At 40.2% G+C, this 132,443-nt stretch overlaps 3 protein-coding genes and 1 long non-coding RNA gene across 17 annotated transcripts; 2 read left to right on the forward strand and 2 right to left on the reverse strand.

Annotated features, from left to right (window-relative positions):
- The first annotated feature begins 54,446 nt into the window (after window positions 1–54,446).
- On the forward strand, window positions 54,447–72,203 carry NFE2L3 (nuclear factor, erythroid 2 like 3). Its single transcript, XM_027639114.1, has 4 exons — window positions 54,447–54,516; window positions 65,667–65,771; window positions 66,497–66,580; window positions 69,380–72,203. Exons 1-4 carry the CDS (start codon window positions 54,469–54,471, stop codon window positions 70,586–70,588), a joined length of 1,446 nt encoding a protein of 481 aa, XP_027494915.1. The 5' UTR covers window positions 54,447–54,468; the 3' UTR covers window positions 70,589–72,203.
- Window positions 65,546–69,390, reverse strand: LOC113945196. The gene is made up of 2 exons (XR_003526990.1): window positions 66,444–69,390; window positions 65,546–65,738 (listed from the first exon to the last, which is right to left on the reverse strand). It is a non-coding gene; the product is annotated as an uncharacterized LOC113945196 (long non-coding RNA).
- Window positions 72,204–74,323: 2,120 nt separating the features above from the next.
- Window positions 74,324–90,563, reverse strand: HNRNPA2B1 (heterogeneous nuclear ribonucleoprotein A2/B1). Of its 8 annotated transcripts, none has more exons than XR_003526989.1 (12): window positions 90,314–90,563; window positions 85,334–85,444; window positions 84,217–84,363; window positions 82,698–82,908; window positions 82,262–82,363; window positions 82,092–82,172; window positions 81,598–81,660; window positions 81,015–81,134; window positions 80,621–80,743; window positions 79,558–79,640; window positions 78,112–78,242; window positions 74,324–77,276 (listed from the first exon to the last, which is right to left on the reverse strand). XR_003526989.1 is itself a non-coding variant. In XM_027639120.1 (11 exons), exons 1-10 carry the CDS (start codon window positions 90,341–90,343, stop codon window positions 79,579–79,581), a joined length of 1,050 nt encoding a protein of 349 aa, XP_027494921.1. In that variant the 5' UTR covers window positions 90,344–90,563; the 3' UTR covers window positions 74,324–77,276; window positions 79,558–79,578. The 8 variants fall into 8 exon arrangements, 6 of the variants coding, with proteins under 6 accessions (XP_027494921.1, XP_027494919.1, XP_027494917.1 ...); XR_003526988.1 differs by having other exon boundaries at window positions 82,083–82,172; XM_027639120.1 differs by lacking the exon at window positions 78,112–78,242.
- Window positions 90,564–90,584: 21 nt separating this feature from the next.
- CBX3 (chromobox 3) lies at window positions 90,585–101,538 on the forward strand. 7 transcript variants are annotated; one of them, XM_027639124.1, is made up of 7 exons: window positions 90,585–90,699; window positions 92,244–92,294; window positions 95,470–95,613; window positions 96,066–96,208; window positions 97,749–97,914; window positions 99,257–99,351; window positions 100,871–101,538. In XM_027639124.1, the coding sequence occupies exons 2-7, from the start codon at window positions 92,271–92,273 to the stop codon at window positions 100,995–100,997; spliced, it is 699 nt and encodes a 232-aa protein (XP_027494925.1). In that variant the 5' UTR covers window positions 90,585–90,699; window positions 92,244–92,270; the 3' UTR covers window positions 100,998–101,538. The 7 variants fall into 7 exon arrangements, with proteins under 7 accessions (XP_027494925.1, XP_027494929.1, XP_027494924.1 ...); XM_027639123.1 differs by lacking the exon at window positions 92,244–92,294 and adding an exon at window positions 94,077–94,226 and having other exon boundaries at window positions 90,586–90,699; XM_027639126.1 differs by lacking the exon at window positions 95,470–95,613 and adding an exon at window positions 94,077–94,226 and having other exon boundaries at window positions 90,655–90,699.
- The last annotated feature ends 30,905 nt before the right edge of the window (window positions 101,539–132,443 follow it).

Genomic DNA, 132,443 nt, shown 5'->3' on the forward strand with positions numbered 1-132,443 from the left:
TGGGATTTCAGCCAGAATATTCTCCATGATATATTTTCCGCTTTTTAAACCGTTGCATCATGCTTTAAAATGTAGCAAAAGTACTTGGTGCAATGACATGAGAAACCACTGCATTCTCAGGCTCAGAGTCAAGACTAGTGTAAGCTAACTATTGTTTCACAGCTCTGGGGAGGCTTGATACGGTTTTATCTTTACTTAATAATTTTATCCGCTGGTTTTGTCAGAGGCTATTTCTCATCCACCAAAATCTCTCACTGCAACAGTGAGTACAGATCCACACAACACACAGTGGAGTGTTATGTCTGTGAATGTTACAGTGCTTTGTGCTGAATAACATACATTTTGAGATGCTATGGGGGCCCTCCTATTCAGCAAAAGGCAAAGCTATTTATTCTTTCGTCATTTGCATTAACAATTGGAGAATGATTTGGCATTTGTGGCTGCAGAGGCACGCGGGGCTGGAGCGGTAACATCTTCTTTCAGTTACAGCTCAGGTTTAGAACATGACTCATGGAGAAAGCTTCCAAATGTAAAATACTGCTACCTACAAATGCACACTACACTGGGATTTCTCAAAAGTCAGTTGATTTTCTTTGGTCACTGACCACTGATTTCTGGTATATGTTTCACTGTTCTGAAGAAGTGTTTGTTTTAGTATTACCAGTTGCTGGAAACCTATGCATTTACCACTCTTAAAAATGTACCTCAAGACATACAATACGTCCTAAAATATTTCAGCTATAGTTTAAAAAATAATACTGTAATAAAATAAAATGTAAAATATATTAAAACCATTATGATATAATATTTTGCTTAATTCTGGAATGTTTTTCTCAGTTTAAGTGGGATAAACTTCAGTAAGAGTATTATTCCAGTTTAAATTATAAGGTAAAACTCATAAATGAAGATTAAGAAATAATAATTAGTGTTGCATTTTACTTTGAGTCCATCTATTTTGTCAGCATGCTTCCAATGAAGAAAATTCAAGGATGCGGTTACTATACAAGACAGACAAAAGCAGATGATAGAGAGGACCAGGTTGTGACTTCTTGTGAAGTAAGGCTGAACAATATTTGACAGATAGTAGCCTTAACTTAAAAGGTGGGACAGTTTTGTTACAGTACTTACTTTTATGAAGACTGTTTTGCAGGGGTTTTCCTCTGCCAGCTTTGTGAAAGAGTAAATTAAGGGGGCGTGGGGGCTTGTGTTTTCATTTTGGTTTGGTTTGTTGTTGATGGTTTGTGTTTTTCTTTCATTTTGAAGCATTAGTACATTGTAAGAATTAGTATTTAAGTCTAGTTGGAAACTGGAGTTATTCAGGATGGAAAATTAATTTTCTCATTGGTTGGAGAACTTTTGTGGTATTTGTACAATAAGTACTTAGCCAAAGGCATCAATCAATATTATAGAGTGTTTTAAAACAAATATAAACGATTTATATTATGAAAATTTGTAGCATTACTTATTGATAAAAGAAAAATGATACACAGAAACTCAGTGGCATATAATTCTAATTCTTAGCTGCTATTATCTGAGATTGCTCTTGATTAAATATGATTTGTTATATTTATGTAATTCTGATCTTCATTACTATAAAAAATGAGCATTAAAACTGCATTATAAGGTCCTAATTGTGAAATTGCCATTGAGTAAATTAAGATTATAAGCACTGTAATGCAATATTTTACTGAATGTTATATTTCCTAGTGCTTAAATTTCCTTGCATCTTAAAATCATAAAATTAATTACTAAAGTTAATAAATAATGACAGATAGTCTAAGTCAGTCAATGGTAAGTTAGAGAAGGATCCAGATTTCCTCAGTTCCCACTCTCTCCCTAAAAAGCAGACAAAGTTGATACTTCTTTCTGTAATTGTAGAGATGCGTGACTGATATAATTTTGCTAAAATGTGAACATGACAAAATAAGACAAGATCAGCTGTCAAATCAAAACTTTAAGATGCAAGGACATAATGCACTTTCATTCAAGTCCAGTGGAAATCTTTCTATTGACTTTTAATACTTTTATCAATCTGTAACATGCTGGCATCAAGTGTATGAATACCTCCATTAGTTAAGTAACTAAAGCTCATAACAGCTTATACTTTAGAAATTTGCAGGCTCAAACCCCAGATGTCTCCTAAAAAAGTCAGAAGGGCTCCATATACACTACAGATCCCAAACAGAGTGAATCTGTCACCCTCATTTAAAAGAAGATATGAACGGATCTGCAAGACAATCACTGCTGGGTTAGTGTAAGACTGTCTGGAAAACATCAGTATTTTTGAAAACAATAGACATTTTAAAATATGCTTTTGTTGAGCATTAAAATGAAATTAGGATCTTTCTGAGAAAAATGCCAAACAGGCATAAAAAGACAGAACCCAATAAGAATACTCTTTTTACCCTGTCTGAAGCCATTCAGCTTTGCCTTGCTAGCCCAGAAAGAGGCAAACACTGATTCACAATGGGGTCTGAACCTCTCTTGCCCGTTTTCTCTGGGGAACGCCTGAGCAGTGAGCAGCCATCTATTTTGAGGAAAAGAAGTGAAAGTTTGTTGTTTTTTTTTTCCTTCCAGAAATTCACTTTTGAATCTGAGAAGCCTTCTTACTAGAACAAATACTTTCCCACAAAAAGGTTCCATTTCAGCAAGTCAGCATTTTTGGATACAAACAAATATACTGTGGGAAAATTCCCACCAAGCTTTACTTTGGAGCCTTTCAGAAAAAATCATGCAAGGGAGAATTATTGGAATGGTATTTACAAAGGGATACACATATGATCCTCTATAGAGTTCAAACACACTGACATGGCAGTATCTAGGACAAAGACTCGAAAGCATTTAACCTCTCATTTTTAGAAATCACTGATAAAAGAAAATCAGTCAGGGATAAATAAACAACCAAATTCTGTACCATCCACCACAAGCCACAATTTATTCAGTTTATAATAACTTTAATGGGGATTGTGCTGAAGCTTGTCATCAGACTGCAGGATCAGGACCAAGAAGGAGCAACTGAGAGCTTATTGACGTAAGGGGCCTAAGTTTCTTGAACGATGTGTCCCAGAAATGGAAACCAAGAGTTGCTCAAATTGGCAAACAGCTACTTATGTAAGTAGTCTCACTGAATTCAAACCTGCCCTAAAAAGGCACTTAACAATCTTGTGGCTGCAACAATGTGAAAAGAAGGTAAATAACTAGAATGAGAACTATGTGGGCTGTAGTCAAATGCTTCTTGCAGAAATGGCTGGAAAAGTCATGAAGTTACCTACTTGTTCTATCTGCCCTACATTGGCAGTTTGAGTTAAACCAATTGTTTTCACAGTGATGGAGAAGCACTTGCATAGGCTATTCCTGTGGTGAAAGCTCTAATGCCCAACACCATCACTGCCATTTTTCCAGTGGGCATGTCCCTGTGTCCTCAGTATTCAATTGCAACATTTTCTTATAGGATCATAGAATATCCTGAGTTGGAAGGGACTCACAAAGACTAGGAAGTCCAAGTCTTGGCCCTGTACGTCCCAAGAATCACACCGTGTGCCTGAGAGCACTGTCCAAATGCTTCTTGAACTCTGTCAGACTTGGTGCTGTGACCACTTCTCTGGGGAGCCTGTTCCAGTGCCCAGCCATCCACTGAAGAACCTTTTCCTATTATCTAACCTAAAGCTTCTCAAGCCTACCAAATCTCAACTGGTGACCAAGGCTGAGGGAAAGAATTCATGTGGCAAAATTTAATGAATAAATGTCAGTAATGCAGTAATACAACTGCAGACTAGTTGAATACAAAGAATATTAAAGAAGTTACCCCATCCTCCCTGCAAACACATTTTCTCTGGGTAAAAGTGATATCAGTTGCAGATACTAGTCTTGTAGGGAAGTTTGGTAAGCATTTGGGAAATTAACGCTATTCTTACATGCTAAATAACCGAAGAAGATAGAGGGTGGTGGAAAAAAAATATGTGACAGTTGTGTTGTGCAACAGTTTTTCTAATCCTCCTCCAAACCATTTTCCTGGCAAATCCTTTATTTATTTATTTATTTATTTATTTATTTATTTTCTAATTTTTAGGGTCTTATACACATCTCACCCTCAGGGAACAAACACAAATATTATTTGAAACCTGCTTGATAAGTATCCAAAGCAATAAAATCCTGGGCAGTAACTACTATTTAAAAATATCTTTCAAAATAATATCCAGTGAACATTCAAAATGAGAATATCTCTACCACATGCATTTAATTCCTACTATCTACATCAAAGCATGAATTTGGGGAAGGTATGGTTATTCAGGGGAAAGAAACTGAATCTTCACCAGAAGAGCCCTTTCCTCAGTCTCCTTAACACATACATCACAAATTCTCAAACAATCCTATGACACACATGCATTTGATTAGGAAAGACCTAATCTAATGGAAAGGCTTTAGTTAACTTGGGATGGAAGAGATGCTATGCTTCCAGATGAATCCCAGAGCTGTGGGTTTTCCTGGGTCATACCGGTTCTAGCTCCCTTGGAGACTGTTGCCGTGCTGAACACTTGGCAGCTTCGGTATTCATCCAGGATGCAGCCTGACTACTCCAGAAGGTACCCAGCTCCATGATCATGTTTAAAACATCAGCTTCTGTCTCTGAGGTAACAGGCTGGGTATGATGACTTGGAATCCCACAAAATGAAGCATCATACAACCAGCCTTCAGAGGCCATCTGTACCTCCTTCAGAACACTATGGCTTTCCATAATAGTCTTGGAAGAGGAAGTGCACTCATCACGCCTCCTGGAAATTTCTGAAGAATACAGTTCAAAAGTTTCCTCTTTCACTATTTCCTTATTCTAAAGCAGGAAAAGTGTCTTTGTCCTGTCCAAGTCTTGAAGGTTTGAAGGCTGAGGTTTGAAGTTCAGAACTTTAATGATCACTTAGACTTTCACTTCTGCTCAGGCCTGATTTACGGCTTACACCTTGCGGGACACATAATTCAGTTCACCATCCGCTTAGGTCTACAGGAAGAATCTTCAGGCCAAACCATTCCAGCAACCCATTACTCTTCTGGGTTTTCTACACCATCAGGAAACATCAGTGAATGCCAAACTTTTGTAACTGCAAACAAAGGGAAATGGATATTCATCTCCACCATTACTTTCACAATTAGTTGAACAGGGAAAAAACAATCTTACCAGGAAATCCTCATAACTCTGAACTACATCTGTCAGCCTTGTTTGCTTGCCAGTTCTTCTCATGAACCACAGGAAATATATTCCAACTCCAGCACAGATTGTTCAGAGGAGACAAGACAGGCTCATTAGCACTGTAAGCAGTAAGCATAGAGACAGTGTTCAGCCCTCGGACGGGGTAGTGCAGATGCAACCACATGGGCTTTCCTGATGTGATTGGATTATGTATTCATGTTTATGTTGATCGTATAACTCTGACTATCGTTCCTTATCAATCCACACAAGACCTCAGTAGTGCAGGCTGTTTGATCCCAAGCTCACGTGCATGAGAAACCTGGATAGCGCAGCTTCCCCTGCACACAACTTTCCAAAGAACTGTATTTCTGATGTGCTGGAGGGTAACTCTGCAGCAAAGCTACTAATTGATGCAGTCATCAGTTATTAATTTAGTAACTTGAAAGAGTGGTGTAATGGCTGTGCAAGACTTCCTAGGCATAGTAAGCCATAATATGAGTATGTCTCTTTTTGAAAACTATATGGTTTTGTCAAAGCTAGCTGCACAACACACCATAAAATGTATTTAAATAAAAAATTAGAATAACTGAAGAGTGTTTTCAAAATTAAATACATCAGAAGGTAAATGAGGTGTATTGCATGGGTCTGAAGGTTTCTGTTCCCTCCAGCTAGAATCTGTATCATTAAATGAAGAATTTCACTAAATATTTTAGTTTGTTGTCTAAAAAGTTTTAACAAATTTATATATCTCCCACTCAGCTGCTTTCAAATAAAAGCATTAGAAAAGCTGTCTGACTAAAGGATTTTCTTTTCTCATTGAAATCCATAGAAAGATTTCTGTTAGCTTCATCAAGTGAAGGAGGAAAATTTATACAAGTTTCCTTTCGAAATAGATTCCTTGGAGTCCTTTACTGTAAGAAAAATGTTGCTCTCTAGATCCCACCATGGCACTCTCTTAATTTTATGAGATTAGGAATAGCCTGTCAAAATTCTGAAACGCAGGAGGATCTTAATCATGAGCAGCTTGTTCCAGCTAGATCATATTTCCTATGTTGCAGGACAGCAGTGGGCAAAGTGCTTCATTTGCACCTCACAGAAATGTGCTTTTCCTCCCCGATTTCTGAGCAGAATGCAACAGGACACTTCCTCTGGCCCTTAGCAACAGCCCTTAGCAAGGGCTGACAGAGAAGTGCAAGCAGCAAAGCCAGGATTAGCAAAGAGCTATTGATTCGTGAATGAAAGAGAACATTTTCTGAAATAAAAAAAAAATCAGCTAGTCACAAAAGCTCTAGGACAAGTCTAAGTTTAGCGACTAGAAGTAAAAAGAACAGGCAACTTGAATTGACATTGATCTTGCTGGCATTCCAAGGGTAATGTTTTCATTATGATAAAATGTTCTTTAGCAATCTCTCCGGTGAATTGGGCACAAACATACTTTTCTTCTGCATTGGTCCTGCCTATCTTCCTGTTCCACCTATTTTTATACTACTAAAAAATGTTTGTTTAGGCAATGCAAACAAAATCCCCCCTTCCATGTGTTTAAATTCCCTTGCCATTTATGCTATACTGTAGTACAAGACCAGCAAGACGACTGAATATTTAACTTCAAACAAATTTTTTTTTGTCTCATTTTCAGTCTCCTCTCAAAAAAGGAGTCATACAGCTTGCTCAAAATGCTAGTAAACATGTAGGACCTGAATGAAAGTTCTACAGCACTCCTTCCCAACAAACACACAGGCAGAGGAACACACACACACACACACACAGATAAAAGCACGTATATGTAGGTGGACAGGCAAGTGTGTTTTGTCCACAGAAATATTTTTGTGTGTGATAATACAAAATAATCAACACAAAATTGCACATATATATACATATATATATTCTTCAACCATTTTTAAACTTTGATTCCTGAAAGTCAACAGGTGAAAAGATGCAATTACAAACAATCTCTATGTATTCTCATCTCACATAAATTTCCATACTTTTCTTTGCCCATCTTAATCAGGAGACAATTTGTCTCATTAACATTTTTCATGGAGGGGAAAGAGTTTGTGTGCCTTTCAACACTGCTCCAAAAAATACGTACAAGTATTGCACAAGAAAATGCATTGGTAGCAGACATATGACTATTGCTTGTTTTTCTAATGCTGTGCATTCTTAGGCTGCACAGAAGACAGCCTCTGACTGAAGTCCTGTAGAGTCTCTGTGAAGATTTATATGATTTTTTTTTTCTGCAGCTTATGATGTGGCAGAATGACCAATTTATGATGTGGGTGGAACTTTGTTCAACACATGAAAATTCCTCTGCTCTCCAGATTATGTTCTCCTGTGGTAGGCAATAATACTTTCTGCCCTCCATATGGCCACCATGTGCCAGCAGACACCAAATTGGTATGTGGGTTAAATGTAAAATAACCACAAGAGCTCCTGAGCCAATAATTACAAAGCTCCTTTTGATATGGTTAGTGTATCATTATCTGTACTATGCAATAATAAAACAGAGCTCATGTTGTCCCTCTCTTCTCCTTCAGTAGCTTGGGAGCTCATTGCAGAACTACCACACACAACTGATGTTCACAAAACGCTTTTAGGAACTGTCATAGCAGCAGTAGCAAAGAGCACAGCAAGTTCTCAGTTCTAATTAGATATTAGTTTGAATAAATTCTGGAGAAGCCAAAAAAAGGGCTTATTCTGTATGTTCACTAAAGACATGTATCTTGCATCCTGCTCTGAGTTGCCCAGTCTCTGGGGTAGATCAGCTGGTTTGGAGGGCTTCTGAGATGTTAAAGAAGTCCTTCTGTCCATTTAAAGCCAAAATTATCAATTTTTAGCATTCTGTACTTGTATGTACAAGGAACACACGTCTCTGTAAAGAGTGTTAGTTCTCACTTCTACCCAGGTGCAGTTCAAGGTTTGGATGTGAGTTATTTTACAATTTTAGCCTTGCCACAAGTATCTAAAAAACTAGTCCCTCTGGTTTTACCCAGCAGCTGAGATAAACTGGGATTCAGAAGCAAATAGTATCTGGATATGCTTAGCTACAGGCTTAGGACAGGTCGTTTTTAGTAAAGGGCTCATGACTATTGCTTTGCTTTGGTGCTTTAGATCCCAAGATTTTTGCAAGAGTTTTTATAGATTTGAGATTTTTGAAAAGGTAGAATTTAGTGGGAAGGATTTGCAGAACAGGGAGTGCTTAAACTGGCTTTTCTCTTACACTTGGCAAATATGGATTATTACTGGTCATAGTTCATAATGGTATTTAATGTGTGATTATGTCTGACTTGCTGTGTTAAATGAAAACAAATAGGACTTCTCAGTCATTTGTCTTCTGAACATGTAGTTCAGAACATTCTATCTGTCTGGTCCAGGATGGGCTTCCTACTCATCTCCTTGCAACATCTATGAAGAAATAGATGAGCACAAATCTGTCCTTGTCTGAAGATGTGCAAACATTCCCATATAAAATCCAGTTAGAAAGTAACTCACATGAATGGCAAATTGCATTTTCAGTTTTGTTGCCTATTTGCAATTTATAACAACTACAAGTGTTCTAACAAACTTTAGCATTTTCCTCCTTGTCGTGTATAAACTGTATGAACATGTTATTAATTATACATATTAATTATTCATAATGTTGAATTAAATAATAATATCTGAGGTATACAAAGGAATGCTATGTGTATAGGTCAGGGCTCTAAGAGATCTGCCAATAATGTCCTATAAAGGATGATCATTTTCTCAATGCTTTTGGTGTTACTCTCTGATCAAGGACTTACACGTGAGAGGAGTGAAGGACCTCTCAGTGGCAGCTTCTCCAGCTGTGACTTCCACCTAAGCTGCACATTGTAGGCTCTGTAAAACAACCAATGTGACACTTCATTGACAATTATGTCAAACGTCAAGGGAGGCTGGAACTCCTTCTCATGTTCTGTATGAACAATTCTAGCTCAACTTCAATCTCTATTAAGACTACCAGGCAACACTTGCACAAAAAAAAAAAGATATTCTGATTTATATTGTTAATTTGCATTTAATGACCATTGTATTTGTAACTAAAATACTGGCCATAGCATTTCTACCCTTTTAAAAATTTTTTTTCCAATCTGTTATAAACTAGTCTTTAGTTTCCTGACCCAGACAGCTCCTGTGGATATCAAACACCCTCTAAATACAAGATTTTTGGACTGGCTCTCTGATTTGGCTAACAGACATGAGAAATCACACACAGGGGAACTGCTCCAAACCAGGTTGGCAGAGACTGAAAGCTACTACTATCTGGAGTCTGTCCAGAGATAGATGGGAATTACAGTAATTTTGTAGTCTCAGTCAAGTTCCTGGCTGACCAGTATCTGCATCACAAAGCCACCACTATACCCTTCACTTGGCAGTAATTAGTACTTTGTTAATAGTCTCCATAAGGAAGAGGTTACCAAAAAGCACAAGAAAGACCTGAGAGAGAGTGATGGGGCAAACAGCTGAATATCCAAAATCGCTATATGCAACATCAGTAATATGTTGATTAAACAGGAAAATTCAAAGTCTTCTTATGCAAAAACCCATGACATCATAGGTGCCATGAAGTCCTGACGGAAGAAATCAGGGAGCTGGAACAGGGACACAGATATAGCTTTTTTTCCCCAGAAGAATAGACACAACAAGGCATTTAGATGTTTATACTTGGTTTTGACTTCAGTGAGAGCTAAGAAGCTGGCTTCTGACTACCTTTGCTTGAAAACGAGGAAAGAAAAGAACAAGATGGATGTCTTGTTGAATGTCTTTTGGAGAAAACTAAATCATGGGAAAGAAGAAATACATGAGGCTGGTTTTGCTTGAACAACTCACAGAGAGGTTCAAGAGTTGACCTTGCTCCTACAAGGCACATTGAATAGCATAATGTCTTATGAAAAGTAATAGAGGAGAACACAGACAGCTGTCAGTCATGGAATACATGGAAGGCAGTTCTTCCCTCAGAAGATGGGGTGTGAGGAAGGATAATGTCTGGGGACACAGCTAAACTGAATTTGTTTCAGCTAATAATGAGAGGTTGCTTAAAAGTGCGGAAGGCAGTCTGGGTGAAAGAAAGCAAGTGTGATGGCAGACCGCTATTTTAAGAATAGCCTTACTATTAAGGATGAACTACAAAGAACAGATTTCTAAAAATTCATAAGCTGGTGTGGAGATCCTCTTGAGAAGGTAATTGGAAGAATAAAAGAATACTGAAGAAGATACATATTAAAGGTTTTTCAATAAACTGTTCAGATACAAAGGGAAAAGAAAGCACAATTGCAGATTGATATGGTGTTCTTTAGGCACCTGGAAATCAAAGCCCCATAGAAATCCTGGAAAATCAGGACACCTCTCTATGTCTGAGTATATAATACGGAAGGACAAAGCAAAACATTTGGGCATACAAGGAGCTACAAATAGTAGGAGGCATAAAAAGGAACCAGAAAATGTTACCAGAACATACTATGATAAAAGAAGTATAGCAATATAACAGAGAGAGCAAATAACATACTGCACAACAGAGGCCAAAGAATTCGTTGTTTCAGTCTTCACTAAAGAAGCCTGTTGTGTGGAATGCCTAATGAAATTAATTTAAACAAAAGAATAATGGGTCAGGCCAGAGTAGAGAGGGAACAGTTAGAAATGCTTATCTAAAGCAATATTCAAGGCATGACCACATTTATCCAGAAGTACTGAAGGAACAAGTCACAGTTAATGTCTGAGATGTTAGAACTTGCCTGGGAGTATGTTGACCTGAGGGACATGAGGGAAATCTAGGATAGAATAGAATAGATATAAGTATAAATATAATACAGTACCTGTCTGTTAAAAGGAGAAAATTAATTACAAAACAGCCAGCCTACCTCTGACACCTAGAAAGAGACTCCAACAACTCAGTGTACAATATACTTACAAGTACTTGGAGGGTAAGAAGGTGTTAAAAAGTAAAACTAAAGCCCCGTCACGCCCAGTCAGATTGATTTCCTTCATTTCCCAGATAACTCACACTCATAGCATTCAATATACTGTATCTTTATTTTAGCAAGAGCTCTGGCATGACTCTTTGTGACATTCTTATGAACAAGACGGAGACTAACTGAAAATGTTGTCTGGTTAAGTGCAAGTAAAATTGCTATCTAAATGACTGCACACAAAAAGTTACAGACACAGTTATGTGACACACAGAGATGATATTTTAAATGGAATCTCACTGGAAGATCCTGCATATCTGGTTTCTGCTTGGTATGGATGATATGAGTATTCTAAAGGGAAAACATACCTATAAAATTCACATGTGGCAGTGAGGAATAGGGAGGGGAGAGCTTCCAGGTGCTTTGGAAACCAGGATTTTAATTCAAAATAGTCTTCACTCCAAATGAAACAAATGAGGTAGAGTTCAGTAAAAACATATCCAAAGCATTATACTTGGGAAAGGAAATCAAATGAACATTTATACAATAGGAAATAAACGCAATATTTTCAGGGGAAAAAAGCAACTCAAGATATGATAGATTTCAAACTCAATGAACTAATAACATGGTACTGTTACATGTATTCAGAGCAAAACTGTGTGCAAGAAGTGGGGGTTAGGAATTTTCAGCAGAAATCCCTTTTCCAGCTCCAGACATGCTTGAAAAGATAGGTGAATTAGAGAGTAGTAGACAGAATCAACAAAAGCGATAAGAACTTATGAAGAGTGTTGGGAGAGACTGAGTTGCCTCCTTCCTGAGGGGAATGACAGGGGGCACGACAGCAAGTTTCCAGTGCATAAGCTTGTCACATAGAGGGTGGTGGTCCATTGGGAGTTGGTAGGACAAAAAGAAGTGAGTTTTGTCAGCAGCAAAGCAGATTTGGATCTTAGAGTGAGGACAAAATCCTAGTTGTGAAGCTACTTGAGCAAACGCATTAATGAAGGCTGCAGAGTTCTCCCTCCCAGGAATAGGATTGTATTTTGAACATTTATAGTAGCAAGAAGTCTACAATAAAACAATCTAATGCAAACCAAACTTTCTTTTGTAACCAAGCATCCCAGCCTGACTTTCCCAATACATGCAAGGATTACTAGTAGCCTGCTTCACGTTTACTCACTACTATAATTATCATTACCTGTAGACTCATTGGTTTCTGATTTGCCCTCCACTGAATGATTGGTATCCTGTTAATGCTTCTTTTAATATTTTTTATACCAATTATTTTTATCTTTCCATCATTTGTCGAACTGCACACAGTAGCAAAAGCTGAGAGCCTTTCATGATGTGTAAAGTCTATGTTTTACCATGACAGATAGCCTTTGTTATGCTCTTCTGGAGCTCTTGGATCATACAACTTGTTATGCCAGTTCAGAGCAGTCACTTTACCAGACTTCCTTCTCCACAATGGCTGTTGCCTTCACTGTATGCTCTTAATGAACACAGAAATCAGAAAAAAAAAAAATGATTGCTTCAACTCAGTTTTTCTTCCATGCCAAATCAACCTCGCTCCTTTTCCTTGTACTCAGTATAGTTTGGCCAGGCCAAACTATATGGGTCTTAATTAGAAAATTATCATTAGTCAAAAAACATGATGATTCCTCACACATGCATCCACCACAATATAGCAAAAGCCACCATTTTCAAGGTCCATGACTCCCTAAATACACCTTTGCCTTCAAGAAAAGAGCACTAGTTCTGCAGTGTCCCTAAATCCCCTCTGAATATCACTCTGCAGCAATTCTTATGTTAAGAGTTTTCTCCCTGGAGCTTTGTCTTGGATGGCTGTCTTTAGGATTGTCTCATGTCTTTTTATGGTAAAGACTAAGGATTAAACCAACTACCATTATCACTGCATTGTAGTGATTCATATCTTCTCTATTTACAGTCTGTATGAGAGGTAAGATTGGTTGGAATCTCTCCCTGGCTGGAGGTGTCTGCAGAAGTGCAGGAATTACTGCAATGTGAAGTGATGGCCAAAATTTACTAGATAAATCAAGGTGCAAGGAAGTGTTCAAGCTCTTAGCTTTGCTGTGTTTTCCAGTTCTACCTTCCCTTTTGGATGGTTATGGATTTTTTTTTCCCACAAAACACCCTCCCACCCCATCCTTTCATTTTTATCTGATTCGTAACAACACTGCAAGGCTAAGGAAATTAAACACTGATATCCACAGTCTGGAACTTGAGTGCGAACATCCTGGAAAAGGAGTGGAATGACTCTCTCGTCATCACTAGCAGACTATGGACCCTTGGCTTCACCTGCAGTATCTGCTTGTCGTAATGTTCTTTAAGCAAGCTCCACTTTATCATCTCCTATGAAAGGTCTTATTGCTTCAACATCAGATCTGTATCCCTGTTACCTCTCCTGGGCATAACTAGACCAATTTGGGCTCTTCACTAACTGCCATGAGTGAAGGGACTAGTACACAGAGGCATCACAAACATTAAATGGAGAGAAAGTGCTCTTACAACTTATGGTCTCTGCAGTGGCACCATTAATCCATCCCAAGCTCAGATGGTCTACTTCAGTGTTTTACATCCGATTTTGATTAGTAAAGAATCTCCGGAATAAAATTCTGCCCATACCCTGGTTAGAGGCTCCTGATTCCTTGAAAACCATGTGTGTGAGTGCTGCTGTTAGGTTAAGTATATCAGATGGATACGCCGAGGAGCCACTGACTAAAAAGTACATGTTTCCTAAGTTATAGTTAAAGCTAATTTCTGCCTATGGAAGTTCCTTAAATATACCTTTATTATAGATGGTTCGAAGACATGTTTAGGGCCAACACTATTAATATGTGTTAATGTAATAATCATTAGTCACAAGCATGGTTGCCCAAAATATCAAGACAAATCCTGTTTTCTGTGGATTACATCAAAACAGAGGAATCAAAATTTGATGGAAAAGACACGAGATTCAGACACGAATCCTGCCGTATTTCAGAAATCTCCTATTTGTTGTTTGACAGGGAGTGAGACACTGAAAGTTAGACTCTCCAGATTTTCCAAGAGTAATCTAGGTTGTGCTGTCTCTGAAGTTTTCTATGATTTCATGTGGCAACATATTAACGGAGACTGAGCATTGGCACTTCCATGTCCTCTACTTTAAATGTACTTTTTTTAATACAGGACCAAATAGGAGAGCAAGAAAGATATCAAGAAAAGACTTGAAAGAAATGGAAGCTATCCAGATATATGGAAAAGAAAAAGCAAATGTCAAGGAAAAAATAATCTTCTTCAGCATAACTTATGAGTAACTATACAATCATCTAGGTCATTATTACTCATTTGTCTGCAACACATGGTGAAGGATGGCAGCACCAGAAGAATGATGCCATTAAAGTCAATAGTCTCAATGTGAACTTATTTAGCTATTGCACACAGAAGATAAGATATTCCCTGATTAAAAAGGTGCATTTCTGCTTTACAGACATTAGCAAAACAATGCAAAATCACAAAAGGGATTGTATTCTTAAAACATCAGAGCAGACCGCTAAAACTGCGACAGTGCTGCGAACTGGGTTGCCTGTTAATGTACTCCACAGCTGGGATTGAGCACATGGTGCTTGGAAACACCCCATGTCAGAGCTGATACATCCCAGCTGAGCTGCCATTGTGTTTCCATCCACAATGAGATGAGGAAGGTAAAGGAATCAAAGCAAAACAGAAGGTGTAACATTTTCTTTATAGAGTCTCTGGGAACACCATACCTGCACAAAAAGACAAAAAAAAAAAAAAAAAGGAAGGAGATAACTTTGTTCTCAGCTCAGAAAATAAAAAAAAAAAAAGAAAGAGGGAGAGCGCTGTTGTGGTGCAGGAAAATTACTTTTCTTTTAAATGTACTGTACCAGGTCAATATGCTTAGTTAATTTATTTTATACTTTGCTGTAGGTAAAGGCTCTTGCTGATTTCTCTTTTGGTTTTTTGTAAGGGGTTTTTTTTCACCAGAAAATAGTCACCAGCTTAAACAAATTGTAGAATATGAAAGCCAGATGCCTTACATATTCTTTTGACTGTTATCTGCTTCCCTCCACTTAAATATTATAATTTTTCTTTACCTCAAGACAAGAATGCTTCCTAATCTTCCTTTTGGCCTCTAAACAAAGACAAAGTTTGGCTCAAACAATGAAGGATTTATCAATTGTTAGAACTATATAATCAATAATTTTCAAAGGGAAAATGTTGATATCTGAACACTTGCCAAGCACCACTCTCTGGGAAAGAAGAAGTTTGTAGACAACCTTTGAGGGGTAGAGTGCACATCTGTATTTGCACTAAGGACAACTGCTGAATAATGATTCAATCTAGTATTTTTATTTTGCCATTGGTATTAAAAAAATTAAAATCTTCTCAGGGTGAAACTCTGAGTCTTGTCATGCCAGTGGTGAAAATCCTGTAAGCTTTATTTGGATCACAGCTTCACCCACATTGCATCACAGAAATGAATTACCTCTTAATATGTTATTTCCTGCAAGCTACCTAGACAAAAGGACATTATTCAAACCTATAATCAGAGAATGAAAACAGAAAGAAAACTTGACTTCAAATTAGATATAAGAAGAGTCAGTTTTGTGGCAATGAAATAATCCTGCTGAATGGAGATATAACTAATGCCTGTGTGACTTTGTTTCAACAGGAGAACCAGCAGAAGAAGAGCAAAGAAGCACTGATAAGTTGCCCAAGTAATGTCTACTTTAAGATCTGCAGTGGGTCATGGTATGCTAGTCACTATTATCGCTGGTACTGAAAACCCAAATGTACTTAGCAGAGTCTGATGCAAGTTTTGCTTCAATTGAATTACACCACAAGCCTAGTGCCTGCAAAACAGTGGTCAAGAGAGGAACCAGTGGTGAAAAAAGTATATCGTGATCCCAGTTCTTTACTAACTGTGCTGTGTAATCTGATCACAGAAGGATGAAAAAGTTTGTATGACTGTCATCTCATGTGTCATCATGAGAGGAGGATGTAATTTACACTGTGTAACAGAGGTATCCCCTGACACTAAATAACTACATGCATTTTTTTCCCTGGGCAGCACCAAGGGAGAGACATGACTGTCTGTAAAGGAGGCTGAAAGGAGCAATGGGGTCAGCCAAATTTAATTCCCAGAAAAACCTTGGAACAGTTTACAATCAGCTACAATAAAAAAGTGAGACAAATAATGGCTGCCACTGATTTGTTAAGGACAAATTGGACCAAAGCAACTAAATTTTTGGTAGGTAGTGAACCATGTGAATACGGAGAAGGAATAGCTGCCATATTTCATGACTTTAGTAAAAACTCCCTAAATGGGCTAGCTAAGTAAATATAAAGGAATGAACTTGCCAAAGAGTGGGGACACAATTGGCCAGAAAACTACTCAGGAAGTATTTCTTAGCTCTTCAAAGTGTCTGTCTTAAGGTGCTTTTCATATTTTTTATTTGTGAGGTGGAAAAATGTGTGTGCATTAATATTATAGATACAAGCCTGGAAGGCTGGAAGGAAGGAGAAGAACTGCAAAGGATCTTGGCAGACTAAAGAAATAACCTAGAAATAAAATGAAATCAAAAAAGAAAAAGGTTTTGCAACTGCAAAATCTTTAAAGCAAGAGTGATTAACTGCACAAAGAAAGAATAAGGATTAACTGGGTAGGCAAGAGTTCTGCAGAAAAGGATTCAGGGCTTGTTGTAGATCACAAGTTGAATAGGAGTTGACAAGGTCCCCCTGGTATGAAAAAGGTATATATGACAGTGGGATGATTGAAGAGAATTATTGTCTGTAGGACATTTGAAGTAATATTGCGCTCTACTCAGCATTAATAGAAGCTCAGCTGGAGGCCTGTGCCCAGTTTTAGGAAATGAGTTTCAAGAAATATATAGACCAATAAGGCAGAGTTTGGTTTGGAGATCTTAAAATTGGGGATGTTTCATCTAGAGAAAAGAAAACTGAGCAACAAGATAAAAGTCATGAAGTGTTTTGCAGAAGACTCCAAAAAAGAAATGTTTCCCATGTAGGACAGGACAAGGAATAATGGGATCAAAATGATGAAAGAATTAAGCTAACCATTAGAAAAAATTTTTTCTAACTCTAAGGGTAGCTAAGTACTGAACTGGAAGTTTTTAAGACTTAGTTACACAAACCACTGAGGCACAAGGATAAGAACTAGATGATTTTCACAGGTCCCTACAAGCCTCATTGTCTGTGATGCTATGCTCGTTTGGAAACCTCTGAGTTATTGAGGCAATAGATCTTATCAAGGCATTGTAACAAAATTAATATATTTTATATTCATATAAAAATGGTGTGTTCCAACATCTGGTTTTGTAATAGTTGCCATAATAAATTTCAAGTACTAGTTAAGTGATCACATACATTTCCCCTTGCCATATAAAGTAGCATTTTTTCAGTATTATTTTCCAAGGCTTCATTTAGGGCTGTATCTTCTGAAAGGAGCTCACACTCTAAAACATGAAGATACTTTCATTTTTCTAACAGTTTTGAAGAAACCCCATTGAAACCTATTTTGTTTTGGTAAGACAAAAAAGCTAGAGATCTTTGCCTGCTATTTTGAGAAAGAAGTGACTCATTTTCTGAAGATAATTATACTGTAATACTGTACATTTTTATATAATACATATATTTATATATATATATATATATATATATTTACATACAAAATAATACTATAGCAGGCAGTGGAGAGAAGGACCTTTATATTATCTGTGCTATCCCTTGCTAAGGCAGTGCTATTCTTTGCAATGCATTTTATACAGTTTTTAATGATTAGGGTAGGTATAATGGTTGCATATGGCTGGAGGGTAACATTAGCTTGACATGCACCATGATATGAGCAGCCCTTTCATGTTTTATGGGTTGTCTGTCATGCTGTTGCTCTTATAGAGTTCTTTGAACACAGTATATGAAGTACATCTGCCAAAAAGAAGCTATGGAGCCATTCCAAAAGAGCAAGGGGAAGGGCAGGAAGGAAATACCTGCCTGTTAGATACATCAGATGAAAATCACATCATTAATAGTGTGTTCAAAGGCTAAAGGGGAAGGATGTTTGCAGCCAGCTATCTCTGAACTCTTGAAAAGCAACTCACACAAAGGCATCAGCATAAGTGGAAGGAGGATCCTCTCTGCCAGCACTCCAGGTCTTTCCCACTACTCACAATGGTTTCAAACAGACATAAATCAGTGTCCAAAGCTAATCCTGATTTCCATCAGTGTGGAGCAAAAATCTAGACCATTCTTCTCTTGCACGTCTTGCAGATCTAGTCATCGTCTATCAGTATTATGAGCTACTCAGAAATGTGAGAGTATAGGGTCATATCAGTGGTTAATTTGTTTTATATTTCACAATCTGCAGTAGAAGAAAATGAGCACTTACAGCACAAGAGGCCTTTCTCTTTATGTGTTTGTATACACAGATACTAGGTCATCTTCAGACCATTACAGCCATCTAACACAGTCACTATCTCTGCCATGAGAGCTGAGTTCAAGGGAGCAATGTAGGATGAAACCCCTAGGTACACCTGTCAGACTAGCCTTCCCTGCGCAGGCTGGCAGAACATCATCCTATGTCCTTGCCTTCGTCAGATCACAAGCACCAGCTTACCTGATGCACTTTCTACGGGAGCTGTAAATTGCAGTGAGGATTTTGCCCAGTAGCAGTGGCAGCCCAGGCAGCTCCTACCTCTCCCTTCACTGTTGTCATTTCCTGTAGGTCTCGTGTTGCACCTTCCCCATGGCACTACAACTGTTTCTGGAACTGGACTGGGGAACTCAGCTGGGTTAAAAATAACCTTTTCTTTTGCTGAGTTATTTTTAACTCAATCTGGGTCCCCATGTAGCTATATGAATAGTTGTGCCAGGATGTGCTAGTATGTTTGCAGGGTGGAAACAAATGGCTGGAGGAGGGAAGGAGAAAGTTGATTGTCAGGAGAAGCTACTAGGAGCCTACTTTTGAGCAAGCACAGTGTGTGTCCTCACCCAGGGTCTCAAGCCACAATGGGACCTGAAAGGCTTTGTGCTGCATGGTGAAGACACCCAGACAGCATCCAAGTTGCAGCATTTTGTATTGCATGTTTGTGGTTTGGGAAAGCTGAACCTCTAAAGCCATCAGGAAGTGGGACAAAATACCTTTGTCACTGGCTTTATATGCTGCTTTACTCATGTGGTGCATATGGGCTTCATAAAGAGCTGGTCAAATACCTGTTTATAGCATGATTTTGTGAACTTTACAGTATGTAAAGTATGTGTATAACTAATACGCTCTATAGTATCAAATATCAGCTGTTGGAAGCTGCAATTCTTGTTTAAATGTATAAGGTAACAGTTTAGATTAGGTGAAAATTGAATCTTCCTACAGGTGGATTAGGTATGAGCAGAGCACAGGAGAGCTTGCTCTTCAGGTTTCCAGGCTGAAACAAGGCTGCCATGAGTAGTTGCCTCAGTAGTCCAGAGCAGGGCACGTGAACCAGTCTACGTGGCAAGTGGAAGATTTTCAGACTGTGTCAGTAGTAAATATGAATCAGGAAGTAGTATGCAAAGTAAATGAGGGGGAGAGAGAGAGAAAAAAGAATTACTTGCTTGTGCATATATGGGAATTAGTAGATGCAAGTCAGGTCAGCCACCCTCAGGGCTGGTACAGCAGCAAGGAAATTACTGCCCAGGAGGGGAGAGCCCAAGCCAAGGCACAGCCCAGCAGCAGCATGAGCAACCCATTCCTAGAGCAGCCTACTGCAAACCCAAGGGCAGCCCTCAAAATCAGGGTGCTGCTGAGAGGTACCAGCCCCAGTCCTAACAGCAAAGACACTTCAAGTCTCCCAAGTAAACTGGAATAAGCAGTTGCCAAGATGATCCAGTAGATGCACTTTGACTGGAATTATGTTTCACACCTGCTCTTCCTACAGCCTTTTGTTTCCAATCTCATAACCAAAACTCCTGCCAGAATTCTTGCTGAATAAACCTGTAGCCTTCTCCTGTCATTAAGGTTATTTGGTGCTGCAAAGTGAGACAAAATAAAGATGCTGCTACAGAAGTACCAGAGCCAGATAAAGTGTTAAAGCATCACTCCAGTGAAGACTGCTTCTCACGGCATGTTCAAAGCCAGGCACTTCTTACTGCATGCTATGTTTTGGAAAGAAGTTCTTGCTGCCAAGTATTTCCTTTACCCCACCCTATTTCTTTCTACTGTAGAGAAATTAAATACCATACATAACTGCAGGCAAATCCTCAAATTTCCAAGAAGCAAACTCTGAAATATGTGATCTCAACAGAAATTGGAAATTGGAATGGTATTTTGAATGAGGTCACACTGGAAATTTGTCTTCTTGGAAGGTGGTCTGTGGCAGCATTGTAAATAAATCTTGTAAGCTTCTCACCTTTCTGAAAGGTGATTAGCAAGGAAGCAGTAAAAATAGATGCATTTTTCATTAATTACATATTTTGAAGTGAAGTGTTAAAAGTTTAAATTTTCAATTTAAGTTGTGTTTGCAGGTGCTCATAAGGAAGCCCCATCTGAACATTTAAATAGGATTTGGATGCATTGGGTATATCCTTCAGACAGATCTCAGAAGCCCATGGTTAAGCATCTATCAAAATGTCACTTCTCAAGGGTCTCAGAATGAACCCCGAGCAAGGTCAAGCATGTTCCTGACTTCTTTTTCTCCAGGAGATGTTCCAGCATATCAGGACACTGTGATCAGCACGATGGCAGTTGACACCGTGAGGACCATATTGCTAATCTCCTCATTTTGCAGAATACATGTGTTCTGTGGAGTATTTTCTGCTCTGAATCAGGATGTTTAGGAGTTCAAATCAAATGTTCTTACTGAGAGAGTCAGCCAGCTAATCTCCATGCCAGGAAATGAAGCCATCTGATGTCCTGAGGTGAAGCTATAGGAGGCTGTATGAGTCCAGAACGACTTGAAATCTGTTTTCTAAATAAATCCTCACTGGTTTGGAGTGTTTATTTTCTACCACAATCATATTGCCTTATTTTTATTTTCAGGCATTATCAAGGGGACAAATGCAGAATCTGCTATTACAGGTATGATTTTACAGTTTTTTATCTTTTTAAGGCATTTGCAAAAAATCCTGAATGCTGTCTGAAGGTGAGAGAGTAACACTTCATACTCGCAAGTTGCAAATTAGCTATTCTGCCTCTGAATCTTGTGCATTGCAATGCTGGAAATAAAGGTCCTGGAGGCTGTTTGTTTGGCTCTGAGGATAAACTGCTGTTGGTAAGACATTAACCTCAAACAAATGAAAATTTTCGGCTAGAGAAGTCTTTTAAAATTTTGTCTTATTAGCATAATAGTTCTCTATCCTCTGATTTTTTGGAGAATGGGGCAACTTCAAAATAAAAACCCTCTCCTCTGAATTTTGAAATGAGTACCTTCGTAAGATCAGTATGAGCATAGGACCTGCTTGCAGAGACAACTTGTGCTTTCCAGTCACTGTCTGAAGGACTTATATTCCTCCACTGACTATAGAAGGCTCGACATTATCGGAGTGTGAAGACATACACACACAAAAACTGACTTCTGGTGGTACCAGAATATCAGATACCAATTAAGAGGTCCAGTTAAGGGCCAAGGAAACAGCAAATGTTCTGCTGACTAGGCAGTCTCCACTACCACTCTCCAAAACCTGCAGGGGACAATGCATCTCAGCAATGAGGGGCACTGCCAGTAAGGTCAGGTCGTCTCTGCCTCACTCCGCACACAGCTTGTGGGATTGTGTTCAATGACTACATGAGTGCCAGCAGCAGCATTTTGGGGTCTCGACCACCTTTGTCTAGAGAAATTGGGAGGATTTATAGACTATGTTCTAAAAGGAAAGGAAGACCTCTGTCTTTTTTGCCTTTGAAGTTTACACTCTTTCTTCCCCTTATTACTAGAAGTTTTTCCAGAGAAGAGAATGAATTTCGTCATCAATATATTAGACAGCTGTGTAAAAAAAGAAGTATTTTTCCAAAGAGGAAGCTCAAATGTTTCTCCCCAAGGCAATTCAGGATCAAAAGAAGGACACATTGATTTCTCAAATAAAAGAATTTTCAAATGAGAGTCCCTTACTCTTTGGAGTTTTTTAGAAAATTATTTGCAGATGGTACATCTCTCCTCGGTGTGACTTCTTCCAGACACAGGGAGCATTTAGCACGTCCGCAGTTTAGAGGCAATGCAGCTTGATCCTTTATGTTCTGACTTAGTAAATGAACATATTACTGTGAGTACCTCCTGGATAAATAACAGCAGTTTCCTTACAAAACGATCAAAGGAAATGTTAACAAAACCCTGCCACTGGCACAATACAAAGTACCCGTTTATCAACTCTCTGCAATTATTTACACAAGAAGGTCCCCCAGAGCCCAAGGAGGCACACGGTGCCAGCTGTGACGCATAGCCACATACACCTGGAGCTGAGGGCGATGAGAGGAGCCAACCTCTGTGTCCCTTGGACACAAACCTACATGAACGGTATTGCTGTTGTTCTGGGAAAACAGCTCAATGGAAAAGTCTGTTTCAAGTGCAGTGGTCCGTATAGATCAATAGGAAAACACGTGGATGTGACAAAATATTCAGAGAAGAAAACCTTAAAAAATGCAGTCAAAACCTTTACATCCAAACTACAGCTTCCAGATGTGTATCAGAACACCTAGAAATTATTACTAAGGTGAAAATCATATTTCTTTATTTGGCTCCATGTCCTGTCTTTGTCTGCTGTGTTCTCACCATGAATTATGCCAATAATTTTACTCAGTTTAACCAGTGAAAGATACACATGTGAAAAGATTAAATGTATAATTCTTGAAGTTAGATATGACCAAGTCCTGTCAAGTGTAAAACTAAATTTGTTTTAATAAGAGTTGTTAAATACTAATGTTGTCTCAAAGATGTATCTTTGCCTCAAAACTGACTTATGAAAGGGCACTCTACAATTTTTGATATTTGTGAATGCATATTAAATGAATACCAGCAATGCACACACATACACATGCAGTGGTTGGAGGAGGTCAGTAAATTACTGTATGGCATAAGGAGACATTTAACAGCAACAAGTTGAAGATGACATGTCTTGAAAAGTGCCTCATCATATTTTGGAATGCTGGTTTGGTACTAATGCAATAGGAGGGCTGCCTGCTGAACCAGCAACAAGACCTTCTTTGCATAGAAACTTGGGGTTTCACACTGAGTCTTTCCTCCTCGTGCTAACTTTCTGTTGTGCATTTCTGAGAAACAAGGTCGCAGTCTCTGGGGCAGCATGACATTCTGTGTATGCAATTAAGACTGCTCCAGCAAGAACATATGCCAATACTTTTGGGAAAGGATATTTTCTTCATTTCAGTGTGAAAGCACTTGTGAATGTACTAGTATGTGAGGGGGCTCAAGAGACTGTTTGGCAAGAGAATTACATAGAAAAAAATTATATTACAGCCTCTTGAGAAAAGAAGTTTATGACAGGTGGGTTAGGTACAAATATCTGAACAGTACACCACTAAATGATTAAGAAAACCCTAGCAGCACTGCCTCAGTGGGCAGAAGGAGCAAGAACCCAATTGAAAGCTCAGTATCATTAGCAATAAAGTGCCAAGTGAGTTTGTGAATTCTGAATCAGGATGACTTTTGGAATGAAAGAAGGGTTGTAGCTGGATAAACAAGGAAAAAAAAGTGTTGGCAGAAAATTCTTTTCACCATCAGTAATGAATTTGTTGACAGATATTATGTAGAACTGGATACAGGCATTGCCTGTACATGAATGATTTAAGCAAAAATTACAACATGCACCCTTTCAGAAGATTATATGACAAAAATAAACATCTACAGTGAGAACAAAAGCATCTCTGAGCTCCACAATTTATCATATTTCAAAGGAGTTTTATACTAAGAATATTTACAGTTGAAAATTTCATGGGTATACTCTCATAAGCTTAGTCTTAACCAAGAATAACATAAGCACTGTTTGTATCTAAAAAAACCAGCTTTAAGTAGCAAAGCAAAATAATTATTAGGCTAGTTTCTCCACCATGTAAGGCAGTTGCAAAGATTTATGGACTAATTCTGCAGGCTGGTTTCTTTTTAATTTAAACTACAACTACCAATTAAAAGGAAGTATTTCAACAAAAGAGAAAGTAATTTGAGATTATATTTGAAAAAACGATTTGGAGTTTACAGAAGAAGTAACTTTGAAAAATTACCTGAGGGTTGTAACTATACACGATTGTTCTTATGGGAGCTTACAGTTGGGAAGTGGCTGGCCTAACCTGTTTCTCCCGAATGCAAATTCTTCACTGACGCAGTGGAATGGCGTTGTACAATGTCCATGCTGGAAGGGGATGGGCAGCAGCAATCTTGCAGCTGGCTTTGTATGCTGAAGGAACAGGAGTCTGGCGACTGTCAAAGCAAAGTTAAAGCCCCTGACTGATCAAATGTCCCATTTGTATCCAAGGCAGGGGGTAAAGTGCAGAGATTAGGAAAAACGGAAATTATAGTTTCAGTACTGAAGTAACTCTACAGCTGAGGGGAAATGGGCTGATCTGTTGTTACTCTTGTCTAATTCTGCTGGGCTTGCTAAATCTGTGGACAAAGTGGAGCGAAGAGACAGGAAAAAGCAAGACAACATATCAACTCACCTTTTTAGCTTCTGCTGTTTGTTTCGTCTTTTTTATTTAACAAATTAAATGCATAAAAATGGTCCTTCTTGCTCCACTTTTAACCATCTTCTATTACATCTGACAGACACCTGGTTTCAGAATGGTTTGTTCTTCCAATCATACTCTCATGCGATGGACGTGAGCTCATATGCATTGTCTTACCCTCCAAGCTTTTCTCTTTGGAGAGTCAGTTCTGCAAAGAAGTTCCTCTCTGAATCTGCTTTCCTATGATCTCTGTGTGCATCAGTGGCCACCCCCCCAATAAAGGTATGTTTGTTTATCCTTGCAAATGCAAACACCACAATCAGGGATACCTTGTTATAAAGTCTATAGCCTCTGGGGACATTTAACCATAATAAACAAGATCCTTTTCAGTCAACCATGCCTGACAATGTTGAAGTTAATTTTAGTCACTTGCTGTTTCCATGAATCTACAGTGTAGGTTCTAAATCATGGGCTCTGTCCCAGCAGTCTCAACAAAAATCAAGAAATGTTTTATTTCTAGAATTGAAGTAAAATTTACCACAATAGCATTCTGTATTGCAACTTCGTAGTCTATTATCATCATTCTTACTCAGAGTGAAGTTAGACATTCCCAGCCTGTATTTATGATCAAGGATGCTTCAGAATAATGTATATAAATTGAGTTTTATTGATCATTGAACATCTGCTGGCACTTAAGCATGTGAAAACATAAGCATGAACAAAAGCTTTGCAAGTTTGCATTTTTTGATGCTTATAAAATTATAATTTATAATCAAGTACACTGTGTTGTGTTTTCTTTATCACCTTCATAAAGATAAAGTAATGTAAACAGGGACTGGGATTACAAGACCACTACAAGATTCCAAAGACTTAGGGTTTTATGATTTATGGAAGAAAAATTTCATTATTTTTCCCTTACATCTGACACAATTTAATAGCGTTTTGCCTGCTGTGGCAGAGGGTATGTGCCAAACTATGATTATTGCAAACTAAATTGGAAGTGCTATAAAATAATATTTTCTTACGATACATCCATTGCCAAAAGTGGAATGGCTTTGTCCAGCTTTCTGATCATATAGCTTTGACCTATCCTTTCCAACACCGACTAATAAAGGGCATGTAAAGGTGCTGATACAGACCCTTCTTAAAGTATGAGCACTTCACTCACAACTGTTTTGGGTGCTCAGACCCTTCCACGTGAGTACAGCTTGAGCAAAGACTCAGGGGGGAAAAAGCATAGTACTGGAGAGAACTAAAACAGCAGGCCGTGCAACCCTTACAGGTGTGGGTTCAAGAGAGGCCTCTGCACATCAAGTGACTGTTGGGAAATTATGTTCTTGTATGAAAATGTGGGTCATAGGAACTGAAAGCAACTCAGAAGAAGGAGTCTTTGTCTCATTTCCCAGAGTTATCAAGCCTCTTTCATGTGGCCCAACCTTCTCTCTTTATTTCAAAAGTCAAACGTGAGCTAAACCAAACATGCTAGCAGCATGTCCAGGTGTGGAAGCACACTCTGAGTGTACAGACCTGCTAGTGTAGGTTTGACCAGCACCAGGCTTGAGCAAGAGGACTCCTGAACCTCAAATCGAACACAGGTTTTGATAGGTAGGGATCACCTAGAAAGTCAGAGCATGCTGGAAGATGTGGCTGCAAAGGCTCTGAGAATATCACAGTGTCATAGGGGTTTTGAGGTACTTGAAGTGAAGAAAGAACAACTTTATGTTCAAGACAGATTTTGTAAGAAATGGTGGCCTGTAATGAGTATCACACTTGGCTAGCTAAACCAGACTTTAAAACACATGGGCAAGATGATCTTTCGTAGATAACAATTAACAATCATCCATCCTTAAATTTTAGAATGTAAAATAACTCTGAAAAGCTACTACATGCTGTTACCCATGTTTTTAATGAAAAATTCACCCTTTAATTTTCATCAAGGCAATGCTGAGAAATTCGCAGGATAGTACCTCACATCTTCTCGTTCCTGCCCCCCTCTCCCCATGTGTCCAGTGCCTAGTTGCTTGAGAATGAAATGCTGCAAATCTAAATACTCCAGACCAAGATAAGGAGGTTAAGCACAGCATCTTGACTCCTGCCCAGTCAACTCCTACACTGAGGTTAGGGACTGTGACACTGAGCAGTCTCACTAGAGGGTAGCCAATAAAACCTCCAACATTAAAATTGCAGGAGCTGAATATAATTTTTTTTCTTTTTCCTTTCATCCTCGAGTGTGGTGAGATATAAAAGTTGACCCCCTGAAATTGCTGCCAGCAACTCTTTCTCTGGTGCTTTGTGTTTGATTTTTTTCCATGTAGAACCATAGAGGAGGATCTACTCACTGCATTATGTCCTTGAGACTCCTGAGGTCTGGTGGAGCCACAAAATCTTCATGAGATTTATGAAGGTGAGACAGCACCTGATGCAGAGCAGGGTAATTGTCACTTTCCCGCCTTTGTTTCTTTTCCTTGACTCCTTGAAGAAAACGTCACAACTTCCAACAAAATATGTGTAGTGTGATATGTGGTGCATTCTGAGTTGCTTGCCATATAATTGCTTCTGAAGTAGTTATTGAGGTTCAAATGTATCACAGCATTTCTTTGTTTCTGTAGTCCTTGGAATAAACTGCAACCTTTAGTGCCTCAAAGTCATCTCACCCCTATTTTCATAAATGCTTCCCAGTACCTGTCCTATCCTGTAACACCAAAAAAAGAAGCTATATACTTTCCAGAGAAACACAAGAACAAGATCTCAGGAGCTTCCAAGATAAATGCATTCTCTGAATTCCATACATTCATCACGTAGTTTTTATTAGGCCAAAAATTTATTTACAAGATTTTGTGCAGTTTTGAGCTGAGATAAATTTTCTATCCCTATAGAAACGTCTTTATTTACTCAATAATATATTGCACTGCTGAGCAAAAAAAAAGATAATTTAATCACGTTTTCTCTAGTCTTCATGTACCAGGAACAGTGTCTACCAAAAAGAGTCTGTTAAAGCATAAACTGTTTCAGAAATAAGTACCACTAGATGTTTATAAAATATATTCCTCTAGCTGTGACTGCTAAACACTCTGCTTAATGAAGGAGTTCATGTTTTAAATAATTCTGACTTTCCCTAAGGTGACTAAATGTATCAGGGTCAACCGCAATGGGGTAAATCTGACGCTGTTTATTTTACTTGTTCAAAATCCCCATTTTCTTCAAAGGAAAAGATGGACAAAAGTTGCTAAGCTGAAACCTGATAGGTAAAATTTCATCAGAAAAATGTCATTGATGAAATTTAATTTATTGTAGAAGTTTCTATTTCCCATAAACACAGAAACAGTATTTGTTTTGCAGTATCAATTAATATAGCTGAGTGAGCAATTATACACAAATTTTCTGCTTTTTGTGGTTGTATAACAGCTGCACTTAGTTTGAAATCTCACCAGATATATTAATTACCCAAACATAGTTAACATTTTTTGCTCATGAGGGTAGCAACTTGAGTCTTTTTTTCTTAATCAATTAAGAATGCTCAGTCATTTTTGTTGCATATGTATGTGTTGCACACAAAATTCCTTCCAAAATGTTTTTGCCCGTGATTACAAGGGTCCTGTAACATTGGCTCTGCTCCCTGTTTGGGTGATCCTATCTCATCCATCAGGGGAATAGCCTGAAGATACTATCAAACCGGTAGTTTATGGAGCAGAAAACAAATTATGATCAGAGATTTCATAAAATGTTACCTTGTTTTCCTCTTCCTCTGCACCCCATAGACTTTTCTCAAACCATCCCTCTTAGACCAAAAAATGGTAAGATATATAGGCTGGGAGAGGAGTTTAATTCAATACCTACTCATTGCATTCACACAGAATACTTGAATCCACATGCAGAGCCTGGTTTTAAGGGGTACAATCAGGCCCTTATCTGATTCACCCTAAGGTCTCCTTCATAGTGAATTGGCAATGAACTTCAAAAGCCTCCTTGCTACCTCACATCAAGAAGTTTTCCACCCAGAGGCAGGACTGAGTCAGAATTAAGATTGTTCATGGAATACATAGTGTGATACTTCTGACACTTTAAAAAGATCTTGAAAAGCTGAGGTCAATAGTTTGTTGATTTTTTTAATGTATTTGTAAATATTTTTCATTAGCTGTATTATCATGTGGTATATGGGACACTCTACCACATGTTTACTAGAAAGCACAGTGTAAAGAAGTGCTGCTTTGCATTTAGTTGCTTTTGTTCTTTAAAAAACAAAGATGATGCAAAGCCTACCAAAGTCTCTCCAACTCTGACTGCAGCAGTGGCCCGGTAGGATACCACTGAGGAGTTTAAAACTCCAACCATCTGCCTGGCTCCATTCCTCAGCTGCCCAAAAGTGTGAAGCTTGCAGCTTGCTTTCAGGACTAGCTGTGGTTACAAATTTGGGGATTTTTTTCAGTAATTATTATTGTCACAGTGATATTGCACTCTATAACTGTAGCAATAACATTACTTTCGGTCACACGTGTTTCCTCCTTCTCCCCTTCTCTTGACCTTGCCTTGCTAAGGCATGAGAACCCTACCAGGAATGGCACTTCAGGCCAAGGGAATCCTCCCCAGTGTCCAAGGGCCAGAGTTAAGAATCAAACACAGTAGCCTTGACTGCACCGCTCCACATCTGGACATACTGGCATTGGTCCTCAGAAGAGGGGCCTTACTGGCTTGGCTGGAGCACAAGGTGATGCTATATCCCAGCTTCCCAGTAGAAGAAGGAATGGTTCTCCTCTAAGCATGTTTCATTAACTCAGAACACACGTTTCCATTTATTTAAACCATATGGATGCATTTCATATTTTTATTACTTTCCATGACTGAGACCACTGTAAATGCTTGCTATGCATCTTTGCATATTTTAGTTTCCTGAAGCAATTTTCTCTTATGTTAAGTATAAGCTCCACAAAACACATTATTCATTACAGACCTGGGTTGCCTTATGCAGTATGATGTTTCCTCCGTACATTTACTTAAATGTCTTTTGTGAAACAGTCCTACACATAGCAATATTTTACCTGTAAACTGTTTGAAATAGAAGCCTTTATAATTAAACATTGATTAAGGATTAAATTCTGTGAAGAAAATGCTTAGTTTTGGGAATAATGTTTCCCATACCCAGTAGCTGCATAGTATGTTAGACTTGTTGATTTCATTGGGAATACTCACATGTTTTCACTTAAGCTTGCACTAAAGTAGTTTGTTATGTCACAGTAAGCAAATACCTTCTTGTAGAGATGTGATAGGTGGTAAAAATCCCAGTGGTTAGGGTCCATCTTTATGTTTATGAAATCTCCAGCTGAGTCCAACCAGCTGTAGTGACAATTGGATTGGCACAACCAGATCACTGGTGCGGAAACCTTTGAATCCCTAAAAAATGCTTATTTTAAGCAAGTTCACCTTCAGACTGGCTTTAAACAAATAATACGCAGATAAAAGGGTGTGCAATTCGTTACTCATTCATTTACTGCAATTTTCCAAACCATTGTTTTCAATAGTGGTCTTTATTACTTTTCAAATATCTATGCTCGTCTGTGCTGGGAAAGTAATGGAAGAGTGAAAATGCAGAATACATTCATAATAAGAGTAGTAATCAAATGCAAAAATGCAATATTACTTTCAGGGGTACCTAAAACTTCTCCTTTTTGTCAGTCCACCCCAAACACTCACTTATAAGTAAGACAGAGAGTGGGTCAGTGGTTAATAATCTCATTAACCGGTAATTCTTGAACAGATAGGAAAGATATAAGTTGGTGAAGAATTAAGTTGGGGAAAGACTAGAGCTGGTGCACTTCAGACTCCTGATTGCTTCTCCCTGTGCTAAGTCGTCTCTATTGCACAGTGACTGCACTGATCAGATTGATTTTTTTTCCCTGGTGAAGTTAATGATATGAGGTGTAAAGAAGTAAAGAATTTGGCCCAAGAGACTTTTAAAAGCCCACCAGTCTAAAACAATATGGGAATCATCCTATGCTGTGACTGCATCTTCACAGACCATTTAATTATACTCCAACAAGAATAGAGCTGCTGTCACAAATGCTGTCTGTAACAAAATAGATGTTTATCATTGACATACATTCTAAAACAATCCGAGATTAGTCTTCATTTATTAGTGTTAGATTATTGTCACTAGATTATGGTGCTGTGAGTGTCTCTGATGCAGCACAGCAAGCTAAATCTATGGAGATACCTCCCTCAAGTGCCTAAAATAAGTATCAAGTGTGGAAGTTTCTGAGATGTTCAGTGGAGAGAGGAGGTGAAACAGCACATTTAAGCTAGGGTCCTGCCTTTGTTCAGCTTGATGGACAATTAAATACATAAACCTTTTGACATCAGTACCCACAGTGGGTGAGGAAGGCTCCTCCCACATCCATTCTGAAAGCTCACAGTCCAAAAGGAAGAGTGAGTGTGTAGAGTTGAACATCAAACTGGTAGCTGGCAGTTGCCAAGGTGGATTTTAGACTTCAAAAAGAGATCTAGACACTGTGCCCTAACGATTCTCCTGTCCACTATCCTGTCCAGTTATTACTGCCAAATTTGCTTTACAAAGCTGATGCCCTGGTCTGGTCATGCTTTGCTCTTTTCCCTGCTCTCGCCTCCTGTACACATCTCCTTCAGCTCTGGCCAAGGATGGGCTGGGAAGCTGCCATGGAAGAGGCTGGGGTCCTGGTTTTTGAGGGGCGCACAAGGTTCAAGCAAGATTGTCCTTTCCATAGCGGAGATCTCACACATCAAGCACAGCATCCTTACCCCAAGAAGCAAGACATGCCAGAAACTCTGTGAATACCTGTTGACCAGGCACCTGCAGTACCCAGCTCTGCCAGACTGAGAGAAATTGTGCCTGAATGGCAATAGGAAAACCTTCTACAATAAAACACCAGCGAAGAGCAAGCACCACTCGCTGCCTGCTGACCCTGCACACCCCTGTGCCAGCTGCTTCACTCCATCATTCACAGCATCTTCCCCCAACGGGCCCTCTAAACCTTGGCAACCCCATGTCAGTGATGGCCACACTGAGGGGGAGTGTTGGCCAGTAGCTGGGTTGTGCCTCTTGCTTCATGGTGCTACAGGGCTCCCCTAAATGCCACAGAGAACAGCCTCATGAGAAGGGGAGTGTCGATGTCTATGAAAATGAAGAGTGGATGTCGCATTCTGGTTTCACAGTTTCAAGACAGGCAAGCCACCTGCAGGTGTGTCCCCATTAGAGAGCAGGTACTCATCTTGATTCCTGCTCCTGTGCCCTAGTTAGTTGCAGAGCAGGAGACCACATCCCTAATGAAAACCTGTAGTGCAGTACATATTGTGCCCAAATATTCCAGACTCCTTTGGAAATCCCATCATTTCAAGCAAGTCTGCTATGCTTATCACGAGGTCAAGGTGCTGGCCTAGAGGACAGTTCTGCAATGAGGCGACACATATTTGCACAGTAGTGATTGAACACCCCACCACAGATTGTATCCTGGAGCTGTCACAGCTCAGGGGTGACTATGGACTGCTGGAACAAAACGGAGAAGTAGGACTCTGTTGGACGTCTTTTTGTCCCACATGCAGTGGATCTAGGCAGCTTTTCCCCACTTTTACCGTGCAGATTTTCTTCTCAAGCAGCTGGCTTACCTACTTTTCTGCTACCAGGTAAAAACCTGGTTTTGTGAGGGCAAATTCCAGTAAAGTCAGAAGAATTATCTTTTGTTACAAGCTGGTAACACAACACGACCAGTGTTTGGCATTATGACCCCCATAAGCTATTTTTACCTGGTAGAACTTTGGTCACTGTAAGGCAAGTTAAGTCAGAACCACTTGGGGACTGGGTATTAACTTGCACCTCTCGTTTCTTATCATAAAAAATTAGCTTGTGGCTTTGCCAAGAAACCAGTGCCCTTTAGGTAGTTTGCACCTCCCTCAGAAAAGCAGACAAACCAGCTTTGAGTGAAGCTAGGTATGCAACATAGCCCACAGTCACTGAAGCTAGAAGAAGTTAGAGGTTTCAATGTTTTTGGTGCCTCTGCCATACAGGAAACAAAGCTTTGCATACCTATACTTAACCCAAGTATTTCAGGGTTATTTTTTGTTTCCAGAGTCAGACCCAGAAACAAGAAGCTGATATATTTATGTGCTCTGAAGCACGTAAGTGTATTTTAATGGTTGATTGAAACCTGCCCACATCATAGTGACACCAGCACTAAATAAATAAATAATACAACAATCCACAAAACATTGTTTTAAATGGCCCTGATTGTCAGGATGGGGGGAAGGAGAAGGGATAAAAGTACACCAGTAGATTTTTATGTGTTCAAGGCAGTTACTGGGAAGTGAGGCAGCAGAAGTCAGAAGTTAGATGGACAATAAAATAGAAACATTTTTTTAAGAATTGTTCAGTTTTTTAGGGAGAGTTGTAATAAAGTAACAGAAAATGAAACAAGCCGTTTTTGCAAGCCATATCTCCTATGATTTCCACACCTGCTGTACAGCAATAAAGCTCCCAGAATTTAAAATATTTATTTTTGGAGCAGACAGACCTTTCAGGGTTTTGCTTTGTACATTTTAGTGTCACTTATGAAACAATCTAAAGAAAGTCACTATCTAGAAGCCAAAAACCTCTGGGTATTAGATACAGGAGGCTTCAGTGTTGAATTAGTACTGTTTCTATGGTTCAGACAGTTAAAGGTTTGCCACTTCTGTTTTGCTCTTGCCAAATCTAGAGTTCGGATTCTGCCTGAAACTTATTTGTTGTTTTCTAGTGCATTGGAAACAAGAGCAGTGAGTCCAGTGAGTAGCCTATGGCAGCACTGGACTTGTTTCATGTACACAGCTAAAGCCTCCCTGAAATTATATTGATGTGAACATAACTGTGTTCATGCTCTGAACCATAAAAAACACTTTGAAATTAATCTAAAATCTTCCTCTTTCCTCTATTTTTAAACTGGTTTAGCCATGCTTTTTACTTCCAACTTTGTTTCTTAATTTCAGTCATGTGTTACTTGAAGAAAAAACTCCCCAACATAATCAGGTTTTCTATCAGGTCTCTCATGTTCAGTAGTGTTTGCCACATATTTCTAGTAAAAGTAAAAGATTGCAGGATCCTAGCAGGATCCATAGTGGCCATAAAAAAACAAGAAGTAGTTTTTTCTCAAAGTCACACTGATGCTAAGAAAATGTGAAGGCACAGGAAAGATTTCCTATATGCTCTTTTTAATAGAATAAGAACTTTTGTGTCCAAAGTCTTTTTTAGATGTAGCGATTTCCTGCTAGGGACAGCAGCATGCCTGTTTTCCCTCCGTGTGCATGTGATTGTGTTGGCATCTCTGGCATTCTGCACGGTCTGAACATGCAATTAAGGAATCTATTCCAGGTTAGAAGAGAATAACTAGACTTCCAAGGATGCAGCCTGCCCGAAGATCTTCTGAGTCTGTGTGATCAAGAGAGGTTGAGTGGGGCTGGTGCCAAGTGATAAAAATTGTTAGATCCAAATTCTATATCCAGCACTGCCACTGGACTTGGAATTTCTGTGAACTGGTGAAAGGTCCCCCATGCATGGGGGTTACAGCATCGGAATGGGTCTCTCTGGAATAGGATGGGAAACTATAACCAGTTGTACCTCTATCACAATATTAGAGTTGAGTAATACAAGACTATCATTTCTGCATCTGAAAGAAATACAAATGAGCTACTACTATTGCTGAGTGGTCACTGCTCTTCCTTCCCAGGCAAATATGTGACTGTACAGAAATGATGGTTGTGCCAAAAACAAAGAAAAAGTTAGGGAACTAGGAAAAAAGAATGATAAGACAAGACAAGAAAAATATTAAGTGAAAATGTAGCAACTTTATCAAAATCTTTACAGTATCTTAGCAGCTAAATACAAAATAAGAAGATGAACCATAATGGGTTGAGGTTCTTTTCAACTTCCTTGCACCTACTTATGTATTTATGAGTCTATAAACTGAGTAAAAAAAACAGCATAAAAAATTCCTGTTCTGAGCTGACACCATTTAAATCCATTTTGCCTGGGTGCAGGTGACTCCAAAGATTTAGGGGCAAAAAGTGGCAAGAGCAGTGTCTGAATGCAAGGCAGTGATATGTAGTGTGTACAAAGGTACAAAGTTAGTGACACATATAGATCACATGTGGTTAGAGTACAAAGAGAAAAAACAGAAGAAAAATAAGATACTAAAAAGGTAGGAACCAGTAAAAAGTAGAAATAATTGAGGCCCAAAGAGTAATTTCCAGTAAGAAATTGAAGAAAACTGTGATCTTGTTGTTGACAATTTGCAAAGGAAGTGAAAGATTTTGGATAATTTGTTCATAATCCACTAAGTTCTAATTAGAACACGCCCACACATGAATGCAAGGGTTGAGGGGAGCTTTTTTAGCCAATGTAAGAAGTTTTGATTTGCCTCTTAAGATGCTATAGAGGATTGCCCCAAGACTTGTCTCAAACTGGATCTTTCTTAGGATGTTTATCTAAACAAACCATTTGAGGGTATCCTCACATGTCAAAAAATGTGCAAATGAAAAGTCTTCCCCTAACAAAGGAAAATGGCATCCCATGGATTATATTGCTAATTGCAGCTATATATTTCTTGACAACTGATTATGGCAATAAAAATATTTTCTAGACATACACATCAAAAAAGAAAAATAATTCAAAATCACACATAATGACTGCAGTTCTTCAGAGCCTGCCAGGAGAACTGGATGCCTCGAGATGCATTCAGATAGCACTGATTCAGTATCAGCCCATGGAATCCATCTGTCCATAGACTCCATAAGACAAATTTTTAATTCAAGTCCAGCATTTTGAAGATCATATTGGAAAAACCACTGCTAGACTTATATTTAATTGATAGTCCTATCTGGCAGCAGAGTTTTAACAGACTCTCTAGGCAGACTTTGAGTCAATCAATTACCATGAGACTTGGTCCCCTATTCTGTTGATGCCTGGAGTTTCTTTTTTGCACAGAGGGGGGATGTCTTTGAGACCACGAATCCGATATTTCTCTCTATTACACCTGTACGTGGACAACTACATGCACAAATGTTCCAAAGGGAGGTGTCAAGCATTTGCATTTACTTGATTAGTATATGCAAGCAGAGTAGTTGCAATCAGACTGTTATTTGGTCTCAAAAACATGGTCTAAATTCTTCTAGCAAACAATGACAAACTGATTCTATACAAAAAATGGGATCTGGAGACTTAAATCTCTCTGCCATACTCTTGTCACAACCATTGTGAGGAATATGGATATTCTAGAAGATTATACAGAAACAAAGCATATTAAATGTTATTGGTACTCATGAATAATTACGGCTTAACCAAAACACAGTGCATGGCATAGCCTAACTTCTGTCAGGGTACAGTGGGAGGTACAGTAGCTCTGACCCATGCTGAAGCAGGACAGAGAAGTGCTTGCTGAAGCAGGACAGAGAAGTGCTTGCTCAAGACTCAGAACTGAACCTCACCCATTCATAAGGAGGTATTTGGTGGTGGAGCCAGAGAGCCAAAGGCGGCTGGACTTGGTGGTGGCAATGTTATTCTTGTGCTTTAACTGTCTTAGTTATTAAGCTCAAAAGACCATTTGAGCTTGACCAGTTTCATATTCAATTCAGGTCATAAGGCTGCAGGTGCAAAGAAAGGAGTTATGACATTAGTAAAGGAAATATCGACAATCATCCTCCTTCAGGAGTGTCATGACACTTTCAGAAGCTTTGGAAAGAGACTTGCAACCTGTGACCCATGTGTTCAGGATTTAAATAATTTTAAAATAAAATTAAAATATTATTTGACCAGGAAAAAAATTTCAGCCCTTAGAATGTCTGCATCTCCAGAGCTGAATCCGCTGAGGGGAGGCTGTGCCATGGTACCAGGAGAGTTAAAGTAGTAGAAATTCCCCATGAAAGCAAGGGAGAGCAGCTCCACAGTTCCATTTCCCCTCAAATCCAATTGTGTGCATTCAGACCTCGCATTAAGAATAATCTGTATACTGGTTTATCTTCAAGAATGAGCACTCTTCTCAAAATCTGTACCCTAAGGCTCTGCCTCCTTTGTCATGCAAGTGAGCTACCCCTGCCTTGTGTATAAGCCACAAAAAGATGATGATATATACTTTTTTTCCTCTCATTGTATACCCATGTGTTTGTATACTGATTGCCTTTACAGCCAACAGATGCTTTTATTTTAGGATTCTTAAATAGAAACCCAAAATCATCTTGTATCTGCATTTTTCTGATTCAGATAGATGTGAAAGGTTTTCTTTATTTACTGAAGGAGAAAGTTTTCCTCTGCTTGCCTTCTACATTAACATTTTTTGAATAATTGATTCCCTTCTGGGGAACAGAAGCAGAGCATCTTCCTCTACCTGCTGATCACTTCTGAAACAAGATGTAAGATCTGATGGACCAAAACTCCTTTTAGAACTGTATGACAAGGGCTCATCCCTTGAATTATTTAATTCCTACCAAAAAACAGGAGCCCCTCAGGCTCAGCATTTATTGGAATAAACCAATGTCTTGTTTTGCATTGTGGAGGAGGTGCAGAAACCAACTATGAAGAAAAACCTAAGACATTGATAGAAGATTTTGAAAGATACAAGTAATTTAAGGATTACAGTAATTTGCATGCCTCCTATTCTTAGATTTCTTTCAAGTCAGGGTTGTGTTTAGCAGATTTGGCTATTAAATGATAATATGTGCTAATGAATTAGCTATTCACTCCTGTATCTAGGTCTTTACAAATCATAACACATCTCTGGAAAGCAATCTTCTTTCATTTTCTAATTGCTGAGCTCAAGGGTTTGGGGTTTTATTGCTTCTGGAGATTACACAGGTAGATTTTAAACAGTGGTTTCAGCTTGCCCATCCAACAGCAAAATTACAGCTGAAATTTCAGAATAGGATTTGAAAACATTTTCTTCTTGGCTTGTATTCTCCTAGTTCTACATTCATGGACATGAAAATATCCCTTCATAAGGGCATAGGAAACAAGATCTCTGCCCTAAGAAGAAGATAATTTAATCCAAATATAGAAGATAAGAACAAAAAGATCAAGTGAAGAGGTGGTTGCAGATAGTGCTGGGGGAGGGGGGGAAGGGTGCTTTGAGTGAAGTCTAAGTGGAAGGAAGAACATCTGAAGAGAATTTAGAAAGCAAAGAAGGAATTATCTTAATGAAGGAGTGGCTGATCCAAGTGCAAAGTGTTTCTTGAGAGTACATATGACTCAAGGAGAGGAAGAAAGACAGAGCATTAGGTGAGAGTTAAGTGAGGGCTATGCCTCATTCCCATCAAAAGACGTTTGCTTTTGTAATTTATGCCAATAAATATGTGCTGGCAAAATTAATTTTTTCTTCATGAATACAAGTGATGAGCAAGGAGTTTTACACATGTATACATATACGCAGTCATATCTACAAAACCTTTTTGTCAAAGAAACAATACCACAAAGACAACCTGCAAATCTACTACAGTGTTAAAGATCCAGCACATTTCCTGCACAGACCTGGCCAAAATTATGTCAGAGGGCAGTGGAGAGGAGTGGAGACAGTTAGGACACCTCACACTACCTAAAAGACCTTTCCTTCTGTGCAGAAATGTAATCAGACAAAGAATAAGGATAGGGAAAGGATAGGGAGTTTATTTGAATCCAACATGTAAAAGAAAGGAATCAAGGATGGGATGAAAAACACAACCATCAGAGGAGCAAGAGAAAAAAAGAAGTAAGCTATGAAGCCTGTGATCCAAACCTTTGTATATATCAAGTTCAAACTGTTGTCAGATGAATATGGGCTCTGACGATCCAATTTATGCTGGAAAAAATCTTCTGAATCTGAACAGTGCATAGTTTTGAGTAAAAAAAAAAAAAAAGAAAGAGAAAGAGACATGTACATTGAAAGAAGGCCATTAGCTCCTCCATTTGAAGAATGTGTGATTTCAGCTCACTGGTGTTTACAAGACAAATGTGCTAACTTTCATGCTGGGTGTGGTGCTTTGCTTAATTTTTGATGTGCCCTAATTATTTGCATTTACCCCTGCCCTTACAAAAATCATCTTTTTCAGATCTCCTCCCCCATCACCTCCTTTTCAGTAAAAACAATGTAAATTACTTCACTTAGCTTCTGCTGATACTTGGAATAGTGCTATTTATTTGAAAAACAAAACCTCACCACTAACTAATAATACTGGCTAATTTTGCAGCCAATAATTTTGTAATGAATCTGCATCGCACTTTTATCTACCAGTACTGATCAAGAACTGCAGCAGTCAGAACAGCTCAGAAATTAAGAGTATTGTAGAAATAGAAATCAAACATAACGCTTTGGACTAGACACTGTAGTGACCTAAATTCAAGAGCTAATCCCTGTCTCAAGTAGTTTGTACTATAGATTATACCATGACAGAGATTGCAGAATGGGAGATTAAGACTTACCTTCGTGAAGCCCCTTCTCCTCCTCACAAATTACTCTTTCTGGAACATTATCATCAAATAAAAGCATTATTTATTTATACAGCTCCCTAAAGTATGTTAAATATTTGAAGGCAGAAAGAGGCAGGATGCAGAAGAGAGGCATTTTTTGGTCTGCCAGGATCAAGACTTTGCACATCAACTGTTAATTTTCCTTTTTTTTTTTTGTTGGCATTTCATATAGAACAGAACACTGTTTCTTATCTCTTGGCAATGAAGATTGGCAGGTACTGCTTGATACAGTTTTAAAGGTACAGAGCATGATACATTATGTAAATTAAAAAATATTAACAACCTCTTCCAGAGGAGATTTTCCAGTGTTTTATTTTAGAGAAACTCAAGTCCAGAGCATACTCTTTAATGCAAGAAAAAAGCTCATAAATTACATTCATAGATCTTGTCCTGTAAACCTGTCTACCAATGCTGCTTTTTTGTACGGGCAGATCATTAAGGCATTACCTTGACAAGAATTTATTTACCTATTTGTAAATAAAAATGGAGCAACAGTTATATTTCATTTTGAAATTGTATCACATGGTTCTATAATTAATTTGGCTCAACTGCTCTATGATTTCATTTGTTCCTATTAATGTAGAAGCATGTCAGAGCTTACAGAAGATGTAAGCTCTTACTAAGATCTAACTTAGGCATAGTTGTTATACAGTGCAGTGCATCATTTCCCCGTTTGTGCTGAATGTGAATTACTGTGCTAGAAGAAACTTGAATAATGCCCTAAATTCCTCATACCTTCAAGCACAGATGTACATCAGTTTGAGTTGAAATATAATACATTAGATCATTTGTATGTGTTATCTCAGGGATGAATTTTACCCACTCACCCTTTACAAGCTCCCAGGACAGAAAAGCCAGATGAGCCAAGGGAGCTGGATGGGACTTGCCTGGGTGTGGAGGCACAGGTGGACTGTTCCTCAAGATCCTGAGCCCTCTCCTGGCAAGTCTCTGTAGAAGCGCCCGTACTCACGGCCCAGTCTTAACGGGGATGAGATTTTCCAGCTCCCTTCTGACATCATGTCTTCACTTCAGTGTCTTTATCTAAGCCTCAGCATCCAGAGTCACCCATAAACTTGTAATTTCTTTCTCCTCACATGGAGTTCATGAAGAGACAGGAGATGAAACATCTCTCTTATGTGGAAAAAAGTCCAAAATTCATGGCTTCTCAAACAGGATATTTTAACCAAACAGACCATTAAATAAAAGGTAAACAGCTTGAGTGTGCTTTCACTAAAAAGAAAGAAAAAAAGGGGAAAAAAAAGAAAAAGAAGGAAAAAAAGGCTGTTCTTATAGTTCCCTAAAAAAATTTAATTATATGCATGTACTCTATGGAGAAGATACGAGACTCAGGGTGCCAAGTGGATGGTAGTGCATGACATGGCCCTGAGACAGGTGTCACTTCAAAAGTGACACCTCTGTATTCAACAGGACTGCTTGGAGGATTAGGGGTTAAATGAGCAAGACAGGAAAGAAAGAGAGAGGGTTTCACCCCTGGGGTAGGGAGCCAAGAGCTGCTCTGGGTTTTGAATCCTGTAGGAGAAGGAGAAGAGAGGAATCTCCTCAACATTTTGGAGCAGGGGTTTACACTTTGGACTTCCTTAAATGCTCCCATGTGCAGAGAGAGGTCTGTATAAACACCCTGCTCTTTCAAGCAGGGATTTTTGCCAGATTCCTCTGCTAAAGGCAGAACTGCAACTCCCAGAAGTCTTTGAGTTACTTTTCCCCTCTGACAGCTGGAGGAAAAGGAGAGGTTAACCGACTCTGCTTGTGGAGCTCCCACCACCGATCCTTACCAGCACACCTAGATGCAAAAAAGGAATTTTTCTCCCCACAAAGATTTCTTCTCCCATGCCTGCCCCCCAAAGCCTCCATTTTTTCTCTGATTCCATCAATAAAAAGAAGTTACTACTGAAAATGAAGATTACTTGTCCACAAAGGTTCCCTCCATTCTGTCGTGGTTTAACCCCAGCCCCATGCTAGTGTTGCCTTAAAATCTGGAGCCAAAAAAGACTCACCAGGCTAATTTAGTAGATAAGACAGAGAACAGCTTTTTAATGAAGGCTTTCTGGCACGAGAAGTACAAAAATTGCGCAGACCCCCGTGTCCAGGAGTTCCACAACTTATGGTCTAATCTGAAAACTACGCACCCCCAGATCTACCCCTTTGGCATACCTCCCTGGAAATTGAGCCAGAGGTCCCAAGACCCCTTTCTTCCTCACCTTCCTTTTCTTCACAGCAGATAGTGTCTTTGGAGCTTTTCCAAGGTTCCTTCCAGGCTTGAAGTTTGCTTTGACTATGATGGTATCTTGTTGTTCAGGCCTGGGGTGCAAATGTTCTTAAACAGAACGTATTTATTACAGTCCTACCTTGAAAGGAGCCTAAAGAATCTAAAGAATTCAGAAAATTCAATATGAAATGGGGGAATAGGGTTTAGTAAATATTAACTACTATTCTAAAGTGTGACAGACTATACAGCTACATTAAAATCTACAAAAAATCTAAAAATCCTAAAAATTCAAAGGTATCACTAGCTACTATGGAGAAAATTAACTCCATCCCAGCCAGAACCAGTACATTTGCTAAAGTGCAGGACCAGCTCAGAACAGGGGCAATATGACAGATTTAGTTTTAAGTCTTGTCTACAGAGAGAAATGAGATCTGACATCTCCAGAGCAGCATCTTTGGATGTGTAAGGACTGAATGTACTGAAAGAATAGGCAGGTGATATGCAGGAATAATGAAGACCTCTGTTAGTTAATCACTTGGAGATCTCTTGCACTGAATGGCAGCCACTCAAATGTGCCCTATTTATTCTTGACAGCTGTCAGCATTTGCAAAGTCACAGAAAATGCTAAAGTCGTAGAAAAGGTAATGAAGGCACAAAGACCTAATATGATTTCCTTTGAGGTTGCTTATGAAGCCAGCACCGTCCCATTGGATAGATAGCAGCAGATGTTTACTGTATCTTCTTGGTACACACAGATGTGGCTTTGCTTACTAAGTACACTTAAAATCTAGAAGAACCTAGCACCCTCCTCAGGGATTTATTACGAAATATTTGCAGGTTCTTCTTTGCTAATTTGTAGACATGTATTTAAAATGTATAGGAACACAGTTTAATAATATGGATAAAAAGAACAAAATTATGGCAACTACTTAGCTCTGAATTCAAGTAAAGCCTTAGCAAATATCTTTATTTGCCTAACAGAAAAAGTTGCCTTTTTCTACCTACTGGAAGGTCTCATGTCTTTACTAGATATCAGATCTCACCAATCCATTCTCCAATAACTGTAACTCAGTCACTGTCACTAAAAGACGACAGATAACCTGTCTCCCAGTAAAAATATGACACTGGCTAACAGTGTAAAGGCCCATAGTGCTAAAATTTAATTATTTTACATAATATATGACAAGGTATCACAACCTGCAGTGCTCAGCACAGAAGCATGTTCTATGGTTTCAACTTGGTTTGAGTTCTGTCACATTTCAGGAGTTCCCTACACTGCTGTGCCAGTAATGAACTCTGTCATGACCCTGGGGTCCCTCAGCTGTCCTCAGGGAGACGCCTGTGCTAAGACCTGGAGCTGCCCAAGGGTGTCCTGAGCCCAGGCTGGGGTGGTGAGACAGGTCCTACCTGCGAGGTCCTGACCTGCTGCCCCTGGGAACCTCAGGGACCCCAGGGAGCACCCAGCCCCCATGGTGCTCTGGCAACCGCTGCATATTGATTATGAAATTTTATTGTACTATTTGTTTTTATAAACAATAAAAAATAATTACAGATGGCAAAATAAAGGAGGTAGGAGTGTCTTCCAATGCATTATCCTGACCTTATTTATGTGTGTGTGAATTCTTGCTGAATGACAGTGATTAAAAAAAAACAATTTGCAGCAGTTCTTGCTTACTTGTGCCAATTATCCTGTTTCTAGAAAATCTATTATAATAACAAAAGGATGCATAAAGGCAATCTGGCTTTATTCTTTCAAAGTGCACAGAATTGAGGAAATCTACAGAAGCAATGATCGCCTGAGGATGCTCAGGCTTGCCCTCAGCTCCAGCAGTGCTGATGTGGCTGGTGCTAAGAGAGTCTGGGGAGCTGAGGCTTTGCTTCTCCTCTCCTTGTCCCAGGGCCTGCTAAGCCCAGGGATCTCCTAACCACCCTACCAGTAAATAAAATGTTATGCTGTCTTGGAAATGAAATGGGAAAAAAACCATCTTTATGCCACTGCATGAACCACCAACACTGTGTGCAGAAAGGTGTGGAAACAGGTAAGAAGGTGGATTGGAAGAATGGACTAGCTGACATGAAGTTTTGACTGAGAAAAATCTGTATTTCTATAACACAGAATGTTTTGTTTTGTTTTGCTCTGTTACTGTTTCTCATAACACAGATCATATGATATAAAGGACAATAAACCAATCAGACAGTGGGTCATCCCAAACAACATATGAGGATATTTTGGACACCTAAAGTGCAAATGAATTCAAAAGGGAATTTGACGAATTCATAATAAATAGGCCCAGGGACAACTCAAAAACATGGCAGCCCAGATGCAACCTCTGGCAAAGGAAGACCCTGTGTGGTGCATTGCCAGCAGCTGGAAGGGACCAGCATAGGAAGGATCCTACCCTGATCCTTACACTGTTCCTGTCAGTGCTGGGAACATGTAAATGTAATAGGTGTTGTTTATAGGCTGGCAGTGATCCAAACACTAAATAACAATTCCACACAAATAACAAGTCCACTTACTAGAAATAGCTGTGAGAATGTGAACTACATCTTTCTTCTATTCGAGCTCTGGAGGGAAACTTTCTTGCAGAACTGCTGCAGGAAGTTCCACATAAAGGCAAGCCCTGTGACAACCAGGTGACAGCTGTAAGCAAAGCCTCTGAACTCCATCACCCTTGGGAGTAATGCTGGAGGTTTTCAGACCCTCCTCTGTGACATATGTTTCCTTCACCACCAAAGAAATCTTTCACTTCCTTTTGTGTGTGAATTTTCATAGAAATTGTAAGTTGTTTCTTAGACAGATGGAGTGCTTGAGTCAGTCCTTCTTTCATTTTCTTTAACAGCAAAATGGGATTTGTTGGGTTTTTCAGGAAGAGGGAGAAATAATTTTGATATTTCCTCCATGAGATCTTCTGTATTGGTGATTAAAAGGATCAGAATTACACAATAAAAGAACCGCAAAACTGCCCATTCTAAGCCAATGAGTGCATTTCTGGCTCTAAGTGTGAAGTCAGTTGTTTAGAATTTTCTATTGCATTACAGAAGTCTGAGTAATACCATATAGAAATGCAGTTTATAAATAAACACATTTGGGTGAGTGTCTTTACTGCTCATCTATCCAGGGTATATGGACTAGTGTGATGATAAACTCAGTACATGCACATTCAGGATCTCTGGTTAGGCTAAATGTTTGCCTGAATCAGCATAGCATGCTTTAATAATGTAATTCGATTTTTCCTCATTTTTAATGTTATTTCAGTCTGTTAATATAATTTGGTGAGCTATTATAGTTGTTACAGCTGCTAGTTTTGCCCCTAATACTGATTTCACTTATGACCTCAGTCAGAACTAGATTTAAAGTTTGAGATGATGTAAGTGAATAAGGATTATTAGATTTATTCATATGGCAATTTAAATAAGAAACTGCCTGGCTTAGAATAAATGGTAAATGAAAAATGCATGTGATTTATAGACCTGTCCACTTTAGAGATTTATATGCAGAGTAGGATGATTAAGTAAGAGACAGACCTGATTACATGAAATATGTAATTTCTGTAATGCAATATTGAAAGCAAGCTGCTAAACAGCAGCAGCATAACAATGATTGCCCAAACAGCTTTTATTACAATATTACTGTACAGCTGGTATGCAGTCATGTAAACACAAGCAGCAGGCTTACCACCATTTCTTTTCCTTGACAGTCGGTAGATGTTGTTATGTTCCAATAAAAAGCATCTTCCTCTCTCAGAGACTGCAGTACCATCTCCTTGAAGCAGGCAATGGGACTGGAGTTGCCTTTAGGTTTTGTTTCTCCCTCACATCTGAGAGCACCATTTTCCTGTGTGCCTCCTACAGTGTTCCTATTGTCTTTCCTACAAATGTGTGTTCAAGCACTCCCAAGGCTGCATGCCAGGATTACTGCCTTACATTAAACTCTCCTGTATCAGAAATAGGTAGAGATTTCTGAGACATGGAAGAAGCAATCATATCTGTCCCTCAGGACTTGAGAAGGTTCAGATGCATCATCACAGAAACAACAGGATGAGAAAAAATCCTTTCACTTTTTTCTACACACCAGAAAGAAAAACCTCTTCCTTTGCTCTCCATCAAGCTGGAAAAGCAAAAATTAAATGTATTTCCTTTCATAGGTTTTAAGGCTGAAAGAATCTGTTGTAATTATTTAGTTTTTCTACCTCTGTATAATACAAGCCGTGGACCTCCATTCAGCAATTCTAGATATCTTCTCTTTAGTTGAGAACTCAGTGAAGCCCTAAAACTAACCATTAATAAAGTAAAAGGCCTTCATGAATAACACCAGTGAATGGTGTTTTAACACCCCTCGGGTCAGAGCATTGCTACAACCTGCTGTGTCTCTTAAGGCACTATCTGAGCGTGTAAGAATAAGACGGCGATACTACCTGTGGTTATTGTGGCATTTTTGTGCATATGTATATTTTCTCCATGTGGAAGTTTGAAGACCACATGGGAAACATACATGCATTGTGTATAGGGATACTAGGCTATGCCATTCTACATAAATTAATACACTTTTTATGAGAAAGCTTAATAAGTATGTTCCAAGCCAGGGGGTCTTCTATAACATAATTTGCAGAGAGCGAATTGACCCAGAAAATTTTAATCTAAATCCCAATCTGATTTGTATAAAGTAATTTAATTTCCTCCCTAGTATTTGTATGGATTTTATCAATTATACCAATTAAATTGTCAAGCAGATTTATTGACCAGTCATCTGTAAGACACTTTCTTTGACCATCAACTGGTCATGAATGTCTAGCCTTAGTTTTTTGGTGTCTTTATGTGCAGCTGAATACTGGAAAGAGAAAGTTCTAATAAATGAGTGTTGTGAACTGAATATTGAAATGAGGATCGAAAGCTCTTTGTTTTGAATTGTAGACACAAAATTATAGGTAAGGGTAGATGCAATCCATTTAGATGCTTAGCCATCCTATGTGGAAACCACGTATTTGATTTCTGACCTAAGAGTCACACCTCAGTTGGAGAGCTCCATGCTGATAGCTGTTATCTAAATGTAATAATTCTTGCCAAAATGCACATCCAGTTAATTTCAAATATGAAAACTGAGGCATAAAATTAAAGGTTTTGAACTTGACAACCCATGTTTTTCAGTACATCGTATTTTGTCTACTGCCTAAGTTATAGAGAAGTGGCAAATCTTCCTGAAATAACCTTGTTAGCCATCTTGAAAAAATTTATTATTAAAATAAATTTTAATTTGCCAGAACAGATTACTTTAATTTGCCAGAATCAGACATCTTGCTTCCACTGAGTGAGTCACAGCGCAACTTCTGATTTCTTTGTAACCTTGTCCTAACTTTTTTCTACAAGTTTACCAAATGAGAATACTGCTGGTAAAAGAGTCAAGAAGTTACAGATCTTTGTAGTCAAGGCAAAACCAGACTTATGTAGTTGACAATCAAGGGCATTGCCGTGGAGCACATTCAAAAGTAGCAAATTCTAAAGAAAAAAGCAAATGCAAGTAATGAACTTGCCACACACTAGAGTGCTTTGGTCCCCATTTGGTTACTAGACAAGACTGCATGGCGCACAGGTTCCCCTTCCATTAGGAGTTCAGAGAATATGCACCACAGCCAGTAGTGCCTTTGGTCTCCTGGAATATTCTAGAACTAGGGGGGGTTAAAATCTCTTTCATTCAGCCTTGAGGAGTAACTCTGATGGGCATCTTCACTCCAGGAAGAATCTTCACACATTATGCTAGAAGCCCTCACCATGGAGCAGTAGGACTTGCCTTTTATAGTATAAAGTGTTTGACTGTCAGTTATATACGTTTGTAGATTATGTGTTGTCAGGCTTACTCAGCAAAATACACTTTGTTGCTGAAAAAGATGCTACGAGCTCTTTGGTTTCTTCTGCCTGACAATTCTGACTCTTACTTGCATATCAGGGCTTGCACATCCTTCCTGACCCCAGTCTCAGTCAGGAAGCACCCGACTTGCATGTCCTCATGGTGGGTCTGACAGTTTAGTCAAGTTGGTCTCAGCACCTTTCAATGCTAAAAACAGCAGACCCTCCTTGCTCAATCTTATCAGGGACCAGCAGATTCTCCTTGCTCAATCCATCACTGATAAATTGTAAATAAGACAGAGTTTGAGCTGCTGTATCCCAGCTTAGGTAGAGCATCCTGCTACGGAATCATGGGGAATATTATTTTTTATCCATGGCAATTGCATAGTTTGGGTTTGATTTCTGATCTTCATTGCTTAACCTAGCTGTAATTACCAAGGACTGTGATTTAAGGAGACAGTATCTCATTCTTCATTATTATTTTAAATAATTTTTAAAAAGTTTTATTTAAAGAGTAGCCAAAAGTGTACTGGTATCATCTGAATGACTCAAGGAACAGGTATAGCAGAGAAGAAAGACCCATTATTAAATTAACTAATTTATCAGGCAGGTCAGCATCTGACACTGTGGGAGGAGGAAAGAAGGTCAGGAGCAAGGTTCTTGTGAGACCCTACTCCAGAAAAAGACGGATGGATCTCATTCAGTCCCCAAAAAAGTGATGTGAGGGATATGACTTGGTAGCAATTCACATCTCCTGCTCTGCCAGCTCCTTTTTTGACCACAAATATTGGTGATGCTGCCTTGCGAGCTGTGCAGCCAGCAGCACCTCAGTGGGTTATCCAGCAGGTGTCTGTACTCACTGCATCAACTCACAGATCCACAGGGGATGGTTTCTTTTTTCATTGCCTTCTGTGAAGATCTATGCCATGCAGACATTTAAAAACATCTCCTACCAAGTGGCCAAAAAAACAACTCTGGATTCAAAATGGTGTCAAGTTTTCACTTACATGAAGTCTTTAAAGAAGGCAAAGGATTTTTGGGGTTTTTGAGAAAGTGGTGATTCTAATTTAATTATGGGATTCCAAGTCCCATAAAGGTTAGGAATAAATGTTACGAATAACCTTTATTCTATTGGCCTTGTGCATCCAATACACACCAAGACAGAAGAGAGTGGTTCAGTCGACATATCATTTGCACATAAATGCAGGTAGTAGCCTCTGTCACTAGCAGAATTTGTGTTCTTTGTGGGCTCTTCAAATATTACTGTTATTGCTATTGTTATCCCTGTTGGTATTTTAGCAACAGCAACCATACCAAGGGATTTAAAATAAATATGAGATGCAGGATCCCAGAAGATATAAGAGACTTCAGTTTTTATTTAGGCATGCATAGCTGGTGCCTTCCAACATGCTCATCACTTGGAGGAATTGGTGCAGAAGATGTTTTGCAGAAGATTTTCAATCTAGTAAAGGTTAATTGTTTTGTGTAAGTCATCCCAACTGTAAAGGATGTCATGGGTTTGACCTGCTGTAGACTTCAGCTAAAGAAAAGCTCCCATGTTCCAGTTGAAATCTCTAAGCTAAACTCCTAAAATTGCTAAGTCGTTTAAGACTGAGGTAAATTGCAGAGCTACTTCTCTGAACTCTTTATGTTCCAGCAAATCCAAGAGTCAAAACGTGTTCAGCATTTAGCCACGAACTCCATTGCTGTCTGGATACTAGCTTTCTAAATGCTGTGGCTACAAAATAGAATGCAATCTCCCCTTTCACCTTGCAGTATCTTGCCTTTCTATCCCGAGTTACCACGGTCTCAGTGACAAATTGTTCCTGGCATACAACTGTTTCAATAAGGAAAAAGAAACCATATATAAACACATCTCAAAAGTGCCAAGTGTTCTGTCTCTGCTGTTCTCCTGTGCTTTGCTAGTTAGTGGCTTAAAGCAGCATAGTGATTCAGGCTGTCAGGAATATCAAGGCATTGACTGCCTCCATAAAGACAGGACTTCTCATCATTCCACACCTGTGGAATCCTTGGATTCCACACATGGCACTACTATGGAAGTGACAGCTTTAACTGAAAAAGAAATGGAAATGTAGTTCTTTCAACTGACAAGTGATAACCAAGTGTAATAAGTGATGACTTTTATCCTCTTCCCAAATATAGCCAACACATTCCTGCCACATATATCAAATTATTGTATTTTCTGCATTTCAGCTTATTTTGTTCTGGTTGAGATTATTTAAGGGATTTCCTCCTTGTATTTTTTTTTTCCATCTTCTCTTCCTTAGCATTCAGCTAGTGTCCCTACTGGGGTTTTTTGTTGTTGTCTTTTGGGTTTCAGTGTCTGGTTCTTTTTTTTGTGTGGAAGACCAATCACTTCTGATTTATCACCCTCTCCAGGAAGAAGCCAAGTGTTCCAGGTCACAGCTGTTATTTCCACAGTCCTGCACTCCAAGTGTGTTTCTGTACATGTGTTCTGTCTTCTCCTGTGGCACATGCCATTGTGACTGTGTTGGTAGGAGGAATTCCTGCTGAGCTGCAGCCTCATCTGGTCCCCAACTACTGTCTGAAGAAGGAATTTAAGGCATTAAGGTGCAGATTCACAAAAAGCCCGTAGGTGCCTAACACCCAACTATACAGGGCTGCCACCAACTGTCCTTGTACTGACATTAATTGATATAACAAAAATACGTCATAGAAGAACAAAGGATTTCCTGAGCTAAGGCTACCAGCCCAGGAAAAATGGCCTCCCTCATGGAGGATGGAGAGGGAGCTGGGTCATATCTAGGCCTTCCTTAAAAAACATGATACTGGACTTTGGAGGTCTGCTATGTTTTGAACTGTATGTAAAGGAGGAAAAATGATACCTCCCCAGTTTTAAAAGGAATTGACATTTATTTTATATTCTCCAGATGGTAGAGAGAAATACACTAAGTAGGTGGATGATATGAGTCAAAAGAGAAAACTAGGGTCCCTCACTTTTCTATGGGAGACTGCTGTGCATAGGCAGAGTGCCAGCAATTGGGGGGCAGTTTGGGTAAGGTTTTGGAAAAGGAGAGTTGGCAGCTAAAGTAGTCAGGATGAATCTAGAGGATAGGTTGTAAAAAGAAAGTGAGTTGCAGCTTCACGTCACCTCTTGTCACATACTTAACTAGTTAAATCTGTGAATAAGTGTCTCAATGTCCAGGAGGCAAGGCTTTTTACTTTTTACTCTTTCAATACCTAGAACATAAGGTCTCTCTGTGTTGAGACATAATTGGCTTCTTACCCTTGAGTATAGGTAGGTAGGTAGGTAGGTAGGTAGGTAGGTAGGTAGATAGATAGATAGATAGATAGATAGATAGATAGATAGATAGATAGATAGATAGATGGATGGATGGATGATAGGTCTAGATCTGTGTCTGTATCTGTTTATACCACTTGCAAGGGGGTATAATGAGAGACAAGGCATGAAGGCATGTATGCATCACAGACCTGCGTAGGAGGACTTCGTGAGCCGCTTTCCCATGATCTGTGTCCAGTTCCAAAAGTCATGGCCTCAACAGCGCTAATGCAGCTATTTCAGAGCCCTTCTAAAGGATTTGTAGGAAGAGCTTGATAAAATACGTGATCCATCCTGGTATTTATACAGTGATTTCACTGTCATGGTATCTCTATATCTGCCATAAAGGAGAGCTGTTCTGAGTGTGTTAATGTGATAAAAGGGTGACATATAGAAAAGTGAGTCCAACATATATGCCTAGCTTGTGCCATTTGATTCAGAACACACTAGATCTGGCCACTGCAGATTCATTCTCTTTTTCTCCTTTCTGCCCACGCAAACACCTGTAATGAATTAATTTTTTTAAAAAGCAGAGAGCAAAAATCTGACCAAAATTAATTTTTTGTTGTTGTTTTGTTATGTTTTACAGCTAATACTATTAGGTCCAATAACTGAAGCCACTTATGCATGGAAAGATTTGCAGGAGAGGGGCTAAATCCAGTTCAAGTGGTAGAGTCTCCTATGACACATGAAGTATGAAAGTAAAATTAGAACAGAGGCATTAACATTTGCAAAGTATTAAAAATGTTGCTACATTGTCACAGTCAGGGTCATAAACTAATGCCATGGTGAGAAATCAGTCAGATAATAAAGCAGGAAAATTATTACAGTTTAAAACCAGGCAGAAAATTCTTGACATTTGTATGTTTGTGACTGACAGTACCTGCCCGCTCTGAACAAGGGTCCAAACTTCACACTTATCAGCTGCTGAGAGGATTTCTGCTCCATTGCTTGACCTCCACTGTAAATGCTCTGGTGAGAAAGAGCCTGTCCTTCCTTTTCCACACTGGCATGAAGCACAAAAGCATGCTGGGGAGCGATGCATCCATCTAGCACAGCAGAATCAATACCAAGAGTTGAGTAACACACTCATCAAAGCTGATGTTAATGCTTCTCTGAGAGAAGATTGTTTGAATGGCTTACCTTGATTAAAAGTATGTTTCACAAGAAGTAGGTTTATAAATTGTAATAAGCAGAAATAATGCATGGAGTGTCACATGCAAGAAACTTTGCTCATGTGTTATTAAAAAAAAATTGTTATTATAATTTAGCAGTTACTGAAAACCAAACGGTTATTTACTAGATTCACTGAATGTAAGACTGAGTACTTGATATTACTGAGAGCTTTCTCTGAAATAAATGACTATAGATGCACTTAGGAGCTGTAAACAGCTGGGATGTAATCTAAGCTCACCTGTAGCTCCATACACAGACACATATGCACTCTTTGTTCTCTAGGAATTCAGACAAGAAGTCTTATAAAAACTTTGTTGCACTTACCGGGGCTCTTTGCCCAGCTTTCCTGTATGTAGAGACAACTGTAAGGGACCACATGCCAGAGGGATTGACTCTGCGATTTGAGTAGGTCAAGAGAAACTCTGAGAAGTTACTACATTGCAAACAGAGGTAAAAAAGGGAAAGGCAGCTTTCATTTTTACATGGCCTGGCAGCCAGGAGGGCCAACCATGTCATGGGGGGCAGCAGGCAAAACATCTCCAGCCGGTCAAGGGAGGGGATTGTCCCACACTGCTCTGCACTGGTGCGGCCTCACCTTGAACACTGTGTGCAGTTTTGGGTGCCAAAAGAGAGCAATGAAGATTGTGAAGGGCCTAGGGCAGAAGCTGTATGAGGAGCAGCTGAGGGCACTTGGTCTGTTCAGCCTGGAGAAGAGGAGACTGAGGGGAGACCTCACTGCAGTTACAACTTCCTCGTGAGGGGAAGAGGAGGGGCAGGCACGGATCTCTTCTCTCTGGTGATCAGTGACAGAAGCTGAGGGGATGTCCTGAAGTTGTGTCAGGGAGGTTTAGGTTGGATATTAGAAAGAGGTTCTTCACGCAAAGAGTGGCTGGGCACTGGAATAGGTTTCCCAGGGAAGTGATCACAGCACCAAGCCTGACAGAGTTCAAGAAGTGTTCGGACAATACTCTTGGGCACATGGTGTGACTCTTGGGGATGGTCCTGTGCAGGGCCAGGAGTTGGACTCAATGATTCTTGTGGGTCCCTTCCAACTCGGCATATTCTGTGATTCTGTGACTCAAAACTCAGTTCAGATGAAAAACTAACAGCCAAAAGCTACTGCAACAGTTCAGAGCTTCTGTTAAATATTTGAAACACATCTTGTTAAAAGAAAAGACTAAATGATTAAATAGGCCTGTTTTATGTATATTGTTGTAGTGGCCTACAGTGGCCACAAAGAAGCTCTTGTCTCCCTTGGGGAGTGGAATGTGCCAACCTCATTTTCTTCTCTATCTCTTGCAAGAAATACTACAGGCTATATCCAATTGTCACATAATTTCTTATCTACAAACTTAAAAAATATGTGCAAAGATTTTGATCATGCTGAAAAAAAATCCCCAAACCGAAAGGTTTAACGCCAATGAATATGTGGAATATAAGGACTTGTGGTGGCTGTCTGTGCTGGTATTTGTGCAGTGAATCATGATTGTAATCATGATTGAATCATGACTGTAAATATGGTTAGCTTAACACATATTTAATTTATTTTTCCAACACCAAAATCAACATTGCTTCCACTTTAAAAGCCAGAGATCTCACTCTGGCAGGGAAGAAAAAAAAATAAATAACTAGCAATGGAAGATTATATCCTATTCCAGTATATTTGGATTTTTTTAAAAGAAAACTGTTACTATGTTGGAAGTCAAGAAACAAATTGCAATAAAACTCTAGGAATACTATAACACACACTACCCCAGGGTGTGGTATCACACTGGACACAACGAAAAAAGGGAAATGTCATCTGTGATAACAGCAAAATTGAGACACTGCACCCTTTACACACAGAGTTATCACTGCAGAAGTGACACTTTCAGAGTCTGCCCAAACAGCACAAACGCCTTGTAAATGCCAAAACAAGTCTGAAGCACTCAGATAAGTAGAAGTGATGAGAAGCGATAAGAGGGTTTTTTGGGAGGACAGAGAGAACAAAACAGCTGGAAAAGATATCTCTAGCATGTATGTGGGTAAATTTGTATACTGCTGAGGGAAAATGCAGTTCAATAGGTCGGAAAGCAGAGCCATTGAAGAGATACTTAGACACTGGGTTGATTGTAGCTAAAAGCTTTACCTGTATTTTATTAATTTTTTTTTTAAAAAAGGGGGAGGGCAGGTGGAGAATCTTTCTGCCTAACTTGTCTCTTTCTAGCTCGCTGCAGCAAGCGCAGACTGTTCCCGCCCCCGGGCACGCAGGAAGCCCCCAGGACACAGGTGGGGCCCGCGGTAAGGGGGTGCCGAGGTATCCGCGCCCCCGTCCCGTTCCGGCGCCGGCTCCCGCCCGTGAGAAGGGTCGTGCGGCGGCGCGGGGTGTGCGCGGGGAGCACAGGAGCGCAGGGCAGGTTTGCGGCAGGCTGCTGGTCCCTCTCCGCCCCCGCGCACACACACCTACGAGGCGCGTCGGCTGCGGGGATCGGCGGGGCTGCGCGGGGCAGCCATGGGCCACTGGCCCCCCGAACCTCCCCGACCTGCCCCGGCGGGTGTCAGCCCCAGCCCCTGGCCCCGAGGGAGAAGCGGCGCCGCCCGACTCTGCCCGCCCCGCCCGGGCGGAGCCGCCCCCGCCCCGCCGCGGGAGGAGGATGGGGCGGCGCGGTGGCCCCGCGCGGAGTCGGTGCCCCATGGCGGAGGTAAGGGCTCGGAGCGCGGGGGGCTGTCCCGGCCGGGCAGGCACCGGCACAGCAGCGGCGGGCGCGGATCTGCCCCGGCCGCCTCGGCCGAGCGACGGGAGTGCGCACCGGGCAGGCGGGCGGTCTGGGGGTGTTCGTGGGGGACGAGCTGTGGGGACGAGAAGGAGGATGGTTTTCTGAGCCAGACGCTTACCTTCCCCTCCTCCCCCACTCAAAAAAAAAAGAAAAAAGACACACACCGCCGGAGGGGGGTGTGTGCCCTCCCTGTGTCCCAGGCGGGGGTCCCGGACGGCGGGCAGCCCAAGCGGGGCCGTGCTGCGGAGCGATGCCGCGCAGCCTCTGCGAACGGAGTGACCGGCGGAGGCTCACGGCACCGGAGCGGGGGCAGCCCCGTAGAACTGCTCAGGCATACGCCTGGCCCCAGCGCCGCTGGCACCTGCCAGGCAGGGTTGCAAGGCCAGGACGGACAGCTCTGCGTGGCATTTCCTCGGAAATCGTCTCTGTTTTTTTCATGTGGGCACAAAGGCTTCTCAAGAATATCGCGCGGCTGCAGAAATGCAGCTTCTCTACAGTGCATCACACGCTGCACCCCTCATCTTGGCACAGGGCACGTGTGTGTACTTGGGTAACTACACTTGTCAGGAACATTTCTTACATCTCGGGAGACTTACTCTGCAGGGACTAACCTCCAGGCTCCTTTTATCGGCCCTCTGTTATCAGTGCAGCATCTTGACCAGTGTCCCTATCTTGGTCACAGCACATGCAACCCTTACTGCACTTTGGTCTGCTTGCAGCCATTCAGGCCGTTGTCCTGCACAGAGCTGTACAGCTGTGCACAGCTGTGGTCTAAAGATTAGCCAAGCCATTCAGCTGCAGGGCCAGCTTTTCTCAGTTAAGTTTCTGTTGGCATAGAGTACCATTGTTTCCTGAGTAGTTTATGATCTGGGAATTTTGTGATACACTGAGCGGATACAAAAGATACAGGAATGCCGAGATGGTGGGTTCGTGACTGATGTTCAGTACATTTTGAAATATCAAGTTGAACTACCAACATTTTTCAAGTTGGTTAAGAACCATTGTGAATAGCTGCTTCTTAATATGAATTAATGGACCAGCATTAATGGATATTTATTACATTTGTCATGCAGGGTAGATTTCTTTTTTTCCTTTTTATTTTGTTTTTTTCTTTACCTATTTCCCCATGTGTTAGCTTGGTTATTTTTGTAAAGTAGTTGAAAAACTAGTTTCAACACCCTGACTGTAAGGGATCAGTCCTTTCTATGGAGAGAAGATGATTCATTTCTTTGCTAAATGTAGGTCTGTGCCTCTCTCTTTAGCACATTTTATTTAAGTGAAATAATGATTGAAGCAAAATAAGGCAGTGTTCAGTTCTTGACCTAAAAGGTAAAGGGACTTTTATGTGAAAACCCCTGTGTCTCTTCCACCAGACTTTTCTTGAAGCACATGGCAAATCTAAAACATGGAACACAGAGGAAAAAGCTGATCTTTGTTTTAAAGGTGACCTTTGGTAGATTTGACTAAGTGTAGTTGTGTTGTCAAAATGTTATTGTAATAGTGTAATGGATTTCAGAGTGGTTCAGCTGATTTATAACCTTCATTTTACCTTTTGTAAAACTAGATTGGAGCTATCTTTTGCGTCTCTCTTATCCACACTAGATCAAGACAAGGAATCTCTGTAAACAGATGAAAGTATTTGTTTTGTTCTGCTTGGTATTGTGTGGCATCATGAAAAGTTAGCAGCTGGATTTATCCAACCCTGGATTAATTTTATTCATTGGACTCCAGTCCCTGCTGAGAACGTTTCTGGCAACACAATGCAAGCTGTTGGTCCCCATTGTTAGGGATCGGGTATGCAAAACTACTCTGGAAGACAACTGCCGATGAAATAGAAAATTAATTCATTGGCTGAAACATGCTAAACTGAATGGGTTTGCATGGCCTATTTTTCTGTCCTGTGCTAAGGTGAGGTGCAGTGTAGTGTTAGGACAGCCTGAGCACTTCATTTTTGACAATGGGTAAAGCAAACAGGTGGGTTCCTACATTAAGCTTGCTGCCCAACAGACTGGAGTCAGCCCGTTCATTTCTGTAATCAAACTTACATTTGCTGATGAAATGTAAACCCCACAATAATTGCCTTAGTAATAAAAGTAACAAAACATGTTTCTTCTGGAATACACCTTTTAATGGAGAAAATAATCATATTATCTCAGTGTCTTGCTATTCATTCTCTTAGATGTATGTGTGTAACAGGACCAGGGATAAAAATGTTTGTAGCACAGCAGAGACTACATGAAAAGAAGTATTTTTTTCCAGGTCCTGTCCATACTGCACTGTCCTGCATTGCCTACAGCAGGTCATAGTGGGTGGTTGGTAGAAGATGTGCCCTATGGCTTAGAGTATTAGTTTAGTGCCTCTGTGCTGTTCTGATCTGGGTCAGCCCATAGATTTGGCTTTCATGGAAGTTTAAGATTGAGACTAAGGTACTAGGGTTCCTGTCTGGGAACCATGAGTTACATCTTTAGAGGAAAAGAAGAAAAAAGTAATTAACTTTTACTTCGAATAGCCAGAAAACATGCATCAGTTCATGCAAGGAAATGGATTAATTTCTGTAGTAATGAAAGGTGGTTCAAGTCCAACCTGTTTGCAGAGCAACCCAGATCAAGAGTTAAGGCTCCAGTGGCATGTTTGCAAAGGAAGGAGATAAAAAGCCTAGAAGTGAACCTGGTCTTTTGGGGGCTGATTATTTCTCCTGGTGTTTTTTTTTTCCAGATACAACAGTGTTTTTGCTGCACCTAGTCGTTCTCTTCACAGTTTGCTGAAAAAAGTGATTGCAATCCTGTTTTTTTTCTTAAGAAAGGATTTATAAGGGGAGCACCACTTACTCCTTAATATTCAGCGCCTATTTGAATACTGACATCCACTACTGAACACATGGTGCCTAACTTTTTTTTCCTACTCTAACCTATTCACACAAGTAGGTCCCATTGAGTAGGCCATATGTGAGTAGGATACATTGACTTACACAGGTAAAGGTAGGCATGTCTGCTTATTTTTTCCCCAGTGTGTTTGTAAATTATTGTTGGATTGCTCAGGGAACTAGCTTTTCTAAGGAAAACAGTAAATTGAAATTGAGGCACTCTGTGGCTATGTACATTTTGAAGTTTTAAGCACAGAAAAATCCAGGGAAAAAAAAGTGGGATGGGCAAGACTTGCAGCTGACGCTGAGTATAGGTCTTATAATGGTGGGAAAAAAAGAGAAGCCATTCCATGGGCACATAACCTGAGATGCAGTTCGTGCCCCACCCTGCCAACTTCTCAATGTAGCATTGCCCCAATAACACTTCTAAAAGCTGTTACATTAAGCTCTAATTCCATATGCAAAATGAATGAGACACATTTGCTGAAGCATCTTAAAAACTGTGTGTGGAGAAACTAGAGGCCTTAGTGCTGCAAGCGTGGCAGCAATCCTACGTATATGGTAATAGAATTCCCAAATACAGAGAAAGTCTCAAGAAGGTTATCATACAACAGCATCTTAGCTGAAGGTCTTGCAAGAATTCAGAGCTGCCCTACTTGATTCAGTGGTTTTCTTTTCCCTTTCTTTTTTCTTTTTAATATCAATATTTCTATGTGTGCATGTTATGTATGTATATATGTATCTAGACATTTGAAGAAAGGGAGTTTAAAAATTCAGTGGCTTCTTTGTCTTTTACAGAATATACATGGGGAAATATTTAGATTAGCAAGAATGGACTATGTAGCTCCTCAGCTTTTTATCCGTCTAAATCTTAGAGTTAAAATGTTCTTTCCAAATCCCATGAACCCCCAAGCACTGATACAGCCCACGTCACGAAAGAGGCAGTGCCTGAATAAGGGCAGCAGTAGCTGTGCTGGGTCATTGCACAGTTCATGAGACAAGCTCCAGCTCAGGCTGAAACAGAGAAGGAAGGGTCAGCTCCCACCCAAATCAAGTAGGATTGTTATATCTGGATGTATTAAATTCTTTTTTCAGGTTTTGAAAGCCTTCCCAAAAGCTGAATTCCTGCACTTGATTAAAGAACACTTACTCTTATTACTAATTAACAGCATAACGTTAACAGTTTGTGAATTACAAAATTTAAGGAAGAAGATGCACAGTGGATAATTTGTATTGTATGTACTGTTGTCTCTATGTTCCTGTTTAGAAAGGGCAGTTAGGTTATGTAAAACCTCATACAAGCACAGTTCTTTGAACACTGTTAGAGGCAGAGTTTCATGGTATTAAAGTACTGGAAGGCAGGAATCCATCCCAGACTTTGGGCACCATTTGAAATATTTACATTGAGGAAGAATAATTTGAGTTACGGATTTTTTTTTTTGTTTTGTTCTGAAGGCTTTTCTCCAGTCCATTTGACAGCAGTCCCACTGAGGCTGTGTGCTTAGCTTACAGAACGTATTTCAAATTATTCTTTTCTTTTTTTCTTTCAAACTTATTGAGCACTAGGACCTGGAAATATTGCTGTGGAGGAACATCCACAAATAGATAAATGGGCTGGGTCCCTGCTTGTGGATGGCTCTTACCAGTTAGCCAGAACTCACCCAGGTTTAATAAGGAGGTGTGGGAAGGATCACTTGGTGTTCCAGAGACAGGTGGGGTAAGAGAAGAACCTCAAACTTCCAAGGTACGTATAGTCTTGAAAGACTGTGATTTTGACTTTTGTTATGATGTGTTGCAGGAGGCACAAGGGTTTGAAAAAGCCGAGTCTATGGAGTGTGCAGGAAGGGTGTTAGAGAGAGTTGGTGGTGTAGGGCTGACCTATACTAGCATTTTCCTGCTTTCTAGAAAGTGGGGAAGGTATTTCCAGTGGGGGAAGTGCATGAAAAGTGCATGTGAGAGTAGATGAGGGGAATATTGGAATTGGAGTGTGGTAAATGTGGAAAATAGAAGAGGAATTACATAGAGTATCAGAGGGAAGGTGAAGATATTCAAATCCTAAAGGAATAAAGTGTCAGACTGTGGATTTTAACAGCTCTCCCTATTCAGAGCTGTGAGTTGTGAGGCATTCGGTGTTGCAATGATGTCAGTACCTTAGGAAAGCTGGGAGTAGAATACCTCACAAGGAAAACATCTGGAGCTCAGTTGTGAACAAAGGTTTATCAGAAAAGGTGGTCCCTGGATACTTTTATGTTTATTCAGTAGTGACTACGTGATACCAATGAGGATATACAACCAATCTAGGGTAAACGTAGAGGAGGAAGGGAGGGAGGTGCCTTACAGAACCCTCATGTCATGTAGTTCACCGACCAGAATAGAAAGCATCTTGGGAGAGCAGAGGCATAGAAAGAGCTCTTGGGTTTTTGGTTTGGGTTTTTTTGGGTTTTTTTCGGTTTGGTTTTTTTTGGGAAGTTGTGATTTTGTTTTGTTTTTTACTGTGCTCAATCTGAAAGAGTGACTGAAAAGATATAATAACCTTAATCACATTTACTGTCAGGTATATTGCATCCTTTATGATGAAATCAGTTTCTGGTGGAAAACATCAACACAGGCAGGACCAAATGGCTGGAGTGTAAACCTGTTTGGTCTATATGTTAAAAGTGTTTTAAAAGTTCATTTTGAAGAGAACATTGAGCTGTTTTCAGCATGATAACTGATGTCTTAATTGAAATCAGTGGCAACACTATTGCTGTCTGTGTCTTCCACTTGTACCTTTCTCTGCCTCCATTGGGGGAGTAGATTGGTGTTAATTTTGTGTTCATGTTGTAACAGAGTGCACAGATTATGTGTGTTTTGTAGTAGCTGAGCCATACTATATAAACCCCTGAAATGCACATGGTTAGAGAGGGGCTACCATCTCACTGCAACACATGGGAGTGCCTCTCACATGTGTGTTTGATTGAAGCCCAGATGGTATCATTAGGATTTAGAGTAGATATGTCATAAACATTTTACAGGTGCCACATTTGGAGTCACAGCTATGCACCACTTGATTTACTCAATTGAATTGCTGATTAGCAGGGTTTACTCTCATTTCAAGTCTAGCTATATATAACATAAAATGGAATCGGTGCTTCCATCCACCATTCCACCCTCCATGCTTTCTAAACTGTGGTTGCATTTCAAATAATAAAGTACTCTTCTGTTCTGGTATTTTCAGGATATTTTAGGGCTCATTATGAATATAGAGAAACAGCAAGAAATGTTTTCCTTTTTAACTGAAATTAAGTAGGTATCAATTGGTAAGATTAATTATCATCACATAGTTAAAGTATACGGGCAGAAAGCAACATCATTAACCTTAGAGCTGAATGATATTGGCTATGCATCATTATATTTAATTATTAATTTTATTTAATCCTACAAAGTAGCAAAATGGAACTACTGGTTACGTCACTAGAGGCTGTATTTCTTTTACCTAAATTCTACCGGTATTGGACAATCTTTAAGGTTCATTCTATGATTCTGTTCTGGAAATGCTACTTAATTATTCAAAATGTGCCAAAGATCACCAGGCCTGTGCTAATAACAGCTAATTTCAGCTAATAACAAGGAGAGGGCCAGTTTAACAGAGAAATGCAGTTAATAAAGGAGAAGGGACAGAAGTTTGCAGAAAATCATCTCTAAGGTTAATGGCATCAGTGAAGCAATTTAAAGCTTGACAACTAAAATAGAGAATGTAATGTAGAGTAATTTAGAAGACAGCATGTGAATGGGATACATGAGTAATCAGCACAAAATAAAACGTCCTTTTGCAAATAATTTTGGTCATGTACGTTTGCTCTGGCACTGGGATATTTGTAATGGTAACTCAGAGTCCGACTGCAGTGAAACAGCTTTCAAGGGGCAGGTACCACCTGCCCCTCAGTGCTATGTGTGCATCCAGGCAAATTACCCTATCTGCTTTGTTCTGCTCTGGCAAGACCTTCCTGTTACTCCAGAGCTAGTTCAGATATTTGTGTGCACTTGTAGCCCTGAGCTGTGTAGTTTTAGCCCTGTTTGCAAACTCCACATAGATCAATAGCTGAAAACAGCATGTTCGTGCTTTCTGCTGCTCCTAGAGAGGTGCCTTGTTCACCCATCCAATACATCACATAAGCCTATTTGTATTTTGTTATCATTACAGGTTCTGCTCCCTATACGTTCTTTTATGGAAAACAGGTAATACATGGGTGTGGGACCACCTTAAGTAGCAGATTTGACATAAATTACTATTTTTCATATTCCGTAGACTGACAAACTGAAGCCAACAGTTGACCTGAGGTAAATTGTGCCTTAGGAAAAGGGCAGATGCACAGTTAGAGCCCAGCCCTCCTCCTACAAGGCCAATGCATAATTTGGTAAATCAGACTTAGTCTCAGGTTGTTCTTTAACCCAACTCAGACTAGTAAATGCAAAAACAAGACGAGAACTTGAGATACTTGGGATTTTATTTTTTTAATTATTCTTTTTTCTTGGAGTTTCAGTGTAATTCTCTGGCTTTGTGCTTGTGCAGAAATCCTTCCAAATGCAAATCAAAGGTTGCCTTCAGGTAGAGTTGCAGTTTAGCTTTTGGAAACAGCCTGCTGTGGGAGGTGTGAACTTCCACACCCTCCAGTGGTAAAAGTGGAAAGGCTGCTGCAGTAAATGGGCTTGGTGGTAACATTAAGTCTTCCACAATCAGCAAAAATCAAGTCTTTCTCTCTGTATGGAGACAACCACATGCTGTCCTGATCTCTTGGGTTCATAGTGGTATTACTGTAATTCAATTATTCTTCTGACACCATTATTGCAAAATAAGGAACAGGACAGAAACACCAAGTGTGGAAGCGCAGTACTGAGTAAGTAGTATCTACACTCAGTCCCTCTTGTCATTAGATGTATATCCAGGCTCTGAAATTATGTTATCTTTAAAGAATTGCCTTATTGAAAAGCATAATATGGCTGTTTCTAGGGGAGACATACCTCCTGTTCTCCCCATAGCGGTAGTCCAGCAGTCAATCCCAAGTGATGCACAGGCACTTGGGAAGCATTCTGTTGTTGAGCTGTACTGTTCAGCTGTTCTTCATCACTGGGGAAGACCTACAAGCTGGTGGAAAGTGTAATGTCAGAGTATAAACATTTATCAGCATAATCCAGGGGATTTTTGGTAAAAGCCAAAACTAAGAAATGAAGAGGAAAAGGTTCTGGTTGCGTTACTTGATTTCCATAGAGGGTTTCACTGAAATGATCGCATATGTAGAAACTGGTGATGTGAACAATCTTACATGTGCTGTATCTATACCACCACTGTTGTGAAAAGCTGGTTACAGGGCCATGATCCTTCAGCAACTGCCCTAGTAGTGATGAAAACAGGTTTTTTTCTGAGGATGGATAACTTATTGCAGTAATAATCAGTGTGAGCAGCCATGAGTATATTTTAATACTATCTGCTGGAGGAAGAAACAGTGTTAGTAAGAGTAATATTCAAAGCCACATGGTGCAGCATTATTAGACTCTTTCAGAAGAGATGATACATTCCCTTTGGTAAGCTACAGGAAGTGGTCATGTCTGCAAATGTGAGACCCTACTTCCCTCCCATCCCCATTGGCACCTCTGTTCCATTCACATGAGCAGGAATTTTGTACAAAAAAAAAGCAAAAAGGATGGAGACTCTGACCTTCATACTGTGCTTAAGCCAAAGGGTCCTTAGGGCAAAATTGTATGTGATCCTGTAGTGCAGTTGGTGGCTCTCAGCCTGGAAACTAAAGGTACCAAGATACTGTCTATGGCTGAGCAGAGAAAATAGTCAGATTATATTTTTTTTTCCTAAAAAATACATAAAAATCAATGCAGACTCCTGAGAAATCCTAACATTTGTGGTTGGAAATATTCCCCATCTCCTTAGTGGTCAATAGCTTTATATATTGATAGAAAAAGACCTGAAAATTCAGTTGTCTTTGACACTCTGGGGAAACTGAATCCATTATAGTCTTCACAAATTTCAGTGAGCTTCAGGAGCATTTAATTTCCCCTCAGAAAAGAGCTGTTCCCTCAGGCACATCAAAAATTCAGTTCTCCTCGCAATGGTCTTGGGAAGGACCATCTCCATCGTAGATTTTAGCAGACCAACATCATTTGCAGTCAGATTTGCACTGTAAGCAAGTTGAACTGTGAGGGTTTAAAATGATCTGTGGACATGCCATGGACTCTTCCCAAAGTTACTGCAAGCTTTTCTTTTCTCTGGCAGTGAAATAAGTTTGTACCCCTGGAAATTTCAATAGGAGTCATTGAATTGTCACTCTTATACTTTCTGTATTCAAAACCAGTGTTTACTGTGGGCTTTTTGAGGCATCACACTATAGATATCAGATTTCTAACTATTTCCTGCATTTGCCTCTTCTGCAGCCAAGAGAATAATGAATTTGCTGTTTTGTTCAGCAGCTGAAGACTGCTGCAAGAGCATCTTTCCAGGCCACTTGGCTCTAGGGGAGCTGCTTCAGGTCTTTAATAGCAGTAATCCTTGATTTCTTATTAACTTTTAATGGTGATGAATTTTATTAATTAGAATGATTAGCAGATCATATTCATTGGATAAATATTAGTTTGGTTCTCTGCAAAATTAAAGACTACCCCTAATCTTGCAAGCACATAACTATGGGACTAATTTCATGACTGTGAGTAGCTCCGTTGAACTCATTTAAGTGTTTGCAAGTACATACCATGTTATCAGTGTCCTGTGTACTAAATTTGCCTCTTCTTTGGTTTTACTACATAGAGAAAACTGTTGGTTGGGGTTTTGTTGTTGTTGTTTTGTGCATGTATGTATGTGTTTAGGCAAGTAAATTTGTCTTCTCATAGTTGGCAATATCAAGTCATCTGGTCATTTCCAACCGTGGCTGACAAAGACATAGTGTATTGGAATATCATTTCTAATGACTGGAAATTGTGTTAGGCATCATTGAAGGAAAGTACTTACATCACAGTGACAGATGAGTGCCCTATATGTCTGTCTTTTTTTACAAATGACTGTTTATAAAGCTAAAGTTCCCTTCCAATCTTGAAAAGAAAGTTCAGAAAAATTGAAAGCAAAAAATAAAATCAGTTTAAAATAAAATAATTTTCATATTTTAAAATATTTAAATAGAATGGATAAAATTGAAAATAATAATTTATTTTGAAAATATATTTAATCTTACTCCAATATCCTGTTTTAAACCTTTTTACATTTAATCTTTAATGTGTTTTGTATGAAGCAATAATTTAAAAACTCTTATACGTTTTGATGACTATTAGAACTGCAGTTTTTATATAGTTTACACTTTCATATCAAACCTGTAAAGTAAATAAATCTGTTGTGATTTTTAGAACAGAACACCATCTCATTATGTTTGCTGCTGTTGAAAGCATGTCTTTTCTGCTCCTGCCACAGCATTTTGTTGGGAATATGTGGAACTAATACAGCGTGGCCACTTAGTTTCCTGGCTGCCATTCCACTGAGTTTCACATTTTAATAACATCGACTTGCCTTATAAAAGCTGAAATATCAGCGTATTTTTTAAAAATGCATTTTTAAAAAATATAAATTAGCACTGATTCCTTCTTACCCTAGCAATATAATAAATATTTTAGAAGTCTGATGATACGACTATAGATAAAACAAAACTTGAAGATTGCTTCTGAGACCACTAAATCTGAACTTCATCACTAGAGATTAAAAAAACTCATCATTTGGATAAATGAGAACAGGTAGTGAAGTGATGGGAAACAGAGCTGCTATTACAATACATGTAAGTGAGGGATTTTGCTAACCAGCCATATATAATTCCATCATTGAATATATATCTGGCTCGGATATGTTGTTGTGAAATGACATACAAATGACATCGATAGCCCAAACTTTTTATGAAATCACATCATCCTATCTCTGTATTAGAAGAATTTGTTTCCAGTGTCCATTTCTACTGCAGATGGGTTCAGTGCCTAGGCACCAGAATAGTCAGTGGTGGTTGCCCACCCGAACTGACACTGGTCTCATTCTGCCCTCAAAGTCCACACAGTCAGTTCATCCACATGACCTGTTCAGTGTATATCTTTATTTGAAATGCTATAGCTGTAGAAAAAAGAAAAAAGTGCATTTTAAAGATTGATTTTGACAGTGTGTTACGTAATAGAACTGTTTTGTTTGTATCTTCAGGATGTTGATCTGAAAGCGTGTCAGGAAGCTTTGGATGACTGCTGTCCACACCGAGGAGATGATCAGCTGGAACTGCAAGAGGAGGAGGAGAAAGACATAAATCAAGTAAATGATGAAAAAAGTGGGAGAAGAGAAAACTCTGAAGAGGAAGTGAGGGAGGATATATCCTTATCAAGATAAGGAGAAGTGAAAAGAAATGGAGTTAAAGGTTTTGAAAGGAATATTTTATTTCTTCTTTTCATTTGGAATATCCCTTGCAAGGACAGGAAAGGAATGGTCACTTTAGAGGATACTTTGTGAATGATGCCCTTGTACACCCTCTCGAAAATCACCTCCTCCTCTCCACCCCCCAGTACAGTTTATGTAGTTGAAATATTCTGAAGTTTACAAAAAACACTTGCAAATAACCATTTTTCAATTTGGTTTGATTTCCTTCATCATGAAGGTGTTGTGCTTGTGGGCAAGGATTTTATTTTTCCTACAAACACTAGAGACATGGATGATAAATTATACTGTTCTCACCATTTATGTAAAGCTTACTGCTTGGATGTAGAATTCCATTTGGGACACTGGACTGTTCTGTGCATTTTGGGGTTTGTTCTCCCTGAGAGCTACAATGAAAAGGGCACTCAATCTTCTTGAGACCTTGTGAAAGCTGAGCTGTTCTGCTAATTCTAGCAACGTGTTATCTCCCATCAGTATGAGGACTTGATGATGGGGTCAGCAGCATTATTTCACAGAGCTGTGCTCTGTTTCCTCTCAGACTGTGATTTTTACCTCCTTTTATGTAAAATAACTGTCCTTTACAACATGTTTTTCTTCTGTCACAGAGCAACCGCAACCATGTAGATTCCCTTCTCTCCCTCGAGGGCTATTTACAGCTTCTGTCATCGCAGATGGAAAACATGCTAGAGGTAAATGAGAAAAAACATGTATTGCTAACAGATTGGAATACAGTCAGCAATTACTGGGTAATGACTTATTCTATTTCATCTAATAACCACAGCCTACCTCACCCACTCCAGGAATATACCAGCAAATCAATGTAGTAAATCTTACCTGAAGATGCTAAAGATGCTCCTATCCACCTTTTACAGCAGCTGTCAGTGGCTCTACTTGAAAAATTTTCCCCAGGAACTTGTCTGGGATATGAAAGCTACAGAGCTCTGTCTTTACTGCGATCTGGTGTTCAAAGTTGGATGGAGCCACTGGACAACCTAATTAGTTCAACTAATAGTTGCTTTTCTGAAACCTAATGCCATTTCATATTTATACAGCAGCTCTTGGTGTGTTTCTCTAGAGCAACACTGAGTTATTACACAGTAGCAGCTATTGAGCATTTATGGTGAAAGATTACAGTTGTCATAAATACTGGGTCATGTGCTTACAAGGTCACTACCCTCAAGGAGAACAGACCCATCTTCACTGCAAATCAGGTCAGTCAGCATTAGCAGCAAACCCATTCAGTTTCTGGCCTTCTGATACTATTGTTTACTTTCTGTGTGCCTGTTTTGACAAAAAAAACCCAGTAGTTATTTTAATTGGAGTCTCCCTTCTCTCCCACAGCTCATAGCTGCAATCATTAACCATGAAGCTATTCTCTACATTCCTTTTTTGCAACACTTCAAGGGCATCTTACATCCACTTCATCGTAGGAGCCTCTTCCAGGGTCAATAGTGTTTTCCATATAACTTCATACATTTAGGAACATAACTACCTAGATTTGATAATCTCTAGGTTAGATAGTGCCTCCCAGCCCAGAAATTAGCCTTCTCCTCTGTTCAGTTCTGGTAATGGATTGCACGCTAACAAGATGCAGAAGTTCATCAGTTTAGTTTTCTTCATTCTCATAATTTGAAAGGAATTTGGCTGTAGCCTTCATGCAGCTCTAACAATACACAGTTCCATATTTTATTTAAGACTATTTATGCAGTGCCATCTTCTGTTGAAAATGGATTGATTCTTCCAGGTATCAAATCTTTATTCTGCAGGGGGTCTAGTACAAGGTAACTCCCTAGGAGAAATAAGGCAAGACCTTCTTCTGTTACCTGAGCTCTCAGTAAGGATAATAGAGACTTTAAGATGTTCTGGTCTTTATGGTACATCATTCCTTCCCTGTGGAAAGTGCTTTTTACATTGTCTGTTCAATGAATGGCAATCCGAAAGCCCTTTCCTGCAACACAGTAAGGATGGAGGAATCCTTTTTGCTTCCTACTAAACGTATTTACATTCTCAAGTATTTTGTATCCATCTATGGATATGACTACTCTGCTTGTCAGCAAGTACCCTGACATAATCTCAGGCAGTGGCTTTGTACTTCTAGAACCCAGCAGCTATAACTCAGGCCCAGAAAAGGTGGACCTTAATGCTACGGGAGCATTATCAGTCCAGTTTACTGTTTGGACTTCAGGGCTGAGGGATCACACATCAGCTTTATTTTTGTAAAGAAAAAGTGAGTGGTAATTTAAAGTCAAAAGACATCCAAAAAAGGTGTGATCTTGGGGGGGCTGTTTCCTCTAAACTTACTAGCAAAGGAATTTGGTTGAAATCTGGTTGCAACAGATGTCAGTTAAGAAGATCTAAGCCAAATGTGGCACCTCACAGCCCCCAAAGCTTTATAAACTGTGAAAGAAAAGTAGTAAGACTGTGACAGCAAGATCCTAATGTTCCTGTCTTCCACCCTTCTTTTATTCACCAGTGTTCTCACTGGTTAACTTCTGTAGGTGAGCTATTTATCTTCTTTAAAAAGTTAATTTTCTAGCGGGTTAGCACATTGAACCAGCTCACCCTTCAATCATCAGTACCACTACCAGTGAAGGGCCATTGTTGCAGTCTGAACTGGATACCAAAAGAAAAGGAACTGATTGGATTAAACAGGAAACCTTAGGCCACAGGGGCTGAGGAAAAACCACCATCTAAAAGACCAGACAAGATCCATTGTCCTGATCTCCCCCAGCAGGATGTAGAGAGACTTTGCATGATGCTATCAGATATCCCATTGTTTTCTCCCTCCCTGTGTAAATCCTTCTTTGGGGTAAAAGCTGATCACCCTTCCCCAATGTAACCCTGCTTACTGGAAATATCAAACCTTTTACCCCAAAATGTAAATACTGTATCTGAGAAATGTAAATCCATTTTTCCCCTTATGTCACCCCTGTTACTGGAAACGCTAATAGATTGTGGAAACCCCTGTTCAGAATAACCCTGCCTCCTCATTAGCATGTAAGTCCCCGAGACCCTTAAATAGCACTTACGTGTTCAATAAATCATTCCAGATTTTGCACCCATATCTGGGATCATGATAGCTTTGGACCGTTACAGGCCATGACCACTCCTCCAAGAAAGACCTTTTCTTAGACCAGATCAAGTGTAACACACAAGTGTAGTTTGATGTACACTTGGCAACAGTCCCATTTCTACCTCTCAACGCTCATCAGTCCCACACTGTCCTTTGCAAGTCCTTCTCCCATTCCTTAAGTCACTTACTTCTGCACCCTTCCCATTTCCTTTTGCCATATGCCAGTACAGGTTATCCTTTGTAAAGACAGGAAACAGCATTCAGAATAGCTAGAAGAGTTTGACATATAAAAATTTGGCTTTAATAGAGTCAAGTAGTGGATTATTAAAAAACAAATTGATTGTGACTGTGTAGGTGAGAGATATAGAGGCATTAATTTTATAAAGATCCCATTTTTCCCCCCATTATCTTTTAGGTGAGCTTACTGGAAGATACACAAGTTGCTACTTCTAGTAGAGGTCAGAACCCATCATCCTTACACCACAATATAAATTTGACCCAGACACTTCACGACTATTTCAGTCCTCCTGATGCCATGCTACTAAGAACAGACTACCCAACTCAATCAAATTCAAAACCAAGACATTTACAAAGGCAAGAGTCTTTTCCTCAGTCAAGTTCTAATATCACAAATCCAGAATCACTACTTCATGGGCCAAATTTGACAGGGCTGGTTTCAGCAGCTGACCTTAGAAACCTAACAGCCCATGATGATAATTTTGATGAAATTAAACTCATGTCTTTGGCTTTGGATGAAGACTTTGGTCCTATAGAAATTTCTCAGATCTTTGAAGAGTCTGGCTCAGATTTGGGACTATCTTTGAATTCAAGTCACAGTACCACCTCTTATTCAGTCTGCTGTGAAGATGCTGTTGGGTACAGCAGTGGTGTTAAATCTGCTCCTTCACATGGCGTAGGAGCTGTTGATGGCCATTGCAAAGAAAACACTAAATATGACCATGAGGAATATCCAGGTGATGCTGAGTGTCCTAGAGAAGCCACGCTTCAGCAGTTTCTTCATAACCACACTTACAATCAGCTGCCAAGTCAAGGAGCACCCGCTCCAGGGCATCAACAGTCATGGATGAAGAAATCGAACAAGGTAAAGGATAGGTGCCATAATTCTACTGATTCAAACCATAGCAGTGATGAATGCTCTGCCAAAGCTCCGAAAATACCGTTTTCAAACGATGAAGTTGTGAGCATGCCTATTGACTCTTTCAACACCATGCTAGCGAAGAACCAGCTGACAGACACTCAGGTATCACTTCTACGTGACATCAGACGAAGAGGAAAAAACAAGGTAGCTGCCCAAAATTGCCGTAAACGCAAACTAAATGCAATTCTTGACTTGGAAGAAGATGTGTGTAATCTTCAAACTCAAAAGGAGAGCCTTAGAAAGGAGCACTCTCAGTGTAGCCGATCAATCAGCCAGATAAAGCAAAAATTAAACAACTTGTACTGTGATATTTTCAGTAGACTGAGGGATGACCAGGGTAGACCTGTTAACCCACACCAATATGTCATTCACTGCAGTAATAATGGTAGTGCTTTCATAATACCCAAACACTTAGTCAAATCTGAACAGAAACAAGATACCACAAAAGCGCAGAAACAAAGATAAAACAGCTGAAGATCAACTAGGTTTTATTTTGCCTGGAAGAACAGGGAGACTTGTGTGAAAACTGGAGGTCAGTGATTACAGTAGTTCAAACAGAAACAACTATACTTGAGGAGAAACACTTCACATTCAAAAGTCTGTCAAACTCACCTGACTGGGATCTGTTAGAAAGTCTAAAAGCTGAGGCTTCTGAATGAGGAAATCAGAGTTTTAGTCAGAATTAAAGGAGCTAGCCCATCAGTGTAGGTGTAGTTTTATATACCTATGTTAAAACCAGGAATTTCATTGCAGGTGATGGGGGGAGAGGGGAGAACATCAGTGGGGGGGATAAAAGCCAGCTTTAGATCAAAGTTAGACATGCAAGAAAAATGTGTTTTAGTCTTGAGTACTTGATTCTTCATACAGAAAGTGACCTTATTTTATTCTCTAGCACTGAAAGAAAAATTGTAGCTCTAGTGCATCTCCAACTTAAATTCACTGTGGATTCCCATATTCTCAAGAGATAATCTGTGCTTTGCATTTGTTCAGAACTGTTCTGCTTTTCCTAGTTTTCCGTTGAGAAGAGAGGCCCAGGAGGCTACTGTATTTTTCCTCACTACTTTCATCATCACAGCTTCAAGCAAAGATAATGTACCAATTAATTTTACAACTCAAATGATCAATCTGCAAATAGATTTTCTATGAAAAACTGTCTGATTCAGTATTGTCTTACCTTCGTCCTCTGCAACTGAATCATTCTCAGCTTTCTTTCATGAAAACAACTGATGGTGAACAAGTTCCCATTCTGCTTCCTAGTGACTGGGATATATTTACTTGTGTACCTCCCCTTTTCTCACCGTTTTGATACCTTCAAGGAGAAGTACTAGTTTTTCTTTTTGGCTTTATTAAACTGGTATTTTTTAGTGTCTTCAATGTTACAGATTTTTTTTTTAATATTTTCCCTAATCTTTAAAGTAAATTAAATTGAACCAAATTACTGTTTATCTGTACTTCTGACTATATGAGTTTACATTGATAGCACTGTGAATGAAGTTTTTGGTTTGGACATTTCTTTCTTTGTGCTATGAAAAAGAAGACACTTTATTCACTCACATACTTACAACATCCTGTCCTTTACTATTTTACAACCTGAAAAGGTTGCAAAAAGAGATGGCCTAAAAGGCATGTAATGAATGACTAGGAAGGAATATTGAGGTATAGTAGTCTCTAAGGTATGAAAATAAATACTAACATCTAGATAGCACAAATAAATTTTTATATATTTTATAAGCAAAACATAAAATTGGTGTTAAAAAAAATTCTCATTGGTCATGGCATAATGACAATGGAGCAAATTTACAGTCAGGTATGTTAAAAAATTGCTTGTACCAAACACATAAGAACTACATATACAAGCTTAAATGCCAAATTATACCTTTTGAAAAAAACTGCCCTTACCACGTAAATCATGTTGGTTGCTTGCACTTATGTTTAAAGAAAATTGATAGTTTATCAAGTGATATTTTCTAAAAAAAGGAGCACTGACTCAGTGCCAAGGGCACTGGATTATCAATAATGAAATCAGCCTGTTTGAACAATTTGCTTAGCATTTTATATTAAAAGATTTCTTTCAAATAAATATGTGCATCTGTTGTTTTATTTTTTTCACCACAGCCTCAAATTCATAGTGTAAATTCATAGCAGAAAGTCTCATTAGTGAGGCCATGAAATTTGTTAAGCAGCAGTGTGAAGCGTATCTATCCTAAATGGTATTCACAAGGAATTCATCTAATAGCTAGATCACAAACTTCAACCAAAACATGCAGTAGGTACCAGAAACATATGATGAATTGGGAACTTTACTTCTAGTTTCAGGGGGAAAAGGTACATATTTGAGTCAGCATGATTGTAATCTCTTAATTAAATGACATAAGCATTTAAAAGTCCATGCACTTATCTTTTGCAGGACTAGGCCTTTAAGCCTATTTCTTTTCCCATGTGCACAAATTCTGATACTAGATTAGGCTCATAACTGATAAATCCAGAAAGCCAAGTAGTTGTTTTGGGGCCTCACAAGGGCAGGGGAAAAAAAAAAGTAAAAAAGGCTAAGCCTTTTGGTGCCCACTCCTTCAGTAGCAGTGGCAAGTGGACTCTTGAACAAAAGCCAGCTGCTAATATGACATACACCCAAAGTGGGAAAGTTACTGCCCTCAACTAACTCAATAAATGTATGTGTGAATCTCAATTGCTCAGAATTCAACTAGCTACTATACCCTTACAAAAACCTCTTAGGCAAAATACCAATTGTGAGCAGACTGTAACAACACTGACACAGACACTGAGCATTAGGTCTAGATGTACTGCACGATTTTTTTGAACATTCAACTATCTGCTCACAGAACAGACAAAACTGTAGGTAGAATTCAAACCAATGTCCTGTTTTTACAGCTTGAGTAGACTGCCATTAATATTACCTAACAAGTGGTGCTAGCTTTTGAAGTGTCTTCCCCTTCTGCAGCTAGCCTAGGTTAAAAAAAAAACAACAAAAAACACACACACAAAAAAAGGCAACTAAGTCTCAAACATTGCTCAGCCTTGACTATGCCTTACAATTTCACATCCTTAAATGATTGGTGGTTAGGCCAGCCAGCCTGAAGCTTTTAATACACTTCCTATAATGGCCTTAATCTGTATTTGCAACCCATATACAAAAAATGCGATACTGTACAGGACTTACAGAGCTATTCAGGAAGACTGATAACAGAAATGGTTGCTACTGAAACAGTTGTAAAAGGTGGATAGCACCTGACTGACGTCTGTCCTGGCTTCATTATTGATAGATCTTAACTTTCAAGAAACCAAAACCTGAAGTGTACAAGTCAGGAACTTTATTATGTAAAAACATATGATGGATTATCAAACCTCGTGTGTAAAAAGCTATTATGGCTGCATCCTACCTTACTATGCAGAAAAGCAACTCACTGACATAGGAACAATAAAAACATTAGAACAGTGCAAAGCTGAAGATTGTAAATGTAGCTGTTGATAAGAGCAACAAAAAAATGGAAATGTCCATGGTAAAGCTATTACGTGGCCTGTAACACTTCCAGCTACACTACATTTTTCATTACATTAATAGTGAAGTTATCTTCAAGGTAGAAAAGGTCAGATTATGTATAAAGAAAAAAGAGTGGTGGGGATACCACAGTGCATATATGTATCTTCTGTTACTGCTGGAAGCAACATGCTTGGGCACTACAGAGCAGGAAAAACATCCAACCAGAAACAAATGCGAGCCACGCACTTTATTAGACTGCAATACGCACCGTATGGTTTATGACATGTAAGGCTGAACACTCCTGGAGAGGTATCCTGCAGACAAGCCCTCCCTGAGGAGTCACAGCACACAGCTCCAACACTACAAACGCTTCAAATGACCACTACAGCACCTCGCTGAAGTGTAGCTTTACCTTCATGGGTTTGGTTTTATTCAACAGATTTGGCTTTTCACAAAGCCAAATTTTACAAGCTAAGGCCGCTCCTGCTCAAGAGCTTACAATCTAGTTTTAGAGGGGAGAACCAGAAAAAAAAATTTCAATGAGGAAATAAGAGACAAAGCAGCTTCATATCAGTTTGTCAATCTTTGACCCAAAACACACACACAACATTTGTATCTTATGGGAGTCAGAAGTACAGTATTAACAAGAATCTTGAGGAGAGTCAGCAGAGGCCTATAAATGAGGCAACAGGACACTTAACACCAGTTTGTAGTGAAAAACTATTTATTAAATAAATCAAATAGAGATGGCACATGTAACCATGTGAAGTCTTATCACTGTAGGGTACCTCATAAAAGTGCTGCAACTTGACACCTGCTACACAGCTACTAGAACTCCAGTAAGTGCATCAGCCACTCACTTTCACACATGAATGCCCCAAAATGAACCAAGAGCAAGCAGACCAAATAAGGAGGGAAAGCGGGGCACTGGTAACAGCAATTGTCTAGGACTTTCCCCCAGTCGCACTTTTTCATACAGTGAAGCAACATGGGAGGTCACACGCAGTTTGTAACTACATGGTCCCCAAATGTGTTCACAGCACTGTCAGTCAAGTCACACAGCTATTTATATACTGTTAATTTTACTGCTGATAAACAAGTTCTTTCTCCATTAACTGGAATAGCTCCTGACAACACTGAAACTTCTGCTGCAATGCAACACTAGCTGCAAAGCAAGAACACAGCTGTTAAAGGGACAACTTCTGGAAAAATGGATCAGTGTTACGGAGACAAACCCTTCCATGTAATACTCCTATACATCCCTAGTACACTGAATGGTACAGCTGAAAAAACGAGGACTGGGCATCTACCTTGGGAGAAAAAAACCCCAACAGCACTACTATGGGGTTTCACTCACATCACACACCCAGCTTTGAAAACAAACTGAAACACTACAGCTACACAGAATGCACTGTTCCAGTATGTTCCCAGCAAATCATCCTGCACCACTGATGTGGTCAAGCTGCCAAAACACGCTCAGCTGACAACTCCTTGAAAACTCGTATCTGTTTCTGGGGCTTGGTTCTTCTTCCCCAGAAGTAGTATGATTTCATCCTCAAGGTATCATGTACGTTCACCATAAACCTAAAACACAGTCTTCTTCCCTACATGTAACAAAGTTCAAGCCCTGTTCATTTTACAATATTAAAAGCAATTGTTCACATTTTCCTAAATGCTTTTCACCACCAGCAGGACAACAGAAATTAATAAAATCCAATTTTCATTGTAAGTAACACTGTCTTGATGGCCAGACCCCTAGTACTGACCTTTTCAACATCACTTTATGTGCAAGTCAACCACTGTATTTTTTGGCTCCCATACCAGTTACCAACAAGTTGTTTTTCATTCTTCCCTCAGTCTGCTGCAAAGTGTTTTTGCTGGGGGAAAAGTGGGCCTAGTACTGACAACCTGATCCTTAGTTGTTAGTACACTGAAACATGTTATGCTTACTTTGAAAATGAAGGCTGTAGTGACATAAACCCAACTTGATAGAAATTCAGAAGTACACACTGTCTACAAATTGATGACCAGGAATTGACCACACACACTGCTGTTTTTATTTGAAGTTGCTGACTTCCAGCATCAGGCTGACTCAAAATGGTGATTTCTTTCACCAAATTCACTGGTGAACGCTGCAACTGTCACTTGCTTTAACTTTTAAGAAGGTACCAAAAGATAAGTCATGAAAGTTCAACAGTAAGACATCAGGAAACTTAAAACACCAGGTTTTCAAGACTTTAAATATCCACTAACTTCATTTTTGCATAGTGCTGTCCCATTATACACTCCCTTCCCCCACTGCCAGCAGATCAAAATTAAAAAATCCTCATTATGGAAAATATAAGACATTTAATTCAAGTAAATTTTAAACCTTGCTGTAAAACTACTGAAAGACTATCTCAGAAATAATTACTTCCCTTCAAAGTGGTTAGGGTTTTTTTGATGTTGTATGAATGTGGACTTGGCAACTGTAAAGAAAAAACTTCCATCAACTAAACCTAAGTTACAGGAAAGAAGGCAAATTCCTTATGATCTGGTCAACTCATTCTGTTGGAAAGAAGAAAGTAAAGGAGATTTTATCTTCATTTTCTGCTTCCGTTGCAGCCCACCGGTTACCTATGCAAATATTTTAAAGTTCAATTTAAAAAACAGAAAAAAGTTGCATGTGAATCCTTAAACAGTATTATAAAGAAGGTTAAAGACACGATGATTCTGCCAAAGCTAGGCATATAAATTTCAAATATAGAATAAACTGCGTACGAAGGTAACTGGTTAAAACAGTATAAACTGAAGATACTTTCCCTCAAATACATTCCCAACTGAAGTTTTCCCAAGCTCAGACTTAGTGTTTGATTTCGTAGGGGTTTTGTTTTGTTTGGGGTTTTTTTGTTTTATTTTTTTTCCGCCCCCAGATGCAGCTATCAATACAGTTCTGGTACAGCAAGAACTCTATATTCCATTTGGTCTTTCTCTCTTCACCCTAAAACCTCTTTACAGGTGAAAAGGATATTGTCCTATTGCAATTTGACAAACTGACAAACACAGCCAAAAAAGTCTATTTTTAAGCACTTGTGTCCAACAGCAAAGAGATCAGCATTTTTAAGTTGCAGCACTGTTTCTCCCAACAGAGAACAGATGCCTATGGTCAGAGAAACAAGTTCGGTAAATACACTTATCAAACTGATTCTGTTTTAAATTCACCTCAAAATGGAATGTTTCAAATCATGAAAGGGTCTAAAAGCTGCACATAAACATTATTTAATGTTAGATACACACTAAGTTTTTATTAAGCATTACACTAGAACTACTTTGGTATAAAAAATACTTTATTTTAAAGCTATGAAAGTTATAAATATATGTAGTTAAACTTTCTACTCACAGAATGTTTGCTATTTTAACATTAGTGATTTGTTTCTCCTAACGAATCTGAATTTTATTCGAAAGGTTTACAAGACATTATTACTATAATTTAAAAAACCCAGCATTACAGGGAGCTGTACTAATTGTGATGTTTTATCAGTATTCATTTAACCTCTAGATTTTTAATGAAGGCAGCAAAAACAACTATTTTCTGATGATACAGAATTTCTTATTTCTTGAAGCGTTTCTGTGGTTGACCACTTCTTCATTAGTTACCTGCAGCATGGCACCTTCCTGCCAAAGAAAAAAAAAGTGTATCTGAAGATGTTTATCACATATGTCTAAACCAAATTACCAATAGGGGAACTTCAGCCATTTTTTTTTTTTTTTTAAAAAGTATAAGCAGTTCACTGGTGTGTCTAACACAAAAGGAACAGGACTTCTGTTAGCTGAGTCCATGTTCTTCAGTGGGTAGCCTTTTAAAGGCAATGGAACTTTGAAATTAGGGCATTTTTTGGTTGCCTTTTTTGATAGGCTTCTTTGATTTTTATTTAAAAAACAAATCTATTAGAGTATGCCACCCTTACTCTGAATAACTCGTTTATTACTTGATGAATTTTCATTAATTTGAGGTGCAAACATTCAATGCAGTAAGAGTAAGGCTGACTGAATTTGGCACTAAGGTTTGTTAGCTGCAAGAACTATAAAAAATGGTGGAAACCTCAACGTTCTAGCCAAATTCCAATTTACATAAACACATTGTACGCTAAAGAAATACCACCTGCAGTTTCATTTGAAGTTTTCACTTCCCCTCCTAAAGAACTGCTTATGCAGTTGTTAAAAGAATGGACGACACATTCCTTCACAGAGGCAGATGTATTCTGTGGTGCAATTTTTTTCCTTACACGTAAACAGTCTACAGTTACTTGGGAACCTTCAGGATGAAACGTGTTATATAAAATAGATTACAGCAGACAAGACACAAAACAACATAGTTCATTTTCAACAGCACAGAACTACCTTCATTGCATTACCTTGCAACCACCAAAATGCATAGACTCCCAAGAAAAAAGAAAATGTTGCAGGATGCAAAAATAAAGTTGTATGATTTAATTAACTTGTGACCTACCATTTTAACTACCAACACCAGGGATGGAACCCTTGCAAAGCTTTACTAATGGACACTTGCAGGTCTCATTTGTTCAACTGTAGCAGTGTACAGTGGCAGCAGTCTATGCTTGTCCAGGGTTCATATCATAGCTAGATTCCAGTAGGAAAAAAATATGTTAAGTAGCTGAAATTAACAAAAATTTGTTTGTAAAAAATTTAATACAAGAAAACAGGATTCACAAATTTCTTTTCAATTTGTAATTGTTAACTCAATTAATTGCTATGTTAAACTAAATAACGATAATCACTATGCTGAAAGAATACTGTCAGACAATATTAGATTTGGTTTTGATACATTAAGAAAGGAAAAGTAAATAAGATCTTACCTAAAGAAGTTTAACTGAAGCTTAGAACTATTTTGCTCTACACCCTCAGCCTTCGTTGGCATCCTTATTAATCAACTACCGTAGTTAAAGCTTTGCAGAAATACAGCACAGCTTTTTAAGACTGGCTGAACTTAGTGACGTTTTCAAGAGTTCTCTTGTACTAGACCTGTGTCCCTGGAGGAGTACCTTGCTGGGGTTATTTCCTTCCCTTGCCATTGAAGAAGCAGCATCTAAAAAATCTAAAAAGGTGTTTCTCCTTGCAGAGATACCCCTTAAGTTACCTAGATATTTTACACCTGATCATTTACAGACAACATACTTTTTCTGACCAGCATTTAGTTTACACGTACAACAAAAGCTTTATATTATTTGTGGGACCTTATACTACCCACTCCTTGCCTTATTTTACAGTATTAAAAAAAAAATCTAAAATTACACAATATTTCCTTTAGAATTATTTTATTAAAATCATAAATGTACAACAGCTTCTTAACTCTACACACGCACTTAAATTTTTAAAAGGAAAACGTTATGTCTTATTACACCATGATCCTGGCTAAAAGCTTTTCAAAACTTTGAGAAAAATCTTAAAAAAGGTTTCACATGTCACCTGAAACTTACAAATTTAACATTATCAAAGGAATGCTTCTACACTTACAAAGACCACTAGAAAGAAACAACAATTAAAAAGCTAAGAAACTGTCTCAAAGGCATTTTTACAATCCTTCCTCCACGGTAAGGTAATGTTATTAAATAATCCAAATCCATTCACAAAATGGCTCTCTGCATCTGCTCTGGTGTCTTCTGCCATACCACTGCATATTTATGCATGACTGAGATAAGTGTTTCCTTAACATTGTTATTTCGATAACCTGAAGCTGTTCTGTTACCTCTGGGCTCTCATCCTCTCCTATTTATACAGTGAAGCCTGTTTCAACAGAAGTAAAGAGTAAAAAAATAGGTTATGAAATTATTCATCTAACCATTTTTTAAAGGAAAGACAATATCCTAAAAAGCTTTAAACTCCTGCAGCTACTCTCAAGAATCACTGCATTTTTAACACTTAAAAACATACTTACCCATGGCATGCTTGAAGGAACTCAGTAACGGCTCCTCCCTCCATATCCACCACTTCCTCCACTGCCTCCTGGACCATAGTTTCCTGCAATTGCAGAACAAGAAACCGAATCGTTCCATCAAATCTAGGAATGCTTTTGACTGAAGCAATCAATCAAAGCTTGACTGAATGAACATTAACATCTACTTTACTTCCAGAAACAGCATATACAACAATGACTTTAACATTTTGCTGTCTTCCACTAACTGACCTCCAAAGACTTTCACAGGAAGGAACTACATGCCAAAATCTTAAAAGACTCAACAGTGTTACATGTACTTTGACACACTGTCCTGTCTTGAGCCTGTGAAGGCTGACTCCACTTGCATGCTGAACCTTACCAGAAAGGGCCTTATGTTTCAGTTTCCATTTCACAAGCTTTACATGCCATATTAAACAACATTTAGGCAACAAAAACCAGGAAGTGTCAGGAAAAAAATTACACAAGAAGAGGAAAGAAAAAAGAAATCCCAACAAGTCCGGTGGTGATTAACTACACTCTCTACAAAGTGTAACAACTAAAATCTTTGCAGATTGGAAAATGCAAAACATTGTAGAGCAAGTATCTATCTTTTATCACTGAGACAAGCTTTGCAGTTTTAAGATGGAAAACTGTAGCCAACTTGCAGAAAGAACATGAGTGCTGCAGTCCATCTATTGCAGAAGTTACCCAATTTCTAAACGTCACTCTTGGAATTATACAGAATGGCCTGGGTTGGAAGAGACCTTTCATCCTGTCCCAAGCCCTCTGTCACGGGCAGGGGTATCTTCTTTCACTAGACCAAGTTGCTCAAAGCCCCATCCAACCTTGCTTTGAACACTGCCAGGGATGGGCCATACACAACTTTTCTGAGAAACCTATTCCAGTGCCTCACCACCCTCACAGTAAAAGACAGTTTCCCAAAATCTAATCTCAATATACCCTCTCTTTAGTTCAAAACATGTCCTATCTTCTTTTCTATTTCTCCAAAGGACTAAAAGCCCACCCACTGGCTACAAGGAAAGCCAGGACATATATACAATACCTCCACCATATGGTCCCCCCATGTTTCTACTGCCACCAAAATTTCCACTCTTCATCGGACCGTAATTTGAAGGTTGTTGGTTGTAGTTTCCAAAATCATTATAGTTCCCACTTCCATAATTGCCTGCATTATCAATACAAAAGTGAAGAAATATCTAGATGAGCTAAAACGGATACAACACTAAGTTACCTCATTATTAGAATTTTTAATAAAGTAAGAAATTACACAGGTATTCCAGCAAGGCATGCAACAAACAGTGTTTTCATTCTATGTCATACTACTTGGAAAACAACAGCTTCCTTAGGTAACATTTAAAAATACCCCTTGCCCCAATTTCAAATTATTTGCGCTAATTTAAACTCAAATGCTTGGATGTTCCAAGCCTAAACATTACCTCCTCCATAGTTGTCATAACCACCTCCATAGCCCCCACCCTGGTTGCCATATCCAGGTCCTCCTCCACCATATCCTCCTCTTCCTCCTCCATAACCAGGACTGCCACCGAAGTTGCCACCTGTGACAACACAATCCTTTAAAATAAACTTTTCAATGTAGGAGGCACTTCAATTATACAGAAATAAAGGCTAATCTTGTGTTTAGAAGTCTACAGGGAAAAAAAATGTAGTTTTGGAAAGAAATTTCTATGAACAGTATTCTCAAAGGCACATACCAACTCTCACTGTAACTGGACCATGATCAAACCCCACAAGACACACTGCCTAAAAGCCTCACTGACAGGCTTAATTAAAATCTTTGTTTTTCAGGAAATTTAAGGCACACTCCTATTATACAGAAAAGGGCATGGTTGTCCACGAAATAACCATACCAAAGTTTAACAGGAGCCAACAACCATGTACGCTTCTTAAAACCAACACAATGGTTTAGGCAATTAACATGAGTTTTATACAAACACTAAATAAATATAAAAGTGTTTCTGAGGGAGAGAAAAACAATCACCACCACAACAGTAAACTAACCTCCAGGTCCTCCACCATATCCGTTATAACCATCACCAAATCCACGGCCACTTCCATACCCATCTATTGGAAGAAAAAAAACCAATCTAGTTGAATTCTCAAACCCCTATGACCTTAAGAACCAAATCTCAGAAATTAAGGACAGGTACACCTGACTTCAATACACATACATCCAATCAATGTTTAATCAATTTTTCCTTTTCTTGCATTTGTACAATATCCAATTTTAAAAGGTCAGGTGAGTGCTGCACAGAATCAGAGAAGTCTCTGAATTCCTTAACAAACAAGATGATTAAGTTCAGTTTACTTCTGGCTTTCAAAAGAAGCTTAAAAAACCGCAAAACTTCATTTGCAAATTATTTTTCCCAAAAAATGTCTAACTGCTACAACTGCATTGTATTGAACAGCAGCAGAACTTACGAAGTTACCCAGAACCACAAAGACAGTATTAGTAAGGTAAAAAAAAATAAATGCTACAAACATGCCTGTCTTACCGGCTCCCCCTCTGAAATTGCTGCCAGGTCCTGGACCAAAGTTGCCACCACCTCCACGAGCATCACCAAAACCGAAGTTCCCTGTAACAGTTTAACATTTGTAAGGAGTGAGGTCGCAGAAAGTGAACACAAAAATGAACCACAAATCACTAACCGTCACTTTTACATACCTCCTCTCCCACTCCTAGAATTCTGAACCTCCTGCATTTCCTGTCTAGAGAGAGCTTTCCTTACTTCTGCGTTATGGCCATTGATGGTGTGGTACTTCTGCACTGTAACCACATCAAAGAAGATACTATCAGCATATAAGTACTGATCTAGCAACAACTAAGAGCATCAAACTTCCAATCCACATACACTCAGAATCATTTAGAAGAATACAAAACACCACACAATTTCTAAACAAAGACAACAATACTTATTTGAAATACACATTCCCACAAAATTCACCAAAACCATGATGTAGCAAATATACAGTACATAACTTACATCGTATAATAACATATACCATAACAGAATCATTATCTCTAAGTTTAGTTTTACACAATTACCAAGACTGCAAGGGTTAATACTACTAAAAGAAAGAATGAAATGAAGCTTACTTACATACAATTTTATCCACAGGATCATGGTCATCAAATGTAACAAATCCAAACCCTCTCTTTTTACCAGACTGTCTATCAGTAATGATTTCAATAGTGTCAATTTTCCCATATTCTTCAAAGTAGTCACGAAGGTGGTGCTCTTCAGTGTCCTCTTTAATACCACCAACAAATAGTTTTTTCACAGTAACATGAGCACCTGGTTTTCCAGATTCCTGTTAAAAGAATTCTTTAAATTAGCATAAAGAAAACCAATTTCACAAATCACTATTTTGCCAGGATTTCAGGAACAGAATACTGATAAAATAGGATTTTTCAAGCACTGAGGTACAGCTCTCTCTCGATACATGTCCCTGGCAACCTTGTCAGGGAAGCAACACAGGGTCACTTGGAGGTTTTTCCTCCCCCCTTAAAAAAGCCTTAAAAGCACTAAAAAATATACGGATCAACTGCATGGAAGTATTTAATAACTTAAGCTAGAGCATGATTTTTATAACTGAAACCAAGATATATCAGCTTCCTCTGCCCAATTCCCCAACAGCAGTGAACCATTTTTTACTCATAAAAACATCTTTCAACCTCTGCAAATTAACAACTGTGCATTTTAATCCCTATTTAAAATACGAAGGCAACTCCAAATATTCATGAGTATTTCTGCACTTTGAGCATGATAACCAAGTTGTTGCACTACCTAAGAATGACTTAGTCCTAAAGTTTAGCAGTAGCTTTGTGTGTATAAGCACTGTGCACGTATGCCGCTGAAATTACCTTTTTCCAAATGCTAACCAACCTCGCATTCTGCAGGGAATGGAAAGAAAACTGGAATAGCTAACAGAGGTACCAGTGATTACAAATTCCACTTCCCCATACCTTTGGGACAGCTCATTTAATTCCAGCTCATTAGTCCAAATATACTAAACACCTGAGTCCAACGTGGTAAACAGAACTTGCCTTATAATCCACACTTGCTCCCCAAGTACCTCTGAACCACCATAACCTGGTTTGCAGGTTCACTGCATTTCTGTGAACACACCTGCTCTGTGCCCTGAATTTGAAAATCAAGTATGCCTGGGGCTAAAACCAGCACAGTCCAAAGATGATTCTGTACATCACCGCTAGAAAAAAAAGTTTCCCTACTACATTTTCTACTTTTAGTCACTTACTATATAATGATCCTGGAATAATCAAAAAGGACTTTTATTAATTTGAGGCTTAGTAACAGTTCCATAATTACAGGCACTCAACATGTTTTTGCTAACACTACTTTCAGACCTCAGATGAATCCCCTGCAGACATGAATAGTACAGCCAGAGTACCTTCACAATTCACTGTAATTACAAATATTTATGCAATTGCGTCAATTAACAGACCAAAAGCGTGGGAAATAGTGCCCCAACTAGAGCCTTTCAACTAGAGAATTTAAACCATGGCAATTTCAAACAAGAACAAAGCCTAAGTGTCCGACCAAAACAGAAATCTTTTTTCAAATCAGGTTAAGTATCTACTTTCAAAGCCATACTTACCTCTCTAGCCACAGCTCTCTTAGGCTCAACCACCCTTCCATCAATTGTGTGAGGTCTTGCAGCCATAGCTGCATCAACTTCAGCCATGGAAGAGAATGTTACAAAACCGAACCCCCTTGATCTTTTGCTTGCAGGATCCCTCATTACCTAAAACCAATAAACACATTTAAACCTTTTATACACATTTAAACCTTTTATGACACCTGTGTCATATTAAGCTTTACAGTAACAGTATTTGGAGAAAGCATATAAACTTAATTTACGTTTTCCTTGACTTAATTTTGAAACACAATGATAATAAAGTAGCATGCTGATTTAACATGAATGGCACTGCTTGGCACCACAGAAATTCAAACCACTGTTGCTCTGCAAGACTCTATCTGTTAACTCAGAAATGCAGCTAGACCAGTGAGGTACACCTATATTTATGTTTGTTTTCTTAAAAAAAAAAAAAAAAAAAAAGATTATACCCATAGTTCCTTTTAAGCTTTCTGAAGACCACAAACTTTAAATTTGTGTTATGAAACAGGTATTTAGTACTGCCAAACAAATTCTGTGGAAGAACTTCTACAAGAGCCACCATATCCCTGGTGGTATTTGAAAGACACACAGACGTGGTGCTTAGGAACATTGTTCAGTGGTGGACTTGGTAGGGTTGAGTTAACAGTTGATAATATTAAGGGTTTCTTCCAACCTAAATGCCTCTGAAAACATCACAGAGAAAGACATCCTTTTCCAGCTTTATCAAGGCTGCTTACCATAATACCAGCTTTCTGCCAAATGTCACCAATCACATGGACGTCACTGTGCTCTGTGTGAGCACTTCCTATGCACTTCAGCCAACGACACCAGTGTTAAATTGCTGGAATCAGTGGTTACATAGTCTGGGAAGATTTTACAGGAAACAGATTGTAAACGCTCCCTAAGCCTATCAACAGAGTTTGCAAGGGAAAAATCTATGCATTGCTCCCATGGACTGATTTCTGTATAAACCAAACTGGACACTTAAGAAAACCTAATATTCCATATTCTCATTAAGCTATCCAGAAAACAAACTCCCCATTTAAAATTCCTAAACATTCCATGCCATTGTTGTCTGTTAGTATGCCAAACTTACCACACAGTCTGTGAGCTTTCCCCATTGCTCATAGTAACTCCTCAAGCTTTCCTCTGTGGTTTCAAAGCTTAACCCGCCAATAAACAGTTTGCGGAACTGCTCCTTTTCCCTCTGCCACAGAAAAGAAGATTACATTAATATAATTAAAAACACCTCTCTTTCATCAACAAATTAAACACCAAGATTTTCATAAGTGTCAAAAAGTTTCAGTTAAGTCTTATTTCCAAAATCAAGATTGACTCTTCTCAATGTTCTACCTCATTAAAAAAATAAACAATTTATGCAATTCTACAGGTCCATTTTTACCGTACAGATTTTATTGGTGTGCTTATTCCTGTCTCTCCCTCCAAGTATCAAAAACAAGGGAGCACACTCAAAGACTTCCAGAACATTCCTCTCAAAGACCTTTATGAGATGTTTTTTAAAGAAAAGGAACATAAAAAGAAACCTGAAAGTTCTCACTACAGAGAACTACATACTGTCCAGTTCTGTTCTAGGTGACATTTATTTCTAAAAACCATTCCAGCTCAAACCGCTGTACATGAACACTACTTTACTACCCAAGGCAATAAAGGTAAAAATAAACAAAATACAACTAAAAATGTTCTAAAACGGGTCAACATTTGATATTTTCTCCATAATTATTAAAATAAATGAGAGTCAGAGCATCTGTAAAATTGATCTGGGATCCCACACCATTGGAATTAGCAGCAAACCTCTTCACCTCAACAGCAGCAGTATCAAAACAACTCCCCTTAAAACAGACATGTGAATAATACACATTTGTATCCACTAATATAAATCACGCTTCCAATAAGACTTTATTACCTTACAGAGAAACCATCACTGCACTTGTTCAGCAGAAACCTCTGCTGCAATGACAAGGACATCATCAAAAAACTCCGAAAAACCCAACACAAATGGACCAGTAATACTGTATTACATTTACTCTTTCGTATGTAGTCATATACCAAAACAGGAAGGACAACCTTCCAATCATTTCAAAACACTTTTATAGCAGCTTTATACACCAAGCATGCATTGTAATTGGCATTTTCTACACACAGTAGTATCACTAGCTCGTACCTGTTACAATTTCACGTCAAGCAATTTAAAAATGCACTAAAAAGCTGTTCCCTTTTCACAGAATTTTTGATTTCTGAATGTTGTTTTAAAGAAAACTGTCCTGCTAAGGACAAGAGAATTCAAAAGCAATGATGACTTTAGCTTTATACTGACATTTAACTTTAAAAATCGAGAAAATCTGCCTGGGTGTTTTGGTTTCCTTTAGGGAGTGGTTGTTTTTTTAAAAACCCAAACAAGGCAAACTTTGCCAACGTGACCAACTAAGCATGGGACAATAAGTAAATGGATAAAAGAAAACTAGAGAAACAATGAGACTTAGAAAACAAGCAAAATACCTCAGTGCACATATGCTTTTGGAAGTATTAAGCCAACCTGCATGCAGACCAACATGTTTTCTGAGGTTGTTCAAGGCAGGCCTGGATATTTGAGAACCGCCAGTTTAAATGTCTCTTGAAAACACCTGTAATCTGCTGTTGGATCTAATATTTTTTCTTCTAAGAACACAGACACAGCTAGTACTGTCGCCTCCTTCTACAGACAGGCAAAATGACACACAACAGTTTAAAAGCAGCAAACCTATGTTTTATGTCATGTAATTTCCTTTTGCCTTATCTCATAAAAGAAATAAAGAAAAGAACATTGCATACCAGATCTGGGCTAAAAACCCCCATATGCTTCCTGTTATACTATAATTTTTTTAATTTGAGTAAGCAATAATATTGCAAAAAAAATCCTCCCTTGAAATTACTTCAGTTCCGCTGCCTAAAAATTAGGGACTGTTACTGTTTTATAAACCCACAAAAGACACTTTTCCCTATATAATCAATTATCACACATTTAATAATGCAATTATTATAAAAATACAAGAATCAAGCACATTTAGTAGGCTGCCAGGCTTTTTCCAACAAGTATTAGGTTCACCTCTGAAAAATTATAAACCTGTAAATAAAATTCAAGGAAAGAATGGAACCTATCAGCTGAACAATGACAAAACATACCACACATTACTAACTAACATCGAACAGGACAGTAATACACTTTACAGACATATTCAGTGTCATACCTCACCCAGAACTACATCTAGGCACCACGTGTCAGGACACACCAATAACAAAATTTATTACCAGTACTTTAATGAAAATCACTGTGCAAAAACAACATAAACGCGTTGCTCCACTAACACACACACACAGCCTCTGAGAGTGGAGAATCTATTTGTTTAAAGTGCTGTCAGTTTGAAGCAGCTCTGGTTAACCTAACATTAACCTCCCACCAGGGTCCAGAGAGCTCTGACCACGTAAAGCTTATGCTGAAGGTTTTAAAATGTACGATAATTATCATCACTCAAGCCCCTGTCCCTCTTAAAATCCTGAAGGAAATCTTCAGTTGGTAAAAGCACATCAACACTCCATGTCTACCAAGGCCTACAAAACAAAAACTGGAGCAAACACCTCATTGAATATTTCCACAGTACACCCTGCGGCAGGAACGGACAGCGAGAGGAAATCTTTACAACCCTTGCAGAATCTTCATTTGTGTGCATTTTAAGTTTTCCTTCACAGGCTTAAAGAAACACTTGAAAGGACTAGAAAACGCACAGCCTTTACTGGAGTACTAATCACCAAAGCAAGGAAACCTGTCTGATATAGCAATAAGGTGTGCGCACACAATCTACGCTGACCGCAGAATTACTAACTAGGGTAACAAAATTGTTTGACGGAGACAAGCGATAGGGGATCGCAAAACTACAGAGCTCCGCAATTCCTCGGCCCAGCTCCCCGCTCGCCGCCTGAGGCGGGCGGAACGTGGCGGCCGCGCCGGCTCCGCCATGTGGCGGCAGCAGGAACACCGCGGCCCCGAGCCGGGCGGGGAAAATGGCGCCCGGGAGCGGCCGCCGCTTCCAGGGCTGCAAAGCGCTTCCAGCGTGCACCTACACACCCAGCACCAGGAAGACCTCTCCGGCGCTCCTGCCCGGCCCCGCGGATACCGAACGACTACAGCCTCCCCCTCTGCCTCGCCCGCTCTCCCGTAGCGACCTCCCCAGCCCCGGCAGCGGCGATCCTAGGCCAGGCCGCCATTTTACCCCTCCCCCTCGGCACCGCCATTACCCACTGCACCGCCCCGGCCGCTCCGCACCTCGCGAGGCCAAGGCGGCCCCCGGCCCGCCCACCGACCGACCCCCGGAGTCCCGCGTCCCCTTCCTCCGACGACACTTCAGGGCAGCGCGGCCACTGCTTAAGATTGTGTTGTTCACCGTGCGCGGTTACCGCAGCTTCCACTGCCTTGCCCGGCTGCGCGTCAGCCCCAGCCGCCCCTTCCAGAACCTTCCTCCGCGCAGACACCCAGCGCCCGGCCCGCAGTGCGACCCGGCGGCGCCGCCAAGACCCGGGCAGACAAAGGCTCAAGCCTGCTAGTAATACCCAGCCCCGGAAAAATTCACTCCTCCCGCAGAAGCAAATGCGCCTCCCTCCTTAAAAACAAACTCTGAATCCTCCCTTACTACGTACCATGTTCTTCATGTTTTACGTATTCCTGCTCGGCAGTACCGTACAACCGGTCGGTAATGGCTGCCTGAACTGTTACGTAATTTGAAATTCAGCTCCGCGTAGAGCTAGCGCCCTCCTTCTTCAACCCGGGATCGTTTCCGATATTATGGATTAATTAATTAAAAAAAAAAAAAAAAAAAGCTAGAATCTGGAGCTTAAATGTCTCCAGAAGGGCGGCAGTTCTGTATAACGCCCCTACGTGTTTTTATCGCGCAATGAAAAGTCACCGACTCCGTTAGTAATGGCCGTCTCCGGAATGAGCCGAAGAAGCCGTCGTCGTCGAGCTTATGCGCTTCGACAGCCGCCGGAAAAAGCCGAACGGGACACGGAAGCTCATTCGGCTCATTTCGGCAATTTCCGGAACCTGCCGAAGCAGGGAAAAATGGCGCTCGGAGCCCGCTCGGCAATTTCCGGACAGAAAGACGCAGCCAGTTATCAACTGCCTCGGCCCGCTCGGCAATTTCCGACAACGGAACGCGCTCGCGAGACGTGCTCGAGCAGAGCCGAAGCGGCCCCGACCACCGCTGGCACCGTGTCACGGCTGGGTTTTGGGGTTTTTTTTATTTATTTTATTTTTCCGGAAATTGCCGAGCGGAACCGAAGGCTCAAAGCTCGGGTTATAATTAGCCGGGGGCGGCCCCACGTTGCCCCTCCATACGCGGGCAGGCGCAGCGTACCCCCAAAATATCGCCCTGGCCCCTGCTCCTTCCCCCTCCACCCGGGCAGGGGGAAATGCTAACTACACAGATTTTGGCACCAGCGCCGACACATCGCGGGGCCCCGGCGGAGGGAGGCGGACTTCGCCGCAGCCCGCTCCGCTCTACCCCGCACCGCCGGTATCGGGCACACCGCCTGCTCCGGCGCTCTGCTCAAATCCCCTCCTTCATCCCCTCCCTCCCTCTCTCTCCCTTTGGCGGCCCCGCACACACCGCAACAGCGGGTGAGTGCTGCCGCCCGGCGCGCAAGAGAAATGGCGCTGGAAAGGCTCCTTTCTTCCCGCCCCCTCTGCTCCCCCTCCCCCTCAGCTCCACCGCGGATCCACCCGCGGCTCCTCCGCCCGCAGAGAAGCCTCCCCATCTGGGCTCCCCGACCCTTTTTTCTACTTATGAATGAGTTTTGGAGCCCCACAGCCCCGCTGCTTTCCGAGCCTGCTTCCCTACCCCCGCCCCTCGCTTAGGGCCGGGCCTCCCCAGCGCAACGCGGGAAATGGCCGCGCTCCACACGGGCCCCTCCAGACGAGCGAGGCTCTCGCTCCGCGGCGGGGGGCGGCTCGGCCCGGCGCGGACTCCCGGCGGCGGCCATCATGGCGGCCGGGGTCCGCAGGCCCGCTCCGCTCCCCCCACCTCACCCAGTCGCTTTCCCTGTCGCCGCGAGGCATCTTCCTTCTTTTGGACGCCTGGCGCGGTCCTGCGCTCGCCCCGCGTTGGAGAGACGTCTTGGCCCCCCTCCTGTGCCGGCGGCGACGACGGTCGGAGGTTGTAGCGGCTCGCGCGTAGGCGGTGGCGGCGTCGTGCGCTCTGCCCCGTCACAGCCGCCGGCGCGCAGTGCTCGCCCAGCCCAGCCCAGCCCCGCCAGCCGCCGCCGCGCTGCTCCCCGCCCTCCCTCCTTCCCTCCCTGCCCCCACCCGCTGCCTCAGCCCCCCGCGGATGTCGCTGTTGCTGCCGCCGCCGCTCAGTGCGCGCAGGGCGGGAGCGAGGAGGAGACGGGAGACCCAAGCGGCTGGGCGCCATTGAAGTCTGTATCCTTCTCTCTCTCTCCCTATTTTCTCTCGCTGCAGCCGCCTCCTTCCACCCCACCCGCTCCCGAGTCCTCTTCCCTGATTCCTCTTCCCTCTACGGCTTGCTGCGGGCCGTCGCGGGGACATGCGGAGCGCAGCCCACCCACCTCCCCCCCCCACCTCTACCCCCGCTTCCTTGGCGGTGGGGGGTGGCGGGCGGAGCGGGGCTGCCGGGGGGTCGCGGCCCCGGCGCCCGCTCGGCGAGGGAGAGAGAGAAGGAGGGAGGAAGGGAGGGAGGCCCCCGGAGCCGCGGGCGCTGCCGCCGCGGGGAAGGAGGGCAGCGCCGGGGGCGGGGGCAGCGGCACCAGCACCAGCGCGGCAGACAAAGCCGGCCCGCGGCCGTCCCTGCGTCCCTGCCGGGCCCGGGAGAAACGTGGCGGGGCGGGGGCAAGGGGACGGCGTGGAAGGGGCCCTGGTGGCGGGGGCGGGAGTGGCCCAGGGCCCCCTCTCCCGGCCCCGTTACCTCGCCCGGGGCGGCCCCGCCGGCCTCATGTTCGCCCGCCACAGGCCCGAGGCGCAGCCGCCCCCAGCAGGCCTCCGCAGGGCTGCCTGTTTTCTGACGGAGGATTTGTTACTGGTTTTGTTGGGGGTTTTTCCCCTTTTTCCTGCCTTTCAAGAGGGGGGACACAAGGCAAGAGTCTTCGCGCTGGGGCCCTGGCCCCTGCCCTTCTCCCACCTCGCCTACCCCACCGCCTATGTTGCTGCCAAAATCCACCTCCCCTGTCAAGGGGAGGATTGGGCGGGATTACTGAGTCCGGGAGGTATTCTGGCCTTGAAGGACTTTTCTCTTTTGCCTTGCCCAGGCAAATGGGGAATTCTAACAGTTCTATAGCTCGCAGGGGGGTGGGGACAATACATGCTTAAGGATCTGGCCGGTATGAGAAATGACATGGAAAAGGGAATGAATTGCGTTCAACATCATTTGCATAGGTTAATTATGTCGTATGTATGGCTTAGCTGAGTTAATATTGCTCTAGGACCTTAACTCTTGCAAACGTGAGAATTAGAAGGCAACGTTATAGTTGCATTAAGATAAATATTTGCTGTTTATAAGCATTTGCTACCATGCAAGACTAGTGGGGGATTCATTACACCACAGATATGTAGCTGTTCCCCACCGGATTCGCAGTTAATATACTTTAGGTATATCTCCAACTGCTAGAATCTGAAATCCTGTTCTGTTGGGTTTAAGGAAATAAGCATCCCTGATGGTCCTCCCCCTTTTCCCTAGAAACATCTCTAAGCCTTTGAAGGCCTTGGGAAAAACCTTTTTTAACCCTATCTACCACCTTGTCAGTATCATTTATCCTGGCTAGTGTAATGGTGCGTTCCTGCGTTATGCCAGACAAAGTAATAACCTACTTTTTGTTCTGGATTTAATCTGTATAAGAAATGTCATATGCAGTGAATACATGGGGGTTGGAACAAGGACCATGTTTGTCTTGGGATGCCTTTCTTCGAGTTATGCAAACTTCCTTTTAATTGTCATGCATTTTTCTAGTAAAAGCTCTGCAAGTCTGCAATAAAAATGGCCTCCAATAAAACTACATTGGTAAGTTCATGCACACCTAAAGTATATAAGGATTTAATCAACATATTTTTCTTCAAACCTATAACTTGGCATCTCCATTTAAAAGATACATCCACATCTCCCCTCCCCAGCATTATTCTGACCAAAATTTCAGATCCAGAAAGTAAGGCTACTAGAAACGACATTGGCTTTAATAAATCTGCCATTTCTTAAGAGACATGTTGGGAAGAAAGTGTGAAAGGACTCTGTACTATTTCATCTGTCCTACAGTAGAAAATACTAGGGATTTTTTTTAGCTTCCTTTCAGCACACCATGTAATTCATCATACATGTAAAAAATAAAATTGAAATCATGTACTGATTTAATTTCTGCCAGTGTATTTAGAGAAAACTAATTGCCTGAGAAAAGGCAGTTTTTACAGATGAAAAGTAATATTATTGAGAAATTATGTGGCATAGTTAAGATGCCTTTTGAAATGATTTTTAACAAATAACAGTTTCTTTGAATTTCATAGGAGCAGAGATTATCAGATGTCAACCCTTCCTGGACCATTTTAATGATGCATTCATGGATCTCAAGTCCTGTAAAGCTTTGCTTGACATTAAAATATGGACTTCTAAGGGCAGTTGTTTGCTGGTTACCATTCAACTAATGATGATACATAGTTTTGTGAAAAACAGAACTGAAAAAGTATAGTGTGAGATACATCTGAGTTTGAGGTGGGGAAGTAAGGAAAAAAATATACATGCACAATTCAAAATTTGGATAGCAGAACAACTGCTTTATAACGAACTCAAAAGGCCTGTTCTTAAATTTACTGAAATGATTACTAGTTCACTCAGCTTGAGATGTATTAAAAACTTGTATTAACTCCTGGCTTAGAGGTGCAATGGAGTTCTTCCTCTATGTTGTATGATAACAAGCTATTTTAAAGGATTTCACCTGGGTGAAAGTCTGAACTTTCTGTTTGTAATTGATTGACCACTTATCCCTAACTTGAGGAAGAGAAGAGTTAGCCAGCCTGGGGGGAGGGTGCCTCAGAGAAAGGAAAAAATTTATGAATGCAGAATTTTTAATCTTTTGATGTCGTTAAGAATTTTGCTGCACAGGTCAGGAAAATCAGTTACGGTTCCCATGGGAACTGTAACTAATTCTGCTTCATTATGTATTTGCATGCAAAACCTAAATGTATTAGGGGATAGGGTAGCCCTAGAGCTGTAATTCTGATTTCCTTACCTCTTGTATGTTAAAACCATACACCACAGTGTCACTTCAGTGTTTTAACCTTGCCCCTAAAAGAAAGAGTGGTTATCCGTAGCTCTGCATCTCTGTCACATGTGACTTCTGAATGCAGAAAGGGAAACAAGCCATAGAAAAGCCTTCAGTGTCAAGTGCCTAAGTTACAGCTTATATCATACAACCCCAGAGAAGGGAGATTCAGGGGCCTAGTGGACATTTAGTACCCTTTAACTTCAGTCAGATATCACATTCACTTGTGGGCTGAGATTTGCATGGGCATGTATAATCTCAGAATGTACAGCTTTTTTAACATGTTCAGTATTTCTGCAGGCTCTGCAACCAAGTATTATTTTAATAAGTTCAAGAGTTTGGAGATTAGTGCTGATGCACGAGACCCAGTTAAATCTTTAATACTAAAAGCAGCATAGTCTTGATTTTGTTGTTTCTTATTGCACTTCAAGAAAAAAAATACAGACCCCCATGACATTAATTTTCTTCTGTGGAAGATACTTAATATACTTAAGTCTTAGAAAGTAAAAAAAAAAATTGTTGCTTTGATACAGAAATCCAAAACATTGATCTTTAAGTGACAAGAATTAGTGAAGCCGAAAAGAGTACCAGAAAACAATCTTCCATTGAATCAAAGAATTTTAGTCCAACGGAGAATACAGATGGAGATGTTCCCCACTTGTAGCCTGCTTGCCTCATCACCAGTAATTATAATGTTATTACTATGGTATAGTGAGTCTGTCTTTTACTGTGTTGTTGTTTTTTCCTCTGCTTCTTTTATTGTTTGTTTCTTTTCCTCATCTCTACCCCTTTCTCTTTTTCACATTTCCATTTCTTGAAAGAAGCTGCCTTCATAGAAGCATTGGACGTCTTCACGTTTTATTTCCTTTCAATTTCAGTCTTGCATTCTTTTTCCTGTGGAGGCAAAAAAAAAGCCAGTGTGCTTAAGTTGACACTTTTCAGACATGAATGCTGTGGTCAAAATACACCTGGGATATGCAGGCAGTTAAAATCTAATTGGAAATACATACTCTGTTCTAGATAATCTCTCTTCTATGCTTCCAAATCAAAACAATTGCCATGTAAGGTATAATCTATACAGATACTTCTTGTTTCAATAAGAAACTAGAAACTTTTTCTCCTCTTTGTCATTTGCACCTTCAATTTATGGGCTGCTAACCCAGAGTAAAGCTATTTCGGAGAGAGAGGGAGGGAGGGAAAAAATTAATTATGAATAAAGGGTACGAAGACAGGGCTTTGGCAAGATAATCATCTTCAAATCTTCAGTTTACAAAAATGAGACAATTTTTTTGTGTCTAACATACTTTTTTTTTTTACCTTTCACCACATCAAGATAAAATTCTATGAAGTCTAAAAAACTGAAAATTCCCAAATTGCAATATTCTCAAACTAACCAACATCAGTTATAGAGAGGAATAGAGACAGGCCATCAAGCAAATAAAGGTGCTTTGTGGTTTTTGCTTGTCTGCTTTCTGTTGTATAGAAAGTGCTTTAGTTCTCTTTGATTTAGGGTGGCTGCATGACTATATGTTTTAAGAGCTTAAAAGTTTATGGCTGCAGCTTTAACCATTTCCTTATAAGGTGTGGTCCAAAATGGCAAGCAGAATGATTTTGGTCTGCCAGTCCTCCAGAAATGTGACACAACATGATAGGCTTGTTCCAACCTTTTTGAGACTACAAAAAGGAAATTCTGAAATGTGTCCTTCTACTACGATTTGATTGTGCCTTATTAAACTGGGAATGCCTTGAGGATGATGTGGATGTAATATTTATTTTAAGAACTTAATATTATTCGAAACATCAAATGTAAACTTGAAACAAGGTTTTTTAAGTTAGCAACGTTTCATTAATGTGTTAACAGCTGTACTTAAGGATAGCAGTCTTAAATTTATGCACCTTTGTGACACATCTTTGTAACTTACATAGGTGCGTGGAAGAAACTGCAGTAATGGAATGCTCCTAGCATGTGTCCTGTTCAATAGTTACGGGTTATTGTTGAGTATTTTGCTTATTGTAGCACTACGCTATAAACTTCCCTGCCATCAGTTTCTCCTTGGTTTTTTGGAACGGGTAGTAACCACCTTTTTTTGAGTACCATCTCTTTTCTGTTTTATTCATTTTCACAGTTCTCTTATTTCTTTTCTTTATTTCTGCCTTGCCCTCTGCCTTTTCACAGGCATAGAGTTAAATTTTAGAAGCTTCATAATTTTTTGAGCATGTAGGACTGAGAATTAAATTTATAAGGGGAGTATAGTCACTGAGTATGTGGACAAAAAATTTAATCTTTTTAAAAACTGGTGTTGGGTATCTCATTAAGCAGCTGAAAAAAAACCCAAAACATTAATATGTCTTGCTCAGGTTACCTGACCACATGCACTAACGTAAAAGGAGTCTGAGCTTCTGGCTTTAGTGTTAATAAGTACATGATTCGTTGCTGTTTACTGAGCAAAGTTGGATTTGGCCAGTGAAGTAACCATATAAAGCAAAAGAATTAATAATGCCATTCTGAATTTCTTTTGTAGCACAAAATGGGAAAGAAACAGAATGGCAAAGGTAAAAAAGTTGAAGAGGCAGAGTCTGAAGAATTTGTTGTAGAGAAGGTCCTGGACAGACGTGTTCAAAATGGAAAGGTGGAATACTTCTTGAAGTGGAAAGGATTTACAGAGTAAGGCATTTCCTTTTTTTTTTTTTCCTGATAGAATGATAAACACGAACCATTTATTTGAGATAACTGTACAGAGAGGAGATTGGGTGATGGGGATCCACTTGAAAGAACCTTGAGGGAAGGACATCTGTAAATGCATATTCAGGTGGGACAGTCAAGTCTGAAAATAAAATAGAAGATAATGTAGCTCAGTGTTTGTGCTACATGAAATAGTTGAGGACTTTAACCAGGTCCTTAGTGATTGCTCTCTGATATAGGTTCTGTGAATATCTATCAAGGTAAGCTAGAATGACAGTTGTTACATATGTAGTGGAATGAATTTTACTTCTGAGTAAGAAATTATGCAGGGATTCAAACTGCAGGCAGCTCTGAAGCAATGAATTTGAAGCAGATAGTTTGCTTATTATTCATTTTCCTGAACTGCTCTCAAATTAGCAAATTTACCTAAGGAACTCTGTGGCATGGTTGCCTTTCTGAGTGTCTTGCCCAGGACTTACATATGTACACAAGAACTTTACAGTGGACTTATAAAGTTGATTGTTTAAGAAGAAATGCAGTTGTGCCTCTTCTCTCCTTCCAGTGACACTTCATGGCAGCTTGCTTTACTAGCTCAGAAAAGGCAATGCACCCAACATTTGAGCATAAGTGGTTACATATGCAGTGATTAATTTTTGTTGCATACCTCTCAAAATTATTGCATTGCAACATTGTGCTCTCTGGCACCTGAAATGTGTGTGGTGATTAATATATAAATGCAAACACGTGTTTCGTAATTGAGGGTCTTATTTGAACTTGTTACAGTATTGGAAAAAAATTTATTAAAAGTTGATATCCTGCTTGTGCAGTAGCACTGTGGCAGTATGTGTGCGTGAGTACTTCTGATGAGGTGCTTAGTTGTTGCAGGAACTTGTTAAACTTTTAGTTAACAAAATGCACGCTCACTGAAACGTGCAGTGCTGAGCTCTGCCCACCTTTGTTACCTCCTGTAGTCAACAGAAGGAGGAAGATAGTTCCAGGTATAGTTGTTTTCAGTTCTCAGAGACTTCAGAGAGTGTTCCTGGTATCTGGAAGCTTATATATATATATATATATATATTTCAATTGTTTGTAACAAGTGTTGTGTACACCTTGTTCCCTGTGAGTGCGTCTTTAGTGCTTGTATCACATGATTTGTTTGCGTGGACAGTCTTTAGAGGAACCACGGAAGCAAGTCAGTGTAAATGGGCAGATAGGTTTTCGTAGAGTGGGAATTGCTTGTTTTACTCTGATGATCCCACTGAGAACATAGGAGTTAATAGAGCTGCTTATTGTGCTATCTTTTCTTTAAGAACATTGTTTTTCAACACTGTTTGAGCATACTCCTTTCAGTCATCAATTGCAGTACATGAAGGCTACTAAAGATGGCACAATAAACATCCTTAGGGTTCGATAAACATCCTTAGAGTTTAAGAAACCTACTTTATATAATGAGACAAAATTCACTTGCTTAAATTAAGAGAAGCCATGCAGTTAGTTTTACATAAATGTTTGTATGTTTCAGTGCTGACAACACATGGGAACCTGAAGAGAACTTAGATTGTCCAGAGCTAATTGAAGCTTTTTTGAACTCTCAGAAAGCTGGTAAAGAAAAAACAGATGGTGCCAAAAGAAAATCTTTGTCAGATAGCGAATCTGATGATAGTAAATCAAAGAAAAAACGTGATTCTGTAAGTATATGTTAATGTGCTAAGCTTTTTTCCCCCTACATTTCTTCCCTATCTCTCCATCTCCTAAAAAATCTATTGTGACTTTGAGAATGAGACTGAACACTGATTTAAAAGTGTAAAAATCGCACAGTGTCTGGAACTGTGGTTTGAAAAGGATATACATTCATTGTGGTTAATGAGACTGTCCAAATGGTAAGTAAAAGATGATTGAGTGACATGATGATTAAAAGTTCTTGCATTGTCCCATGACACTTACTGAATAATTGAAAGTAAGTCTGGTTAAGAGTTATTAATTAATGGTGTTAAGTGATCAGTTTGTATTAGAGCAAAAGGTCCAAGATGTTTGGCTTTTGTATTTAGCATATGGTTTTGAATAGGTGAGTCGCAAGATGGCAAAATGTGAAGACCAATCAGTTACTTATATCAGGACCAGATGCGATGGTGGAGAGGGAGTAGAAAGCGTGACTGCAGAAAACCTACCTTTTCTGAAAGTGTGGATTTTTTCTGCAATACAAATGAGTGAACAACATGACACATTTAGTGCTGCTAAGTACAAAATAATGCACATGTAGTAAGGCGTTCCAATAGTTAACATTTTTGTCTGTAAACTTTCAGATTAGCAGTTTGAAACCGCTGGTGTTGGCAACCATTTTCGTGTATGAAGACAAGTCTTAGACATGTGGTTACTGTCAAAAGGATTGGAAAGTATCAGAAGGAATAGCTGATGAATAGTACAATGAGTATTTTACTTTCTGTATGGAGTCAGTTGTGTGGCTTCATCTGGTACAGAGTGGCCACTGTCTCTAAACGAGTATTGTGAATCTCTAAAGGAGCTAACACAGGAAATAGTTGTGATATTTCTTGTCACCAGTGTGATCTCAGTGAGCCAAGAAGAGTGGAGGTGTTCCCCAAGAGTTTTGCTGTTGGTTTAAACCAACCTAAACCTGTTATTTTGCTGAAAAGCATGCGGTTTTCCCACTTCCAGGCCTGCATTTTTGCTTTGCTGCTTTTGTTACTTTTACTGACCATGCTTGTTTGTTTGTCTGCTATGATGATTTTAGAACACTTTTTTCATCTATTGTGTTTTCATAAATAAATGCTGGAAACATGGAAGTAAAATTCTTTCATTGTTACGACCCTAAGTGACTTGGCCTGAAGATTGGTCATGAAAAAATCAGTGTCCTATTCTGACAATAATATGTAATTATAGATTTGATGTTTTTTTAAGACTTTTTTTTTTTTTCTGATACACACATACATATATGTCTGTACAAAAATTTATGCATCTAGCAGCAAAATGGAATTTCATCTTAAACTAGATAACTATATTCTGACTTAATAGGTTGATAAACCAAGAGGGTTTGCAAGGGGTCTTGCTCCTGAGCGGATAATTGGGGCTACGGATAGCAGTGGAGAGCTTATGTTCCTCATGAAATGGTAAGTCTTACATCCACAGTTCTTATACATGTTACAAGAGGGCAGCAGTTGCACTTAGGCTCATGAGACAACTTCATTTCAGGAGTAAGACAGAGAAGCTGGTGGTCTCCTAATTAGTCTTGTATTCTTAGAAGAGCAAGCCTTCTATATTCAGTTAGTACTTAATCCCTCTTCCTTCAAAACCCAAAATATCTTTCATTTCAGTTAGTTTAGTTTTACAGAAGTAGAAATTTGAAAGGTAATTTCTCATAAAATAAGGGAAAATTGGCATTTGTATGGAAAAACTGGATCTTGGCAATGCTCTTGCTGAGGAAATGGCAGGCAGGAATACAGCTTTATATGTTTCAATAAGAAGCCAGCTGCTGGATAGCCAACCATTTAACCAACCATAGTGCCAGCTATTCTGCATGCAGCAAACTGGAACTGGAAGCAAGTAGTGGAAGAAGCAGAGGTGGAGATGAAGAATAAATAATATGGAGAGGCTTGCCATTATGGGCTAGTTTGTGTTGTTGGGAGGATGGGTAACATAGTATTGACAGAAGGATTTCTTGAACAAATGGGATAAAATTAGTACTTTCTAGCAGTTGAGAAATCAAGAAATTGAATTGACATTTGCTAGGGGTCAGATCTCTTTAAGTGATGGGATAAGAAGGACAGTTTTCCACAGCCTTTGAGAAGGATGTGATTTTCTGAATGGACTCAAACTGAGTGGTCTCCAGAGACATGATTTGTCATGTGACCTGCCTGGACTGCTGCAGATTAGTGCTTTAGGAGATTGTCTCCCTTCTGCCTTTCCAAATTCGCTATAAATTTTATGTGAAACTTAGGACAGTTGCAAAACAAAGATTATGAGTGTTTGAATTTCTGTAGTGATAATTGGCAAAATCAGACTCGGAGGACAAAAAAGAATCTTTTTTTTTTGTTTAGTTCCATTGCATTTGATTAGTTTTTCGTAATTGGTCATAGGTAAGATGCATAGATATGACTGTGTATGCACAAAGCTGACTCGTAAAGGCAGCATACACTTAAAAATGGAATCTGAAGCATGTCAGACTGGAAAGTTTGTTTTGTTACCCCAACACAGCATCAAGAATAGCAGTATGAATACAGGAAGTTACTTGCATAAACAGTAAATATAATTTAAATGTAAGTACCACCTCTTAAGACTGGTGCTAATTATTTTTAAGCCTCACTTTGAAGTTTTGATTAGTCTTTAAAAGACAAAATTAACCAAATTTTACTTGTTTCATTACGTACTACAGTATGTAACTATATAATTGGTACCCTTTGAAAAGCCTTTTCATTTCCAACAGAAAAAATACGGCAAGGGAAGGAAGATGGAGCTATGAAACCTTGTCATTACCATTAGCGTGGAAATTCTTGGTAGCTGTAGTGAAAGCTATACTGGAAACCAATTTCTAGCTGACATTCTCTTAAAACTTAGGACTTGTCAAGAGCTGCTGAATATTTTGAATTAATGATTTTGCTTTTTCTTAAATCCCACTCTCTTCTACATCAGGAAAGGCTCTGATGAGGCAGATCTGGTGCTGGCCAAAGACGCTAACAAGGAGTGTCCTCAGATCGTTATCGCTTTTTATGAAGAACGACTAACTTGGCATTCATGCCCAGAAGATGAAGCACAATAATTGTTTGCATTGCTTTTTTTATATATAAGAATATTAAAACCTGAAGTTTGGTTTATTAGCAATGTGAGAAGCATACATTCTAACAAGTTTCGAATTTGATATTTTTTTGAAGTAGTATGTTTTGCATCAACAGCAAGTAAATAAAAGCTTTCTGCAACTTGTTTCATTTATCACAAGAGAGCATTTGATACTACTACTTCCTCCATATTAGGTAAAAGCTTTTATAAAACATGGATGAACTTCCATAGTTATTACAGGATCATAATGAATGTCTAAACAAACTCACAGATGTTTTGTAGTCTTCTGTACTATTGATGTGCATGTATCTTCTTTACCCAAACCTAGCCCTTTAAACCCCTAGGGTCATTCTTTTTAGTATTTGGGATCGCTTGGTCTTCAGAAGACTAGGTGAAAACTAACTTTGTAGTAATTTGAATGTTATCAGACTTGTTATTATATTGTTACTTATATTGTTTACTTTATTGTAAATACTGGTGAACAGTGGTCAATAAAATAGTTTTATATTCTTCCTTTATACTGATAGGCTGTGACTTTTTTGAAGCAGTATGTTTCCCAACTTTTGATATGTTTAACTCAGTTTGTAGTATATTAATTGTAAGTTGTTTTTTTGGGGGTAGGTTGATTATTAATATTACGCCAATGCCACTCTCTAATTCCAGAAAAGCACCAGGTTTTGATTATTAATATTTTTATTTTGTGAATACTGCCTGAGATGTAGTTCTTTTCAGGCAGGAAGGGCACGTGAAATGAATGTGCTTTGGATACCTGTGGTAAGTCAGGGATAGCAACCATACGGGTTAGGTATGGCAGTTGGTCCCAAGGCCAAGTGACCTCTGCAGGGATACTAGGAAATATTTGATGTGTATTGACAGCATTAGCCTTTGCTTTAATTTCAGGTCTTAATAGGAGGCAATAATGTAGCTAGTGCTAGTTCAGAAGGAAGAATACTTACATAGCTCAACTCTTAAAATGGAATATTTAAATGAAGATACTTAAGTCATGTTACTTGGAACAAAAGATGTGGTTTCTGTTTCTGTTTGGATTTTAAAATTAGTCCTATAATCAGCTGCTTGGAGAATGCCTTCAGAAGAGCAGAAGTAAAGGGTGGGGAACTGAGGGGCAGGGAAGTTGCCTTTTACCATTCTTTCTCCAGTTGCCATTCGTCTTTTCAGTTGCTCTCATCTACACACCTTCTTTTATTTGTGTTTTGACTACCATGGTATAGTTTGCCTTGAGCTGTGCCTCTATATGTCCATGACCAAGATTGTTTCAGAATTATCCTTAATTTAGAGTTTCAACTAAAAAATATAATCCCATAATACACTGTCAGGGTCATAGAATCATAGAATGGTTTGTGACCTCAGGGATACTCTAGTTCCAACACCCCTGCTATGGGCAGGGACACCTTCCACTAGACCAGGTTGCTCCAAGCCCCATCCATCCTGGTGTTGAACACTTCCAGGGATGGAACAGCCACAACTTCGCTGGGCAACCTGTGCCAGTGCCTTATCACCTTAACAATAAAGAATTTCTTGCTATAATATCTCATCTAACCCTACTCTCTTTCAGTTTGAAGCCATTCCCCCTTTTCCTGTCACTTTGTAAAGTCTCTCTCCAGACTTCTTGTAGGCCTTGTTTAGGTCCTGGAAGGTGCTCTAAGGTCTTGCTGGAGCCCTCTCGTCTCCAGGCTGAACCCTGACTCTCTCAGCATGTCTTCACAAGAGAGATACTACAGCCCTGTGACCAACTTAGTGGCCCTTCTCAAAGGTGATACAGTTGATGTTTCCCAAGTATCTTTTTTTAGAAGATTAAAAAAAGATGGGTGGTCCTGGAAACCCTCATGGTGTGCTGAGGAGTAAATGAAGGAATTCAGCCTGCGCTTGAAGTTCTTTCGATACTGTTTCACAAAATATTATTATAACTATAGTTTCAAAAACAATTTATATTGTTGTCTGAGTTTAATGAGACTGAAGCGTTTGCTAAGGAGGATGAGTTATGAGGACGACCAAGCTCTCCCTCCAAGCAGTTGTAAATCGGAAATTAAGAGGCTCCAATTGAGGAAATATGGAGAAAGAAAAAGATAACAGCCCTTTATTAAAGGATATATGTGTATTGGCAGAGCAACAAAAGAACACAAAAACAATAATATTGCACCCAAAGTTCCCTACAAACCTTTAAACTAGGTTTGAAGGGGGAAGAGGTTGAAACTGGGCTCTCCAGAAAGGAGCCCAAGGGTGGACAGCCCAAGTTAAGAGCCAAATCAGCAGCCCAGCTGAAGTGCATGTACACCAATGCGCACAGTATGGGTAACAAACAAGAGAAGCTGGAAGCCATCGTGCAGCAGGAAAGCTGTGATGTAGTCGCTATCACGGAAACGTGGTGGGATGACTCGCATGACTGGAGTGCTGCCATGGGTGGCTACAAGCTCTTCAGAAGGGACAGGCAGAGTAGGGGAGCTGGAGGGGTGGCTCTATATGTTAGTCTCTTGACTCTGTAGAAGTTGAAGTCAGTGACAATAAGGTTGAGTGCCTGTGGATCAGAATCAGGGGGAAGGCCAACAAGGCTGATATCCTCGTGGCAGTCTGTTACAGACCACCCAATCAGGATGAAGAGAGTGATGGATTATTCTACAAGCAGCTGGTCGATGTCTCAAAATCGCCAGCCCTTGTTCTCGTGGGTGACTTTAACCTGCCAGATGTCTGCTGGGAACTCCACACAGCGGAGAAGAGGCAGTCTAGGAGATTCCTAGAGTGTATAGAGGATAATTTCCTGCTCCAGCTGGTAAATGAGCCTACCAGGGATGGAGCCCTACTAGACCTCCTGTTCACAGAGAGGGGCTGGTGGGAGATGTGGTGGTCGGTGGATGTCTGGGACACAGTGATCATGAAATAATAGAATTTTCAATACTCAGGGATGCAAGGAGGTCCGTCAATAAAACCTCTACGTTGGACTTCCGGAGGGCAGATTTCGGCCTATTCAGAAGACTAGTTCAGAGTGTACCCTGGGACACAGCCCTTGAAAACAAAGGGGTCCAGGAGGGATGGACGTACTTCAAGAAGCAAGTTTTGAAAGCACAGGAGCAGGCTGTCCCAGTGTGCCAAAAGGCGAGCTGGCAGGGAAGACGACTGGCCTGGCTGAACAGGGAGATTTTGAAAGAAATTAGGGTAAAGAAAAGAGCCTACCGATTATGGAAAAAAGGGCTGACCACTCAAGAAGAATTTAGGAATATAGTTAGGTGTTACGTCCCGCCCCAGGAAAAAGGGGGCGGAGGGGGTAACCCAGGTTTTATCAATAATTCCTTTGGGGTGGATTAAAGCGAAACGACACTAAATAATCGGTGTTTGAAAACATATATTGACGAGATTTATTTTAACAATTCTGTATTAACAGGCATGCTAGCAGTTTGGGTGCTGTCATACAACAATATGACACAGAGATAACCTTTGGGGAGGGAAAGAAAATGCATAGGGGAGAGAAAGGCAGGATAAGAGCAAGGGAGAGTAACGGAAAGAAAAGCTGAGAGTGGACAGATGTATATAGTCACCGCCCACGGGGTCCAGCGATGCTTCCATGTCTGTCAGTTGAAGTGGTGGCCTTGATCTGCTGGGGGTGAAGGGGGGAAGCCCCCATACTCTAAGAAGTTATGAGTTATTATATCACGGGTCATGCCTCGAGCCTCCAACATCTCCTGGGTCTGTGCTGAGTTTTTTTTGTGTCTCGCCCGGTTCCCGCCTTTAGGGAGGGAGGGGCCTGATTGCTCATCAGATGTATCAACAGTCAAAAGCCTGCGAGCTCGGCTTCTTGCCTTTTCAGGGCTTCACACCTTCAGCACTGGAGGGAGGGAGGGGCCCGACTGCTCATCAGAGGTATCATGCAAGTCAAAAGCCTGCAAAAGTCTCCTAGAATGCATAAATCATTAACCATTTCAGTCTCTGACAGTTAGGTCGTGTAGAAAGAAAATTAGAGGGACAAAGGCACAGCTTGAACTGAATCTTGCCATCTCTGTGAAGGATAAAAAAAAGTCCTTCTACAGATACATTAATAGCAAAAGGAGGGGCAAGGAAAACCTCCACTCTTTACTGGACATGGGCGGGAATATAGCTATCAAAGATGAGGAAAAGGCTGAGGTATTTAACACCTTCTTTGTCTCAGTTTTCAACAGTAAGACAGGTTGTCCTGAGGACAGCTGGCTTCTGGAGCTTGTAGAAAGAGACAAGAATCTGAACAGCCCCCCTGTAATCCAGAAGGAAACAGTTAGTGACCTACGGAGCTGCTTGGATCCCCACAAGTCTATGAGACCAGATGGGATCCACCCATGGGTGATGAGGGAGCTGGCGGAAGAGCTCGCCAAGCCTCTCTCCATCATCTACCAACACTCCTGGCTCACTGGGGAGGTCCCAGATGATGGGAAGTTGGCAAATGTCACACCAATCCACAAAAAGGGCCGGAAGGAGGACCGGGGAAACTACAGGCCTGTCAGCCTGACCTCAGTGCCTGGCAAGGTTATGGAGCAGATCATCCTAAGTGCAATCACACAGCACCTACAGGATGGACAAGGGATCAGACCCAGCCAGCACGGGTTTAGGAAGGGCAGGTCCTGTCTGACCAACCTGATCTCTTTTTATGATCAGGTGACCCGTCTGGTGGATGAGGGGAAGGCTGTGCATGTGGTCTACCTGGACTTCAGCAAAGCCTTTGACACCATCTCCCACAGCATTCTCCTGAAAAAGCTGGCAGCCCACGGCTTGGACAGGGGCACTCTGAGCTGGGTTAGGAACTGGCTGGAGGGCCAGGCCCAGAGAGTGCCGGTGAACGGTGCTGCATCCAGTTGGCGGCCGGTCACCAGTGGTGTTCCCCAGGGATCACTGTTGGGCCCAGTTCTCTTTAATATATTTATTGATGATTTAGATGAGGAAATTGAGTCCATCATCAGCAAATTTGCAGATGACACTAAGCTGGGGGGGAGTGTTGATCAGCTGGAAGGCAGGAGGGCTCTGCAGAGGGACCTGGACAGGTTGAAGAGCTGGGCTGATTCCAATGGGATGAGGTTCAACAAGGCCAAGTGCCGGGTCCTGCACTTTGGCCACAACAACCCCCTGCAGTGCTACAGGCTGGGCACAGAGTGGCTGGGGAGCAGCCAGGCAGAAAAGGACCCGGGAGTTTGAATTGACAAGAAGCTGAATATGAGCCAGCAGTGTGCCCAGGTGGCCAAGAAGGCCAATGGCATCCTGGCCTGGATCAGGAACAGTGTGGCCAGCAGGTCCAAGGAAGTGATTCTTCCCCTGTACTCAGCACTGGTGAGGCCACACCTGGAGTACTGTGTCCAGTTCTGGGCCCCTCAGTTCAGGAAGGACATTGAGGTCCTGGAGCAGGTCCAGAGAAGAGCAATGAGGCTGGTGAAGGGACTCAAGCACAAGTCCTATGAGGAGAGGCTGAGGGAGCTGGGGTTGTTCAGCCTGGAGAAGAGGAGGCTCAGGGGAGACCTCATCACTCTCTACAACTACTTGAAAGGAGGTTGTAGCCAGGTGGGGGTTGGTCTCTTTTCCCAGGCAGCTATCAGTAAGACAAGAGGGCATGGTCTCAAGTTGTGCCAGTGCAGGTTTAGGTTAGATATTAGAAAGAATTTCTTTACAGAGAGGGTGGTCAGTCATTGGAATGGGCTGCCCAGGGAAGTAGTGGATTCTCTGTCCCTGGAGATTTTTAAAAAGAGACTGGATGTGGCACTTAGTGCCATGGTCTAGTAACCGCAGTGGTAGTGGATCAAGGGTTGGACCTGATGATCTCGAAGGTCCCTTCCAGCCCAGCTGATTCTATGATTCTATGACTCTATGAAAAAACAGTTCAGTATTTTCTGCCTTCTGGCGCAATTCTAACCACGGTCAGCAGAGGGCACTGTCGGTGTTCTGCACTTGCTCTCTGATGACACTCAGGATGAGCTGCTCGCTAACTCTCCAGCACCAAGGTTAGTCTGACAGTCCTGTAGTTCCCTGAATCCTTCTGACCATTCTTGCAGATGGGCATCACATTTACTGACTTCCAGTCAACTGGGACCTCACCAGTGAGCCAGAGCTGCTGATAAATGATGAATAGTGGCTTTGATGAGCGTTTTTGCCAGCTGCCTCAGTACACTTGGGTGGATCCCATTCGGCCCCACAGGCTTGGGTGTGTCTAAGTGGTGTAGCAGGTTGATGACCACTTCCCCTTGAATTATGGGGGCTTAATTGCTGTCCATGTCTTCCAGCTCAGGGGGCTGGATACCACAAGAACAGCTGGACTTACCACTGAAGACTGAAGCAAAGAAGGCATTAAGTACCTCAGCCTGAGCTCCAGCCAAAACTGTTTAGCCAGGCTGGTCTTCCCCACTGGCTCATCTTTTGGCACATGGGGCTGGCCTGCTCCTCGGTCTTTAAGATTTCCTCTTTGAAGAATGTCCGGCCTTCCTGGACTCCCTTGCCCTTCAGGACTACCTTCCAAGGGACTATGTCAATCAGTCTCCTAAACAGGCCAAAGTCTGCCCTCTGGAAGTCCAAGGTGCAGTTCTGCTGACCCTCCTCCTTACTTCTCTGAAAATCAAAAACTCTATCATTTAATATGTCCGAGACGGCCTCCAACTTTCTGTCATGGTTGAACCCCAACCAGCAACTAAGTACTATGCAGCCACTCGCTCACTTCCCCACCCATCCCAGTCGGACGGGAAGAAGAATCAGAAAAAGGTAAAACCTGTGGGCTGAAATAGAAGTAATTTAAGAATTGAAATGAAGTAAAACATAACAATAAGGGTAATAAAAATGATGATGATGATGATGATGATGAAAATGGAGATAACAAAAAGAGAGAGAGAGGAATAAAACCCAAGAAAGACAAGAGATGCACAATGCACTCACTGACCAATGCCCAGCCCCCCAAGCAATGATCAGTGCCTCCTGGCCAATTTCCTGCCAATTGATATACTGAGCATGATGTTCTATGTTATGGAATATCCTTTGACCAGTTCAGGTCAGCTGTCCTGGCTGTGCTTCCTCCTGGCTTTTGGTGCACCTGCTTGTTGAGAGAGCATGAGATACTCAAAGTCTGAAGTAAGCACTACCCAGTAACTACTAAACATCCATATGTTATCAACATTATTCTCATCCTAAATCCAAAACACAGCATTGTACCAGCTAGTAGGAAGAAATTTAACTCTATCCCAACCAAAACCAAGACACCATCACATCACTCACAAGTCCGTTCGCAAAGAACAGGTCCAGCTGTGTGCCTCCCCTTGTTGGCTCACTCACCAACTTTCCTAAGATACAAATGTGCCAATAGTGCTTCATTTTATCCAAAGAGTTTAAAAAAAATAATCTTAAAGGTAGTTATAATCTCAAGACAGGATGTGGAGACTATATGCAATGTAGTATCACATGACTGTAACTGGAGAACCATTGCTCATACAGAGCAAAGATGAATTATGTCTATTAGGATGGAAGATGACGAAATCTTCACCTTATTCTCAGCTTGAAGGTATTTTAAATTCTAGAGTTGAGAATATTTGTTCACACATCCAAATGCACATGTCTGGTCTGGGAAATCATAATGAAAAGAAGATGATGGCAATTTTTTTTTTCTCCATTATTTCTAGATTAAATTATTTCAATTAGAATATGGTCTCTTTCTTCACCTAAGGAGGTCACTATTTCTTTATCCTACTCTTGTAGAGCCCACACTTCCCTTTTGGTACCAACTCAGGACATAGCATAAATCAGCAACATGTCCATTCATGGCTTCTCCTGTTTCCTGCCTTTGCTTATGTACTTCTTTTGCCATAGCATGGCTGCTGCAGTTCCCTCCAGCTTGTCTCCCTTTGCCTTGGCTGCAGCACTGGTGTTTTGAACTTGTGTCCTCAGCACATGCCTTCTGCTGGACTTAGCAGTACTGCTGTGATACCACCATTTATTTGCACTTTCCCAGCAGATAGGGATAGATATAGAGATATATAGACAGATATAAAGATAGATAGATAGATATAAAGATAGATAGATAGATAGATAGATAGATAGATAGATAGATAGATAGATAGACAGACAAATAGATTATAGACAGATAGACATAGATGATAGATAGAGAGATATGTGTGATTGCATGTGGGTATTTTTTCCTGGTGGTTTCTAAGAAGTGATTTTGCTTATTTTGTTCCAGGAATGGGCAGAGGCAGTAGCATTTTCTACTGTTGTTTTGAATGTGAATAATGGTGTTATGCCTAAAAGAAGAGTTTGTTCAAACAAACACAAAAATTTTCTCATTTCAGATATGAACCCAGCTGAGGCTGTCTTTTGCAGACTAAGTAACATCTCCGATAACAAGCTCAGTGACTTTCCCTTTTCTCTTGGTAGATCACTCAAGAAATAAGCCTTATGGGAGAGAGATCAACAGTCATTCTGCATTTTGAGGATGTGAACAAACTTTCCAGAGTGATTTGTTTTCAGTCTCTAAATATCTACCTTCTATACAGTACCCTTAAATGATACATAGCTGAGGTTTTTTAAACTCTTATTTTTCTTGAGTCGTGTAGGGAAAACATGTTCATTCCACATAGTTTTAAACCAAATTGGGATCAAAAGTGCTTTATCGATCTGTCAACAATATGGTATTAAGCAGCAGTGAAGTGTTGCATTCAAGTAGTAATGCAACAAGTAAACCTCCAGACTAGACACATTAATGTTAATGAACACTGGCAAATTTCTAAACACCCTCTGTAACAAATGCAAAAGAGATTTCTGAAATGCTGCAAGTCTGCCCCTGGCTACTCATGCACATTGTGTTAATGCTTGTGAGCATCGACTCTGAAACAGATTCAGAAAAATAAGACCTTTTTTCCACTAGTAACCTTTCTGTGTGCTTGAGAGTGTTTTTTGGAGCTGATAAAACCCTGGTATTTCATGCAAATAGTAGTGTCACTTTTATTAAACTAGTTGTGAGTTCAGGCAATAGAATAGAATAGGTTTAGATTACATATTAAGAAAAAATCTTAACTGATGGTGTGCATGTTGATGGTGCCTGATGATTGCATTATTCTTTAAATGTCTTTCTGTAGTACCCAGCATGATCTTCTCCATAATTTTTCAATGTACTGAATCCATTTTGCACATCAAGTTGCACACCAGTTCTACATCTCCACAAGAAAGGGACTGTTATAATGCACATGTTGAGGTCTAATGATTCTACTGGACCCCACTGTAACTCAGGGCTTTGTTTTCAGTGGATTCTTTACCATAATTTGAAACTATTGACCTGAAACCAAAAAGCACTACAGAAAAGCATCTTCCTAATATTTAAAAAAAGTGTATATTAGTGTAATCATAGATAAATAATGGAGTCTTCTCTGCATAACAAAGAAATAGTACTTTTATTAATTCGTTTTGAATCATATGAACAGAGTTGCAGTTTGGGTTTTCAGTTAATTTTCATTTATTTGATTAATTGAAAAAAACCCAGATATATACCTGTAAAACTACTAGAAAGGAGAAATTTTTCACCAGGGCAAGGAAGGCAATCATGTTATATGCTGAACCTTCAAACTTAATACTCCAGCTCTTGTACTAGGCCATAAATCCTGAGAAGGCAGTAAAATCAGAGATTCAAGGGAGAAACAGCATCTCACCTTGTTTTCACAGACATTCTACAGTTGTTGCAGAAACATCACTGTCTTTAACTGAGCAGCATTTCTGATTATTCTGTATTATTCCATCTGTTGTACCTGATTACTCTGCAGTTTTGGATGCTATTGGTAAACATTTCTTGGTTATGACAAGTCACAGCACAGTTGATTTCAAGTAAATGCATCTCTCTGAATTCAAGATTTTATATTTGGCAACCACACCATTGCTCTCACTGCAATATAAAATCTGACAAAGAAATTGGTCAGTACAACACTTTGGATGAGGAAATTTAAGGCAAGAGATACCACAAAGATACATCTGAGACATATGTAAAAATGAATAAAGAGGTTTTGCTTCCTTAAGAAATCAGGAGTTACAAATTTTGATTTTCAGTATAATTCTCAGTGATGTCTGTTCTAATAGACTAAGCTGCAAATTCTCAAGTATTCAGTAACTGATGTTAAAAAGTCAGATATTCTTTTCCCTTAATGACAACCAAAAGCTAGTTTAAACTAGATAACTACAGTTAAACACAAATAAAACAGAAAAATACTGTCCCATAAGCAATAACAATTTCTCATTAGTGTGGACATGCTATGGTCAGCAATCTAAAAATATCTCTCATTTTTGTGGACAATCCATTTCAAAAGAAGCCAAGAGAATGACATCAAGAAAGATAAATACTGTTATGGTGGCTACTATAAAGAAGTATATATTCTCACAAGTTGGACAACAGGAGACTGCTAAATGTATTTTTTTTCTTCCACTGTCTGCAATTCAAAGGCTGCTTGAAATTCTTTAACCAACTTTTTTAATTACCAATCAAAAGGCAGGCAATGAATTGTGACTCTGGGTTTCCCAGAATCACCAAATGCTCTTTATACTAAACATATTGGGAGGGTAAAGAATCGAAACCCTATTTATTCCTTCCATCACCAAGCACCACAAGTAGCCTGGACAAGACACATTTATGTTGAACAAAAGCCAGGTGAAACAGTGTGCAGGCAGCATGCTTCCAGTCACCTGAGAAATCTTTGTGTCCTGACAGTGTTAATCACTGCATTAATGATCCAGGTGGAGGCGCTTAAAACTTTCACTTTTATAGAATAATACAGTCTTTAGATAGTATCTTTAGTAGTCTTCAGATAAAAAGCAGAATTCATGGGCTTCCTATTGAAATTCTGTTGTTTTTCTAAATTGTCATGGACCCAGAGGTGGGCATGTCTGTCAGTATTTTGCACATCATTGCTTAGAAACCATATTCTATCCCCTCAATTTAGAAAAAAATCCTAGTTATATCTATCTTTTTTGAATGAGTTTTGAATGACTTACAGTTGGTTTTACACCTGCAGGGGCAGTTGAAGGCATAGTTGCTGGGTTTAAGCATCTAAACGTGTGGTTAGGTATAAGACATAATTTAAATATCTCACATATTGCTGTTTTTATTTCAAATGCTATGGCTAAATCAACAAACCCTAACCCATCTGCCATCGGTAATGATGGTGGTGATTCAATAGATGGCACTCCAGCATGGGAGTCACGTTTTTGCCTGCACTCAGCCCTGTCAGTCTCCAGCAGGTGGAGTGGCTGGGTCTGCACTGGCTGGGTGGGCATCGACTAGGGGAAGATGCTGGGGAACCACAGAGGACCTCTGAGAACACCTGGTTGTTCATGGTCTGAATAGCGTTGTCGTCTTGCAGGGAGTGAGTTACTCTTGTGCCATCCTGTGATGCCTAAAATGGAAGAAAAATTCTCCAAACAATATTAGTATAAATAAGGTAGGGAGTAGTTCTTTAATGAAAGCTTTCAGGTGCATGGAGTACACAGGCGCACAGCCACACACAGAATTCTCACACTTTTATAACTTCAACTAATTACCATATCTAGTGGGTACATCCAACCTGAAAACCATTTTGCCCTTGGTACCACCCTCAGAACTGCCCTATTGGAGCCCCTCCAAGGGTTCTGGGCCCTCTGTCTTGTTTTGACTAAAATATACCTTCTTATTCTGGTCCAGGTACACATCCCAAACAGGATGTCCTTGCTAAAATATCTTTCATTGGAAAGATTGTTAAACAGAAATTCATTGGAATGTTGCAAAACCGTGAGAAAAAATTAGGTAACTGTCTAAAGTGTAAGGTGAAAGAAAACTATACAGCTATATTAAAATCTACAAAATGCCTAAAAATCTTTAGGCATCATCTGCTGTTAACTCTTCCAAGAGTTTCATGGCTAAAGGGCCCTTAAGCTGTTGTGTTTTAACAGCAGATTGCTGAAGTCTGTTCCTCCCCTTTCAGAAGTTGGTGCCTGGGGGGTGATGTTTGCGTTTTCCCACATAACTGCAAAGAATTCATAGCTGGTGTGCTATGCTCCAATGACATACCTTTTTACTGCTCCACAGGATGTGTTTTACAACCTACAGAATAGTAAGGATTGGGGTCAAATTAACAATGTACTGTTTCTCCATGTTCAGTGCTCCACAGTAAATTTGCTGCTAATGCTCTCTCTAGGTACCATATTCAAAGTACTGTGCACCATCTTTTTGACAACCACTAATACCAAATTGTTCTTCAGGCGTATTGGCCCTTATCTTGGTGGGCAACTTTGAAGCGTTGGAAGATGGGGCTTTGAGCAACCTGGTCTAGTGGAAGGTGTCCCTACCCATGGCAGGGGGGGTGGAATGAGGTGACCTTTAAGGTCCCTTCCAACACAAACCATTCTATGATTCTGTTCTGTGATTCTATGCCACTGTGACATAGCACAGACAGCGCTGGAGAAAGAGGATCATGAAGGCAGCTCCTTGTGAAGCTCCACTTAGGGTGTGCTTGTGCCGAGAATGGAATGGCAAGCAGTGGCCAAAGAATTTCAGAGGTGATCAGTGACTTCCCTCAAGATGGTTCCAGACATTGACACCTCCTTCAGGAATCTAATTATGCTCATTCCTTTCTAGTGACTAATCTATTAGCTGCCAGTAGATAAGCAGTCAGAGCTGCTGTCATAAAGATTAGTGCCTCCATTAAGAGGATGTTGTGTTCATTTGGAGGGAAATAAATGGACCACGGGTATGAAGATGGTAATGTAAGTCTTAAATATTAACGGCTTAAATATGGATCAGGCTTTGAATAAAGAGACTTCAATTTTTTTTATCTCATGGCAGACATGCAAGATCCGTGCTGAAGTTTGTAAATGTATTTTTAGGATGAATGACAACTAAATGTTAAAGTTTAAAAGGATTAAATTAAGTGGAATAGATATGTAAGATAACATGAATTAGAATATTAAAATCCCTTACCAAAGACATTGTAAAGGACTTTTCTATCCTGTAAAGGACTCTTCTATCCTGCCAATAGTTCTGGTGAAAAAGAAAAACTTTTCAAACTGATTTTGGGAGAGTCATATTTACCTTCCTGCTTGTGATTTCATGGCTGCTAGTCACACTGGTGGTGGTGGTGTGATGTCCTGAAGATACAACTTACTATTTTCTTCATTGGCTTCCAAATGGCTTTACTGATTTTTGGGCAGGAGGCAGAAGTTATTTAACTTCATCCAGGACAGGTGTGGAATAGCAGGAGGGAGCAGATGTGGAGGAATGCAGACTAGCTGTACATAGTGATGTGCACAGTTTGCCTGCTGTGCCTATGTGCAAGAGCAACAGAAGAACCAGATCAAATGGTGGTAAACAGATTTGGTGGTAAACTTTCTCACCAGTTGGAAGTGTCGTCTCTGCAGAATACAAATATTTCCAATTAGTTAAAAGACTACGCATTGATAAATGACTACCTTTCCAATAAAGATGCTGTGCTGAAACAGCCCTTGAAGCATCACTCATTGAAACATTCTGGTTCCTTTTGCAGTAACATCAGTAAATGCTGGACTAGACTCACAGAGCTGACCTGCTGATGCAAGGCTGACAATGCAGTAAAGTACCTGAGGAAAAACAGTGGAAATAATGACAGCACTTTATCCATACAGATAGAATTACTGGAGTATATACTGGGGATGTTACATGAAAAGGACAGACATGGAGCATTTTGCTTTTTTTTTTTAACACAGTTGCAAGAAACCTACAGTACCAATGCCATCACAGGCTTAATGCCTAGTCCCTCACTCTTTCCCATGATTAATATTAACTGCTGCCAAAATAAGAGGTGCTGTATTTTTAAAGAGGGGCAAACTGGTATGATAGTGCTTTGGAAAAGCAAAACTGAAGTTTAAGACAATACTAAAGCTTGAACTAGTAGAGGACAATGTATGTACCTAAAACCATGAGCACTGGAGTAGATTTCGAAGACAGGGTTACAAACTTTAGAGATACTCTCTGTTAGTGGAGAACTGAGGCTTAAATATCTGAAGCAAAACTGAGGTTCAAACATCCTGCTCTTCCTTAGCACCCTTCATATTCCTTGCCATCTGAGGCTGCTCAATTAGAGTGGCTACAGACTACCCACTGTTTCTGTTTATTCTGAATAAGCACAAAAACAGATCCAACTTCATCTTTTTGTGTCTGACCCAGTCACATCTCACTATTAAGACAACTTGGCAGGTTCTCATTTAAAATTTATGTACTTGGTGAGAAACTGTACTTTCCTACATTTAGTGAGAAACGAATTCCATAGTGTCTGAGGCTGGTCTAAGTGGAGTTTGGTGTATCAAGGGCTGGACATTGCAGACATGAAAGAATACATGCTATGGAAAGGCATGTAAGAGTGACAGGTAAGGGAGAGCTGCTTATGTGCTCCCTTGAAATCTTAGTTCTGCCTGTTCCCCAGATATTACACGATGTACCTGTAATTAGAGTATAATCTGTATAAGGAAAACAGCATGCCCAGCTACCATGCTCTTCATTCACAGGGACATAGTGCTTTTCTATTATTTTATTTTATTTTGTTTTAGTATCACAAAAACTTTCTGAGAAAACAAATAAATTATTGCAAAAAGGCTTTTGTTTTTTTGCTTAACTGTGCTAACGAAGTGAGAGAGTGCAGCACAGTACAGCATGGAAATACTCGAAATCACAGCAAGCGTGTGGCAGTCCCACATCCCTAACTGAGATGAGACAGGAGGGATTACCAACAGATCTGAAGGTCAGACCAATGAGTTTTGTAAAAATTTAACTAAAAAATTCTTACCATTCTTCCCATGCTACACTAGTATCCAACACTGATTACAAGCTAATTAAAAATAAACCCAAGTATTTTAGAATTTGAAGTCAGAAAGAGGGAATAAAGCCACAAGTGGAAACTAGAATCACTCAAATGCCCAAAAGCATGTCTAATTAAGTAACACACTTCCGATAGACCTTGACATTAGCTTTTTTTGCCAAGTAATATAATTTAAAAAACCACATGAGGACATTAAGGGCAGACAAAGCAATGATCTACACCACAGGGCTTGTCTACACAGGAAAGACCTCAGAACAACCACTGCAGAGTATCTGTTCTGCAACAGCTCCCGGAGGGGACATGTTTTTTTGCATTTGTGTGATTTAGCTTAATACACATGAGAAGTGAACTATGTTGAAAGCAAACAAGGCATTCATCATGGAAAATAAGTGCATCTACTGGAGGAACTGGTACACCATAACTGCTGGGTTCTCAATTCTGCCCTTCAGATTGTTTCCCAGTAACCATCTTACACAGATCAATCCAAAGTGCACTACTCCTTCGTTGTAAATGAAGGAAATGGAACGATAGACCACATGGATTTATGATGAGGTAATAGTTAGCCAGAAGCTGCTTGTGGTGCTGAGCTATTGCTGCAACTAATACATTTAGTCTCATGAAGTCCAGGCTGCCAACTGCAAAGAAGCAACAATAGTCCAGCAGCACTCACACCCTCCAATGTGTTTCTGTGGCCATAAATGGCATTGCAGATGTTTCTAAGTCAATTAAGAAGCTGCTTTAAATGTACTAGTGAATACAGTATAATTCATATTGTAAGTTTAAATATTACATAGCAGTGACTGCTTATTGCACGTAGATTTTAGAACGAGTCTGAAAAAAATAGCAGCATTTCTTCACTGTATTAACTAAAAGATAATAGATATACTCTTCTAAAAGGAACAGAATACATAGTAAAAATCAACATAATACGTTAATAGTAGGAATCGTACCAGTATATTTATTCTGGTAAAAAAATACTGCCCTAAACGGCACCTACGCCAGCACAAACCCTGCATGTAACCAGGCCACAGGGCCAAGGGGTGATAATGGCAGGAAAAATCCACCACAGGAGCAAGCTCCCATTGTTCCTTGGCCTGAGAGATCCATGTCATAGCACTGGGAAAGCAAGGTGACAGGCTTTAGCTTAAAGTTTTCTTGTTGCCTCCTAAAGGAGATTGTATACTCTGGCATTTGCATGAACCAACAGCAGCGTCAGTGAAACTTGGCTAATGCACAATAACTTGTTCAGCTGCCACATCTTTGACAGAGGCAGAAGCCCTGAGCCTTTGCTGTCAACGTACCAACGGGAAATGTTCATTTGGTGTGTGACTAGAACAAGCCCTCCAGCTGTTAGGAAAAGGGGTCCCTTCCCCAGTAACCCAACCACCCCCAGTAATGCCACACCCCGTAAATCTTGGTGTTTCAAAACCTGCTTCTCCTAACTGCCTCTCACTTTCTTGATCCTCTAACTCCATTGGTAGACACCTGGCTGCAACTTCTCCTAAAATATTCACCACCAACTTGACCCCTCCCATCTGTACTCATCTCAGAAAAAAACTTGTCAATCCAAACGCCTTTCAGAATTACTAATTCCTCCCAGCTTCTTTATTGTCACCCCTGGTCCCCATCGCTGGTACTTCAACTTCCTTCTGCCTGAGGGGAACAAAAAGTTACCTTACCAGGTCAGTGCACAGACACTGTCTAGAAGTCAACTGCAGAAGTCACCTCACTGGGTGCAACCCACCTGCCCCTCAGTCTTGGAGTACCATGAGCAGAAGAGGCACATTTCCAAGACTTCAAGAGTCTGGTGAGAACTGTGGGGTAATCTGCCAAAGGAAACAGATGACCATTTGGAAACACACATGTACAACCTGCTGAAAGCAGGGGTCCCCCTAATGTTTATAAAGAATGGCTAATTTTTTTTAATTTCATTTTATTTTTCAAAACGTGGAATAAATGGTACATGAGAGTTTATCACAGGTTTCTTTCACCAAAATTAAAACCAGAAAGGTTTGTACTAACTGAGAGTATTTGGACTGAGAATATCACAAGCCTCTTCTTATTCCACCCCTTTTTATGAATGTATCAGGACAATGGTGGCAGTACACAGTAGTCCACATGGGTACTGTCTTTTTTATGACATGCACATTTTCTGTGCTAACCAAATACCAAATGCCAGCTCATGGCCAAGACTCTGCAAGCCAAAATTAAAAACTACCATTTTATTGCCAGCCTGACCCAGACATCTCCCACTTGAGGTGTAGAATTGCCCTCAGCTGCTGCCCTGGCCCCTGGAGGCACAGGTGTTCTCAGAGGACAAATTAAATCCTAGGCAATCTGAATTGTCTAAAAGAGATGTTTGTATCTGCCTTGACTACAAACATCCAAGTAACCAGTATAAGCAGGGAAAATAGGGCAGCCAGCTCCTTGGCCTTTGTGCCTTGCATCCCAGTAAAAAGGGACACTAATAGGAAGGGAAACTGGGAAACACTTATCTGGAATCCCCTTCAAGAGGAAGATTGTTCTGGTCTCATATTCTGCAAGAAACCAGCACACAACCAGTAAGAAACTGCAGATGCAAAACCAGTGCCTGAGGCTCTTCCAATCAACCACTGCTTTATGCTATTATTACCTTCTCTGAAATAGTCACAAATATCAGGCCAAATTTGAGGGCTATATATTTTGTTACTCTAGGATTTTCCCTGGCTGTTGATTTTAATTTGTCAGTCTGGAGGATTCATGAAAGTAAACACAGTGGGTCTATGTTATTTTATTAAACCTAACTCAGAGAAACAAAGTTAAGCTGAATAAAAATTGCCTAGAAATAAAGAGAGTAAACAACAAAAACCTTGTAAGAAGCAAAGTTAGAGAGGAAAAAGGAAAAGAGAGTCTGTATTACTTTGCTTCTATCAAATGTGTAAAGGAAGAGTCCTTTTAAAATATTTCTTTTTCTTTCATCCTTGCTTATTTTTACTGCAGCATATCATGCAAGTCCTGGCTAGACAACTCTATGAAACACCAAGTGAGCGGCAATGAATCACAGCTCTTTCTGATGGTTTTCAGTTTTTAATAAGTCATTTGGCTTCCACTCAAGTTCAAAAGATGGCATAGGATTTCTTTATTAATCCTTTTTTTCTTGTAATTTTCTTCTTCACACTAGAAACATTGAGGTCTTTCATTTTACCATGTCTTCAGATCAGATATAATACAGAAAACTGGAATTACTTATGAGTAAAAAAGAAAAAAAAAAGAAACAAAATAAACAGTCCTTTTTCGTATTACATGCAAATCCAAATAATCCCCTCCCTCCCAGAGTCTGACCCAATTTTGCTTGGGCAGACTTTGTGCTTCTAAGCCAGGCACCTTTGATACTGCAAACTTAGCAGATACTACTGAATATGAGAGCACAGCACTTGCAAAATCAAGTTTCAAGCTACTGCAGTTATGGCACTAAAATGTCCAGTGTACTGGCAACTTGCCTGTTCGAACCAATGTCCTGCCTTAGCCATGCTCACATAAATGGACAAGCCAAAGCCAAGAGTTTTATTCCTTGAGCAATTTTAGATATCAGAACATCTGCCTAAACTGCATGAGGGAACATCCTATTCACAAGTATTTATCACCATACATACTTGGAAAATGGATACAAATTATTAGCAGGACATTGGCAAATGTGTTTATTTCATGCTTTATTACAAATAGGCTACAAAGAAGTCACTACTTGCCAAACACAATGTGACATCACAGTTGAGGGACAACTTGTTTTCCACCACAGAACACAAACCAGTAAGGGGAAATATTTGCTGAGTTCTTTCTTTTCTTCTTCTCACTGTTTTCTTAATCCTTACACTTTCCACAAGATGAAAACACCAAGCATCTTTACTAAGAGTTTTTCAGAACTACAGTCATTGCCACAACTCCTCTGCACTCTTTATTGATGCTTCCTGATAGTAACACCTAAAATCCCACTGCAGCCTAATGCTGCATAATTTTCTCCTCTCTTTAGCCACAGAAAGGAAATTATAGGAAAATCTTAAAAATATTTTTTTTAGTTTTGTGTTCATAGTATGCCATGTGTCTTTGTTCTTTAACTCTAGTTCTCTAGTTCAAAGCAGTGCACCCTGCAAGTTTAAGAATCTTTCTTTTTATCTGGAAGTTTTCATTATATGATGAAACAGTCAAGATCCAGAGAGTCCTGTAGCATTTTCTGAATGCAGAAAGTTATTCAAATGTAATGAAATAATCACTCTGTGACTTAGGATAGGTCTATATTAGCAAGCAGCATGATGCCAACAGGAAAAACTCTGCGGTGCAAACCAGCTTCTGTGGAGGATGTGACCTTCACCCTCCGCATGCTCTGGGAGGTTTGTTCCAGTCTGGCTTCATCAGTGATTGGAGTGCAGCTTCTTGTTATGTTTCAGGTGAAGCATTTCTTATGTGTCTTCTGGGGCTGCTCTACAAAATGAATTAAAGAGCAGGAAGGGAAGACAACCAGAGATTTACTTCGAACAATACGTACCTCATCTGAAACAACATGTTAATGTAGATGAAAGCACATTTAAGTTTATCCATAGGAATAAATGGATGGCCATATCTGTGGTAGGTTTAATCTGAAATAAATCAAACTGATGTAAAGACAGCAGAATAAAACCTTGTTTCAGTAGAAATTTTGAGAGCTGTTGTGGAATGAAGTTCTCCTCTTTTTTGGCTGAAACATGGAGAAAATACTTTACATAGATTCAATAACTCCCTAAAGCGCAATTAGTTTATTACAACACTGAGAAGGAAGTTCTTGGCATAGAGGAAGAAGTCCCCCCAGAGCAGCAGGTCAGCCAAGGCCAGCCGGAGGCTGTATTGCTCATACTAGCACCACAGCTGCCCCCCGAGAAATGCTCACAAAAAAACCTTGAAGCAAATGCATTCTTGGAAATCATATCTGCACTCAATGCTACTGGCACAGAAAAACTGGACAAAAGCAGCATGAGAACTTAACAGAAAATGCACAGGAATTTCCTTTATGCAAATTCTCATCTGTCAACCGAACTAAACTGGCAACACCAGTTCTCTGGTAGCAAAAACTGATACATTGACTAAACTAAGCTATGGAAAGAGAAATCTACCCCTCTGAGGAAGTTCATCAAGGAGACCTTGGACAGACCTTCCACTCCAGAACCACAAAATGTAGATATTATGATGATTGGCATCTGGTCCTTTTGATGGAAGCTTTCCTATCAAAATAGGGAGGAAGAAAAGTCCTGTAGGAGCATCATTCATGTGTTCATTCTCCTGCTTGCCACGGTCATCTTAGTAAGGTCTGATGTCTTTCAGTTTCCATTCTTTACTAGAATATATCTGCACACCATATGCTTATGAAAAGTGGTAATTCAGTATGGCATTGAACTGAGATAGGGCAAAAACAGTCTGGAAAAGGAATTAAGGAATTAAATCGTAAAAATAAATGGTTTGGAAGTTTGAACAGACCTTTTTAGAAAAATAAATTGTTCCCTTCATAATCGTTCTTTAGAGTTTTTTTCATTAAGAATGCTTGCCAGTTTAGCCTGTCTTTGCTAAATTTAACTATATCTAATTATGATTTTCTTTTGTTGGCAAAATTGTGTGGCTTAGAGGTAGCACTATTTCACTTTTATGCAGGGATAACAAAGTTTTATAAATCTCATTGATAATATTTTTTTAATACTAGAATATAAGAAAAAATTGATTTCTGAAAATGAGTTTATACTGGCAATCCACAGAGAGTGTTTTAATTACCAGTTAGCCTCATTCTTCCCTTTCATTTCAGCCTTCTCCTATGCTGGCCTTCCTCTGTGAATCACTTCTTGGACAGGGTGGTTACTCAGTGCCACTGCTCAGCACAGCACCTGACAGTAATAGCAAAAAAGAGTGAAGTTCAGTCTTGGCGCTTTCACCATCCTACCATAAAATTTGCCACTACAGCACAAGTGCCACTCAGAGCACTGTCCACACCCATATGGGGATTCCACTGCCAGTGATGGTGAACCACCATTACAAAAAGTGGCAAACATTTTGTGGAAAAGGCTGATGTAGCCACCTCATGTAATAGCCCCTGTAATTCTCTGTACTCTGTTACTGTGATTCAGTAGTTATTAATTTTGACCTCTACCTGTTTGTGTAGAGTTTTGCTTAAGGACTTTTATCAAATGAAAGCTTTGGGGTACTCAAGGCAAATTAATAATTATTTTCTTTGAGAATTTTTATCTTAGAATTTGCTTCATATTTTGATATATCATGGGAAAAATTAACCCAACAGTTTACAGAAAAAGGCTAAGAAAAGAAAATATTATGGGGTTTCAGTATTTAGAAATAAAGTAAATATGTATTATGGTATTAAAATTATTTCTTTTTTAAAATAGGAGAAGTTCCTGATTGTTATCAGTACATAGATAAGTAAAGATCATTCAAGCTCTTCAGAAGCAGAAACACCACTCCTCTCTTCTTGTAGCAGAAAATTGACTCTTTTCCTTGCACTCTCATTAGTGGATATTTCCCAAGGCACTTTTATTTATTCCTCTTAATTTCAGAACAAAGAAAGAACCTCAAAATCAAGAGACAAGCATTCTCCCAGATAAATTATTTCCCCCAGCTTGCTAAGCTCCTTTTCATAAGCCAGATTCCCAAACCCAGGAATCCAAGGCTCTGGAGTTGTTGGCATAAAATCACCATACTATTATGAAGAAGATCTCCAAACGTTGGCATATGATGTTAATTGTGTATTTCAAATCCCTCTGGGATCTTTAGCATCTAGTCAGTAAGGAAACAAAATTACTGGTATCTTGGTTTCCTGAGAAATGAAGTAAAGCTGAAAATAAACCTTCATGGTAGATTTTATTCAGTTTTCAAAAAAATTTAAAAATTAACTTATCAGTCATGGAATCACAGAATCATTTAGGTTGCAAAAGACCTCCAAGGTCATCAAGTTCAACCTTTGAGCCATCACCTCGTTGTCAACTAGACCATAGCATTAGCTGCCACATCCACTCATTTCTTGAACACCCTCAGGTGTAATCTTATTTTCTTCCCCTTCTGAACCAAAAGGCTTCTAAAAAGCCCCAATAAAACCTGTGCTTTCTTCATTCTGAGTAAGGTGCGTGATTAGGGTGCAACATCATAAAGCATGTCGGGTGCCTTCAACTGAGGCGTTACAAGGTGTAAACATCAAAGAGCCCAACTCAACCGAGGTGACTTGATCACAGGATGCAGATCTGATCAGGATGCAGATCAAAGAGAATCTCCACGCCCTGTTCCATCAGCGGGGCCTCAGGACTCAGCATCCCGTACACACACCCTCCGACCTCTTGCGACTAAGAAAACCTCCGTTTGAGAAAAGCCATTCCGTGCGTCCCGAGTTTCCAGGGTGCGGGCGGGGCGGGGGATCGCGGCCCCGCCCGCTGCCCGTGACGCGCCGGCTTCTCCCGGTCTGCGTGCGGCAGCGGGAGCGGCGGCGAGCGGCGGGTGAGCGGGGCGGCGGCGGGGCCGGGGGGTGTCAGCCCCTCCGGACAGCCGGGGTCACCGGAGCGGTGCGGGATTGCTGGGGCTCTGTGTGTGTGTGTGGGGGTGTCTGTGTGCAGCTGGAAGCGGCGGGGCGGTGCTGTAGGGCCGCTCTCCTCCGGTCTGGGGTGACGGTGGGGCGCTGCCTGAGCTCGGTCCCATCGGCTGTGGTCCAGGCAGCGGCTCGAGAAGCCCCGGTACGAGCCCGCTCGCCGGGCTGCCCGCGGCGGCGGCGGCGCTCGGCTCCACCCGGCCCTTTGAAGTGTGTTTGTTCCCCTGGTCTTTGATAGAGGGTTCCGCCGCGGTTTACGGCGTTGTAAATGACAAGTCTGAGCAGTGGCTAACGCCGGGCAGGGGGAAAATTCGGTTTAAGTAATTACTAATCTTGTTTTAAACCGCCGCTTTTTGTTTCGCTATGGCAAATCCATCGCCTTTGGCAACTGTGACTTTTACAGGGATGTGCAAAAGCTCCGCGTGTGTGTGTATGTATTTATACACACACGTTTTTATTATTGTGTATACACCTCATGCATATTACTTTGTATACTAATATACAAATATATAATGACACCTATATCATGACTTCCTTTGTATTAAATGCATTCATATTCATTGTACTATTTTCTTAGTCAGGAGACTGCCTTGTTGTTTTTAAATTCTGTGTTAATCTAAATTAAGCAGTGCGAGAATTTTTAGGTGCACACAAAGACAGTGTGCAATTAAAACTAACCGATTTATAAAGCAAAGGAAGTTCCAGTGACTGAGAATTGCTGGGTTTGCCATGAGATACGTTCTGGAGTTGGGCACAAGAGGCACACGGGCAGCTGCCTGTGCTTTTCCTTGAGGTGCCTGTGTTTGCTGTTTGTCTCATACACGCTCACTGGGATCATCCCCGTGGAGACAGACAGTCGCCATCGGATCCGCACAACAGGCTGGGTGTTCTCACAGCCCTTCTAGGATGTGGCAATTCTAAGCAAATATTGCCTAGTTCTGCTAGCAGTGTCGAAGGGATAAAGGCAGACGGAGATATGGAGCCAGGCCACGGAGCATCAGGGTCTGGCCCACTCGGGTGTGTTTGAGGCTGCCACCTGGCACGTGCCCACGTCACCCATTGCCCGAGGGAAACAGCGGCTGGAGGTTTCATTGCCCACTCTGCTTCTCACATTGACAGAAATAGCTGAAGTGAAGGGAAAGGTCTTCCTGTTTGTGCTAAGGACAACTGAAACTGAAAGTAGTGCAAGGCAGGGCTTTCCTGAATGACACAAAACTGGACTTCCTTTAGAAAAGTGGAAATGCCAATGTTTTCTGTGTGTAGAAGATGCAAATTATAGTTATGACTGATTTAGCCTAGGGTATTATTTATGATGGTTGACTTGAAATCCAGGTGTCTCTTGTTTACCATGTATATTTTTTGTTGACTCTAAAGAGTATTTACCTTTTAATGAATTTAAATTTAAAAATCTTGCATTGGTACACCATGCTTGTATTCATATAAATAGTTTTAAGTATTAGCTTTATTATAGATTATTATTATTATCATTATTACTTTAAATTTTATTTGGAAAATAATTATATATTAGTATTTTTTGAAAAAGGAGAAAAATGTTCCGAAAATATTACTACTAAAATGTAAGGATTTGTGCTCGTGTACCATTGCAAAACAGCAGTTGCCAGCTTGCAGATGCGCTTTTCTAAAATTAGCTGTTTTGTGATAGAATCTGCTGCAGTAGTTTTTATATTTGAATAAGATAGTAATTTATTTGAACCATGTGGTTAATTTATTTATTCATTGATTATACAATTAATAGGGGATGTTTGTGGTACAAACAGTCAGGGATAGTTCAGTGGAAAGCTGGAGCAGCATCACTTCACAGTGTTACTGTGTTTCATGAAATACTACCGCCATCCTCTCTCAGCAGACTTCAATTTTTTTGGTTTTTGCTTGTTCCCTGCCCTACAGGCAGACCTGCATACACATTGCCTTTACTCATCGAGACCTTTCTCTCTCATCTTTTCATACACTTAGAAGTTGTTTTTAGCTGCGCCTTTCCACATTAACTCCTGAAGAACAGCTGTTCTCAGGCAGTGTCATTAACCAGCCCTGGTGTACCTGCTTAAGCTGATTCTCTGATCATTGCTTGTCCGCAGGGATGTGATGCTTTTAGCGCAGATGCAGCATACAGGTCAGATGTCAGTGGTGCCCTGCTGTGCCACTGGCTCCAAATGTCCTGAGTCTTCCCTTCCTGAGCACAGTGCATACAGTGCAAAAACTACTGAGGATTTGGGTCAAACCGTGTCATTCCCAGACATAAGAGGAAGTGGAGCATTAAATCAAGCCAGCAATTGGTAAAAACACGTGGTGTGACCTCTTGGATCGGTGATGTGACTAGTGCAAAGTAGTACCACTGACCAGATGAGGACCGGAACACAATAAGGCTGAAGGCTATGTTCCCAGAAATTTTAGAGTTCATGCTGCTGCTCCTGCACGTGGATCTCTTACAGAATAACTTTTTCCACCCAGAGAAATGTTGTATCAGTCATTAGTTTAAACATTCCTGTATCCTGTTTCTAGCTAAGCAACCCTAGAACACCTTTCCTTCATACTTCCCTCCTTCTTCCCCTGGTAGCTTATTTATCCCTGCCATAGAGCAGCATTGCCTTTGGCCCACGGGGCTAAGCCTGCTGGTACAAAATGTGCTTGCTTCAGTGTAGTGTTCCCTTCTGGCCACCCATCTCTGGTCCTCTGATCCTGTGGAGTGAGAGATAGGGGTCAAGGGTATCAATTCAGAAGGTAGGGCCTTTCTGACTGTAAAGGGCTGAATCAGTCTTGCAGCCTCATTTTAGTCAATTTTTGCTCAGTACTTTTCCAAATTGTCATAATTTCGGGTTACTGCAACCTTCTCTGCTTTTATTTTGCAATTTTGTAATTTCATCATATGAAAGAAGGAAACACTTCTCTGGCAGGCTGACTTAAAAAAAAAAAAGCAAACAAAAATCGAAACCGAAATAAAAAACCAAACCCCACACTATAATAAATCACAAAGCAAACGTTTACTCAGCAGGATGGACTGCTGGGGGTGTTTCTTGCTTCCTGGAAGTAGGTAGGTAGGATAAGACAGGTGACGACTTTGGTGTATCATATCTCTGCAATGTGTCACATGGATCTTATTTCCATGTGTATGGTATGCAACATGCATAAGCTTTTGGCTTTTGTAAACAGACGAGTAAAAGAGAGCTCATTAATTTAGAATATTGTGATTTTTCTTTCTTCTCATTAAACATTTTGCATATTTTTGTTATCTAAAAAACCCCCAAACAAACCCAAACCTCAGTGACCTTTTTGTTCTTCTGATACTAAAAATACAAGGGGGAGAGTATAGCTGTGTCTCCTACAGGAACTTCCTGACTTCTTGGAAAGATAATTCTTGGAATAGAGAAGCAAATCATGCTACATGACTATGTGCACAAGTTTGGTGTGTAATGTTTTAAGGTGTTGTTTACATTCTTCCTGCCACAATGTTTGACTTTGAATCTTTGTAGCATTGCTTGCTAAATCTCTACACAGAATTTAAGAATGGAAACACCTTCCATAAGCATTCTTCTTCCCCAGCTTAGAGGAAAAAAACAAACCCAAGGGAATCCTTGATTAATGTGTTTACAAAATGTTCACGTTTTGTATATAGATATTGAAGAACAAGGAAGCAGAAATAAAAAGCTTATCATGTCACTTCATTGGTGGCTGTAGGAGTGGTCACTCTGCTCACAGAAAGCAGCCTGCCACCATGATTTCCTCGTTGGCAGAAGCTCTCATTGAGTCACACACTTGGTCAACAGGTCTCTGTGCTCTTACAATCAAGCGTCCGTGGGAGGGAAAGAACAAACCAGAGAGACTGCAAAGACAGCTTGGAGCTGAAACCACTTGCAACAGCCCTGACACAGACCAACCCTCATGGCTGGAGATGTTGCAGATGGAGCAGAGTCTCCTGAGCAATCCTTCCCCAGTGTATGTAGCACCAAAGTGCTGCCTGTGCAGTGTCCAGCAGCTTGGACATGGATCGGTTGCCTGGATGTGGGTGACTGGTGCCTTTCAAGGTGACCATCTAGAGGAGTCCAAGACACCTCTATGAGGCTGGCACCCTGACATGTGACCTACAGTTGATCCCCCTTTTCTTGGGGGAAACAGCTAAACAGTAAGTAGGACACCTTGTGAGCACCCACAAAGACACAGAATATTCACGTCTAGCTATCTGAATCCTACTTGCCCAGATTTCTGGAGACCAGGGGGAACAGTGGTAGTTTTAATGGAACATAGTGCCGTGATATAGTCACAAATGATCCTGCATTTCTCACAGTGTTCCTCCAGGGATCCTCTTTCAACTTAGAGAACTTCAAAATAGCATTTATCTTCTCGAGGTCTACTTAGTGATATGTCGTCAGAGAATCCTTAAATGTCCTCAGGGCTCCTGGTTTCAGAAACCAGTTTCCTTTCTGACTTTGTTGGGCGTGTTCTTCACAGAGTGGGCTCTAAAGGAATCAATAGCCCACACTGTCTGCCAGCCTTGTGCTGGCCCTGTACTTGCAAGGTTGTGGGTTCAATCCCCATGTGGGCCATTCACTTAGGAGTTGGACTCAATGATCTTTGTGGATCCCTTCCAACTCAGAATATTCTGTGAATATCCTTCGGTAGTTAAAGGACAGTCACATAAATAACATACATACTACGTTCTTTCCTGTTTTCTTCTGTTTTGCTGAAAGTCTACAGTTGAGCAGGGTATGTCTTTGGGTAGATGCCATGCTCAAGGTGTCCCCAGTACATGGGCACTGCACAGTGTCCAACTGGCACCTCAGCATGATTTATTTCAAACTGTCTCCTAGTATGGCAGATGAGTTCCTCAACAGACATGAACCTTACAAAAAACCTTTGCAAGTCAGCATGACCCTGTGAGGTACATGATTGGTTTGAAGGGAGTTTCTTTTTGCTCCAGCTTCTTCATGTGACTGGCATTACAGATTGCCACAGAGCTGATGAGCAGGGTGTATACCAGTAAGTTTCATTTGTTTGAGAATAAATAAAGCGACAATGATTTTGGTATGGATCTTCCCTCAGTGTATAAAGACAGTGCCATTTATTTTGCATGCCTGCTTTTCTGTGGTATGAAGGAATTCCTGTTTCTTGGTACTGAAAGGATTTGTGGCTTAAGAAAATTACTTCTTCCTTTCACTTTCTTCTCTACCAGAGATGTCTAGGAAGATACACTCACTTATAGGTAAAACTACTCTTCAAAGCAAAACGGATGTTCTACTCCGGTAGCAAAGCATCTGTTGTACTATGGAGTTGACAATGAGTAATTTGCCCTGACTTCTGTTTCTGTGCTGCCAACGCATCCTTCAAGTTCCTGTCCCTCCTTTCCCTCAGGGAAGCCCTAACTGCTCACCTACCTTGATTCTTGTGTACACCAACAGTCACCGGATTATAAGTTTGTACCTTCTAATAGCCTCATCATTTTAATTGTGTAATGGTGATGTATGGCTTTAAATAAGTCATAATTTCAGCTTCTGTTTTAATGAGATCTTCATTTGTCTTCCCAGAGGGGAAGGCTTTGTTTTCCCAAGAGCAGTGTGCCTTTTCCCAGAAGAAATGAATTTCTACTAATGAGGTATGAAAAGATGAGGTGGTAATGGTGATGTTGGTGAGTGGTTACAGAAAGGAGATATCTGCAAGTCTCAGGCCCTGAAGGACATGCTGATAATGCCAGAGCCTATGACGCGCCAGGTACTTGTGTGTATAAATAGTCACATTGGTGTGTAGTGTCATTGTGGTCATGCTTGCCTTGAGGACAGCTGAATCTAATAGCCTTGTCTCTCATGGCATAGGCCAAAGATTTCCTCATGTGTCTTCAGACATGGGAAATAATGAGTCTGATGTTTAACGCCTGTGACAACAGTTGGTCTGCTCCCCAAGGATTTTGTGATTTGTTAGATCTCTCTGGTCGCTGAGTGCAGGTATGACTATTTGGAGTTGAATCAACAGGGTTGTTGGGGAGACAGGAAGGCAAATCCCTTATTCCAGATGAGGTAAAGTCCCTTGTTTTGCCCTCTCTGGATAGACAAAGGTAGGGGTTCCTGTGCAGATGGCAAGGAAGGCAGTTAAGTGCCTGTCTTAAACAGTGCCTCCATATCCCAGACCACGAAACTGAGTTTGGGCAGTAAGGTTGAAGAATCAAAGAGAATTTATGGCCAAAATATTATTTTGGGGATTTTATGAAGACCTGTTTGAGGCACATAAATACTTGTGCAGAAACAAGGCCTTCGTAATCTTCTCATCTGCAAGGAAGCTTTCTAGCTGCTATTTTGTCATCATCACATGTATATTTGGAAGGAAGATCTGTTTGACCTGCTGGCCAGGAGAGGATGTCTACACTGAGTGTGTAGTTGAAGGCTAAATCCTAGAGTAGGCATGTAAGATCCAGCTGAGGTCTTTTTCTATGAGCTTTCCACAGCCGAATCACAGGGGTTTAATGCAAACCCCAGGAAGTTGGTGTTAATAGTGCAGGTCACCTTGCAAAGAAAGCAGATTGATTTTTCTCAGGAAAACTACCCATCAATACTTGCATCACACCTTGTAACTAATGCAAAACAACTGTAAAGATTATTTGGAGTAGCATGGACTGCCTTTAAGAAAACATAAAGGCAATCTTAGTCTTCAGTCAGGTTGAAAAAACAGTACACTGTAGCATACGTTCATAAGCAGTGATTTTCTTTCAAAAATGATTCTTCCATTTTCTCCAGGATTTCTAGAGCCACAGATCTTTTTGTCCAAGGAGAGTTTTGCAAATTAAATATATTTTCTTAGAGTAGTAGGTTTGTTTGGAAACATAAGGCTTTGGGATTTACAGCATTTGAACAACACTGCAACAAACACTAGTTGACACTACAGAATTATTTTTACTGCCTGAGGATCACTAGAGCTTCTGTCATTCAAACCTTGGATAGTAATTGACTTGTCCTAGACATCTAAGTCTGCTAGCGGTGTGGAAAAATGATTGAGTCTGGTGCATATGATTATCCTTCACTGGATTTCTACCAAAACTTGATTCTGAGGAGAACTGTCTTTTCTCCATGAGCTCGGCTAAACCAGGTAACTTTCAAACTTTGAATAGCTTTAGTCTGTGTTAAATTCTGGATTTCAGCAATCATTTAATGGCTAGCTTTTACAGTTGCAAAAGCTGTGTTGTTTTTAGGCTTGATGACAACCATTCTTGTTCCTCTTCTCCTGCTGGAACAATAATACAAACCCTGTCAAGGACAGTGCTATCCTTATATAGTGCTTTCTGAGTATGTAAGGCACTTGCCTTTGTATAAAGTGGTGGAGGATTTGGAACTCACCTATAAGGTGGAATGCGTCCTCAGTAATGGCTGTTTACATCTCTGGTTGCAGTAGTGACCCAGTTGTGTCAGTCCTACAGAAGATTTCCAGGCAGTGACAGAGTAGGCTGGATACCTGCAGTGGGGCTTTTCTCTGTGGGCTTCCAGCTGCAGAGGATGTGCTGTAACTGGTACCTTCTGCTCCTCTTCATCTGGGCTATTTGTTTTATTGAGTTGCCTTGATTGCAGTTTTGTTCAGCCCTGGGCTGAGAAACTGTGGCCCCTGTGACATTACCGTGTTTCTACAGAACAGTAGGGCTGGACAGAATCTCTTTGTGGTTGTTCCATCCCACCAGCCATGTGATAGATGTTTATTATGGATTTAACCGTAGGACCACAAAGTAGTATTTTAAATACGTCCATACAGAATGTGTAGGTTTCAACTGGTTATATCTAAGGGTGTGATTATATAAATTGACACTTGTTCTATTTTAAGACTGAACTGTGCTTTTTTTGGCCTGAAATAGATATATTTAAGTGAACTTGAAATAAGCCTTATTTAACACAAACCGGTTTCATCTTGATCCAAATCTTGCAATACAAAATCTGTGCATTCTACTCATTTAGGCAGCATCTGCTCCATGAGTGGGAAGTCTTTCTCCTACTGAAGGCAGAAGTTGTCCTTCAGACCACTTGGTCAACCTGAATTAATTGCTGGAAAAATATCACATGGGTTTGGACACTGTGAAAACAAGCTGTGGGTTGTATTTGTCCTGCAGGCATTAAGTTTTCTACCTTTCCTTCTTTTATCACTTGACCTTGAACCAGGGTTTGTTCCAGGCTGATCAGCAACTTCTTTGACTTGGCTGTGATGGCAGAACAGTCAAACCCAAGTGCTGCTTTTCTTCTCTCCCTCCCATTTGTGTGTGTTTGACATGTGTCCTGCTGTTCTCTCACAACTTCTGAAAGAAGTTTACCCTACCAGAAATGTGCCTCCTATGCCAAGAGCTGACCAAAAGGTGATGTCAGCCTTATCAAGTCATGCTGCAGCAGTGGGACAAAAACAACTAAAATCACATCTTGAGATTTAGTAGGCACAAAACAAATGAGAAATAGAAAATCCAGGGACACGGATGAATCACTGATTTTCCACCTGTTTTTCTTATTGGTCAGTCTCATGAAAAGTTCCTCCTGCCAAATGGTGTTTGCTTCTTAGAATTGTCTTCTTTAGTAATAAGTAACACTATTTAGAAGCTATTTACTTCTAAAATACTGTTTTCAGGCTACTGGCATAGGCTTAGCACAGAAAGTGAACAAAGCCTGTTGAACAAGCAAACTGCCCAGTTGAATTCATTGTTAATATACTCATAAGTGGTTAATTTGATGGTCAATACATCCAGCTCACAAACTAGTGCAATATGTGGATGCAGCTACGCAGATACGCAACAACAGTAAGGTTTTGTGGTAACAGTGAGCCATCTGATGCATTCTTCAGGGAACAGAGCCTGAAGGGTGAATTGCCACATTGTGAAAGAGTGGACATCTGATCCAGCTGCACTGTTGTAATGATCCCTCATGGGCGTGGTCAACTTAAAAGACTCAAGAAACACAGCAGTTTGAAGAGAATTGATCAAAAAGTTTTATGGGCACACTGTATTGACTGCAGTATTTCCTATCTTACCCACCTGTTTTGAGCTGCAGTTATACAGACTGCTTAGGATCGATCTGTCTCA

This window comes from Corapipo altera, unplaced genomic scaffold (assembly GCF_003945725.1).
Source record: "Corapipo altera isolate COAL_440 unplaced genomic scaffold, ASM394572v1 44, whole genome shotgun sequence".
In the NCBI taxonomy this organism is placed as follows: Eukaryota; Metazoa; Chordata; class Aves; order Passeriformes; family Pipridae; genus Corapipo; species Corapipo altera.

Coding starts and splice junctions, on each gene's coding strand:
- HNRNPA2B1 (XM_027639118.1), bottom strand. CDS start 90,343: ATGCCTCGCGGCGACAGGGAAAGCGACTGG. Junction 82,173..82,261: donor TTCTAGGAGTGGGAGAGGAG/GTATGTAAAAGT, acceptor AAACTGTTACAG/GGAACTTCGGTTTTGGTGAT. Junction 81,135..81,597: donor ATATGGTGGAGGACCTGGAG/GTTAGTTTACTG, acceptor GTGTTGTCACAG/GTGGCAACTTCGGTGGCAGT.
- CBX3 (XM_027639123.1), top strand. CDS start 94,185: ATGGAGATGTTCCCCACTTGTAGCCTGCTTGCCTCATCACCA. Junction 95,614..96,065: donor TCCTTGGTTTTTTGGAACGG/GTAGTAACCACC, acceptor TTTCTTTTGTAG/CACAAAATGGGAAAGAAACA. Junction 97,915..99,256: donor CAAAGAAAAAACGTGATTCT/GTAAGTATATGT, acceptor CTGACTTAATAG/GTTGATAAACCAAGAGGGTT.
- NFE2L3 (XM_027639114.1), top strand. CDS start 54,469: ATGGGGCGGCGCGGTGGCCCCGCGCGGAGTCGGTGCCCCATGGCGGAG. Junction 54,517..65,666: donor GTCGGTGCCCCATGGCGGAG/GTAAGGGCTCGG, acceptor TTGTATCTTCAG/GATGTTGATCTGAAAGCGTG. Junction 65,772..66,496: donor AGGAGAAAGACATAAATCAA/GTAAATGATGAA, acceptor CTTCTGTCACAG/AGCAACCGCAACCATGTAGA.